A 140,195-nucleotide genomic window follows, 5' to 3' on the forward strand; every position below is an offset into this window, starting at 1 on the left:
CTGGGCTAACACCCGTACCTATCTTCCTCTAATTTATATGGGACGCCGCCACAGCATGGCTTGATGAGCGGTGCGTCGGTGCGCACCCGGGATGCGAACCAGCGAACCCTCGGGCCGCCGCAGCAGAGTGCGCACACTTAACCGCTGTGCCACCGGGCCGGCCCCAGTGCCCATCTTTGGTCCTCACCCTCTCCGCGCAAGGACATGGGTGTTCTTCTCGCCGAGCACGGGGGCGTCTGTGCCCGGCCCATCCTCAGCAGGTGTGCAGACCCAAGGGCCACCCCCAACCCCGCCCACTGCTCTGCCATCTCTCAGCCCTGCTGCCCTGGCTGCGGCCAAAGCCAGCCTGACCTCTGAGCGGCACAGGGTCCTCCTGCCAGGTAACGCCCTCCCCGGAGACGCCTGCGGCCTGGGGAGGAGACTGGTGCCAGCAACTGGGCCTGCTCCCTGGGAGACATGTCCGCAGCTGGGCCGGGCCCGGGGCCCTGGGGTGGGATGAGCCCGCCCTGAGCGCAGCGCAACTGGAGGGCCCCGCGGCCGGCACCTGTCGCTCCGCACGCTCGCTGACCCTGACTTAGCGGCCGCCCCCTCCTCGGCCCACTGGCTCCATTGGGGTTCCACGGGGGCTGCCCTGGAGGGCCCTGGCCCCGTGCCCTGGAGGGGGGTGAGGCTGCCCGTGCTGGGGGGCCCTGCGGGAACCCCAATGTTCTCCAACCAACGTTCCTTGTTGAAGTGCGGGGACTCCCTCACTGGCTGGTGGGTGGCAGCCCCACCCTGAGGGGTTCGGTGCTCCCCTTTCCTCACCTGGGTTCCCCCAGGAGGCGGGGGGGACAGGCATCAGGGAGGATCGGTTGTGGCCGGGGCAGGGGTGGAGGCTGGCTGTGGGGTGGGGGCGGTCAGCTCCGCCACTCCCTGCCCTGCCCTGCCCTGCCTGGACTCAGACCAGGCAGGACCTGCAGGAAGCAGGGCTGCTCCCAACTGGGGCGACCAGCCGTTCCCTCCCCAGACTTAGTAGGTGAGATGGGGCCAGCCCGGGGAAGGCGTGTGGCCGGGACCTCTCCTCTGTTCCTGGGCCCTGCTGGGGCCGGGCCACCACCCCTGCTGCCTCTGGGCGGGTGGCCAGGCCCCGACACTCGGTGCCGTGCGTGAGTCCAGCTGAGGGCCCAGGCCGTGCACCTCCCTGTCTGCTCCTAAGCAAATCCCCTCAGGGGATTTGCCACTGGACAAATCGGCCTGCCAGGCCGTTTGCCTCCAGCAGGATGGGGTCCCAGTGCAGTGCTCCTTTTCCTGGGGCCATCTGTCTGTCCTCCCCCGGAGCCCTGGCAGAGGCGGCGCCTGGGTCTCACTCCCTCCTGCTCCCTGCCTGGGCGGGCCTCAGGCTCAGGCCTGGTGTGACCCATAGCCTCTATCCAGGGCTGTCCCCAGGGGCCTGTCCCCCCCCCCCCCGCCCCCCCCGAGGTTGCCATCTTCCGCCCTGCTGCCCCACATGTGTCACGGCTGCCTGGGCGTGATGTGGCGTCTGGAGAGGGGACAGGATCTCCCGGTTAGGGTTAGCTCGGCTCAGCTCTGGTGCCCTTTTCCTGATGGGGCCCCAACAGGCGGGGGCTTGGAGAGGATGGGAGGCAGGACTCTCTCCTCTTGGCGGGATCGGCACAGGGAGGGGGCAGGAGGCTCTAGAGGGTGACTCAGGGGAGAGAGGGCCGCCCGGTGGGCGAGGGGAGAAGGGGGTGTCTCAGGGGGCCCTCTATCCCCCACCGGTGCTAGACCTCTCTGGGCCTGGCTCTGCCTCCTCCTGCCCCCTCTCCAGCTGGGCAGCTTCTAGAAGCTTCCAGAGTGCACCTGCCTCCCTCCCCTCCCAGCCAGCCAGCCAGCCAGCGCAGTGGGGGAAGAGGTGGGCCAGGGGGCGGGGCCTGACTTCTTGTAGCTGTGTCCCGCCTGCGCCTGCTTTCCGGGGGCAGAGTCTCCAGCGACTGGCCACCAGGAGCCTGGGGCAGCATCCCAGCCCCAGGTACAGTAACAGTGAGGATCCAGTGCCACTTTCCTGCAGTTTAGTTGTTGCCCTTGCTGTGCCTGTTCCCCTTCCCATGCTGAGGACGTGGTGTGGTTAGAGCTGTTGGTCTTGGCCTTAGGGAGTTGCCCACGTGCCACTACCTTGTCCCCTCTCTCTACCCCTCTGTGACTTCATGCGCTTTCTCACTAGGCCGTGGCCAAGATGCGATTGTGCCCTGGGCTCTGGGCTCATGCTGGTCCAAAAAGTGCTTCCAGAATGGGGCATGGCCAGCATGCCTGGAGCTGCCCAGTTGGGGAAGAAGACACAAGGCTGACGCTTCACTGGCTTTTGGGCCCTTCCCTGCATGTGGGGGTCAAGGTTGCCTGCTGCCCAAGGCAGGGAGAGGGGTGACTGTGCAGGCCACAGTGGGGACATCAGAGCTGTATGCAGAGGGCTGCAAAGCTGGGAGGACTTAGGTGGGGTGTTGGGCGATTTGTTTTGTTTTTTAGAGTAAGAGATGCTTGGGCAGGACATGAGAGGTAATGGACAGGATGTAGATGAGGGGATGGTTAAGAGAGAGTAGCCAGCCTGGTGGCGTAGCGGTTAAGTTTGCGAGTTCCACTTTTGCGGCCCGGGGTTCGCCAGTTTGGATCCTGGGGGGGACCTACTCACTGCGCATCAAGCCATGCTAAGGCGGTGTCCCACATAGAAGAGCTATAACTCTGCAAATATGATACACAACTATGTACTGGGGCTTTGGGGAGAAAAGGGAAAAAAGAGGAAGATTGGCAACCGATGTTACCACAGGGCCAATCTTCCTCGAAAAAAAAAAGGGGGCTGAGATCTCCCCAGTGCACTGATGGCAGTAGGGAACCATGGCAAGGCCAATTCAGGGAGGGAGGGCAGGATAGGCGAGGACACCTGAGGCCAGGGTGGGCATCAGGCAAAGTCTGTGGCCAGAAGGCAGTGCCTCGAATGTGTCCACCCACTGCCCCCTCCCACTGCCCCAGCACTTTGCCTCCTACAGACTGGCCATGGCCTGGCCTTCCCCTAGGATAGCATCTGCTCCTGGTACAGCCTGGGACAAGTGTACCAGCACCAGGCCCTGTTCTGGGGGCACTACACACCCCTTGCCCCACGTTGGTCTGAACCCAGGGAGGCATAGAGGAGGCGAGTGCCGATGGGGCCTCCTGGAGTCAAGGGGTGGGGCAAGGGTTGGGGGCAGCAGGAGCCCATGGATGCTTGGGCAGTGGAAGGGGCCGGGCCTGAAGGTCCTGCAGTCTGTGGCCTGGGCCAAGGCTTCGATCCACCCTGCAGGCACCCTTGCAAGAAAGGTAGAGCCACCCTCAGGAGAACGGAAGCAGAACTTTATTCCTCTTGGCTAGGGAAGAGAACTAGCGGGTGGGTGTGCACAGGACCCCCACCCCTCACCCCTCCCGGAACCAAAGAAGACAGGCAGAGCCACCAAACAGCTCCCTCTGCTCGCCTTTCTCCTTTGCCCAAGTGGAGGCAGGTGAGCGCAGGGCAGGGGAGGCTGCAGTGACAGGGTGGCCAGGGCTGGCCAGGGCTGGCCAGGGCTCCAGGGCTGAGGAGAGGAAGGGGGGCTGCTCGGGTGGTGGGGCAGGGGCAGGGGCACTTCTCGTCCTGGGAGTTGTCGGCCGGCATGGACACAGAGCTCAGGGCACGAGGACACGGTAGGGACTGCCTGGGATGTGCTCGTCGCCCCACTTGACCACCAGCGTGTACTCCCCCTTGTCCTTGAGCAGGTAGGAGACGCTGTAGAGCCGGCTGCCCACGTGCTTCACCAGGATCTCCTCGCAGGGTGTCCGGGGGCCGTGCACCCCCACCAGCAACATGTTGTTGCCTGGGGCAAGGGAAGGGGCCTCAGTCCCATGTCCCAAGTCCCCTCCCTTCAGTTGCCACTGCACTGAACTCCTTCTCCTGTCCTGTATCCTCTCCTTCCCCTGACCTATTCCAGGGTGACAGCCCTTCCTAAAGATCTGCCAGCACTGCCACCCCCCAGGCCAGGACAGAAAACTCCAGTACCTCTGAGGCACTTTCCTAAAGGGTAGAGGAGATGGCAGGGAGGCCCCAATAGGAAGTGGCTCTAGAAGTGACAGCCACACCCCAAAAAGCATTCCCAGCCCACCTCACACCCCCCCTTCCTGTGTTCCCAGGCACTGGCCATCCTGTCTTATTTCTGGCCTTCTCTTTCTGGAAGGGCTGGGCCTGGGGGCCGGGGCCTGGGAGCCCACCTGCTTTGCTGCAGTCCACTGTGAAGCTGCTCTTCTGGCCCACGTAGGCCTTGCTCAACCCCAGGCCCTTGGCCAGCACCTTGCTGGCATCAGTGGGACCTGGGAGCGGTGCCCCATGCTGAGGGGCACTGGCAGTCTTGGTCAGGGAGTCCACAAACACCGATGATGTCTCATGGAGGCTGTGGTTGCTGACGAGACGGGGACCTGTGAGGCAGAGAAGGTAGGGCTAAGAGGTGGCCTGAGTACCTGGCATTCGGTTGGGCACCAGCAGTCTAGTGCAGGGCTCACCTGTGACTTTGGCTTTGAAGGGGCTGCCCCCAATGTGGTAGGGACCGCCATACTTGATGGAGATGAGGTAGCTGCCAGGTGCCATGGGGGTGTAGGTAACGCGGTAGCCCTCAGGGCACTCCTGGCAATCCATCTTCACCTTGGAGGGCCCGTCGATGGTTACTGACAGGGCACCAGCTCCCGCGTTGCTTGTGTTCACGATAAACTCAGCTGGGCTCCCTGGGAGCACGGGAGGTCAGGCAGAGCTGGCCCGGCCCGTTTCCCCACCCCCATCCCCCTCCCTCCAGCATAGCCTTGTCACCTCTGTACACCTCCTGTCGTCACTGAGAGCTTAGAGGAGGGGCCCTAGAAGCCGTGTCCACATACCAGAAGCTGTACCCACTGACCTACCTGTGACGCCGCCTTCCAGGCCGGCACCATAGGCGGACACCAGGCCTGGGTCCCCTCCATGCCCAGGCTCCCCAACTCGGATCTTGAAGGGGCTTCCAGGGATGTGGGTGCCATTGAACTTGACATCAATCAGGTAGACACCATTCTCCCGTGGGATAAAGCGCACGGCGTACTTATCTGAGGAACAGAGCAGCCTGCTGTGGGCCTGGGGTCTCTCCCTCAAAACCGAACAAGTGGCATCTGTGAGGGGTGTCCCTTGCCCACCAGTGTGAGTCCAGCAGGTCCACACAGCCCACTCAGCTTCTTCTGGGGACTGTGCTGGGCACCCACACCCCGCAACACAGACCTCCTGAAGCCTGAGGGCTGAAGCTTTAGATGCCCGAGCAGCCCGCTATTGGGGCTCATTTGGACTGAAATCTTTTATAAGCAAAATACCCGCCTTACTGCCTCCTTAGAAAGGCAACTGTGAAATGCCATATGCCCTGTGTGTTGACCGGGACTCGAGGTCACGCAGCTGGGAAAGGGCAGGACTAGGCTGTGAGACTAGTGAAACTTGGCCAAGCAGCTCCTCCCACCACGGGCTGCCCCAGGCCTGCCTGTAAGTGCCATGCTCTGGCGAGAGGGCTGAGCAGCCCCATGAATAGACTTTGGGTCTCTCCCTCAAGAGACTGCATCATACTCCCTGCGGAAGGCTCTCTTTTTTCTAGCAGCCATGGCTGCTGAGGCAGATCCCCAAGGGCTTGGGTCACGAGTTGGGGAAGGGTTGCCTGGCTGAAGGAGCCCAGGCATTTGGGCCCTGTCTCCGCTGCTTTCAGAATCTGTACCTTCCTTTTGCACTCTCAGCCTGCTTCCAGCCAGGTGGGCAGGCCCAGAGGCGGCCCACTGCTCCCAGCAGGGCCAGGGCAGAAATGGCCGGGTGGCTGGGCAGGGACAAGGCCTCACCTTGGTCGATCTCTGTGACATAGCACTCCTCCAGGGCTCCTGAGGGGCTGTGCACCTTGGCATCGATCGCCCCCTTGGCCCCGTTCAGGCTGACTGCAAAAGAGGCTGGCTGGTTGACCTTTAGCCCTGACTCCTGGAAGCACAGCAGACGTGGTTAGACAGGGCCGCTGGTGCTGGGGTGAGGGAGGGCAGGGCCCCAGAAGCAGGAGGCCCACAAGGCCGCACTTACCCATCTGGCGTCCAACTTGGTTTAAAGAGGGAGAGCCATTGATTCTCGAGGGGCAGCAAGCTACAGGCACACGCCCCCACCCCCAGACCCATGCACTGCAATCACACACCTGGCAGGCTGTCCCTCTTTAAACCTCAGCCCTGGTGCTCAAGGGGCACAGGCTTCTGTTCAAAGCCTTTAGACCTGAGACACGAGAAAAACTCCACACGGTGGGCAGGGGTGCTTCCTGCCGACCCCAAGTGTGGGCTGCACCCGGCCAGAGCAGAGGCCCGGTGCCCTGAACTGGGCTGGACAGGTCGCTCAACACAGGGGCCGAGGCCTGCTCCATGTGGCGGCTCTGGTCTGGCCGGGCCCAGGAGCCCCAGGTGGGCGGTTTCTCTCGGTGCCTCACCTGAAGACTAGAAACAGTAAGGCGGCAGGCGTCGCCAGACGGAGAAGCCACGGGCACCACGAAGGGGCTGTCGGGGATGTGCTCCTCGTTGAACTTGACTGAGACCTCGTAGTCACCTGGGCAGGAAGAGAGCACAGAGGTCATGCTGGGAAGCCCCCACTTGTCAGCGTTCGAGCCTCCTGCCTCCCACAAAGAGCCTGGGTTGCCCTGGGACCTCAAGGTGGAGGGTGGGAGCCAGGCGGGGCTGTCTGCGTAGAATCAGACCAACACCCACCCCTGGGCGCCACCTCTCCTGACCCCAGCCAGGCCCTCAGTACCTGGCTCCTGGACCACATAGGCCACACCACAGGAGCCGTCCTTGCGGTCCTCGAAGGAGATCTCGGCCTTGCTAGGGCCCTCAACAGCAATGGCCAAGCCTCCGGCACCAGCTTCTCTGGTCCAAATGCTGAATTCAGCTGTGGGAAAGCAATGTGTCCTCATGGAGGGCTGCTCCCCTGGCCTCAGCACCTCCAAGCACAGCTGAGATCAGCGTGTCTTCTCACTATTTCCTCCACCCCCCAGCCCCCAGCCCCGCACGGGAGAGTAAGAGCCTGGCGGGAAGCAAGCCTACCTGGCACTCCCGCTTCAGCCCTCTCCAGGCCAGGGCCCCCGGCGCGGACCTTGTGAGCTCCCCCTTCCCCCAGGGGCCCCACGGTGAACTGGAAGGGGCTCCCAGGCACGTGCTGTCCCTTGTACTTGACGCTGACAGTGTGCATGCCCATCTCGGCGGGCACAAAGCGGATGCAGTAGGTATGGTTCTCCCCTTCCACGATCTCAGCCTCGTGGCTCTTCCCCGATGGGCTAGTCACCTGGGCTGTCATGTCCTGGATGCTAATTTCTGTAAGTGGGGGACGGCCTGGTGAGCAGGAGCCCTGGTCCCCAACCCCTCTGCTTGGGGCTGGCTAAGGCTGGCACCCAAGACTCCCCCAGACTCCTCCCTGGCTCCCTAGATTTCCTACCAGGGATCTTCAGACTGAGGTCACAATGACTGCCAACATTGGCCACCGAAGGGGCCCGTCGCCTGCGTGTGATGCTCTCTTTCACCCGGCCCTCACCTGTCACTTTCACGGAGAAGGGGCTGCCTGCAGGAGGAAGGCACAGCCCACGGCCCACACAAGTTACATTCTGCAGGTGGGCCCTGAGGTGCGGCAAGGAGGGTGGCCCAGCCAGGGGGAGGGGCATGGGTGCTGCACTCACCAGGCACATGCTGGTCAGCGAACTTGATGTTGATGATGTAGTTTCCAGGCTCCGTGGGGCAATAGGTGACCCTGCATGTGCCATCTTCCAGGTCTTCTGTATTGATGTCCACCTTGCTGGGGCCCTCGATGGACAGGCTGAGCCCACCGTAGCCTGCAGAAGGGACACCCCTGAGCTAGGGGACCAAGCACAGTGGTCTCACCCTGGCTGGCAGGCCACCACCGCCTACCTGCATCACGAGTGTCGATGATAAACTCCGCGGGCTCAAAGGTGTGGCCTTCGTGGAGGCCCTGGCCTGAGACCCGCACACGGCTGGCATCCCCAATCTCTGACTGGCTGATCACCACGGGGATGGGGCTGCTTGCCACGTGCTGGCCATTCTTCTTCACGTGTACCAGGTGCTCCCCTGTCTCCTTGGGCACAAATGAGATCCCTGGGCACAGGGTGGGGCTGTCAGCCAGGGAAAGGTGTGCAGCCCCTAGCCTCCCTCCTTTGCAGAAGGCCTCTTACCCACGTGGCCGTTGCGCAGCCGCTTCAGCAGACAGGGCTCCTCCCGGCCCGAGGGCGGCACCACAGTGGCCGTCAGTAGGCTGAGGTCCGTCTCCGAGATATTGATGGGGATGTCAGCGGCAGAGCCCACCTTCAGGTGGGACATGCGCATCGAGTCGTCACCTGGCAGGGGACATTCACTGCATGTCCAGGCATGGAGGGAGACTGCACCCACCCTGCTTTTGTCACTTCTCCAAGTGCCACCCACCTGTGACCCTGGCGGTGAAGGGGCTGCCCGGGATGTGCTGCTCGTTGTATTTGACCAGGATGCTGTAGTCGCCAGGCAGCACGGGCAGGTAGGAGACGCTACACGTCCCATCCTGGTTGTCGGTGCAGCTGATTTCTGCTTTGGATGGGCCCTCGATGGCCAGGGACAAGCCCCCTGGAGAAAGTCGTGGGTGAGGGTGGGAATTGCACCCAGGGACACTGAACCAATGAGGAGGAGCTCCACTAGGTAAACAGGGCCAGGATGGCGGGGCAGGGAGCCCCCTTCGGGGAGCATCTCCCACGTCCTGCAGCACACAGGCAGATCAGGACTAGAGCTGCTGCTCACCCTCTCCCGCGTCCTTGGTGTTGACAGTGAAGACGGCAGGCTTGTTCACCACTCCGTGAGTGAGGCCAGGCCCATAGGCGGTGACGTGGCCACAGTTGACGTAATCCACGTAGAACTGCAGGGGGCTTCCTGAGGCAGGCAGAGGGGCCCCATGGAATGGGAGCCTTCTGTTGCCCCCAGGTCCTCCCTTGAGCCCTGGGCCCCTGTGAGGTGGTGGCGGCATGATGTGGGGCGCACCTGGGATATGCATGTTGTCATAGCGGATGTCCATCTCATGCAGGCCTGCCTCGCTGGGTGCATAGCGCACAGTCACAGTGCCATCCTTGTTGTCAGTGATGGCCGGCTGCGCCACCTTGCCCGAGGGCATCCGCACCTCCCCTGCAGGGCAGCAGGGCCGGGATCAGGGCAGCCCACTGGCACACCCTGGCCTCTGAGGCTCCCGAGCTCCTTTCCACTCCCACTTACCAGTGATCTCACCCTTCTTGATGGTGAAGGGGATGACGAGGTCGAAGGGCCTCAGGCTGGTGACATCCAGCCCATTGACGCCAACCAGGGGTCTCTCTGGGGCCTGCAGTGGAAAAAGAGAGCCCAAGTAAGGGACTGCAGGAGGGGAGGGAGTCCCAGGCGGGAGGATCTGGGGTCCCTCCTCACAGGTGGCAGAATGGGGTCTCACGGAACATCCAGCTGGCCAGCCCCCAAGTGTCCCCTGGGAGGAAGCGGGCCAGGCCATACCCAGGTCTGCTGGCCACCCTGGGCGTAGGTGTACGGTGGGGCCAGTTGCTGAGGCCGCAGCGGGGGCTGTGCTGTGGGCTGGTCTCCAGCCAGAGCCTGCAGAGCAGTGCACAAGAGCTGGAGACTCTGTCATCACAGGGGACCCCGGGGGTGATAGGCCAGGCCCTGCCCAGTGCCCTCCCCCCAAGCCCCTCCTTACCGTCACTTGGAAGGGGCTGTTGGGCACGTGCTCACCACCAAAGCGCACGCAGATGACGTATTTGCCTGGCTGGGGGGCGGTGTAGAAGATGTCAAAGGTGCCATCCTCGTTCTCTACCACATCCACGTCCACCTCGGAGCCGTCGGGTGTGCACACGGTGCAGGTCACCTTGCCTTTGCCCGCTGCCTTGGTGTCCACGGTGATCACTGTTTCCTCCCCTATCTGGATGGTGGGGCCGATGCCAGCACCTGGTGGGGCAGGGTGGGTCCCCAAAGGGGGGCCAGCATGTGAGCTTGTTGCTCAGGCCACTCCGGTCCGCCTGCCGCCCACCCAGGCCTCTTACTGCCACCACCAAGCACAGCCAGGCCTCCCGCCCCCGCCCCCCAAGCTGGGATGGTGAGTGGTTTCTCAGAAGGCAGGAAAGGTTCCCCTGAGCCACCTCAAGCCAGGGAGTCCTGTCTTGGGGGTAGCCCCAACGTGGGAAAGGCCTGATAGGTGGCACCCAGGTGTCTGCGAGGAAGGAAGGGCCGGGAGGCCCATGAGGCCACTGCTGCCATCAGGGCACAAGCTTTTGCTGCCACCCCCCCCCCGGCCAACTCGGTCTCAGCCAGTGCCATGGATCACACTGACCAACACCAGCGCTCTGGCTGGGCCCCAGCTGCCTTTGCCCCCACAGCCTGGCCCTGGCCCCGGCCCCAGTGCTATGTGCAGACGCGGTGAGGCGGAGTCCTGCTGCAGCGTGGGGGGACGTGACACTTGCCTCCCACCCCCAGGCCTGAAGGTGAAACTGGAGTTTCCTGACAACTGAGAATGCTCGCTCAACCGGAGGGGAGGCTCGCAATGAGGGATGGCCGGGCATGGCCCGGTGCAGGCAGGGAGCTGGGAGCAGGGAAGCAGGGAGGCAGCGGGGTTAGCACCCGAGCAGCACAGCACAGCAGGCAGTGGCAGCACCCAGGGGGAACGGGGACAGGAGGCCCAAGCCACAGCCACCGCCACTAGGTTGCAAGGGCAGAGCAGCTGAGCAGCCTCCAGGGCCCCAGAGTGCCCGAGGAAAGGGGAGGGACAGTGACGTTATGATCTGGGCTCAGCCGTGGAGGCTTGGGGGCCTGTGGGTTGTGAGGCCTGGCAGCGAGAGTGCTTTCTGTAGCCCGGCCCTTGCCAGGGAAGCAGCCAGGAGCACCGAACCCACTCAAGGGCTAAGTTCAAGGCACGCCCCCGGCCAGCGTGCCACTGAGCTCCCCCATCAGCCGAGGGCTCCTGCTGTGCTACTAGGCTCCATGCTGGCCTCCCGCAGCTCCCATGAGCTCTAGACCTGGCTGCCTGCTGCCCACCATGCCCTGGGAGGCCTCACCCCACACCTGCCCACACCTGTTCTCCCCAGCTCAGAACCTGGACCCCACCATCTAGCTAGTGGCTCAGACCCCGGCTCCCCACATTCCCGACCCAGCACCCAGCCCATCAGCAGGTCTTGGCTGCTCCTCGCTCAAGCCCCAATGCCACCAGCCTGACCCAAGCCACTTCTCCAACTGGTCCAAAAGTGACTTTGGCTCCCCAACTGGGCTCTCTGCCTCCATTCTGCACACAGTGGCCAGATAAACTGAGACCACTCCCTTAGCCAAGTCTTGACCCTGTCCCTGGTCTCCAAGGCCCTGTCCCCCTGCCCTAGGCACATGTCTGTCACCTCAGATCCTGAGACCTGCTCCACAAAGCTGGTGAGTCCCTGCCACGAATCCCTAGCCACCCTCTCACTCTCTCCCAGGCCACCTCACCCAAGCTCCCAGCCTGCAGCTTTCAGAGGCTCCCAAGTAGTTGTCACCTTGTATCAGTGTCCCTAGTGTCCCTGGCTGGGGCTGGCTCTCCCCTCCCATGCCCAAGCAGGAGAACCTCCATGCCTGGTTGGGGCCACCTGAATAACGTCACTGCTGTGGGAATAGGGGGAGGGAAGGAGGCGGGGAGGGCGGGTGGGCCACCGAGTGCACTTTGGGGCTCTGAGGCTGGGCCACGCCCCGCCATGCTGGCCGCCCAAGCAGTCAACGCTGGTGCTACTGCACTACCAGCCAGCCCCACCCGCTCATGCAGCCTGCACCTCCCCCGGCTTGGGACGCAGAGGCCCCTGGGAGGTGGGGATGAGGGTCTGTGGATCTGGCCAGGGCTGGGGACTCCCACTGGTCGGAGGAGACCCCTTGTCCCCTTAGCCCATGGAGGAGCCCTTGACACGGAAGGAGGAAGCGAGAAGGAAGGGCCTGCTGCCCGCCCCTGGGGCTTCCCCGGGGTGCCAAGATCCCCAGACCCCAGAGCCCCAGTGGGGTGCCTCACAGGATGCACCTCACCCCAAAGCTCTCAGCTGCAACCCGACTTCTCAGATTGGGAAACAGTGGCCCAGAGAGGGGGAGGGCCAGAGCGCTCATGCTCAGCTCCGGAGGCCTCCCTGGGCCCTAACCCTTAAGTCCCCCCCTCTGTCCCTGCCAAGAGCTGCAGCTGGAACTGTCCTGGGAATCAGCACGGAAGAGGAAAGGAAGCTGCCCTCTGGGCAGGAGGGGCATTGGGAGCGGCCCCAGCAAGCAGCTTACCTAGCCCGTGACCTCCGATTGACACTGAGGTGAGAGGGCAGAGAGCAAGGAGAAAGGTCAGGTGAGTCACTCAAGGGGGCGGCCCCCACTCCCACACGCCGCCCCAAGCAGCGAGCCCTTGCACACAGGCACACCCAAGCCCCGTGCTGAGCGCCGCGGCCACTGGCGGGCTGGCTCACCTGTGACCGTGCACTTGCTGGCATCCCCAGTGGGCACGGCCCGGACGCGGTACGGGGAGAAGGGAATCTCATCGCCACCATACTTGATGAGGATGGTGTAGCGGCCCGTGACATCTGGTACATAGGCCACCGTGTACGTGCCATCGTGGTTGTCTTGGATGTGTGTCTTTTTGGGCTTGCCCTCAGGGTCCTGTGTGGCATAGCACAGGGAAGGTGGTTGGCCCAAGGCCAGCAGGCCCAGGACCCTCTCAGAAGAGTGAGCACCACAGCTCCGTGGCAGCAGGGACAACCCCTGAGCCGCTCAATAGCCACAGCCGCAAACAGCTGCCTGCATCTGCCACTGTCCTTTACTTCCCCATGGGCAAAGTCCAGAAGAGAAGCCCCAAAATGCCTAACACTCCCCCATGTGACAACAGGCAGGGCCAGGGAGCTTGGCGCCCATCCCGCTTTATCGCCATGAGCACCTCTCGGCTCCCACCCTCCGCCCCAGGGCCTGCCCCAGAACCGAGCTCCCCTGGAAGATGTCAGCATCCTAGTGTTATACCTGGCCCACGAGAATGTGACAGGTGGGCAAGTTGAGGCACTAAGGACTTTGGTAACGCCCTCAAAGTCAGCAGCGAGTGTGTGCGTGTGTGGGGAAGCCCAGGCCTGTCACCACCACCCTAGACGCGGGAGACCTGCCCTCACTGGCATGGCCCCCGAATGAGAGCAGAGAGCCGGACTGGCCCACCCGGGACTGGCCCACCTGCCTCAGCTAAATGTCACACGCTGCACACCGCTCCGATCTGGGCCCCTCCCTCCCTCACCTTCCCCATGCCCTGAGCTGCGCTCCAGCAGGGCCCGGGAGCCACCCAGGTGGCCAGCTCACCGTGATCTGGACAGCCAGCAGACCCTCTCCTGCGTCCTTCGCATCAATAGTGAACTCCACAGGCAGGCTGGCGGGCACGCCAGTGGTGTTGAGCCCGGGGCCACTGGCCTTCACCTTGCTGGCATCATGCGTAGGCAGCACCTTGACCTTGAAGGGGCTATTGGGCCAGGGTGTTGTGAGTGGTCAGGAAGGTTCTTGGCAACCAGCCCAGTCCCCTCCCCACAGGCAGTGAGCCCTGCCTCTTACCTGCGGGGCACCTCCTCTTCCCCATATAGCACTGAAATGCTGTAGGGCCCCTCTCGGCTGGGCACATAGTTGACAGTCTGGGTGCCATCGGCATTGTCCACCACATCCACCGGCTCTACCAGGCCTGGCCCCAGTCCCAGAGACAGAGACTCAGGCAGTCCCCTGGGCCCCCAGCCCCACCACACCAGAGGGCCAGGAAGAACTCAGCTGTGCCCCCAGCCCCCACCCCAGGCCTAGACCTCACTTTGCTTTCATCTGCCCATCCCCAGAAATGGCCCTGAGCCTCTGTGACTCCAAACACTAATCTGGGGGCAATCTTGGACCCTTGCCCTCCCTCCCACTACATCTGTTCAGTAGCCAGGTCCTGTCTGTTCTACCTCCTTCTGGGTCCCCTGCTCCTGGGCACTGGCTCCGCTGTCACCTGAGGCTCTTCCTTCAACTGCCTGCACACCTGTCCCAGCCTCCACGCACTGGGCCTCCGGTCTCCTCCCTTGGCCCCCCTCAAAGAGGACTCTGCCCTCCCGACCCCCTGCGCCCAGGCGTGGGAACACTCACCTTTGGGTCCCTGCACTTTCACCTGTAGTGGGGCCACACCGGCCTTACTCGTGTCCACTTGGAAGGACTGAGGCAGGTTGGCACGGACCATGCCTGGGCTCAGGCCAGGCCCAGAGCACTTGACCTTGGATGCGTCTGTCACATCATGCACAGGGACCTTGAAAGGACTGCCTGGTGGGAGAAGAGGGATGGCAGCTATATGAGAAAGAGCAAAGGGCGAGTGGGTGGTCCCAGCCTGGTATCGACCTACCTGCCTCCTTACCTGGCACTTGGTGGCCGCCGTAGGTGACATTAAGGCTGTAGGTGCCGGCCTCATAGGGGATGTACTCGACTGAGCAGCTGCCATCCTTGTTATCCATGCAAGACATTTTAGCCTCGGAGGGGCCCTCTACGGCCAGGCCCAGGCCCCCCGTGCCAGCTCCCCTGGTCCAAAGAGATAGCCCATTACTCCCTGGGGTTCTAAGACCCATCGTGGCTCCTGCCTCTCAGGTGCTTGCTCACCTCGTCTCCACAGTGAACTTGTTGGGCTTGTTGGTGGTGCCACTCTGGATGCCTGGCCCGTGGACATGCACTCGGGTGGGGTCACAGCCCTCAGTCACGGGCACCTGGAAGGGGCTGCTGGGCACAGGGCTGCCGTCATAGGTCACGTCCACAGAGTGGAGTCCTGGAGGAAAGCAGGCCAGATCAGGAAGAGCCCAGGCTGCCCTACCCCATCCCCTGTCCCTCGGGAGCCCCAGCACACACCCTCCTCATAAGGTGTGTATTCCACTTTATATGTGCCATCACCACAGTCCTGCACGTAGGTCTCGGTCAGGTTGCCTGAGGGGTTGGCTACACGAGCCTTAACGTGCGGCCCTCCAGTCTGCGTCAGAGCCCGGGCATCCACACTGAACTCAGTGGTGGCCTCTCGGAAGACACCTGCAGGGGGGGCATGGGGAGGAGGCATGGGGCTCCAGGAGCCCTGAGGGCCCTGGCTCCTCCCTGCTCCCATGGCCCACAGTGGGGCCTCTCACCTTGGCCCTCGATCCCAGGCCCATAGCACTGGATGCCCGAGGTGTCCACCGCAGGCTCCACCTGCAGCTTGCTGGGGAAGTTGGGCACAGGCTGGCCGCCGTACTTGATGGTGACAGTGTAGGCCCCAGGGCAAAGGGGGATGTAGGTGATGGTGTGCGTGCCATCACCGTGGTCCTGGATGTGTACCTCTGCTGGCAGCCCTGCCTCGGATCGGATCTCGATGGTCAGCTCTGCACTGCCAGCGCTCGAGCAGTCCACGTGGAACTGGCCTGCCTCACCGGCAGTGGCCCGCTCCAGCCCAGGGCCTGAGCACTTGACCTTGGATGCGTCAAAGCAGGGAACCACGTGGGCCTTGAATGGGGAGCCAGGGATGTGAGTGTCAGCAAAGAGAATGTTGATGTTGTAGTCCCCAGGCTCGGTGGGCACATAAGACACGGAGCATGTGCCGTCCCCATTGTCCAGGCACTCAAGCTGGGCCTCGCAGGGGCCCTCCACTGTCAGGCCCAGGCCGCCGGTGCCGGCACCCTTGGTATCGATGGTGAAGCGAGCAGGGGAGCCTGCACTGCCGCCCTGCAGCCCCGGCCCAAATGCCTTCACCTGAGGGAGGAGGGGCAGGTCAGGAGCCAAAGCCAAGCCACCTCCCTGACCCTTGACCCTAGAGCCCCAGCCTGACCTTCCATCTACCTTTTCTTGTTCTAGCTTCCTTCCCCCACTAGACAGGAGCACAAGCAGGCCTGGGTGGGGCCATCGGTCATAAGGACAAAAATGAGAAAGGGCGAGGGCGAGTCCGGAGAAGATGGGATGGCCCCGTACACCAATTACCCGTACACCAATTACCTTGCTAGGCTTGGTGGGGGGCACCGCTTCCAGAGGAAAGGGGCTGCCGGGCACAGGCATGCCATCGTAGGTCACCTCAACCTCGTAGGGCCCCTCCTCACGGGGCACAAAGCGCACCACACTGTTGTCAGCCCCCAGGCCTGGCTCCACCTTGCACGGCACTGGTGTGCCTGAGGGGCCCACAATCTTGGACGCCACTTTGCCTTGGCCACCGGCGCCCTTGGACTTGACAGTGAACTCCTGGTCTTTGCCAACGTCCACCTCTGTTGAGATGAAGAGAGGAGGGAGAGAACTGTGATGCCTGGCCCAGGCAGCCCCTGGGGCACCCTCAGTGACTGTGACAAGGGCCCCAATGACTTACTCTCTCCCAGGCCGGACACCTTGATCTTGCTGAGGTCCAGGCTTGGAGACACCCCCACTGAGAATGGGCTTTTGGGGATAGGATCTCCTCCGTAAGTGACATTGACGCCCACTGGGCCCTGGGAGGGGTGCAGAAGAGCAGAGTCATGGGTCATGACCCTGGTCACCCTGGTCACCCTGGCCTAAAGCTTCTCCATGGTGGGGGTGGGGAGTCAGAGAGCACTGGCTTTGCTCCCTGACCCCCAGCCTTCCAAGCCTGCTCTCTTCCAGGTGGGAAATGAGAGTGGGCAGGAAGCCCCTTGGATTAGTCCACCCAGCCCACCATGCAAGGAAGCCCATGAGCTCGGTGGGTATAGTGAAGGGGTGCAGCTGCAGTGGGTCAAAGTAGCTACCTGCTGCACAGGAGTGTACTTGACTGTGTAGGTGTTGTCATGGTGGTCAATGACGTCCACATCACGCACTGTGTCCCCCTTGGCCAACCCCGAGAACTGGACGTCCAGCTTGCCTTTGCCAGCAGCTTTGGCATTGACCGTGAAGTGGGTGGGTTTGCCAAGCTCGACACCTGAGGAGACACGGCAACCGTGTAGGGGCACCTAGTCTCAACCCCCTTGAGGCCCCTCAACCTCCCCACAGGGGACTTGTTCTCACCTGTGCGACTGAGGCCTGGGCCCTCGGCCTTCACCTTGCTGGCATCATGGGAGGGCTCCACTTTGACCCGGATGGGGCTGGTGGGTGTGGCCTGCAGCAGGCAGGAGGAGAAGGGCTGAGAGGAGAGCAGCACCCCAATACCCAGTGGTATTAGGGGCTGGGAGCAGCACCACCCACCTGGTCAGCAAAGAGGACCATGATGGTGTAGCTGCCAGCCCCACGGGGTGTGTACTTGACTGTGAAGGTGTCATTGTCATTGCGGATGATGTCAAAGTCGATGTCGGCCTCAGCGGGGCCGACCACACCAGGGGCACACTTGATGCCAATGCTGACGTCACCTGTGGCAGGGCAGGGAGCAGAGGCTGGGAACTCATGGAGACGCCTCACCCACTTACCCCCCCACCCACCCATGGCAGGGCCTCACCCTGGCCGGCCTCCGTGCAGTCCACAGTGAAGTAGGTGGGCTCATGAGCCTTGAGCCCCGTCTTGGCCACTCCTGGGCCATACACCTTGACCTTGTTTGGGTGGCTGCCGGCTCCCACGTTCACCTGCAGGGCACAGGAGCAAGTACAAAGGCATGAGCAGCCTGGAGGAGAGGCAGGGGCTTCTTTACTCATTGCCGGCAGGCATGCAAAATGGTGCAATCCCCTGCGGAAGTAGTCTGGTGATTCCTCAAACGATTAAACATCAAGTGGCCATATGTTGGTGCAGTTCCATTCTTAGGTATCTTATCTACCCAGAGAAATGAGATCACTCGTCCACCAAACACTTGTACCTGAATGTTCACAGTGACACTATTCACAATAGCCCAAAGGTAAAAAATCCCAAACGTCTATCAACTGATGGACGGATGGATACGCAATGTGTGGTCTCTCCAGACAATGGAATCTTATTCGGCCCGAAAAGGAATGAAGTGCTGATTCGTGCTGCCCCATGGATGACCCACAGTGAAAACATGACGCTAAGGGAAAGCAGCCAGACACCTCTTGATCATATGACTCCATCTGTAGGAAGTCTCCAGAATAGGCAAACCTCTATGGACAGGGAGCCCAGGAGTGGTTGCCTGGCTGCTGGGGCAGGGGGAAGTTGGGGGGTAGAGGAGTTTCTTTTGGGATGATGAGAACGTCCTCACCTTCGATTGTGGGGTGGCTGCACAACTCTGAATGTATTCAAAGCTACTGAGTTGTACACTTAAAATGGGTGAACTGTACGGTATTGCAGTTTTACCAAATAGAGCTGGACACAAAGCAAGCAGGTGGCCTAGGGAGATGGGTTAAAGGCCGGCTCACCCGGAAGGGGCTGTTGGGGATGCTGACGCCTCCCCAGGACACCATGGCCGTGTGCTTCACAGGCTTCCTGGGCACGTAGGAGCAGCTGTAAGTGCCATTGCCGTTGTCCTTGACTAACGCCTCCACAGGGCAGCCCTCATTGTCCTGGAAAGCAGGAAGGAGCAGGTGGGCCTGCTGGTCAGTGCCCCAGCCTCAGCACTTGCCCACCCCGCCCCCGCCATAGGTGGATACCTCACCTGGACTTGGACCCGGAGAGGGGCCTTCCCGCCGTGCTTGGCATCCACTGTGAACTCTGCCGGCTTGTTGACAGCCACACCAGTCTTCTCCAATCCAGGCCCACGTGCCTTTACCTGATGGGAGGCCACCCAGATCTCAGGGGACCAAGTGCAGGCCAAGTGCAGGACACAGAGTGGCAGGAGCACACTGCTGGGGATACCAGCCCAGGGCCTGGGCCCCTCCCCAGCCAAACCCCCAAGCAGAGGCAGAAGGGGGCTGAGACCCAGGCCAGCGGCATGTGCCCTTTACCCTGTCTGGGTGGAAGTCCTGGGGCGCCTCACGGATGTCAGCCATGAAGGGGCTGAGGCGGATGTCCTCGCTGTTGCACAGCACATGCACAGCATACTCGCCAGCCTCCTGGGGCCAGTAGCGCACATCACAGGAACCATCACCCTTGTCGTCACATTCGATCTTGGCCTGTGACGGGCCCTCCACCGAGAAACCTGACAACAGCCACCAACTCCATCAGCACCCTGGAGCCTCAGGGGTGTGGCCCTCACCACTCTCTGCCCCCAGGTGCCCACACCACAGCCTCCAACTTACCCAGGGTGCCCACATCGTCCCCAATGGCCTCCACCACGAAGTCTGCTGACTTGCCAACAACGCCGCCCTCCAGCCCAGGGCCCCAGGCCCGAACCTTCTGATTGCCACACTCGGTGCCCACCTTCACCTCAAAGGGACTGCGAAGAGACAGCCACATAGTAGAATGCTGAGGGGCACCTCCTTGGAGGGGGGCTGGCCTGAGACCAGCAGGGGGAGAAGTGCATTGGCTCTGAGCACTCTGCCTGGGGCCTCACCTACGCCCGATGTTCTGGCCGCCCCACGTGATGGTGACAGTGTATGTGCCAGGGACCATGGGATAATACTCGAAGCCATAGATGCCATCCCCCAGGTCCTTCTGCTTCACACGCTCCTCACCCTCTGCCAGAGACAAGGGAGGGCCTCAGGCCTGCCCAGCAGCAGCCCTAGGGCTGCCACCACCCACCCCAGCAGCAGCCCTAGGGCTGCCACCACCCACCCCAGCAGCAGGCCAACTTACTGGGACCCTTCACAGTGACCTTCAGCTCCCCGCTGCCTGCGCCCTTTGTGTACACCTTGAAGTCGGCAGTCTCCTTCACCCGTACACCCTTGGGCTGAAGGCCCCGGCCAACAGCACGGCAGGCACCTGGGTTACAGGCTGTGGGCAGAGGGCCGGCTGAGTCACTGGGAGCTGGTGCTGGGTGACCAGACAAGGGAGGGACTTGTCTCCCTTGTCTCCCACAGGGCTGGGCATCAGGATGGGGATCCCTCAGAACTTGGCCCCACAGGATGGCGAGGGACACCCAAGAAAGAACTGGAAGGGGCTGTGACTCCAGAACCTGTGGCCCAGGCCAGGACATGGCAGGCCTCCTCCTCCCTGCTCCACCCCAGCCCCCAGCTCCCCACCCAGCCCACCCCTTCCCTCCCAGAGGAAGACAGATCCAAATACCGTTGACCCTGTGGGCAGAGCAGAGAGCAGCAGGTTTCTAGATAGCTGGAGCGAGCTCTTCCAAAGGTGAAAGCGTGGAGAGAGAGAGAGAGAGACACGGAAAGGGGCAACAGGAGGAGGAAGGACCCCAGCAGGGAGGAAAGAGAGTGTGCCCAGACAGTGGAAGCACAGAGACCTAGGGCGCCAGGGTGGGGGGTGCTGGAGGGGGACCCGCCCCTGCTGCCCCCTCCCTTGGGAGGCCTAGGGCACAGCACTCCAGCAGGGGGCACCAGGACTGGCCTACCTTGGCCAACAGTGACAATATAGGGGCTGCGAGGGATGGGCACACCAGCAAACGTGACATGCACTGTGTGGACACCCTCCATGGTGGGCTGGTAGCTGCAGCGATACGTGCTGTCGCCTCGGGCCTCCAGCTGAGGCTCCACAGTGCCCTTCTGTCCTGCAGGGTCCTGGATCACGACCTCCACCTCACCTGTGCCAGCTCCTGCCACAAGGTACCGGCTCAGCTCCCAGAGCCTCCAGGCTGCTCCTGGGCCCCAGCAGCTCTCCTCCCAGACCTGCTGGCCTTGGCAACCTCCCCTCACCTGCTGTGAAGATTTCAAAGTAGGTGGTCTTATTGGCGATGTTGCCGCTGGGCTCCAGGCCAGGGCCCTGGGCAGTCACTTTGCTGGCGTCACCCTGGGACTTGTCCACATACACCTCGAAGGGGCTCTTGGCGATATGCTGGCCAGCAAAGAGCACAGTGACCTGTTCCCAGGAGGGGCAGGCCATGAGAGCTGGGCTGAGACTCTCCAGCCACTGCCCCCTCCACCAGCCTCCCCACGGGCTGAGGGCTCACCTTGTGAGTCCCCGTCACCTCGGGGACGTACCAGACAGAGAAGGTACGGTTCTTGTCATTATTGGCGGTAACCTTTGCCTGTGGTGGGAAGAAGCCCATGAGCCTTTGCTAAGAGTGGCCCCTCCATTTGGAGTGCCCTGCCGCCTGCCTGCGGCCCTACCTCCTCCTGGTGTCCGGCTGGGTCCTCCACGTACACCAGCACCTCCCCCTGGCCGGCACTCCTGGTCTCCACGGTGAACTCTGCCCGCTTCTTCACCATATTGCCCGTGGGCTCGATGCCTGCAGAGGAGGGTGAGGAAGCCATAGGCCGGCTGTTAGGGTTGCCACCTCAGCCCTCCATCCCCTCACCCTTCAGGAGCACCTCCCTCTGCAGGCTCGGTGCCCCTCCCTGCCGTACCCGTCAGGCACGTCCTGAACTGACTGAGTCAGCTCAGTGTAAACTGCGGCACATGGAGCCTGGCTTTGGGCCCCAGCTGCACTCTTGCTGTGGACAGGCCTGGGCCTGTTTTTTGGAACACTCACTCGGGTTTGTCTGGGCCCTTGCTCCTACGTGATACCCTGGCTGGGTTTCATCTCCATTTACAGTAAAGCAGCCGGGTCCTCCCTCCCTGAACACGCTCCACCTCAGGCTTATGTGATGTGGGGAACTTAGCAGCCCAGTGGCCAGTTGTGACCAGCCCTGACCCACTCCTATCTGACCATCAGGGGGCACCTGATAACCTCGCCACTATGCGACTGAAGACTCCCTGGGACCTCTAAGTGCAGAGAGGACACTGTCCTACAGAGAGGAGGTCAGCACACAGGAGAGCCCGGGCCCGGCTCCCTCACCTGGCCCATAGGCTCGGGCTTTCTTCGGGTTCAGTTTGGGCCGCAGGGGAGCCCCTGGCTTCAGCTTGGCCTTGGGGAACTGGGACAGGTAGGTCATGACAGAATGCTCATCCACATTGGGGTCCACAATCTCCTCGGGGGTGATCACCTGTCACAGGCAGAATACAGGAGCCATTTGGCCTCCAAGCCTCAAGTTCCTGGGATATGACACCTCTCCCCACTGGGACCACAGCCCCCAGGCAGCCAGGCAGGAGTGTACCTGAGGGATGCCCAGCCAGTCATCGGCCTGCTGCATGGCTTCCCGTGCATTGTTCACAGGCTTGCTGGCATCCCAGGAGTCCCAGTCAGGGCACAGGCCTGTGGTGCAAGGAAGGCTGTGAGTCTAGGGGGCTGCAGCACCCCCTTGCAGGCTGTCCCCTCCACTCCACCCACAGACGGCCCCAGCTCCAGCCCCCCGCCTTCCATTCCCACACCCCTCACCCGGGGCACAACTATCAACAAGGGCGCCCAGGGCCCTGCCGCTCTGCCAGTCCCGACTGAAGTTGGTGATGGGCAGCTGTGGCAGCTTGTTCTGGATCCAGCCCAGGAGCCTCTGCTTGGGTGTCTGCTTCTTGGCTTCCTCATCCTCCTCCTCATCCCACATGGGCATGGAGATGGAGTAGTGCAGGATCAGGGTCCAGATGAGGCCCAAGATCAGCTTCAGGTTCCCGTCCACAATGGCCTTGCTGTCTGTGAAGAAAAGGAGGGGCACCGCTGGGCAGGCGGGGGGCCACCCGTGTCCCCGCGCGCGCGCGCGCGCACACACACACACACACACACACACACACACACAGGCTTGGGGGGTACACACACAGGGCATCAGGCCACTCCCAGGCAGTGGAGAGTATGGCAGCATGGGGAGCCCCAGGGAGGAGAGAGAGGCCCCCTGTGGGGTATAGTAAGGGGTTCAGAGGTGAAGGAGACTTCTGGGGGAAGGGGAGATACCCACAGATGCAGGGTGACAATACAGCACAATGAGGGGGTGCTGCCAGAAGCCCTGGGGCCAGGTGGGCCCAGAGGACCCAGGATGCAGACAGGGCTGGGTAAGCCTCTGAAGGAGCCCTCTCCCCCAAAGATGGCTCTGGAGAGTGAACGGGATGAGGGTTTTGTAGCTGCCCAAGTAGGGGCTCACTGCTCATCTCTAGGGGTCTCCAGGGAATGGAGAGGAGGAACGGCCCAGTCCCTGCGGGCCTAGCTGCCAGGGCCTCTGACCTGGCCCTGGAAGGGGAGGAGGGCTGGGGCTTAGGCTGAGGAAGAGGAAGGCCGGCGGGTGGGGTGGTTGGGAAATACAACTGTTGCCCCAGGGTGGGCGGCATGAGGCAGCCATGAGGCAGAGGAAGCGGAGGCGTTGGGCAAGGACCCTTTGGGTGGAGGGTGTGAGCCCCACCCCCCACTTCCTTAGTGCTCTCCCACGCTCCGCAGAGCCAAGCTGGGAGTCCAGCAGCAGGCCTGGCACAATGGAGGGGCCGGGAGCCCAAAGGAACCAGTAGTTGAGCCGCATGGCCCTGACTCACTGGGGACCAGCAGGGATGGCCTGCCAGCCAGGATGACAGGCAGGACACATTTCAGGGGTCTCTCTCACCCAGCCTGAGGAAGAGGAGTGGAGAGCCAGTGAGCCTGGGTTGGATGCCCAGGTCCCAGCTTGGGAACTAGGGTGGCAGAGGCCATGGGTGGGGTCCCCGAGTCCTGCTGCCTCAGCAGAGCCTGCCCAGCCACTGCCCGCCCTCCTCACCACCTAACGGGCCACTGGGCCTCACTCAGGCAGGCAGCCACCAAGCTCACCACAGGGGAAGTGGTTAGGGCGGACACTCTGCACCCTGTTACCATGGCAACCCCTCCGGCTCTGGGCCCCGCCCAAGGCCCTTCTGGGTTTCAGCCTCCTCAAGCGATGGGGGGCTAGAGGTGAGGCTCTGAGAACGGGTGGGCTTGTCTTTGGAATCCCTGCTAGTGTCCGTGGCCCCCCCCGCCATAATCAAGAGAAAACACTTGTCTAGTGAGTCAACTTGGGGTTGAGAAGAGAATGGATGCCACCAAAAGAGCCATCAATGGCAGGCGGCCTCCGAATCTAACAGGCAGCATGTTGAGAACCAGCTGTGCCACTCAAAGCAGCGTGGCCTCCCTGTTCCCAGGCTGGGGTTGGTCCCAGTTCTGCATCTCTGCCTTGCAGAAGTCCCGATATGGCGGGCTGGAGGATAAAGATGCGGCTTCAGGGTAGGGGTGACTGGATGGTTCAGAGAAGACCAAGGGCACAGGACCATCCTCGGCTTCCCAACAGGCCCCCACCCCCAGAGTCCTGGGTCCAGCATAAGAGCCCTCAGGAGGCCTGAGGCCCGCCTGCTGCTGTGACCCCTGAGGGAACACACTAGATCAAGCTCATCAGCCCTGGTGGGTCTGTCTGGGCCCTCCCCCTGGTCCATAGGAGGCCAGCCTAGGCCCTCCCCATCCCCCTCACAAAAAAGGGAGGGAAGGACCAGGGCCCAGGGTTGGGAGACTGCCTAGTTGGATGGCCCCGCCCCATCCCACCCCCTTTCCCCAGCCCCTGGGCCAGCCTGCCCCCTCCCTCCCCTAATCACTGCTGCTTTCCAACATTTTTTTGCCTTATATGGCAAAGCTCTGGGAACTAGGCCTGCTCCAGCCAGCTCACAAGAGGAGGAGAAGAAGGGAGGAGGGAGGAGAAGACCCCCCCCCAGACAGCTGGGGTGTGGCCTGCCTCCCCACATCCGGTTGCCCCCCCACCCAAGGCTCAGAGATGACTCAGCTTGGCTAGACTGAAGCTGGAACTGGGGGGTGGGCCTCAGCCTCGAATGGCATTCCAAAGAAAGACGTGGGTCCCTTGAGACCTGCCCTCTGAGTGGTTGGGGGCACCTGATTTTTGGTCCCTCACTTTCTCAGGCTCAGCATGGACCGTGCCAGGGCCATATGGACAACTGGAAGGCCTCTTTCAATTTTGAAGAAAACTCATGCCCCTTTTTCTCTCCCTGTTGCACATTCCCCCCAAGTCACCAGTTCTGGTGCCTGTGCCTGAGTGGCCCTCATCTTGAGAAGAGCCTGGGATGCTACAGTAGGCCCGGCCAATGAAGCCTCAGCAACCCAGTGAGCCCAGCGCAGGCTGGAGTACCTCCCAACCAATTCCTGCATTCTAGATACAGAAAAGTGGGAGCAAGAGTCTGGTCTAAGATCAGCAGTAACTTGGTGTCTAAGCATGCTACAAGCTGACACCCAGACTCATCTCTGGTGCCGTTTTGCTAGCTATGGTCCCCTCCGGTCCCCTAAGCTCCCTGGGGAAAATCTAAACTGGGGGTTGGAGCCATCTCCAGTGGGGGGGCCCATCTTCCAGGGCCAGAAAAAGCCAAGAGTCCTAGACAATGGACCCACGATCTCCAACCGGTTTAGGAACCACAGGGGCGCCAGAAGGCCCTCTCCAAATTGCTGTAGGGGGTGGAGAGCCCAGGCTTCCCCCTCCTCAGGGATGGGGCTCTGGGCGCAGGGCCAGAGCCTGGCCAGAGCCCGTCCGTCCCCCACCACCGCCCCTCCCCCGTAACCCCCCACCCCAGGCCCTCTCCCACCGCAGGCTCAGCGGCGGGGGCGTGGTCTGCGGAGGATGTGAGCTCAGCCTGGGCGTGGGCCAGCCGCGGTGCGGTGGGTGGGGGCGCGTAGCGGTTCGCACGCCGGGCCGGCCTGCCTGAGCGCCTTTGTTCTCGAGGCTCGCGCGAAGCCAGGTGGCCCGCGGGCCCCTGGGACAGTGCTTTGGCTTAGGGGGGTGGCTGGGAGGGGTCGGCCAAGGGAAGATGGGAGGACACGCGGAGCCCCCACCCTCGCCCTCCCAGCGCCACAGGGCGGCCCGTGCCCTCACCGATGGACACAAGCTTGATGCTCTCACGATCCAGGAATTCGAGCGCCACCGACACGTTTTCGAGCTGCATCTGGCGGAAGGTGGGCCTCTGGTTGTGCTTGCGGTGCATCTTCTTCTGGCTGAGCACCTCGAGCAGCGCGATGAGCCGCAGCCCGTCGCTCAGGTCCGTCTGCAGGTTGGCGATGCGTTTGCTCACGCACTTGAGGTGCTCATTGCACCAGCGCGTGAACGTGTTCTGCTGGATCTTCTTCCAAGGCGCGTCCTCCGCCAGGTCCTTCTCTGTGGCCGGCATCTCGGCGTCTCGCGTGTCGGCGCCACTGCTCGGAGCCGCGCCTGCCGCGCTCTGGCCCGCCCGGGAGTGGGAGCTACTCATTTTGAGGCGCGAGGAGCCGAGGGGCGGTGCTGCAGCCTAGGCAAGGGGACGGCCCTTTAATTAAAGTCGCAGGCACTTCAGCGCGCACGGGGCGATGCAGACAGTGGAGGTTGCGCTGTGGAGAGAGTGAGCCCTTTAAATGCGGGCGTGGGGCGGAGCTAGGGGTGTGGCTGCAGTGAGGCGGGGCCGCAGGGTTGTGCTTCGGGGGCCGCACCCGCCCCACCCCGCCCGTTGGAATGCCCCTCTTAGCCCCCTGCGCCCCAGCTGTTTTGACCCGATCCCCACCCCCAGCTCTGGGGAGGGTCGTTTGGCCAGGAAGGGAGCAAGGACACACCCAAACCCCACCGTCTCACACTAGCACTGCAGGAAACACTGCAGCGAGGAAGGGCTGCCAGAGCGAGGCAAGGCTGAGCAATGTCTGGCGCTGGACCACTTGGCTTCCAGCGGGCACGCCATACAAGAGACTTTCCCTCCCCAAGGCCCCTGCAGGGGGTGGGGTGGCTCACCCTCCCTGAGTCACGTGGGGTTCGCCCCGTCCCAGCAGCCCCCGCCACTCCGCCCTCACCCCCGGCCCGTTCCCAGGCTCCAGCGCCTGGGGTTTCCCGGCCGCGCCCCGAGAGCAGCGGGAAAGGGCCAGATCCTAAGAGCGAGTCCTTGGACAGCGCGGTCCCGGGCCAGGCGCCCCTGCGAGTGCTTTGCGCGCGTGCGCCACGCCAGGGAGGCGGCTGCCGGCGGGGCCCGGACCCTAAGCCGCCCCCCAAACCTCCTGCCGTAGGCCGGCCGGTGGCTCTGCACGGCCCTGGCCTGCGCACCTGCGCCCGCGGGTCCCCACCCCCTCCCTCCGTCCCTCCACGCTCCACCGGGAGGAAATGGGGCAGTGAGCCAGGAGGCCGCCAAGCACTCCAGGAGCAAACAGCCTTGGAAGGGGCCGGACGTGCCAATAGGCACTGGCACGGGGCGCCGTGTGATGCGTGCAGAGACAGCGAGTGTCCGCCTGACCCACCATGACGTCCACCTGGGGCACTGAGGGTTTCCTCTCCTGTCAGAATGGCCCCTGAGCCCAGTGTGACCCAGGAGGCGGCCAGGCAGGGTCAGGAGGGCCCTTCCAGACCCACAGGGACCTGCTCGGGGGTTCCAACAAGCTTTCGCAGTCTCTCAGCACCTGGGTCTGGGTGGGCTTCAGGGTCGTGGTAGTGCACAGGGGACCCTGAGGACTGAGGGGGGGACCGTGGAAGGCTGCCAAGGCCTGCTGAGGAGCCTGGACTGTGTTCCTAGGGCAATGGGGAGCTATTTGCTCAAAATTAATTTTCTGGTAGATAACTCGGGAGACAGAGGCCAGCAAAAGCACAGGGGCACAAGGCCTATTGGGGACACTCACTGCCACCCTCTTCAGTCAAAAGAAGTCATCCTACCCATGGCTTCATCCCCAGAGTGGACTCACTCCTCCCAGTCCTGTATACCTCTCCTCTCCAGAATGTTCACTTCTTTACATTTTTTTTTCCAGAAAGGCATGTCTCTGTCCCTTCTGCTTGATTCTTAGATTGAGCTGCAGGCTAGTAGTCATTAAGTTATCTGCTAAAGACCAGTGGGAAAGGAGGCCCTGGGGCAGCAGTATGTCATGCCCAAATATGGCTGACTTGCCTAGCCCTGGGTGACTGCATGACCCGTGGTAGGGCTGTGGAGCCAGGCAGCATCTGCTCTGCCCTCCAGCATGCTCACTTCAGGGCTGCCTGTCACCCCACTGTTTTTTCCTTACCAATGGTGGTGGTAGGGTGTCCAAAAGTCATTTCCCAGTCTGAGGCCCACCTCCTGCACACTCTCCCCTCTCCTGACCCCTTTCAGACACACCTGTAGAAAACTCCACACCACAGGGGCTGGGAATTGGGGTGGAGGTAGGAGGGAGGGCTCCAGGCCCCATTCAAGATGGGCTGAGAGTTGTCCTTCTGGCCCCTGCCCCACTGGAAAGCAATTTCCAAGGACAGAATTACACCTAGAATTGATTTTCTCTCCACTAAGTGCCATCCAACTGGGTCATCTGTGTTCATTCCTTAATATCTTCAGAGAGCAGGGAAACTGAGTCAGAGTAACTGACCAGTAGTTAACTCTAGCAGACAGGAGGACAGAAGCTGGGTGTTCTGGCTTCCAGCCCTAGGCTTTCCCTATTTGGGGGATGACAAAGGCTGGGGGTGTAGAGGGTTCCTGTCCCTAGGGGATATAGTATCACCACCAGATGGCGCCCCATCCCAAAGCCCCCAGATCGGCAGTCCTTGGAAGCCAAAATCCAGCTCTTTCATATTTTCCCTTATTTGGAGTAGATTCTTGGATGTTAGACACACCCCGCCCCCACCCCCCACCCCCAGCCCTAAAACACCAGGCCAGGTCCTCCCACGGCGGGGGGTGGGGTGGGGGCTTCAGCTGGCGAGGAAATCTACAGAATGGCACAGTGAGAAGAGACCTGGACTGGCAAGGCAAGTCCAGGTACAGCAGGTGAGAGCACTCACTGCCTGAGCTCCCACCTTGACCGGGCAGCCTGGAGCACATGCAGGTGGGCCTGCCAGCGGACTTCACCTACTTTTCCTGGACCTGGGGGGCATGGGAATCTAGGGTGTTGCTGCTCACATCCTGGCTGGTGGGGAACATCCAGCTCAGCGCCAACCTGGTACAGGGCCCACGGCCCAGGGCCCAGCCCAGGAATCTGGCCTGTCCGAGGAGCCCCTGCTTCCTGTGCCTGGCTGCACCCTTACCCTGGTCCCCATGGAGCACAGCAGCCCCAGAACCAACTCCCCTGTGCCTAAGGCAGCTGGTGCCATGAGGACTGGTGCAAGTGAGGAACCCACTGTCACCCTCCCAGGGGGCACACTGGCTGCGAAGTGTTCTTCCATCCTCAGCCCACACAATGTCTTGCCCTCTGGGCCCTTCTTTCCCAGTCTTGCAGTGACCAGCTCCTGGGCACCCACGCGAGCCCATATCCTGCCAAACGCTCAGATATCCTCTCTCAGGAACCCCCATGGCCTTGGGCTCCCACACTCCTGGGCACAGACACAGATTCGCGGGTAAACTAGGAAAGGCAGCCCCTGGGCACTGCACTCCCAGGGGCCGCGGGCGCCTCCACTGCGCTTACCACCCCAGCTGCACCTGGCCTGGGCCTGGGTGCGCGCCGGCGCCTGCATTCTCGGGGCCTCTCCGCCCGCCTTCGCCACCCCCGTCCCCGGTCCCCGAGCAGCTCGGAGACAGTCCCGCTCGGAGCCCGGCCGCGGAGGCCTCACCTGCTGTCTCTGCGGGCGGCCGGCGACCGCGCGGTGGCGCCTGGCTTGCCTTTGCGCCCGCGCCCGGCGCCTCGGGGCTCCGCTGGCGTCCGCTGCGCGCCGCGCGCCTCCACGCGAATGGGCTGCCGCCGCCCGTCTTCTTGTTGGCCGCACCCCCGCCCCGCGCCCGCCCCGCGCCCGGCCCGGCCCGGCCCGGCCCGGCGAGAAAGCCTTAATTGGTAAAATCGCCCAGGGGGCGGGGGGGGGGGGGGGGGCGGGGGCGCGCCGTGAGCTCCAGCGCCCGGACCGCCTGGCGACGCCGCCCCCCCCCCCCGGATGAGCTCACCTCCCAGCGAGGGCCACGAGGGGTGGGGTGGGGTCGCCTCAAGAGCTCGCGGGGTCTGCAGGGCCCACGTCTCAGCCCAGCCAGAAAAGCCACCTCCTCCAGGGAGCCGCCCACAGTCACGGCCTTCTGACTTTGCCCCAAACCTGGGCTGGCCAGGCAAGTTGGATTCTGCCCTCTGGGGTTGGGGGACAACAGGCCATTGCAGGTGTTCACTGAGCGCCTACCACCCACAAGGCCACAGTGGGGCAGGGACCTGAACCCCGGGATGAGCAAGTATCCCCGCTGCTGCTGATTTGGTCCCTGCTGGGTGCCAGGCCTGGCCTGGGAGCCGGCAGCAGAGACGTACTGAACTCTCAGGAGCACAATTAGGTGCAGTCCCAAAGTCTGGGAGCGTGCAGTGGGTTGCAGCCAAAGAGCCAAGTGTTCGTGAACTGGGTGGGCACAGCCACGCCCTGGCACTGCCAGGCTCCCTCTTCCTCTTCTACGTGCCCATTTCCTGGTAGCTTCAGATGTAGCTCAAATGTCACTTCCTTGGGGAAGGCCACATAAAGCAGTGTCACTTTAACATTTTGCCCACAAGCCCGGATAAGAACTACATTTGACATCCTGAGCCCAGCTGTGCAAGCACACATACACAGATTGACAGAAATAACTGAGACAAACGATCCAGAAAAGGAGACTTTCTCTCACTACCCAAAAAGCACTTGGTATTTTCTATTCTACTCTACTTCATTAGAAGAGAGAAAGAAAAGAAGGGAGGGAGGCAGGAAGAAGTTTGGTTACACCTGCTAAATGCATTTGGCCATCTACAGTTGAACACTGACAGGAAGGCGCTGATTGCCCTCCAGGCCTCCCTGCAGCCACTGCTGCCTTTGTTAACTCTGCTTGCAATGACCTTTCCACCTTGACTCACAGTGGGATCTCCTAGCAGTGCCAGGGGCTCCATGTCCCTCCCTGCTCCCTCTGGTGGGAACCCCCCCCCACTGCTGGGGTGAGCAGTGGGTTATGGTCACTTGATAGGTGAGTGGCCTCAGTTCAGGTCCATGAGGTGGCTGTTCTTCGAGGAGGGAGACCCACCTACCACAGGCATTGCAGTCGGAGCCAGGGGTACAATAGGTGGGGGGCACAAACAAGGCGGTGGCCATGTGGCTGGATCTTGGGCCCCCACCTCCATTTAAATCCTCTCTTTACACTACTGCCTCCCTCCCACTGCACACACACTCCAAAACACACAAAACATGCGCAGCTCTTGGTTTCTACTTCTTCCAGGTTTAAGGGGAATGAAGGTTTGTATAGCACCAGCCGTTCCCTGGTGAAGATCCTAATCAATTAAAGACCTTTTCTCCTGTGTTGAAGGTTTTGGAAAACCGCTAGAATCAGCTACATTCCTGCTGCTAAGGCAGGCCGAATCCCCAACTGGTCGTGCCAGCAGTACCAAGATGAATTGCTGTGTTCTAGGGTGGGTCACAAGGCATTCTTGGAGACGCATTTGGTCCACTGACCACTCCCCATTTTATATTGATTGTGATTGTGACAATCTTCCACATATTAATTTTCACAATAAGCATCATCTTATTACTTTTGTTACTATCTGAGCAATGTTTCAAAGCATCCAAATACCAAGCGAAACTCAAAGGATCTTTAACATCCTTGAAGAGAAAAGTTAAGTTTTGTATTGTACTAAAGTATTAAGATTCTGACCTTAAAGAAAACATTAATAGCTCAGTGAACAACTGGCTCCTTGGACATGGATGCTGACAAATGTATTCATGTTGATATTATTTTCCCCTATAACTTTCAATCTTGCTGGGATTCCAAGTTATACAATGTACTGCTTAGGAGCCATTGCCCATCCTTGAAAGAGAAACTGTCTTCTTATTCTTGACTTGGAATCTGTGGCTTCCTAGCCCTTTTCACCCCAGCTGTGGTTCCAGAGAAATTCCTCTTCTTTTTTAACTCTGCCCACCCTTCCCAGGAAGACTCCCCTGGAGGCCACAGATTCCCCCAACAGGCCCTCTGATGACACGGTACCCGCGCTGGCCACACTGGCCAGGTCATTGCCCCGAGGACTAGGTACTCCCCCATGCCATCCATGGGAGAATCGGGCCCTTGGGCAAGCCTTCTCCTTCTCCTGATTCCCCCTCTGTGTGATGGAATGGTGCAGGCCTCTCAGCACTGATGGGCAAGGGCTCGCATGGTTTCTGGTGGTCTGGGACAGGTCTGCACTGCGATGGGGCTGGACCTGGGCTCCAGGTGCTAACCGGGTGGGCGCAGGGGACCATTGCAGTTCAGTCTCCTGGGGCCATCCATGGTGGGACCTCATAGCGGGGCAACGGGGGGGACATAAAAGGCAGAGTGCCGAGGCAGGTGCTGGGAGAGGGGGTGTTCCTTGGGGAGAAAGCAAACCTAGAATTCCTTGACCTCATAAGGAAACAACTTGGATCCACATGGGGAGGGGTGGCATGGGGGAGGACTGGGCCTCCGGGACAGGGGCCAGCACCGCAGAAGGCTTGGAGAGGTGCTGGGGAGTCTGATCTTGCCAAAACTCAAAATTCCAGGAGGCAGCTTCTGAGCAGCCCAGGGCCCAAACGCCATCTCCCTCCTTGCTCTGAAAGATAAGCAGCAAGCCCCTGCCGTGCCCAGGGTTCTCCCCCCTCTACTGCCATGCACGTGTCTGGGGACCCACACACCTCCTCCTCCTATTTCGGGAGACAGAGCAGGCCTCGCCTTTACTCTAAAACCTGGCCCACAGCAACTCTTCTGAGGGTCTTTGTGTGGGGTCAAACCAGGACCCCATCTCCTCACCACTCCCTGTGTGGCTACCTCTTCTCCACCCGCTGAGCAAACCTCCATGGAGAACTGCTCTGTGACCCTCACTAGCTAGGCAGCCAGCCTGGGTCTGAGCAGAGCCATCCTCTCTTCTTCTCCCCTTATCACCTGTTGTCATTTGAGACCAGGGACAGCTCCTCATCACCCTGTGCTCCCAGTTCTGGGCCTGCCTGGGGAGGGGCACCTCAGTTGGCCCCATACTCTATCAGTTGGCTTGGTTTAGAACATGGTTATCACCTCCTTTCCAATCTCCACGGGACAGTTCTTTACTGACCAAGGCCCTCACCAACTCCTAGTGATGGTCCAGCCTCCTTGGCGGGCCATGGCAGCCTTCCATGGTCCCCCCTCAGTCTTCTGGCCCCCCTGTCCTCAGGGCCCCCTCTGGACAACCACGACCCTGAAGCCTACCCAGACCCAGGTGCTGAGAGCCTGCGAAAGCTTGTTGGAACCCCCGAGCAGGTCCCTGTGGGTTTGGAAAGGCCCTCCTGACCCTGCCTGGCCGCCTCCTGGGTCACACTGGGCTCAGGGGCCATTCCGGCAGGAGAGGAAACCCTCAGTGCCCCAGGTGGACGTCATGGTGGGTCAGGCGGACACTCGCTGTCTCTGCACGCATCACACGGCGCCCCGTGCCAGTGCCTATTGGCACGTCCCGCCCCATCCACGGCTGTTTGCTCCTGGAGTGCTTGCCGGCCTCCTGGGCCACTGCCCCATTTCCTCCCGGTGGAGCGTGGAGGGACGGAGGGAGGGGCTGGGGACCCGCGGGTGCAGGTGCCCAGGCCAGGGCCGTGCAGAGCCACCGGCCGGCCTGCGGCAGGGGGTTTGGGGGGCGGCTTAGGGTCCGGGCCCCGCCGGCAGCCGCCTCCCTGGCGTGGCGCACGCGCGCAAAGCGCTCGCAGGGGCGCCTGGCCCGGGACCGCGCTGTCCAAGGACTCGCTCTTAGGATCTGGCCCTTTCCCGCTGCTCTCGGGGCGTGGCCGGGGAACCCCAGGCACTGGAGCCTGGGAACGGGCCGGGGGGGATGGCGGAGGGGCGGAGGCCGTAGGGACGGAGTGAAGCCCACGTGACTCAGGGAGAGCAAGCACCCCAAACGCGCCGGCCCTGCCCGGCTCCCACATCCTGGCTAGTTTCTGCCGGTTCGCCTCGCGCAGACCCCGCCCCTCCTCGCTTCTCGCCGGAACACGCCAGCGGGTGACATCTTGCCTCGCCAACCCCGCCCCGCTCTCAAGTCCCGGCAGGTCTACGCCCATTCCCCTTGCGCGCGGTCCCCGCCCCTCCTCACTTCTCGCCCAGAAGCACTAGCGAGTGATGTCTCCTGGTGCGCCGGCCCCACCCCTTCTCCCGGGCACACTTCCCCGCCCGCTCCCACGGCCGGACCGGTCCGAGCCGCTTGGGCTCCCGCGCACGCCCCGCCCCTCTTTCACCTTTAGCCAATCCTGCCCGTTTGTGACGTCTGGGCTCGCCAGCCCCGCCCCTCCCGCTCCCACGATCGGACCGGTCTGTTCCGGCTGCTCCCCGCGGCCTGGCTCCGCCCCACGCAGCGCGCGCAGCTCGCAGAGCCAGCGTCCAGGGCGCGAATGTGACGCAGGCGTGACGCGGACGCAGGCGTGACGCGGGCGCAGCCGCTCCCGAGGCAGCCGTAGCTTGGTCTGTGTCTCCAGGCCCGAGTCGCCCCCAGGCTTCAGCCGCGCACCATGGACGATTACGCGGTCTTGTCGGACGCCGAGCTGGCTGCCGTGCTGCGCCAGTACAACATTCCACACGGGCCTGTCGTGGGTACGCGGTGGCAGGCCCCCTCCCCGCGCTCCGCCCTCGCGTCCCCTTCCGGGGCCCCCTCCCCGCGCTGCCCCCGGGCTCCCAGCCCGCCCCCCTCACCGCCCCGCACCCCGTGTTTGGCCAGGTTCCACGCGCAAGCTCTACGAAAAGAAAATCTTCGAGTACGAGACCCAAAGGCGGAGGCTGTCGCCTCCAAACTCTTCCACATCGTCTTTCTCCTACCGGTTCTCGGGTGAGGCCCCCGACCCAGAGCCCCATCTGGCGGCCCGTGGGGACAGGGTTTGGGCGACGGGGAGAACAGAGTCGCGAGGGTGTGGCAGGAACGCTGGCCGGGAGGGACACGGGAAAAAGGGAGGGGAGCCTTGAGGGCAAATGGTCGTGGCCCCCTCATTCAGACTTAGATTCAGCCTCCGTGGACTCAGACATGTACGATCTGCCCAAGAAGGAGGACGCCTTACTTTACCAGAGCAAGGGTAAGGCAGGCGTGGGGTGGGCACCCTGACACCTTCATTCCACTCCCTCAGGGACCCCAGTATCAGGGAGAACCTGAGACCTCAACCCCCGCCGTCCCTCAGCAGCCCTGGAGGGGAGAAACCATATCACAGGCCCCAAAGTGGGATTCAGATTAGGGCCATCGGGCCAGGCGGGGATACCGCTGCCCGCTCTGCTACTGCTGCCCCCTTCCTAAGGCTATAATGATGACTACTATGAGGAGAGTTACTTGAGCACCAGGACTTACGGGGAGCCTGAGTCTGTGGGCACGTCCAAGGGCTTCCGCCAGCCCTCGGCTTCACTCTCAGACGCTGACACCTTTCACCACCAGGTGAGCCGGCTGTCGGGTTGTCTGTACTTGTGTACAACCTGAGGGGGTCAGAGCTGGGTTTGGCTAAGTCAAGGGGGCAAATGGTGTCTCCCAAGCCTCCAGGGAGAGGTGGGGTCAGCAGACACCTGCCTGGTCAGGGCCCTCGGCGGGCTGTCAGAACTGTTTGACTGGAGCATACGGGACATGCCCTGCACCCTGGTCTGGGATCTAGCTTTGAGCTTATTTTGAGAATCCTGGGGCAGAAAGTAGGGTGCAGGCAGCCAGGACAGTCACTGAGCAAGTGGCCAGGGCCCAGGGAATGAAGGCCAGGAACTCAGAAGGGTTCTGGAGTGTGGCAGGGCCTGGGCCTCTAAGCAATGGGTGGGATAGGCCAGCAGGGGAAGTTTGGACTGAGGGATGTGACAGGGCCACACTGACCCTGCCAGCCTTTCTCCTCATCCTGATTCTCTTCTATAGGTGCGTGATGACAGTCTTTTCTCTTCTGAAGAGGAGAGTAAAGATAGGTGAGTGGTAGGGAGGGCCAGGGGCTGGGCTGATTCTGGGCCCAGGCCCTCCTGGCCCATCTGCTCCCTCTTTGCCTCAGGGAACGCCCCATGTATGGCCGGGACAGTGCCTACCAGAGCATCGCGCACTACCGCCCCGTTTCCAGCATCTCCAGAAGCTCCCTGGGCCTGTCCTATTACCCCACATCCTCCTCCACCTCTCCTGTGTCCTCATCCTCAGCTCCCCACCCTTCATGGCTCACCCGCCGTGCCATCCGGCCAGAAAAGCAGGCCCCTGGGGCTCTGGGCCAGGATCGCCAGGTCCCGCTCTGGGGCCAGATGCTCCTGTTCCTGGTCTTTGCAGCCTTCCTGCTCTTTGTTTACTACTCCATGCAGGCTGACGATGGCAACCCCTTCTGAATGGAGCCCTGAGGGTCTGGCTTCGGGGCCAGCTGCTCTCGGGAGGGAGTCCTGGCTGACTGCGTTAGCAGTGTTTGCTGGGGGGCTGTGGGGGGGTGCTTCTCTGTGTGTTCTAGCTTGGGGGTGCTGGGCCTGGCCCGGGGCAGTGCTTGCTCCCCCTGCCTTGTCCTGCCTTGTTTTGAGAGGGAGGCAGCCCGCCCAGGCCCTCTATGGCATAGTGGGCCTGGGCAGGCCTTCCTCCGGAGCCTCCTGGCCCCGCTTGCCTCTGATCCTTAGGGCCCGGGAGGGTAAGACCCTTCTCCTGGAGAGGAGAATGTGGTTGTTGTTGTCATTGCATGCCTCCTTGTCACCTCTTTGGGGGGATTAACCAAAGGCCACCCTGACTTTGTTTTCGTGGACACACAATAAAAAGACCATTTATTTTTAAAAGTGTGGGCTCTTTCTGCTGGGAGAGGGTTGGGCTCCCCTGGCTCGGGGCCTCTGAGCTTTGGTCTCCAGAATCACCATCTGGCTTCGTGGGTTCCCCCTTTTGGCCTTGGCCTAGGAATCACATCCTACCCGTGAGTCAAAGCACATTGGTGCTTTGCTTGATGGGGTCTGTTCCCTGACTCATTACTCAAAGCTCTGGTAATCATGAGAATAACTATGGCACCATGGAGCGTGGAGAGCCCACCTGAATTGCAGGCAAGGCTGCCTGTGCAGAGCCTGCTGTGGATGTTTTACCCGGGACAAGCGGATGCCAACCCCAGTGTCCAAGGGTGGGAGATGGTTAGGAAGCAAAGCATGTGCTTGGCTGCCGCCGTTTCTTCCAGGAAGCTGCTTGTTTTATTTATTTTTTGTGTGTGTGAGGAAGATCAGCCCTGAGTTAACATCCATGCCAATCCTTCTCTTTTTGCTGAGGAAGACTGGCCCTGGGCTAACATCTGTGCCCACCTTCCTCCACTTTATGTGGAACGCAGCCACAACATGGCCTGACAAGCGGTGCGTCGGTGCACACCCAGGATCCAAACCTGGGCCGCCAGCAGCGGAGTGCGAGCACTTAACCACTACGCCACGGGGCCTGCCCCAAAAGCTGCTTGTTTTAATGACACGGGGGAAGGCACACCACACTCTGAAATGCCCCATCACCTGGGGGTAATCCGAGTCCTCACCTGACTATATTCGCACTCATTTCCAGGTGTTTTGCTGTGGGTCTTTTGTAATCATCAAAGTTTACATATGTTTTAAAGCAGGTGCTGAGGCAACCCAGGGTAGAATGCCACGTGAGGCTGTGCATCCTGGCCCTACGCTGCCAGCAGAGGGCAGGAAAGCACCGAGGGGCAGGCAGCTGCTCCACACAGGCAGGTGGGAAGCAGAGGCATGGCCAGGGCTTCTCTGATGGGTGGGACCCTGGCATCGGGCCCTGGTATCAGACCCTCACCTCTGGCCGGTTCCTTGCCACAGGACTTGGTGGGCCTGGCCTCTTGCCTGGCAGCGCAACCATGGGCTCCTGAGCCTTTAGGGGCGCTCAGCTGTCTCTGGCCACAGGGTGAGCTCGGGTCAGGGCTGGGACTGGGACGCTCCTACCTCTGGCTCCTCGCGGTTTCTTTTTGCTGCGTCCGAGTCTCTCCCCACGTTCCTTTGGTCTGTTTTCCTAAAAGTAACACATGCTTTTTCTGCATTTAAAATATACAGAAATGAATGAAAAAAATGAATTGCTTCTAATTTTCTCACCACTCCCACAGTCTCAGCTTTACTTGTTTGCCACAAGCTCCCACCTGGCTCGTCCCTCAGTGCCCAACCACCTGTGGTGTGGATTCCCCAGGCCCCCAGCCTCTGCCCCTGGCTATCCCAGTTCAAGGGCTGAGGCCTGGATGCTCCCTGGTGGGTGGTGGGCCTGGGCAGGGGGTGCTGCCTCTTCATGGGTGATCTGATGGTCAGATCAATGAGCCGGGGGGAGGGGTGGCAGAACCCCAGAGGGACAAGTGACGGAGCTCGTTTTAGCAACTGATTCCAAATCAAATACGTTGACAGAAGGGACTGACCATGCTTGCGAGTATAGCTCCCCCACAAGCAGTCACTATCTGGAACTGCTGTTGGGCTGGAGCCCCACGGGGTCTGGGTAGAGAGGCAAGTAGAGCCTGGTGAACCCCACATGGGGCCTGGGGAAGTGGCAAGGTTGACATGCCAACGGTCTGGAGTAGCTGGGGTGGAGAGAAGGGACAGCACAAGAGGAAAGGTAGCTGGGGCATCCCAAGGAAGGGGAGAAAGATGGCATGGCTTCTGGATGGAATGGCCCTCCCTAGGCCTCAGGTCCTCCAACTATTGCAGAAAAAAGGGGGAGGCTAGGTATGCTGGGCAACCACTGTGGTGTCTGGCAGGAGAGAAGAGAAGACAGGGAGGAAACAGTTGCCACCCGTGTGACAGTCTCCCCCTTTTCATTCATTTATTCCCCAAGGTTAAGTCGGTCCATTCATCACCTTGCTAGATGGAGGATTGCTGAGGGCTCCCTTCTTGAGCCTCCTGTCCCAGGGCTCTGAGACACTCCCCTCCCAAGGAGTCCTGATAGCTCCCAAGGGCTCAGGGCCTTCTCAAGACTCTCTTTCAGGATTGGTCCCAATCCCCAGGGCTCCTGCACCTTTCTGGTGCTCTTGAGGGCTCTCTGCCACCCCGCTACTCCCATGCTCCGGCCAAACCCCAGGGCTCTGGAAACCCATAAGGGCACCTGAATGTTCCCTAGTACTCTGGGTGCCCCAACCCAAAGGCTTTCGAGGGCTCCGTGGGCTCCCCACAGAACCCCAGGCTTCCAAGTCTCCACCTAGTGCTTTCCAGGGCTCTGGTAGTACCTCCCTCGAGATCTCCGAGGGAGCCCCACCTCCTGAAAGACCCCAAGGACTCTGGGGTCCCCGCGCAGGGCAACTGAGGGCTCCAGGGTTCTCCCAGAGCTCCAGACTATCTTCCCCTCCCCTTCTTCCCCCAACGGCTCCTGGTGCTGCAGGACACCGCAGGGGGCAGCAGCTGCATGGTCCAGGGGACTTCTGCTACACTGCCTCAGGGGTGCCACCGTATCCAGGCCCTGCCAACGTGAAGAGGAGCTTGAGGGGCCCAGGACCAGGCGTTGGAGCGGGTTGAGTGGGCTGCTGCCAGCAGAGCTGAGCTGCATCCTAGGGTGGGGGAACCGGGTGGAGCCCTGAAGCCATCCTCCTGACACGCCCTTTGACATCGTCCCAGCCCCGCCCCCATCAGGTCCAGGGGAAACAGTGACAGCACTGGGCAGGCCCAGGGATGCCCCTACCTTGACCCTCACTCTGCGCCAGAGCCAGATGCTCAAACTAGAGAGGGCGCCTCCTGGGCTGAGTGGGTCCCAGTGCCAAGCAGTCACCCTTCCAAGAAAACAGTCCAAGGGGTGCACAGCCTGTGGCTCCATAAGAATGAACCACCTTGGGCTCCAAGGGCAAAAAGGACATGAAAGTGGCACTGGATCCTCACTGTTACTGTACCTGGGGCTGGGATGCTGCCCCAGGCTCCTGGTGGCCAGTCGCTGGAGACTCTGCCCCCGGAAAGCAGGCGCAGGCGGGACACAGCTACAAGAAGTCAGGCCCCGCCCCCTGGCCCACCTCTTCCCCCACTGCGCTGGCTGGCTGGTAGGGGAGGGAGGCAGGTGCACTCTGGAAGCTTCTAGAAGCTGCCCAGCTGGAGAGGGGGCAGGAGGAGGCAGAGCCAGGCCCAGAGAGGTCTAGCACCGGTGGGGGATAGAGGGCCCCCTGAGACACCCCCTTCTCCCCTCGCCCACCGGGCGGCCCTCTCTCCCCTGAGTCACCCTCTAGAACCTCCTGCCCCCTCCCTGTACCGATCCCGCCAAGAGGAGAGAGTCCTGCCTCCCATCTTCTCCAAGCCCCCGCCTGTTGGGGCCCCATCAGGAAAAGGGCACCAGAGCTGAGCCGAGCTAACCCTAACCGGGAGATCCTGTCCCCTCTCCAGACGCCACATCACGCCCAGGCAGCCGTGACACATGTGGGGCAGCAGGGCGGAAGATGGCAACCTCGGGGGGGCGGGGGGGGGGGGACAGGCCCCTGGGGACAGCCCTGGATAGAGGCTATGGGTCACACCAGGCCTGAGCCTGAGGCCCGCCCAGGCAGGGAGCAGGAGGGAGTGAGACCCAGGCGCCGCCTCTGCCAGGGCTCCGGGGGAGGACAGACAGATGGCCCCAGGAAAAGGAGCACTGCACTGGGACCCCATCCTGCTGGAGGCAAACGGCCTGGCACCCGACCCCACTGGACAAATCCCCTGAGGACACCCCGGCTGCTTAGGAGCAGACAGGGAGGTGCACGGCCTGGGCCCTCAGCTGGGCTCACGCACGGCACCGAGTGTCGGGGCCTGGCCACCCGCCCAGAGGCAGCAGGGGTGGTGGCCCGGCCCCAGCAGGGCCCAGGAACAGAGGAGAGGTCCCGGCCACACGCCTTCCCCGGGCTGGCCCCATCTCACCTACTAAGTCTGGGGAGGGAACGGCTGGTCGCCCCAGTTGGGAGCAGCCCTGCTTCCTGCAGGTCCTGCCTGGTCTGAGTCCAGGCAGGGCAGGGCAGGGCAGGGAGTGGCGGAGCTGACCGCCCCCACCCCACAGCCAGCCTCCACCCCTGCCCCGGCCACAACCGATCCTCCCTGATGCCTGTCCCCCCAGCCTCCTGGGGGAACCCAGGTGAGGAAAGGGGAGCACCGAACCCCTCAGGGTGGGGCTGCCACCCACCAGCCAGTGAGGGGGTCCCCGCACTTCAACAAGGGGAACGTTAGTTGGAGAACATTGGGGTTCCCGCAGGGCCCCCCAGCACGGGCAGCCTCACCCCCCTCCAGGGCACGGGGCCAGGGCCCTCCAGGGCAGCCCCCGTGGAACCCCAATGGAGCCAGTGGGCCGAGGAGGGGGCGGCCGCTAAGTCAGGGTCAGCGAGCGTGCGGAGCGACAGGTGCCGGCCGCGGGGCCCTCCAGTTGCGCTGCGCTCAGGGCGGGCTCATCCCACCCCAGGGCCCCGGGCCCGGCCCAGCTGCGGACATGTCTCCCAGGGAGCAGGCCCAGTTGCTGGCACCAGTCTCCTCCCCAGGCCGCAGGCGTCTCCGGGGAGGGCGTTACCTGGCAGGAGGACCCTGTGCCGCTCAGAGGTCAGGCTGGCTTTGGCCGCAGCCAGGGCAGCAGGGCTGAGAGATGGCAGAGCAGTGGGCGGGGTTGGGGGTGGCCCTTGGGTCTGCACACCTGCTGAGGATGGGCCGGGCACAGACGCCCCCGTGCTCGGCGAGAAGAACACCCATGTCCTTGCGCGGAGAGGGTGAGGACCAAAGATGGGCACTGGGGCCGGCCCGGTGGCACAGCGGTTAAGTGTGCGCACTCTGCTGCGGCGGCCCGAGGGTTCGCTGGTTCGCATCCCGGGTGCGCACCGACGCACCGCTCATCAAGCCATGCTGTGGCGGCGTCCCATATAAATTAGAGGAAGATAGGTACGGGTGTTAGCCCAGGACTGATCTTCCTCGGCAAAAAGAGGAGGATTGGCATCAGATGTTAGCTCAGGGCTGATCTTCCTCACAAAAAAAAAAAAAAAAAAAGATGGGCACTGAAGGTGGGCTGGCGGGTGGGTGGGGACAGGGTCTGGCTGCTGCCATGACTATGCCCATCCCCAGAGCGGGCCACTCGCAGGAGCTCCCCCGGGCAAGGGCACTGGGGAGCAGGGTCCAGGGGGACCCAGTGCCCATCCGGCCCCCCAGGCCTCCGTGGGCAGGCTGCTTCAGAGGGAAGACTGCAGGGAAGCTGAGCCCCCCTTGGTGTGCCTCCTGCCCAGGGCCGAGGGACTGGAAGGCGGCTCCACTCGGTCACAGGCCAGGGGGACAGTGAGGACAGTGGTCAGGTGGCCCAGGAGTGTGGGGCTGCGTCTCACCGGGCCTGAGCGTCTCCAGGGGAGCCCCAGGGCCATGTGGCCCGACACTCTGGCTGAGGGGTGTCCCCACGAGCCATGGCCACGAGCCCTGAGGTAAGGCCCAGCAAGCACTGCCTCAGTCTTCTGCTTCTGCTCCCAGGAGACCGAGAGCCCGGTTCCCCCAAAACCCCCCTGTCCTCGGGTTCAAGAGGTGCACGGTGGCCTCAGACAGTGCCAGGAGCTGTCGCCAATGGCCCCAGTGTTGCCCAGCAGCGAGAGCCAACAGGAAAAGCACTCACCGCCCACAGAACCTGTGTGACAAATTCAGAGCCACCAAGCACGTCACTGGGAAGTCATTTCTCTCTCTTTTTTTTTAACTGAGGTCACATTGCTTTATAACATTATATAGATTTCAGGTGTACGTCATTAGATTTCGACTTCTGTATACACACATCGCATTCACCACCAAAAGTCTAGTTTCCATCCGTCACCGTAGAAAGGTCCCTCTTTACCCCTTTCGTCCCACCCCCCACCACCTGGTAACCACCAATCTGTTCTCCATGTCTATGTGTGCATTTGTTTGTCTATCTTCCACATGAGTGCAGTCATAACAGTGTTTCTCTTTCTCCCTCTGACTTACTCTGCTTAGCACAATACCCTCAAGGTCCATCTGTATTGTCACAAATGGCACAATTTCGTCTTTTTTTATGGCTGAGTAGTAGTCCATGTGTATACATACCACATCTTCTTTATCAACTCATCCGTTGATGGGCACTTTGGTTGTTTCCGTGTCTTGGCCATTGTGAATGATGCTGTGATGAATGTAGGGGTGCATATATCTTTTCAAATTAGCGTTCTTTGGAAGTATTTATCCAAAAGAGGAATTTACCCAGAAGTGGAATTGCTGGATCATATGGTAGTTTTAGTTTTAATTTTTTGAGGAGCCTCCATACTGTTTCCCATAGTGGCTGCACCAGTTTGCATTCCCACCAACAGTGCACAAGGTTCCCTTTTCTCCATACCCTCGCCAACACTTGTTATTTCTTGTCTTGTTAGCAATAGCCATTCTGAGGGGCACTGAGGTGATTGATAGCTCATTGTGGTTTTGATTTGCATTTCCCTGAGGATTAGTGATGTTGAGCACCTTTTCATGTGCCTGTGGCCATCTGTATATCTTCTTTGGAAAAATGTCTGTTCAGATCCTTGGCCCATGTTTTGATTGGGTTGTTTGCCTTTTTGTTGTTGTTGAGATGCATGAGTTCTTCATATATTTTGAAGATTAACCCCTTATCGGATATATGATTTGCAAAGATCTTCTCCCAGTCGGTAGGTCATCTTTTCCTCTGCCGTGCAGAAGCTTTTTAGTTTGATGCAGTACCATCTGTTTATTTTTTCCTTTGTTTCCCCTGCCTGAGGAGACAGATCCAAAAAGATACTGCTGAGGCCGATGTCAAAGAGTGTACTGCCTGTGTTCTCTTCTAGGAGTTTGATGGTTTCAGGTCTTACAGTCAAGTCTTTAATCCATTTTGAGTTCATTTTGGTGTATGGTGTGAGATAGTGGTCTGGTCTCATTCTTTGCATGTGGCTGTCCAGTTTTCCCAACGCCACATACTGAAGAGACTTTCCTTTCTCCATTGTATGTTCTTGGCTCCTTTGTCGAAGATGAGCTGTCCATACGGGAGGTCATCTCCGAGGCCCAGCCAGGCAGGCTGGGGCGGGCGTATCCAGGGAAACAAGACACAAAGGGCCTCCTTTGGCCTCAGCGGGAGCTCCTTCCCGGGACCAACTGGACACTCGGCTGCCCCATCCCGGCCGGCGACTGCCACCACCTGAGCCACCAGTGCCCAGCACCGGGCTACCTGACACCGTCACTGAGGAAAAGGGGCTTGTCGGCCTGCACGTCCACAATGTGGCCCACACCACTCCACTCCCTGCCCCCACCCATTTTGCTGGCAGCATGGTGGAAGACGGGAAGGGAGGGGAGGGGAGGGGGGGAGCGGAGGGACCGTGCCTGGGTGCAGAGAGAGGTCACCCCCGCCTCAGGCAGGGCAGCTGCCGCCGCTCCAGCCCCTGGGGAGGAGAGGGAGTGGGGACTTTGGAGGTCGGGGAACATCCTGGGGCCAGGGCCTGGGTGGGGACTCACGCGACACTAGCGCTGAACAGGCTGGCTGCGGGCTGGCTGCCGCGATGAGAAAGAGCTTCCTGCCCTTGTGCCGGAGCTGCACAACTCGCTGGGACCGCCACCAGGGCTGCAAACCCCTCTGCAAGGGGCAGAGAGCACACACCGTGGGCTTTTCGGGCCACACAGGGGCTCTGTCGCGTATTCTTCTTCCTGTCTGTGTGTTCTGTTTGCAACCCTTTAAAGACGGAAAGAGCCACTCTCTGCCCTTACAAACACAGGCTTAGGCAAAGGACGCGTTCCTGAGGGGTCGGTGCCGGACCAGGAGTCCCACACCCAGGTTCAGGAGCAAGGACACTCCTCAGAGCCTTCTCATTCGCCGTGAACGTGAACCACCTACGCCCTAGTGGGTGTCGTTCCCTCCCGCACCATTCCAGGGCTGACCTCTGTGACCCATAAAAGTACAGCAGAGGTGAGGGGGTGTCACTTAGAGACGAAGTTATAAAACGACTGCGGCTCCGACCTTGGGGCCACCCTCTCCTGCTCGGTCTCTGTTGGGTCACTGGCTCTGGGGGAGCCCTGCCCTGAGCAGCTCTAGGGAGAGGCCCCGTGGGGAGGCATGAGGCCCCTGCCACAGCCAGGTGAGTGTTCTTGGAAGCAGAGCCCAGGCCCCACCGCCACCCCCGGGGGACCAGATGGCTGCATCCCCAGCTGATGTCTTGACTGTAGCCTGTGAGAGACCCTGAGCCAGAACCTCCCAGCCAAGCCCTCTAGGATCCTGTCCTTCAGACACTTGGGGGATTGCAAGTGGTAGTCGTGCTAAGGCACTATGTTTGGGGTAATGTGTTCTGCAGCAACGGGTAACTAATGCACGACTTTAACTGGAGAAGGCCACTCTAAGTAAGTCTGAAGCAAACAAGCTGTCGATAAACCCCAGAAGCCGTAAGGAAAAGCCTGGAAAGTCTGATGACATGAACACTAAAATCGTCTGCCTGACCAAACACAAACCTCAAACCACAAAGTCAAGTGACAAGTGACAAAGTGGGGAAAAAAACAGCAGCAAGATGTGACTCAGGGCTCCTATCACTAACGCAGAGAGAGCTTGAACCAGACGACAAGGAAAAGCCCGGTGACCCATGAGGAAAAGGAAAGCCAAAGGCTACTCCGCCATCTGACCCCACAGCCAGAACAGGCTCCGGCGCTGGGGCCCCACAACCGCTCGCTCTGGGGACAAATGGCGGCTGGTGACTGGCACTGCATTTCACCTGCTGCTCCAACTAGATGACAGGCACCGTGGAACCGAACAAAGACCAACCACCGCAAAGACTGGCCAAAGCGAGGGGTGTGTGTGTCGGGTCAGGGGCTTGGGGGTGCAGCCGGGCAGCCTCACCCAGGAGCTGCGAGACCCTCTTGGTGAGGAACGTTTGGCAGGAAAGGTGGTGGCGGCGGCAGCTTCCCACCAGCTCGAGGGCCAGCCACATCCACAGACCAGACAACTATTGGGGCAGTTCCCCGGCAGACAACGCTCCTTCTCGTCTCCATGCTCCCCCAAATCCACGCTCTCGGTCTCGGGCCCATGTTCCTTTGCCACTCGAGAGCTCCGCTGCTCGGGTCTTTCCTGTGCCTCATCAGCGAGTTCTTTCCGTCCCCACTCCCAGGCACTACTCTGATCTCCTGATCTCCGCCCCTCCCTCCTACATGTCCCGATGTTGTCTGTACAAACCCTACACCTTTTCCCCTGGGCTGTGGGCTGCGGCGCCCTCCAGCGCACCCAGGCAGGGAAGGGTGAGTGCTGCTTAATGGGAAGCCCCAGCTCTCTCGAGGGCCGGCAGTCTGCTGGCGTTTCCCAGACCTGCCGGGACCCCGCAAGAAGCCAGCCCCAGGTAGGGCAGGGGGCACACACCCACGAATCTCAGGCCTGCAGAGCAGCACTTCTCACAGCGTGGTTGGTTCCCGGACCAGCAGCACAGCACCACCCGGGAGCTTGTGCGAGTCGCAAATTCTCAGGCCCCACCTCAGATCTGCCCCACCTCAAGATCAGAGGCTCTGGGGTGGGGCCCCGCGACCCAGGTTTCAACAAGCCCACCAGGTGTTCCCACACACCCTCCGGCGTGAGAACCACCGGGATGCAGGGTTCCTGGTCGCACCCACTTCCAGAGAAGCTAGGCGCTTTCTCTGCGGGGCTCACTTTGACCTCCCCAGGCGAGAGGCAGGCGGGCACAGCTGATGGCCACAACCACAGGTCGCCCTGGGAACCGGGTGCTTGGGCAGGAGTCCGTCCCAGCGGGCCACACCTGTCCCATGGCACAGGGAAGACTCTTTTACCTTCCCACCGTCCCCACCTCTAGAAGCGCGGACAGACGCTTCTGGCAGGCACCACGTCCCCGGGCACTGGTCCCAGCTCTGCCCCCCTCTCCCTGCACCGACACTACGCTTGTGTGTACGGGGTGAGGGGGGAGCCACAGTTTACAGAGAACCGTCCCGGACACACTCAGGAGGCGCTGAAACACAGTGGGCCGCGCAAGGAGTGAGCGTGTGCGTGTGTGGAGGCAGGGCACATTCTGGGCCCTGGGAGGGTGGAAGCTCCCAGGAGCGGGGAGCAAGGCAGCTCTCAGAGGCCAGGACTGGGCGGAGCTGGAGAGGGAGTGACCGTGCCCTTTGCCATCCCGGTGGGGTCGCCGCCCTCCTTCCCCCCTCACCAGGCCCCTGGCGACCCCCATACACTGTCTCTGGCCGTCTAGAGGGCCGGACACCCTCAGGATGGTGGGGGAGAGTCCTGCCGGGAGCGGCGCCCGACGGAGCCCCCACGGTCTCTCGGGGCCTGGACTCAGGCGAGGCTTCTCCTCGGCCTCCCGCGGGGAGAGGGCGTGGGCCCCGGGGTCTCGGGGAACGGGGACTCTGGCCGCAGGGGCGGAGGGCGGAGCCCAGGGGCGGAGGGCGGAGCCCAGAGGCGGAGGGCGGTGACAAGCGGGCCGGATCCTCGTCCGGGCGTGTCGGGCCCAGCCCTGGCCGCCCGCGCATCCGCCCCCTCACGCCCGCTCAGAGCACCTACCGGAAGCCCCGCCCCGCCTTCCTGCCCACCCTTTCCGGCTAGCTCCGCCAATGACCCGGCTCGGCTCGGCTCGTGACGAGACACGCGCACAAGGCCGCCGAGGAAGCCCAGCCCCTCTGGTCTGACGGACACTCCTTGTGCCCAATCAAAACAAGCCGTCCGCGTGCGCGCCCCTCTCGGGTCCGCCCCCGCGCGCTCCTTTCTGCGCCGTCGGGCCGGGCCGGCTGCGGGAGTCCTAGACATGCCCGCGGGTAGAGCGGGGGCTCTCCCTGAAGAGTCGCGCCAGTCGTCCTGTCTGTACAGCCTAAGCCCTGCTTGTGTGCTTTTGGTGTGAGCTTGTAGTTTGAAGCGATTACATTCACCGGAACTTACATAAAAACACGTCCGAGAGGCCGGGCCCCCTCCCGCGGTTCCCCCAGGGTCAGCATCTTGCGCATCTAGGGCGATCGCACAGCAGGAAACGGCATTGGTGCCATCCGAGAGCTGCTCCGGGTTTCATCCGTGTCTGGGTGTGGGTGTGGGCGTGTGCGCGCACACTCTGTGCAGTTTCACCACGCGTGTAGATTCAAGTGATCCCCACTGCCATCAATGTCCGGCTTGTTCCCTCACAAGGATGCCTCCTGTTGACCTTTCATAGCCACAGCCTCCCCTCTCCTCCTCCCAACCCATGGCACCAGTATCGTATTCTCATCTCTAGAATTTTGTCATTCGGAGACTGTTACATCAATGGAACCATGCAGTACGTAACCTGAGGTGGGCTTTTTTTCCCACTCATAATGCCCTTGAGATCCATCCAAAGTGTTGCATGTATTAATAGTGACTTCTTCCTGTGTGTTGCTGGCTATAGACCTTGGTGCGGATCTACCACAGTGTGTTCAACAGTCCCCCACTGAAGGACATGTTGCTTGCTCCCAGTTTTAGGCTTCGACAAATAAACCTGCTATGAACGTTCGCGTACAGGTCTTCCTGTGATCATAAGTTTCCATTTCTCTGGCATAAATGTCCAGGAGTGCAATCGTTGAGTCCTGTGGAGGGGGATGCCTAGCTTGAAAAGAAACTGCCAGATTGCCTTTCACAGGCGCTGTACCATTTTACATTACCACCCTGCATATTTTTAAAGCACATAATTGAACATTTATACAAAACAACATTATTTTAAGCAAGACCGTTAACAATTTTGTTTCTCTCTTCTAACTATATTCTTCTACACAATCCCCAACATGGTTATTCACACAATTTTAAAACCCATAACCCTATATACATTTAATTGGGATTTTCTTTTTACTAAGCAATATGTGTTCGAAAGCCTTCCACGTCCGTCCACGTTTTAAACGTCTAGCTCATTTCTTCTCTGGCAGCATGGTATTTGATAAAATACGTGTACTACCATCTACATAATGAATCCCCAACTGATGTGCTTTTACCCTTTCTCTTCTTCCTTTTTTTTTTGCTATTCATATTAATGCTGCAACTACCAGTTTTGAACATGTGTCAATCTCCCTGTAGGATAATTACCTCTAAGTGGAATTTCCAGGTCAAAACCTGCGGACATTTAAAATGTTAACAGACACTACGTAATTGCCTCCCCCAAAGACCCTACTTGTCATACACCAGGGCTGTTGGTCCTTTGTTACGCATGTTACAAATATTTTCCCTCAGTCTGTCTCTTGTCTTGAAAGACTAGGCTTGCTGGTTTGGGCAGTCAAGAAGTTATACATTTTGGGCCGGCCCTGTGGCTTGGTGGTTAAGTGCGCGCACTGCAATGCTGGTGGCCCGGGTTCGGATCCCGGGTGCGCATAGAGGCACCACTTCTCCGTCCATCCTGAGGCCGAGTCCCACATACAGCAACTAGAAGGATGTGCAGCTATGACATACAACTATCTACTGGGGCTTTGGGGGGAAAAAATTAAATAAATAAAATCTTTAAAAAAAAAAAAGAAGTTATACATTTTGATATGACCAAATTGATTAAACTCTCAATGGATGATTTCTGGGTTGTGTGTCTTGGGCACAAAGGCCTCCTTCCATGTGTGACCAGAGTGAGGGGAGACTCGGGGTGGAATTTCCGACTCTCCGTTGCCAATTCCCGTTGACTCAGGCTGGCAAGCTGGCCTGCTGGCCCAGTCACTGTGGCCTGGGAGGGGTGTGTTGGTCACATGACTCTGTGCTGCCTAGGCCAGGACTCAGACACCCAGTCCCTGCTCTTCAGGGATGCCAGTCCAGTTTGGGAGAAAGACAAGGAAAGATGTAATGAGAAGAGTTTAGTTACATTATTTAAATGCATAGGTGTCCCACAGGTAACTGAGGGAAATCCCCGGGGAAACAGAGCAAATGAAAACAGAGGGGTGAGCGGGGGGCTGTGGCTGGGGCCCCTCGAGGAGCTGCCAGGCTGGGTTTCCAAGGCGCTCGGGGACAACGGGCTTCAGAAGGTGAGGGAGCAGAACTGAGATCCCACCTAAAACCAGTGCTCTTGAAGGGTCACTTCCACGGCGAAAAGGAAGGACAGAGATATAAAAAGAAGTGGGCCCATCCGAGTGTGGGTCTGAGTGAGCAGGCAAAGAACTCCCCCACACCCCGCCGCCAGCATCCATGAGCAGGGGCTGCCTTCCCCCTACACCGCACCAGCCAGAGGGGCTTCAGCGAACCCCTGGGTGAGAGAGGAACCGCCTCATCGTGGGTTGTACTGCTGAGCTCCTGGCAGAACAACCCCACCCACCCTGGACGGGCACACCTCACCGTAGGATTCCCCTCACCCAGGACTCCCAGAGGCCTTGCTGAAGATGGGTCAGCAGTCTCAAATTGAAGACACCTCCCACCTTCATGGAGAATCAGCAGGTCCGTCAAAGAGAGGACTGGCCCTGTCGACGCTCCCAGGGTGTAACCGCCAGAGGCCAGATAACACAATTTTTGGTAATGGCCATGAGTGTCTGCTACGTGCCTGGACTCACCCATCCCGCCCTCATGGCAGACCTCGGAGGTTGGTAGCACTGTTATCCCCATTCTCCAGATGAGGAAATGAGGAAAACACAACACAGGGGCGGTTGAGTAGCTAGCTTGTTCTGAATCACTAGCTGGCAAGTGGCCGAGGCAGGGCGAGATTAAGGACGCGGCTCCAAGCCTGATCCCTTTGTGGGCTCTGCTCTACAGAGGTGAGCCCAGGTGAATATCCCCCAGGCCTTGGGCCAGCACATCATAAAGGCAAGAGGTGAGAAAAAGAACCACCTTCCTTGGGCCGGCCCCGTGGCTTAGCAGTTAAGTGCACGCGCACCACTGCTGGCAGCCCGGTTTGGATCCCGGCGATACCGACAAGACCGCTTCTCCGCCATGCTGAGGCCGAGTCCCACGTACAGCAACTAGAAGGATGTGCAACTGTGACATACAACTATCTACTGGGGCTTTGGGGGGAAAAATAAATAAATAAATAAAGTTTAAAAAAAAAAAAAAGAACCACCTTCCACTCTTGTGCTTAATCAGGGGGGACTCTGAAACACAGAGTGACAATACCTTTGAATTCTTACGAGATCAGAGAGCAGTTCTCTTGGATCATTACAAATTGTTTGCACTATTGTGATATAAAGCTACTCCAACTCCTCAACTCTTCAATAGCCTCTAAGACACAACACAATAAAGATACAAAAGAAGGAATCGAAAAGATAAGAATAACTTTAGGGGCCTGCCCGGTGGTGTAGTGGTTGGGTTTGCATGCTCTGCTTTGGCGGCCCAGGGTTCGCAGGTTCAGATCCCGAGCACGGACCTACGCACCGCTCATCAAGCCATGCTGTGGCAGGTGTCCCACATATAGAGTAGAGGAAGATGGGCACAGATGTTAGCCCAGGGCCAATCTTCCTCAGCAAAAAGAGGAGGATTAGCATCAGATGTTAGCTCAGGGCTAGTCTTCCTCACCAAAAAAATAATAAAAAAAAAGGAATAAGTTTAAAAGCCCAGGCAGATTTGAAAAAGAACAAGAACTTTAGAAGTAAAGGGGAAAAAACAGTCATTGAAATAAAAATCTCAACAGATGGATTAAACCACAAATAGATGCCACTGAAGAAAGAATCAGTGACCTGGAAGATGGTGCCTTGGAAATTACCTCCTGCCCTGTTCCACCTCTCAGCTGATGATGTTGCGTCCTCCTTCCCTGATAAATTGCAGCAGCCCTCGCTCAGAGATCTGGACTCTGGCTCTTCAACGCCCCTCCAGCCTGGCTTCTAGGCCTCCAATGATGCAAACCTCTTCCCTTCTTCCCCTTGCTCTAGGGGCGGCAGCTTCTTCCTGTATTATCTCTGTCACTTCAGCCCTCCAATCCCTGGGTAACCAACCGCTCATATTCAATTCCTCTGTTGAGAAACTTTGTATATTTTTGTACCCTGACTCACACCGACTGATACAGAATTGGTACTGGAAGTGGTCCCAGAAGATGGACCCACAAAGATGGAATTTTGGGATTGGTATAGTCATGCCGCCCTTGGGCTGGAGTGCAGGGCCGAGCTCCTCACCAGCGGGAAGTGGGGTGTGAGGCACCCTGTGGCCTGCAGGGGCCTCACGATTCATCAGGCTCTCACCTGTGGTTGACTGGGGTGAAGGGCCAACTGCAGCAAGTGCCTGGGGAGCTGGAGCGGCTGCTGCCCTGGACTGTCGTGGCGGTAACGGTGGCTATAAAGACCGCGGCGTGGGATGATTCCCGAGTGCACCTGAGAGTACACAGAGAAAAAATGACAGGCTCAGGTTCCTTACCTCTCAGCTCAAGTCACAGTATGACAACCAGAGAACTTCCACGACAGACAGCCCTAAAAATTCTCTGACTTCCTGTACCTGCAGGGCTGACGGTGCTGAAAATCAAATGCATCGTTTAATTGTGAGGGTTACAGAATCCCAATGTCAGTTGAACTCCTAGCCTCCCCACGTTCCTCATGTGAAAGGCAGGGCAGCGGTTGGAGGAGTGGGACCCTGAAACCTGGAATTGGGACATCTGGTTGGCCTCAGTTGAAGCTGACAATCAAGAAGCCCCCAGTCCCTTTGCGACTCCCTCTGGTGTCTGGGGGACTGGTGTTCTCTCCCTTGCAGACTGTGTCATTACCTGGCCTGGGGCAGGTGCTTGGCAAGGGAACATCTATTGTCCTCCATACCCTCTGCAACCACCCCCTGTTGCCATTAGAACCATAAGTAGTGTCAAATCTCTACATACTCCATGGGACCAGACATACATAAAGGGTGGGGGCATCTTTCATCTCTGCCCTACAGCCCGCAGTGTACTTTTCGGTTACTGCTCTCAGTGTTCTGTAATCTGCTGTTTGTCCTCCTCATCAAATAGGGAATCCCATGTGGGATCATTTCAGGATTTCTGAATTCCAAGCTACTGTTTTTTGATCCCAAGCATGGCCTGGCAGGGCATGATACTACAGTGGTGAGGTAGAAGGTACTCGGCTTACTTTCTCCTGGCAAGTGAGGCCAAACCTTGGCGAGTGTGTCTGTGGGCGGGCGTGCAGTGGGTGGAGAACTCAGCTCTCAGACTCCTCTTGCTCCAGAGGTCTGAGTCTGAAGAGGAACTCTGTTCTGCATCACTTTCCTTTCTTTTAGGAGTCCAGGAGGGCCTGGGCTGCACACCTCCAACCACCTCCACACTCACCTTCCCTGCACCCTACATCTCCACCACCATCACAATCCCCACCCCACCCCACCCCAGCATCCCCTTCTCTCTGGCCATACCTCTAATCTCTACCGCCAGTTAGCCTGCAGTTATGAGCAGTGCCCCTGTCCGACTCATTCCTGGGGGCCAGGGCCACAGCCCGCCTTTGTCCACATGTGGGCCGAAGCCCTCGGAGCCAGCTCGGCTCCAGCCTCGCGCCCGCAGGTGCTCGATCTTCGAGGCGTTGTACCCCACGCTTGGCGTGGTGCAAGCAACGCTGATTGGCTGGGGCCCAATGAGTGACGGGACAAAACCCAATGACGTGGCCCAGGCCTCCGCCCGCGCGTGGACTCGGCGGGTCCTGCGCGGGCAGGGTGCGGGCCGGCGCGAGGCTGTGAAATGGTGGGTAGAGGGTGTCCCATGAGGGCACAGGCAGTTCTGAGCGGGGTGCGAGCAGCCAGGGCTGCAGAGGAGGGGAGGGCTGGCCAGGGAGGGGAAAAGCGGGGCCCATTCGTCTCGGAGGCCCGCACAATACAGCAAGGCCGGGAAGAGGCTGGGGCGTGCGGAGGGCCAAGATCACGGCTAGGGAATAGGAACCCTCCACGAAGGCTGAGCAGCCCTGAATCGGGACATTTCCAAGGTACTTCTAAGATCCTGGCCACAGCCGTATGAGATAGATACTATCACCATCATCAGCACCATCATCCCCTTTTACAGATGAAACAAACTGAGGCAAAAACGGTTACCCTGCCGCCACCGCCCCCTCAGCCCCTAGTAGCCCACCTGGGGATTAAAGGCAGGCAGCGGGGGCACCCGAGTCTGTGAGTGCCGCTTCTCCACGGGAGGGAATCAGAGCAGCAAGGACACATTCAGCAGACTCAGAGGTGAGGGCATCAGAGTCCATGGCTCCAGAACAATTAGGAACATTCGGATGTAGATCAGCGTCTACCCCAGTTAGAAGTGTGCCTGCCCCCATCACCTTGGCTACTCTGCACTCAGGAGCTATAGCTGGGCCAAGCTGGCCACAGGGCCACTCCCTTCTCAGTGTGATCATGGCTCCTCTCAGCCCCTATTACTAAATCGGTCCTACTGTTCTTGCCCAGCACCTGTGGGCATTTGAATCAGGGATATTTGTTGCTCCATTTAGGCTGCCACAGTGTGCTCAAGTGCACTGCTCTGTTGTAGGTATCAACAGACAGGGCATTTTACACAGGTGTGTAAGCTAGTGTGTTGCTAGTACATGGTCACACACACTGGCTTGTCTGTGTTCATAATGGCTTACCTTACAGTTTACAGTGCTTTACAGCTGTCACAGCACCTATTCTCTCATTCACTCCTCACAAAATTGTGTTTAAACATAGTCAGTCACAACTGTAAACAGGATTACAAGACCCAGCAATTCCACCCCTAGGTGTATATAACCCAAGAGAAGTGGAAATATACATCCACTTGAATAGGAATGTTTATAGCATTATTCACAAGAGACAAAAAGTGAAAACAACCAAAATGTCCATCAACTAATGAATGGATAAAACGTGGTCTCTACATAGGATGAACTATTATGTGGCCATAAAAAGGAATGAAGTTCTGACACATGCTACAATGTGGGTGAGCCTCAAACACATTATTATCCTCAGTGAAAGCAGCCAGACACAAAGAGGCCACATATTATATGACTTGATTCATCTGAAACGTCCAGGATAGGCGAATTCAAAGACAGAAAATACATGAGTGGCTGCCAGGGACTGGGAAGGGGTGCAGGGTTTCTTTCTGGGGTGATGCAAATGTCCTAAAATTGACCATGGTGAAGGCTGCACAACTGAGTATACTAAAAACCAGTGAACTGTACACTTTAAATGGGTGAACTGTATGGAGTGTGAGATACTTGAGGTAAAAAATTTTTTTGCTTATTTGCATTTTCTCAAGTTCCTATTATCAACTTTTTACAAAAACATCAACTGAGATTTTTAATATTTTTGTATTTTGATATATTTTTGTATCAATTATGTCAACTATTTGTTTTTAAAAATATATAACTTTGGGGCCGGCTCCGTGGCTTAGCGGTTAAGTGCGCGCGCTCTGATGCTGGCGGCCCGGGTTCGGATCCCGGGCGCGCCCCGAGGCACCACTTCTCCATCCAACGCGAGACCGAGTCCCACGTACAGCAACTAGAAGGATGTGAACCTATGACATACAACTATCTACTGGGGCTTTGGGGGGAAAAAATGAATAAATAAAATCTTTAAAAATATATAACTTTGTGAAATCTTATGAAACAAACACAGCAATTATCATACTCATTTTACAGGCCAGGACACCAGCTCGGTGATTTAGAAGGGCAGGAGCAGAATGAGAAGGCCTTGAGAAGGACTCTGAGTTCCAGGCCAGTTCTTCAGTCTCTACCACACATTCTAGAACAAAGACCCCTGATGACTAGTTAATGAGGGCAATAAAAATAAGGACCATGACATACCAGACACATCCAGTCAATTTTAAATTTAGTTTTGAAGCTCGGACCCATCTTCATCTGGCTGGTACTTTCTTGTATTCCAGCCACACGATTTATGTGCTCACAGCTGAAAGGAGGAGTCGGCTCGAGGATGGCTTGTCAGGCCATACACTGTCCTCTAGCGGTGCATCTCCCGGCCAGTACCCTTCCCCAGGTTTGCTGTTGGGGGACATGCCTCTCTCTCCTGGTTTAGATAGAAGTTCCTTATTTAGGATTTTATCAAGGAGAAACCAAATCACACACGCAAGGCACAAATAGAATAAAACAGCTGCTTTTTAAATGCTTTATTAACATTAACTGGTATCCTTAGTAGATGAATATAATCAAGCTAACAGTTTGGTTTGGTCACTGGGCAAATCAGATATTTCTGAGACCTCATAAGAGTGTGCAGTGTGGAGACTAGTTGTGTCCTCTCTTCACAGAACAGTCACTGCAAGCGGCACAGGACATCCTAAGAGCTTCTGCTGCCGTTCCACAGCCTCTGCACTGTAGAGGGGAGATGAAGGCAGACAGCGGAGGAAACTGCAGGGCAAGTGCAGTCCCACAGTACCAGGAAAGCTGCAGGTAGGAGGGCAGCACGGGGACTCTTGGACTGGGACACAGTGGGCAGCACGGCACTCTAGTGCCACACAACCCGACTGCAGTCTACAATTAGATTCACATCGTCTTTACTCATGAGGTAAACACACCCAGTTAAGAAATGGTTACCCTATGTTGTTCCTCAGTTACTTGTAGTCTCATCAGAAAACTTGATATTAGGTGGTTGTTTTGTTAGCTATTCTGTCACTTAAAACCTTATAACCCACTTTAATGACTCAAAGATGAGAGTTACACTAGTACATGTAGTTACAGCTTAACAGGGAGGTAATTATCTTGCTTGCTTTTAAGAACAAAGCACAACAGTATAGATTTAAATGATGATTTGGCAACAAACATAAATGTAAGGCAAAGAGGCCAGTCTTTTAAGACCAAAGCCAACAGCTATTCTAGTTCATTAAAATAGATTTCACAGCCACTATGATATGTCTGGCACTGACTCCAAACATATCCAGCAGCTCACTTGGCTTCCCACTCCGAGGCACTCCTGGTGCTGCCAGCTGATGGACCAGGATGTCAGGCTCCATGGAGACAGCAGCACACACAGCCTCCCCGATGCCACCTGGGGAAGCAAGGGACATTAGACTCTGTTCTGGAAGCGGTTAGTCAGCCTTAAGGCCCCATGACATAGAGGCCTTTGAATTTGTTGGTTCCCAGGGTCCAATATTTTTCACTAGCCATTGATTCATGTAAATAGTCATTCCCTGACTAGCCGGAAGAGTTCTCATTCACAACTGCAGGGCTCCAGATTGCTCCCAGCCCTTGGGAGTGGGTGGCGCCTGGAGAGTGGACTGGTCCAAGTCCCCTACGCCACCATGACGCTTTCCTTACTGCTAAGGGCGGTCCCTGCCCCTGGACTTTTGCAGAACAGGATGGTTTATGGGCAGCACCTGCTTTCCTCGGGTAGTTGGGAAGTGTGGTGCGTGCCTGGCAGAGGGGGCCCTGCGTGACCAGCTCCCAATCAAACATGGGGCGCTGAGTCTTGAGTAGGTTCCCTGGGTCTCCAGTGATTCACATGTCGCTGCTAGAGAAGGGAGAGCACTCGGTGGGCCCCTCCTGGGAGGGGCCTAAGGCCTGGGGTTCTCCCCCACCAACCTGTGTCTTCTGTCCTCATAGTTCCCAGTGTGTGCCCTTCCCCTGTAATAAACCTCAGCTGTAAGGGCACTGGGAGTGCTTCCAGAGATCACCGGGGATCACGGGTGTGCTCGTGGGGCCCCTGACATGTCACCATCTGAAGCTCCCCATCCCCTCATCTGCCCCACCTAACCTTCCCAGGCCAAACACTGCCCAGCCCCCACTCTCCCTGGCACACACACACTTTTCTGCATTTGCTGTATTCTCTGCTTATAAGGCACTATTCCCATTTTTTTGGGGGGAGGGGCAAACAATCATTCAAAATGCCAGAGCAACTATGAAATTGTCACAACCCTGCCCTGCCCACAATGCCAAGTTAGACTCTCCTTTGTGCTGCAACTGGGCCACCCAGGGACCAGGCACTGTGCTGGGGACACACGACTGAGTATGTGCATGGCCCCATCCTTAGGGGGCCAGCATAGGTGGGTGAGAGACCCCTAAACCGACACACTTGCTAAGGTCAGTCATAAAGGTCGTTGGGTGAGTGGCTGGCTGGAGATGACACCCAGGAGCATGGCATGCCTCCAATCAAGGAAAACAAAAACAAGTCCCACCAAAGCAAGGCTCCCACACACCTTCTGGGTAGTGATCCTCTACTGTGATAATCCGGCCCCCTGTAGCTTTTGCACTGGAGATGATGGTGGCAACATCCAGGGGTTTAACAGTAAACAGGTCGATGACGCGGACAGAAATATCTGGAGAGCAGTAATAACCAGCTTGGTATATGAAGCAGACTTAGAATAAAAAGAACAATTGGGGCACAGAAAGCAGCCCAAGTCCTACCTCTCTCCAGCTAGGACTGTAACAGCCAGCAACAACCAACTGACCTTGCTTGCAAAGATCGTCAGCAGCTGCTAAGGCTTCATGCAGAGTAACTCCAGCTCCAATAACGGTGACCTTGTCGCTGTCACTATGGCGGACGACCTGGTATTGTGCCCGCAAAACAAAAATGCTGTGGTTACTATCCACAGAGCGCATCTCAAAGTGGAGGACATTCTGCTACATGCTCTTCCCCGATCCTACTAATTTAATAAGTCACTATAAAAAAGGCTGAATCAGTGTACTGACAAAGACACATTCTTTCTGATAAACCTCACTTCATGTTTGGCTTACAAACTCATCTACCTTTCCTCATGACTGACAGTGCCAAATTACTGTTTTTATACAATACATATACAAAATGACCCAATTTATCAAAGAAGGTGGATTTCAAACTGGGATCTGAAAGGCAGAGGGCCAGAAGCAAGTTGTACAGCCAACGTGCTCCAGAGCAGGGACTCAGCCACTGAGGGCTCTGGAAAGGCACCACCTCTGGACCGCTTGGACACCTTGCTGGGGTAGGTATAGAGTGGACTCTGATGATGAACATGTTAATAGGGACTGTTTTGGGCATTTGTGACATTCTGTGCTAAGCACCTTGCATGCCTGAGTGCCCTGTCAGGCCCAAGTGTTACTGGCCCATTCTGCAGCTGAGGAAAGCAAATCTCAGAGCAGGAGGGACTTGTCCAGGGAAGGGCTGAGACCAGCAGCCAGGCCTGTCTGACATCAAAGTCCATGCTCTCAACCACTTTCTATTCTGCAAGCAAGACAGGGGTCCCTGGCCTTTTTTCATAGAGGTTTGTTTCCTCCAAAGCCACCGAACCAAAGGCATCTGGAATTATTCATCTCATCACTCTGTATAGCTTCCCTGAAGCTTAAGAAGCATAATCTGCTGACAGTGCAGATTATTCAGGGCTTCTAAGCCACTCCATTTTTTGAGAATGTCCTAGCCTTTTCATATGTGTGTACACACACACACACGTGTCCCCTTTGCAAAACCCAGCCCTCGAATGATCCATGCCATGCATATTACCATACACATTTTAACTCACATCCTTTATCATCAGGAAATTTACTTCATTTTCTCAGGACAAGGAAAATATTAGGGGAAAAAAAGGAAAGAAGAGATATGAGAAAGCTCCACGAACCACATGACTGTCATTGAGATCCCCAGCCCCCACCCCCGAGGCAAACATACAGCCTTGAGTTTAAAGATTTTTATTTATTTATTTTTTTCCCCAAAGCCCCAGTAGATAGTTGTATGTCATAGCTGCACATGCTTCTAGTTGCTGTATGTGGGACGCGGCCTCAGCATGGCCGGAGAAGCGGTGCGTTGGTGCGCGCCCAGGATCCGAACCCGGGCCGCTAGCAGCGGAGCGCGCGCACTTAACCGCTAAGCCACGGGGCCGGCCCCAGCCTTGAGTTTAAATGTGCGAGTACAGGGAACAACAGAACCTGTAGTTAACACTGAAGGTGAACACTGCAGCTTTTCCATTCAGTGTTGGCCAGCTACCCAGTGGCAGGCCGTGGACTGTTCTGGATATACCTACTTTACTGCAGCACTAAAGCCATTCAAGGCTCAGACACAGTCATTCTGAACACTAGCAACTATGAATCCTAGAGCAGCCTAGCCCTTGGCAATCAAGTCAGATGTCACCTGTTGCTCCTTCAAGAGTGGCTATGGGGTGCCGGCCCGTGGCATAGCGGTTAAGTGGGTGTGCTCTGCTGCGGCGGCCTGGGGTTCGGATCCCAGGCGTGCACTGACGCACCACCTGTCAAGCCATGCTGTGGTGGCGCCCCCTATAAAGTGGAGGAAGATGGGCACGGATGTCAGCCCAGGGCCAGTCTCCCTTAGCAAAAAGAGGAGGATTGGCAGATGTTAGCTCAGGGCTACTCTTCCTCACCAAAAAAAAAGAGTTCAACAAAGAGAGACTCCATTGGGAAAGGAGGAAAGTTGAGTTTTGGCTGATTTTGGTAGAATGGTCCTTCCTGAGGAAAAGCAGGCAAAGATCACGATTGTGTTTTTTAAAATGAGAGCAAAGAAAGGATGAAGCCACGACCTTGGGGACCCTGAGTGCTTGAGCACAGTTCTCTCCACGCAAAATGGTACCAGAAGCCACTGGAGAGCTTCTGGCCTTACCTTGGCCTGTCCAATCTCAAAGCTTTCTTGCGGGCTGTAAATGACTGCGGTCTCCGGTCGGCTGGTCCGAATGTAGCACATCCCCTAGGGCATAAACGAAAACAAGAGCCACAGTTTAGAAAATCAAACTAAATTTCCAACTAATAAACCTTAAAAACAAAAGAGGAGGGGGGAGGAGGACTGAACAGTTCTTTTTACTAAAAATGAAGCGTATGGGGCCGGCCCTGTGGCTTGGCGGTTAAGTGCGTGCACTCCGCTACTGGCGGCCCGGGTTCTCATCCTGGGCGTGCACCAACATGCCGATTCTCCGGCCATGCTGAGGCCGCGTCCCACATACAGCAACTAGAAGGATGTGCAACTATGACATACAACTGTCTCCTGGGGCTTGGGGGGAGAAAAAAAAAAGGAGGAGGATTGGCAATAGATGTTAGCTCAGGGCTGACCTTCCTCACAAAAAAAAAAAATGAAGCGTACATTTTGGAATAAAGGATCAATATCTATAACCCCTGGCAAACAGGTCAGGTCTCACCCTATCAGTTACTACTGAGCCAGGCAAAAGCCGATGCAGGACCCTGGCAGATGCTCTCAGTGACAAGCTTTCTATGCTGTCACATTCACTACTTTAGGAAAGCTTTCTCAAATACACCTATTCTGTCTCCAGAAAACAAACTCATGGCAGGAGCACTGACTCATATTGACTAGAAAGCCCAGAACACAATGATAAACAATTGATTTTTGCCATAATAGCTTGTAATGCTTCATCCTTAGAAATACCTTAAGCACCAGAACATAAAATGACTATTTTCCCAATGAGAAGATGTAAATACTTTTTTTATGAACTTGAACACGTAAACAGGAGTATAAATGAATACTCAAATGTCTAAAGTACGTTTATTTACATACCTATTTAAATCAGACATTATAAACTAATACATTAATTTAGAAACATTGCTTTTGTTCATCCATTCACACATTATAAACCATTTATATAAGCTGGGCGCTCCATAAGTTCTGACAGAAATATATATCATGTAACCATCACTTGAATCTGGACAGCATTTGCACCTGCCCAGAAAGTTCTCTCGTGCCTCTATCCAGCCACTCTCCCACCCGAGAAGCAATCTCTATTCTGATTTCTATCACCACAGCTTTGTTTTGCCTCTTCTGAACTTTCTATAAATGGAATCCTCCAGCACATATGAGATCGCTCTGTATATGCACAGGCATAAAACAATTTCCAGAATATAGTAAGTAAAAAAGCAAGTACATAGTAATTTGTACAGCATGAGCCCACTTAGGTAAAAAAAAGTCAAAGAAATGTACGTCTCTAATGTGTTAGAAATGCTTAGAATGGAACTCGCATGACCCACCCCAACCGTGCCCAGGGTTGCCTGTGCAGGGGCACAGGTAGGTGCAGGGCTGGGTGGTGAGGGAGTTTGGTGACTGTTAGTTGGAGCGGTTAGAAAGGTAAAGATCCAATCCCCAGCTTCCCCTGCAGCTGGGTTCTGGTCAGGAATTAGGTTGTCTCCATCTGATGCCCCTGCATAGAGACTTCAGGAGGGGCAAGCAGGGCAGAAGCCATACTCGTGCCTTTCTAAGCTGTTTCTGAGGGCTGGCTGGGGACCCTAGGGTCTGTCTGCAGTGGAGAACAACTGGCCACTCTCCAGCTTTCTGGATGTCATGAGGCAGTGGTGGCGGCACAGGGTGTGTCTAAGGCCAGCACCTGACAGTTCACTGCTGGAGGCCACTCCCTCAGCTCTGCCAGCGGCTCCCTGTCCCCACAGTGCTTCCTCTTCTTGCACTGAGCCTTGCCCGATATGAGCCATCAGGTGTTGTTCAGGGTCTTTCTGCACTGTTTGTTGAATGATTTCATGTTCTATGTGCTTAATCACCTTTTTTTTTTGATAAGGGTTCTATTTTTAAAAGGAATCCTACAACCAAATTCTCTATAATGAATATCTATTACCCTTATGCTGAGAAAAAATGGGGAAAATCCAACCATCAGTACCAACTAACAGCAGAGCCCAGAAGCATTTTCTGTCAGAACCAGTGTCCCCTTAAAAATACCTTGGTATTGGCCGCCAGGAAAATAGCATGCTCCGTCGAGACAGCGTCACTTGGATAGAAAACAGTGCAGTTGGGAACAGCTCGGAACATGGCCAGATCCTCCAGGGCCATCTGGGAGGGGCCATCTTCACCTGAGAAAGCAAAGCCACGGCCCAACAAGAACATGAGCAAGACCCAACTAGGAACCTGCCCTCTGCTGGATAAGCAACAGCACTTACTGCCACAGGGGGCCTACAACTGTAGCAGAGCCCTACAAAACCATCCAGTTCTTCTGTCACTATATTGCCTTATAATTATAACAAGCTGTCACACATATATCTCCCTGGAGACATCACTGTGACACTCTGGGTTAGACTCCTAATTGACCTTCCAGATCAACATACCAGTGGTCTCTTCTTGGCCCTGACCCTTGCCAACCTTTGGTACTCCGTCACTGGGCACCGCTGTCTGAGGTGACTCGATGCTCTTCTCCCAGAGCACCGGCGGCTGAGTCAGCCCCACCAAGTCTCTGGCCCTGTCCTCTTCTCCTTAGGAGGGTCCCCTCAGGCTCTGTCCTTCCTTTTCTGCTGTTCTATCTTCTCCATCAAGAGACTGGGGTTTTCAGATTGAAGTGGTCTTATTCATTTCTCAATGTCTTCAAAGTAGCTGAGCATAACATACCTCTGGGGCACACCTGGGGTGCTGTTGTAACTAAGGGGGCCTTAGGGTGTGTTTGGGAACAGAGTTTCCAGCCAGAAATACTGTGGAAAGAGAAAGCCCAATGTACACCAGGGTGGCCTAGTTCTTCCAGTTAGGAAGGGGACTGTCATGGTGCACAATGCCCCTTGCCTGGGACAACTGTCTAACCTCAGAAGCCTGGCTCCTCTGGGTTGGACCTAGAGCCACTTCATCACTTAGCTGACTGATTTCTTTTTAAATACATTTATTTATTTATTTGTTTGTTTATCTATTTATTGTGTGTGTGTGTGTGTGTGTGTGTGTGTGTGTGTGTGAGTGAGTGAGGAAGATCAGCCCTGAGCTAACATCCATGCCAATCCTCCTCTTTTTTCTGAGGAAGACCGGCCCTGAGCCAACATCCATGCCCATCTTCCTCCATTCCCGCCGCCACAGCATGGCCTGACAAGCAGTGTGTCGGGGCACGCCTGGGATCCGAACCCTGGCCGCCAGCAGTGGAGTGCGCGCACCTAACCGCCTACGCCACAGGGCCGGCCCCTAGCTGATTGATTTAAAACTTACACTGCACCCAGCCCCAGGCAAAGACCCCGGACCCCTGCCTAGGCCCTTTGCCTGGCCCAGCCCTGAAATGCTGCTGGCCCTCTTTTCCCTTCACTCCACTCTCTCCCCCTGCATCTGGCCCATCTGGAGACTTCTTAGCCAGTCTAGTTCTCCCAGGAAGTCCCAAAGATAACTCCCAAATGTGCCCTTCCAGCCCTCCCCTCCCCTCTTACCCAGCATTCTAGCAGCAAACGTAAGCTGTCACATCTACCTAGATGGCCTGCCCTACCACAGGCACATCAGGCACCTCATCTTTCCCAAGTCCTCATTTCTATCATTCATGAACTCAATGACCTGACACTTCCCAGGCAAGAAACTAGAGACAGGTTTTGCTCTTCATGCAATTTCGGACTCCTCCATCTGTCAGCAACGTTTACTTCCTTCTTCAGACTCTCTCAGATTCACTCTTATTTTCTATCCACTGCTAATGCACATCGTATTTCAACCTCTTTCTGGCTTCTCTACTTCCTGTTGTCTCCATCTAGCCCATCCTGCCAGGGTAATGCCCCAAGAGCAGCATTTTCCTCAGCCTCACTCCTCTGCATCAGGCTCCTCAAGGCTTCCCATTCTACCTGCCCAGGGTGCTCAGCCCAGGCAGAGCCCTGGCAGGCTGCACTCCTCACTTTCCTGTGCCCGTGCTGCTTGTCCCCACTTAGACTAAGGCGACCACGAGAGCAGAAAGGATTTCTGTGACACTGGGGTGGCCCAATTTGTACCCAGTGTGCAGCTCAACATGTAAGAGGCACTCAGGACAGATCATTATTTCTCAATGACTGAGAGTGAGCACTTCACAGTAATGTCGAGATCACTCAAAAGTTACCCAGGATGTCTGGAACTTTTAAAACACAACATGTCTTTTGTTAAAAGAGATTACGATATAGAATCCGTAATTGGCGGTTCAACCGCTTACATGCTGATCTTTCTCTGTAAAGGAAGAAGGCTATCAAGATGATGGCATTGAGAACTCATACCTACGGATACCCCGCAGTGGGACCCAATAAGGTTGATGTTGCTTTGAGAGATAGCTCCCATCCGGATCTGATCAAATGCTCGGGTCAAAAAGGCAGCGAAGGTGCTAGCAAAAGCAATGGTCCGACCACGGGTGGCACATCCCAGTGCCACGCTCACCTGCAACACAAAGGTCAATCTGAACATCCCTGGACCCCGTGCCCATCACTCCTCCCCGACCCCCCTTCCCTCACCCAGTGTATAGTGTGTGGTTCCCAGGATAATCCCTACTCCCCACACCCCTCTGCTTTGCCACCCTCCCAGGCATGTACCTGGGTAAACCCCAAACCTGGCAAACCCACAGCGTCCCCTGAACATAGAGGAATCACAATGCTGACTCGGCTCCTTCAAACCTAAGACGAGGAAGCTCAGGACACTCAAGGCTGCCCTGCAGTCCTCGTGAGTCTCCTTCCCATTCTCCTCTTCCCAAACCTTCTGCACCCCTTTCTCCCTGCCCCCTCACACGGTGCCCTCGCCTCACACATCTGAACGATGGAGGCTCTCCCATCTGCCCAACTGCCCCCCTACCCTGTGCTGCTAGGAGACACAGTGGCCCTGCACTGACTTAAGGCCCACTTGCCATGCTCAATCTTGTCCTTCTCTTGCTTTCTCAAGGGCATCTCCGCCTGTGCAATTATCCCTTCCCTCCTGTATTCAATTTGTCTCTCCCTTTCTCTTGGGTCATTCTCTCACCATTGGAACATGTGCTAGTATCTTCCATCTTCACCCTCCTAACTCCACTTCGTCCTTCCTCTGCAGAGATTGCCCTTCATCTATGTTCTCCCTCACAAAAGACTTCTCCCACCATCCTTACTTTCTCATTTCCCACTCTCTGCCCAGCCTCCCTCATCTAGGCTGCCAGTCCCATGAGGGACCTGGAAGCTGCCAAATGCCAAGAGGTCGTCTGACCTCCGTTTGCATCATATTTGACCTCTCAGTAGCATTCTGCAGAACAGATCTGCCTCACTGGACATTGCTGCTCCTGCCCCTGCTGCATCTGCTGGAAGGCACGCCTCTTCCGCCTGCCGCCTCCTGCTGGACTGAGTCCTGGGACACCGGGTCACACCCTTCCTCATTTGCCCTTCTGCTGGGAACTCACATGCAGTTCAACTGCCCTGACTCAGAGCCGCATTATGCTAATAACCCACGCTTTAAGTCACTATTCCTCACCTCCCCAGGAACACCAGGCTTCCAAAGGGCACATGGCCATGGCTGGTTTCAATGTCAAGATCCTTGACTCCACATTGGTCTGCAGGGGAAAGGGCCTGTGGCTTCCTTTCCCACTGTGTCCCTAACAATCACCTTCCAGCAACCTAACCACAAAAAGGCACTCTCTCACCACTCCTACAGTGGGGCAACATCCTTGGAGCGTAAAATCTCCAGATCAAAACAAAATGGACAATTTGAAATAACCACAGCAGCACTGAGAAAGTGAAGGACTCAAATGATTGGATAAATTCTTTTGTAAGCCAGGTGTTTTCCAATTCTTTTCTTTCAACAAAATTGAAAGAGAACCTAATGGAAACGTCAACTCCTTACAAATAATTTTTCACAAACAACTTTAAATAAAAGACTACTGTGTGGTTTTTGGCTTGTAACTGGGAAGGAGTTCAAAGAATTGAATGACAGACATTCCTACACAAATCCTTCCATTCCCATCAACTTCAATTTACGTGAATAAGGTTTCTTAGCACTTACGTCATGAAAATACGAATAGATTTTGTTCTGAATCTTGTCCTAGTCAAGCTATAAATATACTTATCTATCGATAAACAAGCTAATAATTATAACCCTAGCTCAATCCAGAAGAAAAAAGTTATAATTCTCCAAGGCCTATGGACATAGGAAAATCTTAAAAAACTATCAATATATATGCATATTTTTGTTGCAGAGAAGAATAGAACTATCAATAAAAGGCTTTCATGCATAAAAACGTTGGGGAAATAGAATAAAAATAAGAATTCAAGTACAAAAGGGGATTTAATTTCTGACAAAGACAGTCTTCATGTAATATTTAATTGGATGATTTGAATATTATAAGTGTCACAGGGCCAGCCCCGTGGCTTAGTGGTTAAGTGCGTGCACTCTGCTACTGGCGGCCTGGGTTCGGATCCTGGGCGCGCACCGACACACTGGTTCTCCGGCCATGCGTCCCACATACAGCAACTAGAAGGATGTGCAACTATGGCATACAACTATCTACTGGGGCTTTGGGGAAAAAGAGGAGGACTGGCAATAGATGTTAGCTCAGAGCCAGTCTTCCTCAGCAAAAAGAGGAGGATTAGCATGGATGTTAGCTCAGGGCTGATATTCCTCACCAAAAAAAAAAAGTGTCACAGATTTCAATATATGGGAAATTATATCCTTTGTTTGCAACTACTTAAATTTGTCACAAAAAATTTAGATGTTAACTTAAAACTAGGCAGAAGGATACATAGTTTAGAAAAACACATTCAGCAGTTTGAAGAGCAAACCCATTTGAAGACAACTGAGCTACCTATTCGCCTACCTGACCCCCTGCCCCACCATGTCTAACAGGTACCCTGACCCCCAGGGCCCAAACTGAGCTCCGGAAGCGACACCACTCTGCACCCAGGTGCTCTGGCCCACGTCCTAGTGCCAGCCTTGGTTCCTGCCCTGACCCTCTACACTGTGGCCTCCTGCTGGCTCTCCTGCCAAGGCAGATTCTCCATGAGTCTCCTTCTCTCCAACCCCACAGCTACTGTCCTGGTCCAAGTCACCATCTCCTGTCACCACCTCCTCACATCCCTCAACAAGCTATTCTCCACACTGCAGGGTTCCGTAAAACGCATCATGTTGCTTTGCCGCTTAAAGCTCTCCAGTGGTTTCCCAGCAAACTGCAAGAGAACCTGAGATGCTGAAAGTGGCCCTTAAAAGCCCCATATGATTTGGCCCCTGGCGACCTTTCTGAGCCAATTTCCTTCTGTACTCACAATGCTTCTGCCACTCTGCCCTTTCTTCTGCTCCCTAAACATCTCAAATCCTGTGCCCTATGCTGGGAATGCCATCCCCCAGATCTGTGCATGACTGATTCCTTGTCACTTAATTCTCAGCTTAAATGTCACCTCTTCCAAGAGGCTGTCCCTGTTAGCCCTAGTCATGCTCTTACTGTAGCCACTAGTTTCACCACGGCAGTGGATACTACCTGCTGGCCACTTCTTTACAAGTTTTCTTCCAACTGTGAGAACACATCAGTAGGGACAGAGTATATGGTTGCTGACTGCAAGAATCAATGGGTTGGGGAGCAAGCTTTTTGAGATAAGGCTCAATTGAGAAAATTATGGATTGTGTTTTTCTCCATCCAAAATGGAAATAGCTTAGTTAAGACCCACAGAAAAATGTACATATTCTTAAAATTGCAATGAGCTACTTCACTGAACAGGAGGGCTTAAATTCACCAATGACAGGCCAGAGAAGCACCATGAGTGAACAAGGGGGCCAACTGTGGACGCCCATCTAAATAGGGCCCTGCTTGGCTCCAGCCAACTGGTGCCAGGAGGGAATGCTGTCCCAGTGTTGCCAGATCTTCCCATTCTTCAAGAGAATCCCGAAATTTGGATTCTATATAAAATCTGATTTTTAAAAGCTGGCAACTAACCTAAAAAATCTGTCAATACTACTTGTTCCAAATAAAATCTGTCTGGTGGTCACGTGAGACCTGCTGGCCCATAGTTTTCTGGCCGGTGCTGTTTCTGGCCTCTATGATGTGAAGATAGATGTGTATTGTCATCTGCACTGGCACAGAGCTTTAGAAGTTAAGGCATTTACTCATATTAACTCCTTTCTCTCTTGAGAGGGAGGTGTGTGGGGTTATGTGCGTGCATAAGAGACTCCCTACATTAATGTCACTCCAGGGAGAGACTGAAACATAGATAAGCAGAACAGTTTTACCCAAGGCCACAGCTCTATTGGCATTCTTGAGGCTGCAATTAGTGCAACATTTGAAAATCTAGGATATATTAGGCCCCATGCTACAGTGGAGAGGTCCCTTGTAGCTCTCTCAACCTACTGACCTCTGGGTGGCTGCAGGATTGCCTGGTTGTGGGCTGGGCTGGGCAGAAAGTCCAGGGCCACCTAGAGCTACTAGGGAGCTCAGATGCTTTGGGCCTGGAGGCCCAGGGTCAGATGGCTGTGGCCCTCGGCCTGCTGCCCTCAGCCTGCCTGGAGAGAGTGCCAGGCAGTCCAACATGCCCCTCCCAGCAGTCCCAGAAACCACCCCTCAGACTCCGCCCAGCTACTCTCTACCTGTTTCCCCAGAGACGTTTTTTTCTCCAGTTTCTTTGCCTTTATAAATGGAAAGAAACTGTAATGCAGGCTGGGCCTCCTGTCTCCAGTGGGCCACCGTTAGTCAATGAGAAGACCCAAGGGGGACACCCACAGCACACACACCATATTTTGCTCAGCAATAAAACACTCAATGAACCGCTCAGGGTGCTCCTTCTTGAATATATCGGAGAAGGTAGAGTTCTTGGTGTCACCATCCAGCACAACGACTCTATCGTTTGCATGGCCCAGCTTAGCCAGAGCCAAACCACATGCTTTCCGAGTAGCTATCTGGAAGAGTCAAACAGTAGAGTTTCTTAGAATGGATTTAGAAGGAAGGTGGAATTTTATAGAATTACCAATTGCCATCTATCTTAACGAAGAAAGCAAATTAGTGATTCATCAATAATCTCCTTTAGGGTCATAAACATGGACTGCTAGCCAATCTTAAATCCATACATGGCTCATTGGGTATCAATTTCTCAAAAATGAATTTATTTTTCTGTCCCATTTGTATAGTTGATTAAAAAATTTAAATTTCCCAAAACACAAATGCCTCTGTGACTTTTTAACTATAAAACTGATAATACTCACTACAAAAATTAAAATATAGACCCTTAGAATCATAATATTAGTAACAAAGAATTCCATTAGGATATTGTTTGAGATTGGACTGAATTTATAGATTAATTCAGGGGAGAACTGACATCTTTATAATATTGAGCTTTACTATTAAAAAACAAGGTTTAGTATTTCCTCAAAATGTTAAACATAGAATCACCATACAGCCCAGTAATTCTACTCCTAGTATAGACCCAAGAGAAAAATACACCTATACAAAAACTTGTACACATATGTTCAAAGCAGCATTATTCACAATAGCCAAAAGGTAGAAACAAACGAAATGTCTGTCCATCAACAGATGAATGGATAAACAAAATGTATGGTATATCCATAAAATGGAGTACTGTACATGCCACAACACAGATGAACCTTGAGAACATTGTGCGAAGTGAAATAAGTCAGACATGAAAGTTGACACATTATATGATTCCATTTATATGAAATGTCTGGAATAGGAAAATCCACAGAGACAGAAAGTAGATTAGTGGTTACTAGGGTCTGGGGGAGGGGAAATGAAGAGTGACTGCTAACGGGTATGAGATTTCTCTCTGGGGTGATGGAAATGTTATACGATTGAGTGTGGTGATGGTTGCACAATTCTGTCAATATGCTAAAAACCATTGAACTGTACACTTCAAATGGGTGGATTATACAGGGAGTTATATCTTAATAAAGCTGTTATAAAAACAAAGTTTGCCTCATTTATTTGTCTTTGTTCATTCATCCAAACGCTTAATATTTTTAAAAATAGGCAATTCATGTAGACAGTACAAAATACAAGTTATGAAAGGATACCCAGTGAAGATGCCATCTTCCTCCCACTCTCCTGTCCCCCAACCACCCAGTTCCCCTCCCCAGAGGTAAGTGCAAATGACAGGTTTGTGCAGCATCCTTTCAGGAACGGTCTATGCACAGACAGTTGGTGAGCATCTCATACACACAAGGCATGCAGGCTTCTTTTAGGGCTTTCATTTTAGAAGAATCTCTATATAGATCTTGGATATTTAAGTTTATCTTTAGTTAATTTAGTTTTTATTGCCACTATAAAAGGGATCAGCTCTCCATCTTGTTAACATAAGAAAGGAATTAGCCCTTGTATATTAGTTTTGCTACAAGCTCTCTTACTGGACTCTCATTTCTAACCATTTCCACTTGACTCTCTTGGGTTTTCCAGGCATACAACCCTATCACCTGCAGACGATGCTTGGCTTGCCTTCGCCTTGTCAGGACTGAGTCTTTTATTCTGTTATTTAACCACATTGGCTAGCACTTCCAGAGTGGGGCTGACTCTCTGACAGATGAATGTTAAGGTACAAAGAGAGCTCCAGGTTTAAGATATCTAGATCAAGAATCGAAGTGAAGTACCTTACCAGTCCTATTCTGTTTCACTACAAGGTTTAAAAAAAAAAAAAAGAAACAAGAACGAATGAATTTTATGAACTGCTTTTGTTTTCCAGGAATAGAAATGATCATAATTTCCCCCCGCCTAATACTGATGAATCATTTGCATTACTAATTTGAACTTCACTGATTCATATACTCCTTTTAATGTATTAATGGAGTTGAGATTGGCAAATGTTTTATTTAGAATTTTTACATTAACGTTCGTTAAGTGAGATTGGACTGTAGCTTTTTCCTTTGGGCCAGCTTTGTCATGTTTTGGCTTTATAAATGAATTGGAGTGATGCTTTTGTCTTTCTCCACATTCAGGGGGGTCTGAAATAGCCTAGGAATCACCCATTCCTTCAAGGTTAAAAATAAGTGCCTCTTGTAATTTGGTGAGCCTGGCACTTTATTTTTTTTTATTTTTATTTTTTTGTGAGGAAGATCAGCCCTGAGCTAACATCCATGCTAATCCTCTTTTTGCTGAGGAAGACTGGCTCTGAGCTAACATCTACTGCCAATCCTCCTCCTTTGTTTTTTTTTTTTCCCAAAGCCCCAGTAGATAGTTGTATGTCATAGTTGCACATCCTTCTAGTTGCTGCATGTGGGACGTGGCCTCAGCATGGCCGGAGAAGCGGTGCGTCGGTGCGCGCCCGGGATCCGAACCCAGGCTGCCAGTAGCAGAGTGCGCACACTTAACCGCTAAGCCACGGGGCCGGCCCAGCCTGGCACTTTAGAGGTATAACTTTTGGACAGTTTTCTCAATTTTTTCTATGGCTGTTGATTTACTTAAGTCTTTTGTAACTTTTTTAGTCAATTTTGATATTTTCTGTATTCCAAAAAAATGGCCCATCGTTTTTTACAGGTTTTCATACCAATTAGCATAGAGTTGTATAATTTTCTCATAATTCTCTGAACGTTTTCCCAATCTGTGGTTATCTCCTCTAATGACTAACTTTATACATTTATGGATTTTATCTCTTTAAGTAGGGTAGCTAATGGCTTGTCTACTGTATTAGTAATTCAGAGAGCCAACTCTTAGATTTGTGTATTAATGTGACTTATTTTTTAATTCATTGATTTTTTTATGAACTAACCTGCTTCCTTAATTTTTCCTATTCGTAAAATATATACACTTCTTTTAAAAAAATGAAAAGTTCCTGTAATCCCACCTTCCAGAGATAAATACTTCAATTTGTGTCATTTCTCCAAATATACTTTTCAATGCCTTTCAATAATATCTGATGTCCCCTTTTAAGATTTTCTACACAAAAACAGAATTTAAAGTTGCTTTGCAACTTTAAAAAATTTTAATAATAATTTAGGCGAGCTCTTAGCCTCTTGCTGTGTTGTTTCCAATTTTGTCATGATAATCAATGCTGCAATCAACAATCATTCTGACAGACATATCTGCACACTTGCACAGGTATTTCTGTAGGATAAATTCCTATGAATTGCACTGCTAATTTGAAGGGTGTGAACAGCTGAAGTGTTAACACATATTGCCAAAGTACCCTTTCTTTGTTAATATGTGCTTTTCCTTATTAACACCTTTCTTTTCCTTTCTGTTTTTTAATTTCTCGAGTAGTCAATTCATTTATTTTTAACCCATATTACCAGGCTAAGAAAACATAAGCAACACTCAAAATGTCCCCAAATAAATAAGGAAACTAAAAAAGGGTCAGAGGGGCCGGCTCGGTGGCGTAGCGGTAAAGTGCACGTGGTCCGCTGCAGTGGCCTGAGGGTTCGCAGGTTCGGATCCCAAGCACACACCGACACACCGCTTGGCAAGCCATGCAGTGGCAGCATCCCATATAAAGTAGAGGAAGACTGGCATGGATGTTAGCGCAGGGCTAACCTTCCTCAAGCAAAAAAAGAAAAAGAGGAAGATTGGCATCAGATCTTAGCTCAGGGCTGATCTTCCTCACACACACAAAAAATAAATAAAAAATTAAAAAATTAAAAAGGGTCAGAAAATATTTTATTCCTCCCAGGTTTGCCACCTTGTTTCCTTAGGTCCTGAAGACCCTGCCTATCTTGGGTCTGCTGTAATATAGCAGAAGGTAGGATATAAAAATGATAACAAAAAGGCTTTATGTTCAGGGTTTCAAGCCTAATTTGTTTTCTCGTTGAAGAATTGGTCTTTGATGAATTGGCCTGCTTCCTTGTGTAATCCAGGGAGTACGTTCAAAAGATCAGCCCAGCCAGGGCCCCATCCTTAGCATAGTCACAGAATTGTGGCCGCTTCATGCATGGTTGACTGCCAGACCACAAACTAAATTTAGGAAGCAAGGAAGAGCTGCACAGCACTGCGTGCTAGTAAGTAGGGATTGACTGATAAGAAAATTCAGACCTAAGTTAAATTTTAAATCAAAGAATAAACAGAAATAGTAAAAGAGAACTCCATCTTTATTGCTTATAACTTTAAAGGTCACACCATCTAATAATTGGTTCATCCGTGGAGATCAGAGTAAACGAAGAGTTGTGTGTATTTAGGAAAAGCACAGAACAAAGCAGTTTGCCTACCTTGTCACCACCTTCGTAAGCAGGTGGAGAGGTCATTTCTATATCTGTGATGGTGATTTGAGGCGAGTCTTCTATAGGTGGTTTTGGTTCGAGATTCCTGTTGGTCTCTATCTGGCTCTCAATTAGTTTGATAATTGCATCTGCTCTTTCTTTTGGCATTGGCTTTCCATGCCAATTTTCTGCATCCTCAACACCTGCAACCAAATGAATAAAAGACATTCATTACGTAAGTACAGGCATACCCCATTTTATGGTGTCTTGCTTTATTGCGCTTTGCAGATACTGCGTTTTTTTCCAAGACCCTCCACCAGCAAAAAGATTACGACTTTCTGAAGGCTCAGATGATGGTTAGCATTTTTTAGCAATAAGGTATTTTTAATTAAGGTATGTATACTGTGTTTTTAGACAATGGTATTGCACACTTAATGGACTACAGTATGGTGTAAATGTAACTTTTATATGTACCGGGAAACCAAAAAATGTGTGAGACTCGCTTTATTGCAGTGGTCTGGTAACGAACCCACAATATCTCCATGGTAGGCCTGTATTTAATGAGCACCTATTAAGTCATCTGAAAGACATCCTGATGGAAAAGATGTCAGCCAAGGACTCACAGGAGTAAAAACCTGGCACAGGGAGCCTGAGATGGTATTGCAGTCCCAGAGGACAGCCTGAACAAAGGCCCAGGGGCACTTGAGGGGGCCACTGGCCCTTGTACTGGTGAATGGAGAGGAGAGTGAGGGAAATGAGGCTGGAGAGACAGGCAGGGTCCCTGGACCATGGAGGATCCTGTGGGTATAAGGAGTTTGAGTTTTGTCCAAAGCAAGATGGGAAACCACTGAAGGATTTGGAGTTGAGGAGGTGACTGATCAGACCCGCGTTGTAGAAAGATCACCATGTCAGCTGCGTGGAAACTGCCTTGGGGAGACTGCAGTTAGGGAGAGATGAGGGGGACTGGAGCGGGAAAGATGGAGAGGAGTGAACAGATCTGAGATATACTTTAGGGGTGGAATCAATTAGAGTTGATGACACACCAGGTGTGTGTGTAGGGGCATATAAGGGAGAGGGGGAGGTAAGGACGATACCCAGGTTTCTGCCAGGAGCAAATTGGTCAGATTGTCATTTACTGAACTTGGGGTACCAGAGAGTAAGAACATATTTTGAGAAGGAATCAAAGAACAGTTTTATTCTAAAACATTGTCACTGAAACACACCAGGAGTCAAACCCTTTGCAACTATTTATACTTGAGATGAACGACTTCAGGTGTCAGCTTAGAAATCTGCAAGGAGTTAAGACTTTCAAAGCCCCTCCTTCCCTGACCCTCAGTCCCACAGCTCCCTTCCCAGATGTGCCACTTTGCTTTATCAGTTGACTGTGTTCTCTCAGGTGGTGCATGGGCACAGGGAAGGTGTGTACACCCTTATGTACATCTATTCACACACGGAACAACACCCCTTCTCACTCTGCACTCCCGTGGAGATCGCTCCCTGCCAGTCCTCAAACTGATGGACTATCCTCCTAGCCACTCCCCTCATGCAGGCAGAAAATCACTGCTTGCTTACTGCGGGCCTGGGCTTCCCCTCCCACCCTAACCAGACCTACTATCTATAAGGGCTAAGGAGAGCAAGAGCCTCCAGCACATATTACAGACGTGACCACTGTGCACTAACCCAGTTGTCTGCCCGGCCAGCCTGAGCCTCCTTCTGCCTCATCTGCTGTGCAGACAGATGTTTTTAACATAACCCCAAGCAGAAAAGAAAGGCTTGCTTACTTGGAATACCCCGGCCCTTGAAGGTCTTGGCAATTACAGCAGTGGGCTTGTTTTTCACTTGAGCTGCCTGCCAGAACACTTCGCAGAGTGCTTCCACGTCACGGCCATCCACAACATAGGTATTCCACCTGTCAACCGAGGAGGAGGCCAGGTTACAAGGCAAAGGGGGAGTGGGGCAGAAAGAAGGAGATGTGAAACAGGACACACTTACCCAAAGGCTTCGCAGCGCTTCTGATAGACTTCTATGCAGTGCTCGAGGGGCAAGGCGCCACCGTAGCCCAGGCGGTTCACGTCAAAGATGGCCACGAGATTGTCCAGACTGTAGTAGGAAGCAAAGGCCAACGCCTCCCAGACGGAGCCTTCTGAGGACTCTCCATCTCCCATAAGGCAGAACACCCGGTAGCTGGGGCAAGCCAAGAGAGGTTAGGACCCTGCTTGGGGCTCTTCTGGGCCGCTCGAACAAATATATTTCACAGAGAGAAACAAAAGAACAGACTGAAGCAGTTGCTTCTGATCAGTAGGTTCCTAAGACCATTTTCCTCCTTGATGCTGTCCTAACTCGACAGCTGAGGAAATGCAACTTTAAAAGCTTGGGCCTCACGAGATGGGCTTCAGCTCTGGCTAGTTTTCTCATTTAGCTGTAAAGGCTATTTCTAGGTTCTGCCACTTCTCTGGGCTCAACAAACAAGAGGGGATGGGGAGAAAGCAGCTCCCTTAAACAACCAAACAATATTTACATACACGGTTTCTTAGCAAGCTCCATTTTAAGCACTGCCACCTTCTATTCCTGATTTTACAAATTTAGTTACAACAATCATAACAATCAAAACATTCCACGTCAGGAGCAAATGTTCTGTTGTAAACAGTAAACTCCTCTGCAGCAGAAACATGAAGTACTATCTATACCAATAAAACACAACCTAAACCCCACAAAAGTGCTCTAAGTGAAGTTTACAAACGTGATTAACTGCAGGACAGGGACTAATAGAGGCAATCACGAGAGGAAAAATGCCAACAGACTCATGGGAACTGGAGCAGGGCAGCTGCCCAAGCAGTGGAGGAAGCACAACAAAGTGTCTCCAGAAGGGCCACTGGCCTGGAACCAGGGACTGAGGGGCTCCAGATTCAGCATGCCGGGGGATCATGGGAGTAGCACGTGCGTGCCACCATGGCCAACCCCAGGCCCCGCCCTGCCCCGCCCTGCTCCCACATCAGCAGCAGCTGGGCACACGCCCCTGTAAGAAAAGCACTGATCTGCCTGTCCTCAGAAAAGTGAAACCACTCTAGAAAAAAACACCTTTGATTATTAATATTTAGGGATCTCCAATGCAAAGGCAAATGCGCCATCTGTTCACTTGACAGTGAAGCTCACTGAGAGACGGAAAACAGGAAGATGTCTTAGACAAGACTGGAGTCCTAATAAGCGGATTTCTATGCTGCAGGTAGCACTTAGCACCCAACCGGAGGTGCTAGACCAGTTTCCAGAAACACGATTTCTTTACTCCTTGAATACTTGGTAACCTGAATTTTCAAAACAATCACTGCCTTCCCAAACTAATAAGCCATAAATAAAGCCGAAATGCCTGGGGGGGGGTGGGGACAGTTACATGGTTTCTGGGTAAGCGCCTTACCTGGCCTTGTCGAAGTACTTGCCAGTATACGCCATCCCACACGCAGCCCCGAGTCCTTGCCCAAGCCATCCAGTTGCCACATCAACAAATGACAGTCTCTGTAAGAGAAGAGACCAAATGAACCTAGGAGCACCTGCAGGACACGAGTTATTAGGCTGACTTCTGGCACCAAGCGCAGGCTGCTGCTCGGAATGGCACTTCCCACCCTGCGGAGTGAATTCCTCTTCACCGCACCCACATGCACCCCAAGTCTCAGATCAACATCACAAACATAGGAGAGCCATAGCCAACCCACACAGCGTGGCAAGGGCGACTGGAGCTTTGGGAGCACAAAGGAAGGAGGCTTCTCCTCCACACGGCAGCCTCAACAAAGCCAAACACCAAAGCAGAAAACGTAAGCATGAGCCTTGCCACTTTCACAAGGCCTTTTATCCAGCCGTGCACAAAACCAGAAACACTGAAGAAGGTTGTGATTTCCCTGGTCTGTAAAACTCAGGTAATATGAGATGCTAGAAACGAATCACTTTCCACCACCGCTCCACCTCTCCCCGCATCCTGTTTTCACACGAAGGCTATCATTGTTCCATGGAGAGAATGTGGCCCTCTGACGGCCATAGGGTGGTGCAAAAGGGCTGCCGCACTGAGGCCCCACTCTCAAGCTTCCAAAGACATGCTGAACGTATTCAACGCCTCCACTGCTGCCACCGTGGCCTGGCCACAAACATCTCTTGCCTCCATCACTGCAGTGGCCTCCCTGCTTCCCCCATAGCCATTTTCAACACAGCTGCCAGGGGAAGCCTGTTAAAACCTAAGCTGGGTCATCAGTCCATACCGAGAACTGTCTAAGGTCTTGCCATCTCATGCCACGTAGAGCCCAAGGTCTTGCACCAGCCTATCCACTCTGGCCCCCATCACCTACTACTTTCCCTCCCATCACTCTGGGTGCCCTTGCCTCCTTGCTGCCCCTTGGACGTGCTGGGCACCCGCATGCCTCAGGGCCTTAGCATGTGCAGCTCCCTCTCCCCTGAGTGTTCAGCGCTCGTGCCTAAACAGGTGCAGAGCTCATTCCCTCACCCCTTCCAAATCTCTGCTCAAACGTCAGCTTGATCAAGGCCTTCCTGGACCATCTCTTTCAACTAGTACCCCCTACTCCTCCACTTCCCTTGGATTCAGGAGGCTCAGCCCATTCTGGTATACTATCTATTTACGGGTTTGTTTCCTGTCTCCTCCCTCCTCCATTCAAATGTCAGCTCCATTCAGCAAAGACTGGTGTGTGCTTTCACTACCATGGATGGGCAACTGTATTTGTTAGTCTCAGATCCCTCTCCCGTCCTGCTCCACACTAGTCCTCCACTCTTCCGGGGACTCTTGACCTTCCCTAGCTTTCTCCATGTGCTTTGTGCCCTTTGTGCTTTGTGTGGAGAGGGAGAGACTCCCTCTCCATTTTGCATCTCTAACCTCACAGAACTGTCCCACTGAATTCTCTCCTGATGACGTCTCTAGCTCTGTCTTCCTTCCCATGACTCCTACCTTACTCCTGTAACAAGCTCCGGCTCCCAGTTGCCCTGCCATGTCCTTGTACTGAGCCTGGCCTCTGCACTCAGACCAACTGCACTTCTCCCGGCTTTAATGCGTAGGGCAAGTGAACCCACCTATTAAAGGCTTAATTTTATGAGTACGATGGAGGTGAGAGCACCCTCAGGCAGCAGGAGGCTGTAGACTCGCTTGAGAAAATTGGCAGGGAGCCAGCACACTGCCTGGCACGGGGACATGGGTTCCCTTCCCTTCCCCAAGAACTCTTATTCTGTGGGGAGAGACAAAGTTGAGAGGGGCCAAAGGCTACAATAAAAATGCATACAAGGTGCTACAGGTACCCAAAAAATAAAGACTTCTTTTCCAGGTGGTACTTCTCATCTTTGTTCTGGCACAAGTGCAATCCAAGAACAAGTTTACAAAAAGGCCTTCTGGGGGCTGGCCCCGTGTCGTAGCAGTTAAGTGCGGGTGCTCTGCTGCTGGCGGCCCAGGTTCCCGTGCTGTGGCGGTGTCCGACATAAAGTGGAGGAAGATTGGCAAGGATGTTAGCTCAGGGCCAGTCTTCCTCAGCAAAAAGAGGAGATTAGCATGGATGTTAGCTCAGGGCTGATCTTCCTCACAAACAAAAACAAAAAACAAAAAAGGTCTTACTTCCCAGGACTTCTTGGCTGGAGAAAACAAAAGGGCTCATAAAATAAAAACAAATACCTGGGTGAGGGGATAGGGGATCACAAGGTCCCTCCCCAACAAGCCCTTAGTACAATGAGGGCTCTAAGGGAATCCAAACACCTCACAGTCAGTAACACCACCAGGCTTTAGCAGTCAGCCCCCTAATGTAGTTGTCTGCGTTAGACACTCATGTCCCAGGAGCACCTATCATGAAGACCCTGGCTCCTCTGCCTGTAGTGAGTCCATTTACTCCATTCCCAACCAAAGCCATGATGGATTATGCTCCTCTGTGTGTTCTCTTTTCTTTCAATCCTGTCTTCTGCTTAAATCTGATAAACACACAAATTCTGGCAGCTGAACAGTGCCTAGTCTGCTACTGCACGCCAGAAAGCCTCTTTATCCCTCTACGGCCGAAGACTGCTATTATATGATAGCAACGGTTATGGGATAGTCTAGGCATCTTTCCTTTTCTTAAACCAGACATCTAAACACTCACACTGTGTTTGTACACCTATATTTATTCAATTTTTATTGTGAAGAAGTTCAAGCTTATAAGTTGTAAGAACAGTAAAACGAAGTCTCATACTCTTCACCTACATTCATCAACTACTGCTAACAGACCACTTTTGCTTCATCTCTTTCTATACGCACACTCACACATTTGATTTATATTGTGCCAAACCTCATTTGAGATTACATTTCAGACACCAAGACAAGAGTCATAACTACAACCCCAGCTACTTCAGCCATACCTATATCCTGACTCTGTCTTTAAACTACTTCCCACTGCCCAGATCTGGGGCTTCTGTTTGTACATGGGTCTCTGGCAGGTGAATTTTAAGTGATTTACTCAGGACCCAGCAAACTCTCCAACAGCATCAAAAGAGCTGCATACTCTTCTAGATCAACCTTGCTTTTACACTCCTTTTCTCTCCTATCCCCCAGTGTTATGAGATACCTGGTACTATATCTAGTCTAATGAGAAACTCTCCCTTTGGCGGCAGATCAGATCTGCAGAGAGACAAAAGATAAAGATGACTGACAGGGGTGGGATGCCCCTCCAAATCAAACTCAATTTTCCTCGACCTCAGCAAGTCAGATCTGCTAATGTTGCCCGCCTCTACTGAGGCAGCAGAGGATGCGAGCAACAGGACCTTGCCAAGGGGAGCTTTAGTGCTTGGTGGGGTAAGGCAGGGCACCACCAAAGGAAACGAAGGGCGACCAGTTGCCACAAGTCATCCTTCCAACCATGCAGTTCTCACTAGAACATCTTGTAGATCTCTATGAGGTGCTGAATGTTTGTGTCCCCCCAAAATCCGTATGTTGAAAACCTAATGCCCAAGGCGATGGTATTAGGAGGTGGGGGTCTTTGGGTGGTGATTAGGTCATGAGGGCAGAACCCTCAAGAAGGGGACTAGTGCCCTTATAAAAGAGACCTCAGAGAGATCACTTCTCCTTCTGCCATGTGAGGGTACAATGAGAAGTCTGTGACCAGGAAGAGGGCCCTCATCAGAATGCAACAATGCTGGTGCCTTTATCTTGGACTTCCAGCCTCCAGAACTGTGAAAAATAAATTTACATTGTTTATGAGCCACTCAGTCTGTGGTATTTTGTTATAGCAGCCTGAACACATTAAGACACGAGGCAAAGAAAGAAGAACCAAAAAGATAAGCGGAACCCATTTCAGGCTTTGTTGCTACATGGTGGCTTTTAAAATGAGTTTAAGAAGTGAGCATCTGAGCAGGCCCTGGGATCCCATGCCACCTTACCTTGGAGAGGACGAATCGGTCATTGTCCGGGTTCTCCGGGTCCGCCTCCTTATACCTCATGGTGTGGAAGAACAGCACCGCCATGATCTCAGCAGCACTGCTGCACGATGTGGGGTGACTGAAAGACAGACATAGCACAGATCATTTCTCACGGGTAAGTGACTCACCAGGGACAGGGTGCACGAAGAGCCCTTTTAGCATATCGTCTCCTCAGACCGGAAGCAGCAGTCATTTCTCCCAGGCCTGGAAGAATCCAGCCAAGGGAAAAGGATGCAGGGCCACTGTCTCTACTGTCTCCAGGCTCACAGCTTATAAGGATGCTTTACAGCCCAGTAACCTCACAACCTCTTTCCCTGTAAAGAGCAAGACCTCCAAGACCAGCCCCCTTCTATCAATGGAGCACCTATGACCTTGGGGCAAGTTCACCTAATCACTCCATAAGCACCTGAATGTTCTTTCACTTTTTTGAATTCATCTGTGATATCATTAATCAGAAATGTCACGAAGCAGAAATAAACCCGTGCATATATGATCAACTAATATTTGACAAGGGAGCCAAGAATACTCAACAAAAGAAAGGATAGTCTCTCCAATAAATGGTGCTGGGAAAATTGGATATTCACACATAAGAAAAAGAAACTAGACTCTTATCTTACACCGCTCACAAAAATTCACTTGAAACGGATTAAGACTTAAATGTAAGACCTGAAACCATAAAACTCCTAAAAGAAAACATAGGAAAAAGGCTCCTTGACATAGGTCTTGGTAATGACTTTTTGGATATGACATCTAAAGCACTAATAACAAAATAAAAAATAAACACGTGGGACCACATCAAGCTAAAACACTTCTGCACAGCAAAGGAAACCATCAACAAAATGAAAAGACAACCTACAGAACAGGAAAAGTATTTGCAAACCACGTATCTGATAAAAGGTTAATATCCAAAATATATAAAGAACTCATACAACTCAATAGCAAAAAAAACCAAATAATCCAATTAAAAAATGAGCAAAAGACCTGAACAAACATTTTCCCAAAGAAGATATATGAATGGCCAACAGGTACATGAAAAGATGCTCAACATCACTAATCATCAGGGAAATGCAAATAAAAACCACAATGACACACCACCTCACACCTGTTAGAATGGCTATTATCAAAAACATAAGAGACAAAAAATGTTGGCAAGGATGAAAAGGAAACCCTTGTGCACTGCTGGTGGGTACAGCAACCACGGAAAATGGCATGGAGGATCCTCAAAAAAAGAAAAACGGAACTACTACAGGATCCAGTACTTCCACTTCTGGGAATATATCTGAAGGAAATTAAATCAGGATCGCAAAGAGTTACCTGCACCCCCATGTTCATAGCAGCATTATTTATAATAGCCAAGATATGGAAACAACCTAAGTGTCCATCAACGGATGAATGGATAAAGAAGCTGTGGTACATACATACAGTAAAGTATTATGCAGCTATAAAATGAAAGGAAATCCTGCCATTTGTGACAACATGAATGAACCTTGAGAGCATTATGCTAAGTGAAATAACCCAGAAAGACAAATACTGTATGATCTTACTTATATGTGGAATCAAAAAACAAAAAACCAAACTCATAGAAAAAGAGATTAGAATTGTGGTTACCAGAGACAGGGAGGTGGGGGAATTGGAGGAAGGTGGTCAAAAGTTACAAATTTCCAGTTGTAAGATATCTAAGTACTAGGGTTGTAATGTATAACAAGATGACTATAGCCGACACTGCTGTATGCTACACTGCTGTATGCTACGTAGGAAAGTTGTTAAAAGAGTAGATCCCAAGAGTTCTCACAAGGAAAAAAACATTTTTTTGCTTTTCTTTTTTTTGTATCTATATGAGACAACGGATGTTAACAAAATTTACTGTGGTAATCCTTTCACAATGTAAGCAAGTCAAATTATGCGGCACACCTTAAACTTATAGTGCTGTATGTCAGATGTATTTTGGTAAAACTGGAGAAAAAAGTCAAAAAATGAAACACCACGAAGAAGACCCCATTCTACTACCTCAAGTGAATTTCTTCTAGGAGTGAATGGTGAGCCTGAGAAGCTTCTCAAGGTGAACTTCGAGGCAGTTACCAAATGCTAAAATAAGCACTGGTCTTAGAAAGCAGCCTGCATGTTAAGTGCAGCCAGTTCCTCATTAAGAAGCAGGGAGGGGGCAGGGGACAAAACCAACTCACTAGAGCCCCACCCCCACCATCAGAAGAGTAAGATTTTAGGTCCAATTCATGTGTATTAATAATGTCTCTTTGCAAGTTTCACAATATAGAAAACTGAGACAAAACTCTTGCCTTACAAGTATCCCCTAAGTGCACGATTTGGATTTAAAAGCTGTTAGACATCCCTTGAGAAAATGCAAACCATTATTAAATTTGAAGATGAAGTGAGCAAAATGAAAGTGTAAAAAAAAATACCAAAATATGCAAGTCTTAAACTCATCTACACCATCCTTTTAATGTCATAGCCCAGGCTGGAAGACAAGCTTTAAGACAGATATCATGCAAAATATGTTATCTGACCATAACAGGATGAAGATAGAAATAAATAACAGAAGCAAATCAGAAAATTCACACATTTATGGAAATTAAACACACTCAAACAACCAACAGATCAAAGAAAGCATCACAAGAGAAATTAGAAAATACTTAGAGACCAATGAAAGCAAAAACACAACATACCAAAATTTGTGGCATGCAGCAAAAGCAGTATTAAAAGGGAAATTTATAGCTGTAAATCCTTACATTAAAAAAGAAAGATCCTGGGTCCAGCACCAGTGGCCTAGATTAAGATCACCATGCTCTGCTTTGGCAGCCCACGTTCAGTTCCCAGGCATGGACCTACACCCCTTGTCTCTCAGTGGCCATACTGTGGTGGCAGCTCACATACAAAAAAAAAAAAAAAAACAAGAAGGTTGGCAGCCCATATTAGCTTAGGGTGAATCTTCCCCAGCAATAAAAAAAAAAAAGAGAAAGACCCAAAATCAAAAACCTAACTTTACAAATTCTGGACTAAAAAAAAGAGCTAAACCCCAAGCTATCTGAAAGAAAAAAATATTACAGCAGAAATAAGTAAAAGAGAGACTAGGAAAACAATACAGAAAAATCAACAAAACCAAAAATTGGTTCTTTGAAAAGATGAACAAAATTGACAAATCTTTATCTAGATTGACTAAGTAAAAAAGAGAAAAGAGGGGCCCGCCAGGTGGCATAGTGGTTAAGTTCATGCGCTGCACTGCGGCTTCACGGGTTCGGATCCCCCGCGTTGACCTACACCACTCCACTAGTCAGCCATGTTGTGGCGGTGACCCACACACAAAATGGAGGAAGATTGGCACAGATGTTAGGTCAGGCAGAATCTTCCTCACAAAAAAAAAGGCAGATTGGCAAGGAATGTCAGCTCAGGGACAATCCTCAGCAACACAAAAAAAAAAAAAAAAAAGAAAGAGAAAAGAAATTACTAAATTTACTAAGGCAGATTTAAAATTACTAATTTCATTTCAGAAATGAAAATAAAGACATTACTATTGATTATATAGAAATGAAAAGGACTATAAAGTCTGTGAACAACTGTACGCCAATAAATTGGTTAACCTAGAAGAAATTTCTGGAAACAGAAAACCCAAGAAGACTGAATCACACAGAAATAGAAAATCTGAATAAACCCATAACTAATCAGGAGACTGAATTAATTCGCAGTCAAAAACCTCGCTGACAGAGTCTGGACCTGATGGCTTCACTGCTTAACCCTATCGAATATTCACAGAATTAACATCAATCCTTTTCAACCTCTTCCAAAAAACTGAAGGGAACACTTCAAAACTCATTCTGCGGCCAGCATTGCCCCTATACTAAAGCCAGACAAATACCGTACAAGAAAACTACTAACATCTCTTACGAATATCGACACAAAAATCCTCACCCAAGTACTAGCAGACCCAACAGCTCCCTTCTGTTCCAATTCTTACTCGCCGATTGCTTTCTCTTAGGCTTTGTTTCTTTAAACTCCACGTCCTGGGTTTCGGGACCCTGGCATCACCGGCAACCGCTTACACAGAAAGCCGGCTGGTACCCCGCTCCTGGGCCCCACTCCCCCGCCTGCCCGGTCTGACCCCCGGGGCTCTTCCTGCCCGCACGCGACGGTTCTGGCTCCCTCTGCTAACAAGGGACACCCTGAGGGCCGGGGCCACCAGCTTGGGCCAGCTACGCAGCAGCGAGGGCGGGCGCCCAAGCACGTGGCCAGTCGGCTGGCGTCTGGGGGCAGCAGCCGAGCCCCGACGCTGGAAACAGGGCCCTACCACCGAGTCCGCTCAGCCCTCAACAGTTCCCTTCACCTCACGCCCCCGTCACCGCTGGGCCCGTCGCTCGGCGCCACGTGGGCTTCGAGGAGGACGCCTTACCCGGAGCTCGAAGCACACGTGACCCTGATGAAGTGGATGCGAAGGCGATTAGCCATGTCCCGAAGCACCTGCAAAGTCCTCGCGTCAGGCTTGGTTTCATCGGCCGTCGCAGCGCTCGACTTGCAGTCAGCCATAGCTGCAAACCCGTCGGCGCCTGAGGACCAAATGCCGCGTACTGTGCTCTGAGGCGCTCCCACGTGACCCCCGCGCGCCGCTCCCTCCGCGCGCCGCTCCCTCCGCGCGCCGCTCCCTCCGCGCGCCGCTCCCTCCGCGCGCCCAATTCAATGAATTTTGAATTTATCACTGGCACGTTAGACATTATTCAAAACAGTTTAATTTCTTTATACCTTCTTTTCATGCTATCAATTCAAAGACGGTACCTCTGCGCGTGGATCCAGGGTCTACTTTTGGGGTGATAAAAAAGTTCTGAAACTAAATGGTGTGGCGTTTGCACAACGAGGAGAATGTAGTAATGGTGTTCGAATCACGCACTTTAAAGTAGTTACGATGGTAATGTTTGTTTTGCACGTTTTATCACGCTATAACAAAAGGCACGCTGGAATTTTATAGTTTGCTGGTGCCCTCGCCTGCCCCCATGGCAGCCCAGCCCCCAGGTGGCCTTCTCAGCAGATGAGGCGGGCTGAGGGTCCTGAGATGCAAGGCGTCTCAGCGCTGACCCCTTTTTTCTTTCTAGAACCTTCTGTATGGCAAGACCCGCGCGACTGTTGAGGTGGCAGTCGCCCAACGCTACCCTGCAGCTTTCCCAGGGAGCCTGAGTTGAGGGAGCTCGAATTGACTTTGCGTCTGAAAGTCACCATCTCCAAGGCCACAGTGTAGTCACAGAGAGCTCGTCCCTCTGACTTGGAGATGGTCTTCCAGGAACCAGCATGGCTGCCAGTGGCACCATCTCCACAACGCTATACCCTTAGTTCAACCACTGGGGAGCATCTTAGCTCAAAACTGCCGAGCTCCTGAGAGCCCCCAGGTGTCCCCGAATATGGCCAGGCTCCCACGTTCTTGCTCAGTTAAAAGAGTACGTGCGCTAAAAATGGTCACTGATACTGCGGAGTATTCCTCAGCAAACCCGGAGCCTCTGTGTCCTACTTGTAAAATGTGTGAGCACTCCTTGCCCCACAGCCTCAGCCACCTGGGTAGTGTTAGTCTTTTTCCTGTGCTGCATTCTCATTGATGGGTGAGAAAACCGTTTTTCATCATTGCTTGGATATATGTTTGCCTGATTTCCCTGCAGTTGCACAGTTTCTGTATGTTTATTGCCATCCGGATGGAGATCTTCCTTTCTGAATCTCTATTACTATCCTTTACTGTTTTTATATTGGATTATTTGGTTTTAGCTTCCTGATTTGTAGGACTTCTTCATATGTTATGTTGATTAGCTTTTTATCTAGGAGAGATATTACAAATCTTCTCAATCTGTTGCTTTTTAAAAATGGTAACAGAGATACTTTATTGTTTTATTGATGTCTTAATAGTTTATAACATTGTCAAATTTTAGTCATACATTATTGTTTGTCGGTCACCATATAAATGCATCCCTTCACCCCTGGAGCCCACCCCTGCAACCCCCTTGCCCCTGGTAACCACCAAACAGTTCTCTCTGTCCGTGTGTTAGTTTATCTTCCACATATGAGTGAAATCATGCGGTGTTTGTCTTTCTCTCTCTGGCTTATTACACTTAACATAATACCCTCTAGGTCCATCCATGTTGTTGCTAATAGGACAATTTTGTCTTTTTTATGGCCGAGTAGTATTCCATTGTATATATATACCGTTATCTTCTTCATTCATTCATCAGTGGAGGGACACTTGGGTTGCTTCCACTTCTTGGCTATAGTGAATAATGCTGCAATGAACGTAGGGGTGCATAAGCCTCTTTGGATTGTTGATTTCAGGTTCGTTGGATAGATACCCAGAAGTGGGATAGCTGGATCATAAGGTATTTCTATTTTTAATTTTTTGAGGAATCTCCATACTATTTTCCATAGAGGCTGCACCAGTTTGCATACCCACCAGCAGTGAATTAGACTTCCCGTTTCTCCACAACCTCGCTAACATTTGTTTTTTGTCTTGGTGATTGTAGCCATTCTAACAGGTATAAGGTGATATCTTAGCGTTGTTTTGATTTGCATTTCCCTGATGATTAGTGACATTGAATGTCTTTTCCTGTGCCTATTGGCCATCTATATATCTTCCTTGGAAAATTGTTCAGGTCTTCTGCCCGGTTTTTGAACAGGTTGTTTGTTTTTTCATTGTTCAGTTGTGTGAGGTCTTTACATATGATGGAGATTAACCCCTTGTCAGATATATGATTTGTAAATATTTTCTCCCAGCTGGTGGGTTCCCTATTCATTTTGATCCTGGTTTCATTTGCCTTGTAGAAGTTCTTTAACCTGATTAAAGTCCCACTTGTTTATTTTTTCTTTTGTTTCCCTTATCTGAGTAGACATGAAATTTGAAAAGATCCCTTTATGACCAATGTCAAATAGTGTACTGCCTATATTTTCTTCCAGGAGTTTTATAGTTTCAGGTCTTTGATCCATTTTGAGTTGATTTTTGTGTATGGCAAAAGAAGATGGTCTCCTTTTGCCATCTTCTTTGGCAAAAGTGGCTGTCCAGTTTTCCCAGCATCATTTATTGAAGAGACTTTCCTTTCGCCATTGTATGTTCTTAGCTCCTTTGTCGAAGATTAGCTGTCCATAGATGTCTGGTTTTATTTCTGGGCTTTCAGTTCTGTTCCATTGATCTGTGTTTCTGTTTTTGTATCAGTACCATGCTGTCTTAATTATTATAGCTTTGTAGTATATTTTGAAGTCAGGGATTGTGATGCCTCCAGCTTTGTTCTTTTTTCTCAGGATTGCTTTAGCTATTCGGGGTCTTTTGTTGCCCCATATGAATTTTAGTATTTTTTGTTCTATTTCCATGAAGAATTTCATTGAGATTCTGATTGGTATTGCGTTGAATCTGTAGATTGCTTTAGGTAATATGGATATTTTAACTGTGTTTATTCTTCTAATCCATGTGCATGGGATATTTTTCCATTTCTTTATGTCATCATCCATTTCTTTCAATAATGTCTATCCTTGAGAATGTTCCATGCACACTTGAGACGAATGTGTAGTCTGCTTATTTTGGATGGAGTGCTCTGTATATATCTATTATGTCCATCTTGTCTAGTTTTTCGTTTAAGTTGACTATTTCCTCATTGACTTTTTGTCTGGATGATCTATCCCTTGATGTAAGTGGGGTGTTAAGATCCTCTAGTATTATTGTGTTGTTGTTAATATCTTCTTTTAGGTCTGTTAATAGTTGCTTTATGTACTTTGGTGCTCGTATGTTGGGTGCATATATATTTATAATTGATATGTCTTCTCGGTGGACTGTCCCTTTTATCATTATATATTGCTCCTCTTTGTTTCTCATTACCTGTTTTATCTGGAAGTCTATTTTGTCTGATATAAGTATGGCAACACATGCTTTCTTTTGTTTGCCATTTTCTTGGAGTATTGTCTTCCATCCTTTCATGCTGAGCCTGTGTTTCTCTTTAGAGCTGAGATGTGTTTCCTGGAGGCAGCATATTGATGGGTCTTGTTTTTTAACCCATCCAGCCACTCTGTGTCTTTTGATTGGAGAATTCAATCCATTTACATTTAGAGTGATTATTTATACATGAGGACTTAATGTTGCTATTTTTTCGCTCATTTTCTGGTTCTTTTGCATTTCCTTTGTTTCTCGTCCCGTGTGTTTTGGACCACCAATTCAGTTTGGTATTTGTGTAAGTTGATTTTTTTAGTTTGGTATTTGTGTAAGTTGATTTTTTTAGTTTTCTCTTTATTTATCATTTGTGACTGTGTTCTGATTATTTGTTTAGTGGTTACCGTGAGGTTTGTATAAAAAATCTTGTAGATGAGATAGTCCATTATCTGATAACCTCTTATTTCCTTAAACTTAAGTCAGTTAGATCGCTTTCCTCTTCCCCTTCTAGGTTATTGTTGTCACAATTTATTCCATCTTGTGTTGTGAGTGTGTGTTTAAAGTGATGAAGTTATATTTATTGATACTTGATTTTTAAGAAGCAGCAAGTGTTTGAACCAAAACCTAAATATTGCTTCTTTTTAACTTTATGCTTTTGTTCTCCATAAGAAAGTTTAAAAATATGTTTTTAAGTAGTTAAATATGTAAATCTTTTCCTTTATGGCATTTTGGTTTGAGTCTTGTTTAGAAAAGTCCTCTCCACACAAGGATTATAAAAAGGTCTCCAATTATGTCCTTGTAATACTTTTAGAGTTTCACTTTTATGTTTACTTCTTTATTCTGCCTTAACTTTCTTATTGTATATGATGTAAGGTGGCACTCTAAATTTTTTTCAAATAGCCAATTGTCCCAAGACCATATTTATTATTCTTCAAAAATTTCTTAGCTATTCTTTTGCATTTTCTCTTCCAAATAAATTTTGGAATCCGCTAATTTAAGATTCATAAGACATTCCCATTGGGTTTTTATTGGGATTTCATTGAATTGATATGTTAATATGTAGAGGGCTGACATATTTACAGTATTTCTCTTCAAGAACATGGTATATAGCTGTTGATAATCACATTTTGTTGGCATCCTATTTTATATTTTCTATTTACCCTGATATCTTGTTTCTTTTTCTTCTTCCTTTCCTTCCTTTTTTTGGATTAATTGACTTCCATTTTTTTTTCTCCTCTTGGTTATTTGGATGTTATGTACCTGGCTTTTTTCTAGTGGCTACCTTTTAATTTTTTTCACCAACATATTTTTTCAATTTTGAGTTTTATATGATATCTGTAAAATTCCGCAATAGAACAAGTCATTAGCAAATTTTAATCTTTCCTATTTCCTACTTCCTTTTAAAACAATTATTTAGTTCTTTCATTTATCAATGGTATATATGAACATAGTTTAAAGCAGGGGTCAGCAAACTTTTTATGTAAAGGGCCAGACAGTAAATATTTGAGGCCATGTGGTCTCTGTTGCAGCTACTCAGCTCTGCTGTTGCTGTGGCACAAACTTGGCCATAAACAATATGTAAATGAACGAGTGTGGCTGTGTGCCAATCACACTTTGTTTATAGACATGGAAATTTGAATCTCATATAATTTTCACGTGTCACAAAATATTCTTCTTTTAATTTTTTTTGAACCATTTAAAAATGTAAGACCCATTCTTAGCTTACACCTGTACAAAACTGGGCCATAGTTTGCCAACCCCTGGTCCAAAGAGTTAAATAGTTCTACAGGGTTTATTACAAAAAAAGCAATCCTTGGCTTCCACCCACCAAATCGTCCACTCCCCAGAATCAACCATTTCTAACCCTTTTAGCTGTTTCTTTTGGCATTTAGCTCTAATTCTCTAAATAAATTTATAGTGCTATTTCTTTATTTTTTAGAAATTATCTATTGACTTCTTATTATAAAAGATGATGATGTAGCTCTTTCACCGCCCCCCTTCCTTCCAGTATGGTATACAGTGATTTGGGTTAGAACATTCCTTGGAGTTCACATTATCGAGTCCATGGAAACCCTAGTTACCACTGAGTCATCATCCTGATGACTTTTCCTTTCTCTCCTGACATTTTGTTTTCCATAGAGTTAGCACTTGTCTCCCCCTTGCCCCTGTGCTACTTTTCCTCTACTACTTGTCATGGGTCAGCACTTCCCCCAACTATCTACATCTCCTCTCCAGCTGGTCAAAGGTGTCTGGCATTCCATTCATTTCGTTCCATTGGCGTACTCCCTCCTGGAGTCTTTTGCCTTGCCCTCTAGGACCACTGCCCAGCCACCAGCCTGGGATCCCCTTCCATCATCCTGGAGATTGCATTCTCCAAACCTCTCTTTTGGTTTGGGGCCCCTGTTTCATAGATCCCATCTCTACCTCTTTCTTAGGTTCCTCTCTGGTTTTGGTGGTGCACCTTCTCTAGTAGTTTCCAGAGAAAGAATGCAGAGGAGGTAAACTATTTGAGTATTTTCATGTTGGAAAATGTCTTTAACCTCACAGTTGACAGTTTGGTTTAGAATTCTAGATTGGAAAATCATTTTTCCCCCAAATTTGGAAGGCATTACTTCATTGTTTTCTAGTTCCCAGTGCTTTGCTGAAAAGTCTGAAGACATTCATATTTCTGATTCTTTGAATGTGACCTATTTTTTTTCTCTCTGACAGTTATTTTCTCAGCGTATTGAAGATAGTATTCAAGTGTCTTCTGGATTTCACTGATGCCATTGAGAAGTCAGCTTTCAGTCTAAAAGTCATGGTTTTAAAGGTAATCAGCTTTTTTAATCTGGCTGCTTTTAAGATCTTGTGTCTAGCTGTGAATCTATTTCTGTTTTTCCTGTTTGGGATTTATTGGGCTTCTTGAATTTGTGGATTTGTGTCTTTCATAGTTTCTGGAAAGTTCTTAGTGACTATCTCTTAAAATCTTGCTGCTGCTTCATTCTGTGTTCTCCCTGGGGCATGGCAATTAGATTCCTTTTAGACTTTCTCACTCTATCTTCCATATTTTCTATTTTTCAGTTTTTTCAAATTTTCTCTTTCTTTTTGCCTCTGTGTTACGTTCTGGATGCTTTCTTTAGCTCTGTTTTACAATTTACTAATTCTCTCTCCAGTGTTTTCTAATCTGCTATTAAATCCATCTATTGAACATTTTAAAGTTTTTAAAAATTGTGAAATCTGGCATATGTACAGAAAAGTGCAAAAAACATCAACATACAGTTTAGGAAATAATGATAAGGTGAACTCACATTGAACTACTACTCAGCTCAAGCACCCTGGCCTCCATGTCTCTCTCCCAATCACAATCCCCTTCTCCCACCCTAGTGGGAACCACTATCCTGATATTTATGCTTTTCTTTAAGCTTTACTGGCTGTGTATGCATCCCTAAACACCATTTCATTTTGCCTGCTTTTGAACTCTCTATGAATGGAACCATATATAGTATGGATTCATTTGTGTTTGTCTTCTTTTGTTAAACATTATGCTTGTTCATTCATATTTTCAAGGCTGTAGTTCATTTTCATTGCTGTATAGTAGTATAGTGTCGAATATGTTACAGTTCATTTATACATTCTACTATCAATGGGAAAGTTCTAGCAGTTGGCTATTGGAAACATGAGTGTACCTGTCTGCCAAGGATATACCTAAGAATGCAATTGCTGGGCCATTCGGTATGCATGTCTTTAACTTTATGGTATTACCAAATGCTTTTCCAAAGTGCTTGTATCAATTACTCTCCCACGAGGAGTGATTAAGAGTTCCTGTTGCTCCATATCCTCGCTGACATTTATTATTGTTAGTCTAAGTTTTGCCAATCTGTGAGGTGCATAGTGGTATCACATTGTGTTTTTTTAAGTTGAGGTATAATTTGCGTACAATAAAATACACAGAACCAAGCTATCTGTTACAATATCATCACTGCTGACTTGCCACTGGGAAAGCATTTCAGATCAAAAACAGTCCTGAAGGCTCTTAGAGGTAAAAAATAGAAACAGAACAGAGGCTCTTCCTTCTCTGACCCCACCTACTTCTCCTAGTTCATCACCGTCCACTTTGCCCTGGTCTACTGTGTCCCAGCTATGCTGCTATGGCCATCTTTATTGTATTTACTTATTTATTTATTTTTGGTGAGGAAGATTGGCCCTGAGCTAACATCTGTTGCCAGTCTTCCTCTTTTTGCTTGAGGAAGATTGTCCCTGAGCTAACATCTGTCCCAGTCTTCCTCCATTTTATATGTGGGACACCGCCACAGCATGGCATGATGTGTGGTGTGTATGTCCATGCCCGGGATCTGAACCTGCGAACCCTGGGCCACTGAAGCGGAATGCACGAACTTAGCCACTACACCACCGGGCTGGCCCCAGCCATCTTTATATTAGAGATGAGAATACTGACCCTCCAAGCGGTTTATTAACTTGTCCAAGATCCCAGAGTGGTAGAGTCAGGATTTGAACTGGGCTCTGTCTTGAAAGCGGTGCTCTATTATCCTTCACCGTGTGAGAGACTCATTCGTTTGTGTTACAATAGAATTTTCCACTCTGGACTGTTAGCTCTATGAGATCAAGGAATGTATCTGACTTCTGTACCGCATGGTAGGTGCTCAGGAAATATGTATTGAATGAATGATTGGATGAAGGAATGAGCCTGTTAGGATGCAAATCTCCCTGCCTACCTCTTCTATCTGCCTGGCAGCAGCAATACAGCAAGCCATATGGGTTAATGGGAATTTTATTCCATAGTTTACGAAAATAGTTCTTTATAAAAAGAGACCCACAGTTGGTAATTCTTGGAAGAGAAGTCCGAGAACAGACAGGGAAGGTGTAGAAGGGGGATTCTAGCCATCTGGGGGTTGTAGTGAGGTACACATGTAGAGCAAGGAGTTGGGTGCTGAAAAGGAGGAAGAGGGACCCAGAAGATGAACTCGCCTTCTCCAGTTTGCGTTGGGCCCATCTCGAATGCACAAATCTTGCATATGTAAATATCTGTGCATACGCAGGTATTCTTTTTTTTATTCATAATTTGTTGTTCTTTTTCTTTTTTTTTTTCTTTTTGTATTGTGAAATTTTTGTTGTACATTATTGTTTATCAGTCACCATATAAGTGCATCCCTTCACCCCTTGTGCCCACCTCCCACCCCCCTAGCCCCTAGTAACCACCAAACAGTTCTATCTGTGTGTGTGTTGGTTTATCTTCCACATATGAGTGAAATCATGCCCTGTTTGTCTTTCTCTTTCTGGCTTATTTCACTTAACATAATATCCTCCAGGTCCATGCATGTTGTTGCAAATGGGACGATTTTGTCTTTCTTTATGGCTGAGTAGTATTCCATAGTATATATATACCACATCTTCTTTATCCATTCATCAGTCAAGGAACACTTGGGTTGCTTCCATGTCTTAGCTATAGTGAATAATGCTGCGATGAGCATAGGGGTGCATAAGCCTCTTTGGATTGTTGATTTCAGGTTCATTGGGTAGATACCCAGTAGTGGGATAGCTGGATCATAAGGTATTTCTATTTTTAATTTTTTGAGGAATCTCCATACTGTTTTACATAGAGGCTGCACCAGTTTGCATTCCCACCAGCAGTGGATTAGGGTTCCCATTTCTCCACAGCCTCTCCAGCATTTGTTGCTTTTTGTCTTGGTGATTATAGCCATTCTAATGGGTGTAAGGTGATATCTTAGTGTGGTGTTGATTTGCATTTCCCTGATGACTAGTGATGTTGAGCATCTTTTCATGTGCCTATTGGCCATCTGTATATCTTCTTTGGAGAAGTGTCTGTTCATTTCCTCTGCCCATTTTTTGACTGGGTTGTTTGTTTTTTTGTTATTCAGTTGTGTGAGTTCTTTATACATTATGGAGATTAATCCCTTGTCAGATATACGGTTTGCAAATGTTTTTTCCCAGCTGGTGGGTTCCCCATTCATTTTGATCCTGGTTTCATTTGCCTTGCAGAAGCTCTTTAATCGGATGAAGTCCCACTTGTTTATTTTTTCTTTTGTTTCCCTTGTCTGAGTAGACACGGAATTCAAAAAGATCCCTTTATGGCTGATGACAAGTAGTGTACTACCTATATTTTCCTCCAACAGTTTTATAGTTTCAGGTTTCACTTTCAGGTCTTTGATCCATTTTGAGTTAATTTTTGTGAATGGCGATAGCAGATGGTCTGCTTTCATTCTTTTGCATGTGGCTGTCCAGTTTTCCCAGCACCATTTATTGAAGAGACTTTCCTTTCTCCACTGTATGTCCTTAGCTCCTTTGTCAAAGGTTAGCTGCCCATAGATATGAGGTTTTATTTCTGGACTGACAGTTCTGTTCCATTGATCTGTGTGTCTGTTTTTGTACCAGTACCATGCTGTTTTAATTCCTATCACTTTGTAGTATGTTTTGAAGTAAGGGATTGTGATCCCTCCAGCCTTGTTCTTCTTCTTTTTCAAGATTGCTTTAGCTATACGGGGTCTTTTGTTGCCCCATATAATGTTAGTATCCTTTGTTCTATTTCTGTGAAGAATGTCCTTGGGATTCTGGTTGGGATTGCATTGAATCTGTAGATTGCTTTAGGTAGTATGGACATTTTAACTATGTTTATTCTTCCAATCCAAGTGCATGGAATATTTTTCCATTTCTTTATGTCATCATTGATTTCGCTCAATAATGTCTTATAGTTTTCATTGTATAGGTCTTTCACTTCCTTGGTTAAATTTACTCCTAGATATTTTATTCTTTTTGTTGCAATTGTAAATGGGATTGTCTTCTTGAGTTCTCTTTCTGTTAGTTCGTTGTTGGTATATAGAAATGCAACTGATTTCTGTAAGTTGATTTTGTACCCTGCCACTTGGCTATAGTTGTTGTTTATTTCTAATAGTTTTCCGATGGATTCTTTAGGGTTTTCTATATATAAGATCTTGTCATCTGCAAACAGCAAGAGTTTCACTTCTTCATTGCCTATTTGGATTCCTTTTATTCCTTTTACTTGCCTAATTGCTCTGGCCAGAACCTCCAGTACTGTGTTGAATAAGAGTGGCGAGAGTGGGCACCCTTGTCTTGTCCCTGTTTTCAGAGGGGTGGCTTTCAGTTTTTCCCCATTGAGTATGATGTTGGCTGTGGGTTTGTCATATATGGCCTTTATTGTGTTAAGGTACTTTCCTTCTATACCCATTTTGTTGAGAGTTTTTGTCATAAATGGATGTTGGATCTTGTCAAAAACCTTCTCTGCATATATTGAGATGATCATATGGTTTTTATTCCTCGTTTTGTTAATGTGGTGTATCACATTGATTGATTTGTGGATATTGAACCATCCCTGTGTCCCTGGTATAAATCCCACTTGATCATGGTGTATGATCTTTTTACTGTATTGCTGTATTCGGTTTGCCAATATTTTGTTGAGGATTTTTGCATCTATGTTCAGCAGGGATGTTGGTCTGTAGTTTTCCTTCTTAGTATTATCTTTGCCTGGCTTTGGTATCAGGGTGATGTTGGCCTCATAGAATGTGTTGGAAAGTGTTCCATCTTCCTCTATTTTTTGGAATAGTTTGAGAAGGATAGATATTAAGTCTTCTTTGAATGTTTCAGTTTTGGGAGGTTGTATGAGTCTAGGAATTTATCCATTTCTTGTAGATTGTCCAATTTGTTGGAATATAGTTTTTCATAGTATTCTCTTATCTTTTGTATTTCTGTGGTATATGTTGTAATTTCTCCTTTTTCATTTCTAATTTTATTTATTTGAGCCTTCTCTCTCTTTTTCTTGGTGAGTCTGGCTAAGGGTTTGTCAATTTTGTTTATCTTCCCAAAGAACCAGCTCTTTGTTTCATTGATCCTTTCTACTGTTTTTTTAATTTCAATTTCTTTTATTTCTGCTCTGATTTTTATTATTTCCCTCCTTCTGCTGACTTTAGGCTTTGTTTGTTCCTCTTTTTCTAATTCTGTTAGGCGCAGTTTGAGGTTGCTTACCTGGGCTTTTTCTTGTTTGTTAAGGTGCGCCTGTAGTGCTATGAGTTTCCGTCTCAGGACCGCTTTTGCTGCATCCCATATGAGTTGGTATGGTGTATTTTCATTTTCATTTGTCTCCAGATATGCTTTGATTTCTCATACGTAGGTATTCTTATAGAGCAAAGCAATAATGTGTCCAATTCTCCTACAGTTTGCAGCTCACAGAAGTACCTGTTTTGTAATTTCTTGTTTCCCAACCCAGGCGGAATACACCAAGAGCCCAAGTGCAACCCTCCCCTCCAACGTGCCCTCATGCAAGTCCCTGTCATCCAGCGAGGATGGCCCCAGTGGCCACTCCAGCCTCTCAGATGGGGAGCTGGCCCAGAACTTACAGGAGAGCATCAAGCACCGCATCCTCTACCTCTCAGAGCAGCTGAGAGTGGAGAAGGCCAGTCGGGACGAGAACACTATGGGCTACCTCAAGCTGGTGTCCAATGCCGACCGGCACCAGGCCCCCCACATCCGGCAGGCCTTTGAGAAGGTGAACCAGCGCGCCTCTGCCACCATTGCCCAGATCGAGCGAAGGCTCCGACAGTGTCACCAGCAGCTACAGAAGCTGGAGGGGGGCTGCAGGCCCAAGGGCTTAGTGCTGAAGGCAGAAAGCAGCCTGGACAACTGTGAGCAGCCCAGCGAGGAGGCCCCGTCTTTGGAGCCCCCCAAGCCAGGTGGGGAAGACTGCCTGTTTACCAGTCTGCCTGACGTTGTCAGACACTTTCCTCTGGAGAGTCGCTTCCTGGGCTTGCAGCAGGGGAAGTCCTCAGAGACAACGCATGTGGCTCAGCAGCAGAACCTGCTGTTGAAGAAGATGGAGGAAGAGCTGAAAGAAGTCAAGAAGTTCCATCTCAGCCTCCAGGTGTCCTTTCGGAGCCTGAAAGAGAGGTATATGATGGACCTGCAGGTGTCGCTGGAGTCCCTTCAGGAGGAGAGATGCAGGTGAGGCGGAGCCCCTTCTGCCACCTTGTCTCTGGGGACAGCCCCCAGGACTGTCTGTGGGAGGGTGAAAGGGAGCCAGGACATGGGCTTGGAGGGTCAGGGGGAGGTGAAGGTAGGGAGGAGCAGGTCAGTGTTCCTCTTGGTGACTGGGCCCCACAGTGGAGAGGGCTCATCTGCTGCTGCACACCTGCCTGGCCTTCTGCTGGAGAACAAGGCTCCAGCTCAGGGTCCTGCCAGACACTCCCTGCATCTGCCATTCTGACTGGGGCGGCAAGAGACAGCTGTGGTGGTAGTGAGCCCAGCAGGCACCCATCGTCAGTCAGGGAGGTGGCCTCCCAGTCCCTGTCTGCTGGAATGACATGTCAGGCAGGACTGGAGTCCCCTTACCAGCCCTGATCCCTTCACCTGTGCTCGTGGCTGAGCTGGGGCACAAGGTCCCGTAGGGGATGTTTGTTCTGAAAATGACTGCCTTCTAGAGAATGCTTTCTCTCTACTGTGCAGAGGGTCGATTTTATTTTCGTCTAAGACAAGACTCAGACCCACCAATAGAAAAAAAAGGCAAAAGGCAAACTCGGTCTCTCCAAGGACCCCCTCCATTCCTATTTGGACCATTCTTGGGGTCTCATTGGCCCTGAGGGTGCCACACTCCCTCCCGACCCCCACATGCTGATGCATTGGGTACTTGCATTAACTGTAATCCTTCCAACAGCCTGGCCGGGAGGGAGGGATTCGCTTAGAAGAGCCAAGATTCTCAGCATTTTCATGAAAGTAAGAACTGTGGGGGAAGAGGCACGTGGGAATCAACCCTCTTCTGTTTCCACAGGGAAATCTTACCCGCATTTACACTGTTTGACAAATCCATAAAGGGCAGGAAAAGAGTATTACAGGTCAACCCACTGTCAAGTAAGATAACCAGTCAGAACTACAAGTCTCTTTTGGAGGTGATTTTCATAGGACACGACAACCAAATCTAAAATCTTGAGACTCTTAAAAACCCCTTTGCTGAAATAACGTTTCCAAGGTCGGATTTATGTAAAGCAAGACAAGGGCTTGGTGGCAGTTATGTATATCTCATGTTTCCATGCTGCACAGGCCAGCAGCACTGTTGTGCTCCAGTAAGCCCATAACCCCTCAGCAAATCAGAATCTGCCAACTGTGCAGGGGAGCAGGGCGACCTCCCTCCCCCACAGACTCTGGGTAAATTCTACAAGCTTGCCCTTCTGAGCCAGCCCCCACTCCCATTGGACTGTGACAGGAGTGTGAACTAAACTCTTTATTCAGCCACTGACATTTTCTGGTTGTTGGCGACAGCAGTTAGCCTATCCTGATTAATATACATTAGAAGCGAAAACCAGGTCTGTAGGACTCAGATTACCAGGAGAAATGGAGAATGGGCTGAAGATGACTTTATGTAATAGCGGTGACCACAGGGAGCTTGTAGCATTGTTCACCTGTAGCATTCAGACACCCACTTTACGGATGGGGCAGTGCAGTCTCAGAGAGGCACAAGCCGGCCACATGACTGGGAAGTGAAGACCTGAGAGCATGTCAACACGTCCTGGCCTCACCGTGTGGCTTCCTAAGCTAGGTGAAGGGGACATAGGAATTTGTTGCATGTTCAAAAACATGTTATCTCCTTCAAATCTTTTAAAAAACCTTTATGTGAGCTAGATGCAGACATAGAAAAGGGCACACGACATAATGTGTTCAACTCAATGAAGTGTCACCAGTGTTCACACCTGTGTAGTCACCACCCAGGCCCCTGTGATTGTCATGTCTCCTCTGGGGCGCCACTAATTGAGATTTCAAACTGAAAAGTCCTGTGACACTTCTCACAGGTAAGCCCATTTGGTTTCAAGAGGGCTTTCTTTTTTATTTTTTATTTTTGTGTGAGGAAGATCAGCCCTGAGCTAACATCCAATGCCAGTCCTCCTCTTTTTGCTGAGGAAGATTGGCTCTGGGCTAACATCCGTGCCCATCTTCCTCTACTTTACATGGGATGCTGCAACAGCATGGCTTGACAAGCGGTGCGTCGGTCTGTGCCTGGGATCCAAACCTGCGAACTCTGGGCCACCGGCGTGGAGCGCGCACACTTAACCACTGTGCCACCGGGCCGGCCCCTCTTTTTTATTTTTTAATTGAGATGAAATTCAAAAAACATAAAATTATCCACCTTAAAGTATACAATTCAGTGGTATTGGGTGCATTCACAATGTTGTGCAACCATCACCTCTGTCTAGTTCCAGAACATGTTCATCACTCCAGAAGGAGACCCCATCACTCCCCATTTGCCCTTCCCAGTCCCAGGTAACCACCAGTCTGCTTTCTGTCTCTCTCAGGATTTATGTGTTCTGGACATTTCATGTAAATGAAATCATACAGTATGTAGTCCTTTGTGTCTGGCGGCTTCTTTTACCCAGTGTAATTATTTTGAGATTCATCCAAATTGTGTGTAGGAGCAGTTCCCTCCTTCTTGCTCAGCGGTGTTCCATTGTGTGGATGCACCACAGTTTGTTTACCCATTCATCTGCTGCCAGTTGAGGCTGTTATGAATAAAGCTGCTATGAACATTCTTGTACAAGTCGTTTTGTGAACATATGCTTTCATGTGTGGAATTGCTGGATAATAGGGTAGATTTATGTAGAACTTTGAAACTGCCAAACTGTTTTCCAACATGGTTGTACCATTTTACATTCCCACCAGGAGTGTATGACCGTTCTAGTTGCTCCACACTCTTGCCAACACTTGGTATGGTCAGTCTTTGAAATTTCAGCCTCTTAAATTCAGCTACAACGTGGTGGGCCCTAAACTCTGAATTGTGTCACCCTAGCCCAGGTTTTCTCAACCTCAACACTATTGACATTTTGGGACAGATGATTCTCTGTTGTGGGAGGCCATCCTTTGCATTGTAGGATGTTTAGCAGCATCCCTGGTCTTTACCCACAAGATGCCAGTAGTACCATGGAGGAGTTTCCTATGGCTGCCATAATAGATTACCCCAAACTTGGTGGCTTCAAACGATAGAAATTTATTCTCTTGCAGTTCTGGAGGTCAGAAGTCTGAAACCGGTTTTACTTGGCCAAAGTCAGGGTGTCAGCAGGGCCCTGCTCCCTCTGAGGCTCTGGGGGAGAATCCATTCCTGGCCTCTTCCAGTTTCTGGTGGCTTCCGGGATCCTTAGCTTGTGGCTGCATCACTCCAATCTTCAAGGCCAGCATCTTCACATCTCTGCTCTGTCTTCTCCCCTGTGTGTAAAAGCTCCCTCTGCTTCCCTCTCATAGGGATGTGTGCGATTGCAATTAGGGCCCGCACATTTGCTCAGGAGGTGCTCCTCTGTCCCTGCCACATTACCCTGCCCTATCCACACTGCCTGATCCCCCTACATCTATTTCTCCATCTCGGACTTGTCTTCCAAGTTGCAGGCCATTGGGTTCTAGCTCACTTTGCCAAAAGCCAATCCTCAGATATGATCCAGAATATACTCTTTTGCAGGAACAATAAAGTTTAGGACAATTTGTATTGGAGAGGGCAGCCTTAACAACGTTGGAAGATTTGGGGGGCATTTTGGTTGACTGATCATCATTTTGTCTTTGTAAGAGTATTTTCCAGGGTGGTCCCTTTGCCTCTGTGACTGTAGGAGCTGGACAGAGAGGAGTCCTTGACCAATGGAGGGTCAGGGAAGAGAGTCAGCCATGTTGCAGCCAGGACGCTGCTGCCAGAGGGCGAGGAGGCTGGGGTCCAGAGAGAAGGGGAGAGTGAGAGAATATCCTTAGGAATTAACCTTTTCTTATTCAATAATATATTCGAGAATACATTTAAGAATGTATTCATAAATTCTTATAAATATATTAATGAAGAATCTATTTGTTGACTTCATATTCATGAAGAATATATCATGAATATATACTTGAACATAGTTAATATATTGAATGTTCTTGTGGCTAGATCTTTTGTGTAAATGGAAAGACAGTCATGAGGAATCTACTTTCGGGGTGTACACCCTGCCATCTCCCCCTCTCTGTGGGCGGTAACCATGGCCACTTTGTCAGCCCACTCTCTTCTCAATAGGGAGCAGGGCAGAGACTAATGGCATATTCCTTGAAACTAATGGAATATTCAAATGCTGTTATGAACTGGCTCTTGATGAATTAGCTTTCAACAAATGAGTGTTCAGCTTATTAGCTGCCTGGGGGACATCTCCAAGTGGGTGTCCCTGAAGCAAGACCAAACTGACCTCCTCGCTTCACATTCCCTGTCTGTGCCGTAGCACCATTGGTTATACTCTCGTGCACACCAGAGCCACAGTGATGGTAGGATCTGGGCCCCCCTGGCCATTCTGTGTCTCCAGTGCGCTCCAGTACCTTTCCTCTTCAGCGTTACCACTGCCCTGGCTTGGGTCAAACCTCTCTTGCTCTTCCCTAAATGACGGTGCTAGAAGCCACCTGGCCTCTGACCTTCTGGCCCATCCTTGTGCCAAAATGAGGAACCTCAGAGTTTTTTAAAATTACGAAATATTCCAAACCCAGGGAAAATGTGGAGAATAACATGATCAACGCTGTATACCCACCCCCAGCTTTCTCAAATCTTAACATTTACCGTATTTGCTTCCAATCTTATTTTTTTTTTGAGAAATAAAACTTTAAAAGATTCACTTGAAGATCTCTCATTACCCCCAGTCCCACCCCCTCTCACCCACCTCGCTCTTCTCCCTGAGCACTTAGCTTTCCCACACATGATTTTACACTTTTACTACTTATATACATAGCCATAAACAACAGGGTGTGATTTTTTTGTGTGTTTTTTAACAGCTCTACTGAGATATAACTTACGTGCCATCAAATGCACCATTTTAACTGTACGTTTCCATGATCTTTAATAAATTTACTGAGTTGTGCAACCATTACCACAATCCAATTTTTTGTTTTTGTTTTAATAATAGCTTTATTGAGATATAATTCACATCCCATAAAATTCACCCATTTAAAGTGTACAATTCAGTGGTTTTTAGTATATTCTCAGAGCTGTGCAACCATCACCTCTATCTCATTCCAGAACATTGTCATCACTCCTAAAAGAAACCCAACGCCCATTAGCAGTCACTCTCCACCTCCCCCGTCCCCGAGCCCCCAGCACCCACTCGTCTCCTTTCTGTCTCTCTGGATTTGCCTCTTCTGACCTTTCATATAAATGGAATCATACGCTATGTGGTCTTTTGTGACTGTTCCATCCCTGTAATCAACAGATCTTTATGGAGTAACTACTGCATGCCACACACTGGTGCTTGGGGTATATGTGGAGTTTAATAGCATACACGGGTAGTTTAGATTTTGATTTCTACAACTTCTAATCTATCACTATGTTTGTAAAGCTGTTACAAAAGAGTCACTATATATAAAAGATATGTGAATATCAGAGTGTGGGGGCTGATGTGCATTTGGGGTGCTCTGAGGCAGACGTGGAGGAGCCAGGGTTTGACTGGAGCTTGGGGAGAGAGGTGGAAGGCGGAATCTGAACTCAAGTCTAGTCTGGATGTAGGACCGCTCACTGCCAGCATGAGCTCTGGGCAGGCTACTCAGGGAGTATAACTTTCTCTTTTGCTCCAAGACAAGTGTCGATGGAAGAACAGGTGAATGACCACCTGCAGGGACACCTGGATGAGATTTACCACCTCAAACAGAACCTGGCCTGCACCGAAGAGAGAATGGCCTACCTGTCCTACAAGAGAGCCAAGGAGATATGGGTGAGAACCTCCTGGGGAGCTTGCTGAGAAATGGCCAATGAGAAGGATAGAGGGATGAGAGAAGCAAAGGATGAGCGAGTCCTTTCTGAGACCCTCCCAAGCCAAGGAAGGAGACAGAGCCGCACACGTTTGTGTCAGAGCCAGCAGGGTCCAGTCTTGATGTTCATGCCGCACTTCCCCTGACGCAGCTTGGCTACTCTGGGAACTTGGGCACTGTGGTTCCCATACTCGAGGGTGTGTCAGAACCACCTGGAGTGGGAGGGGGTGCTGATGAGTCCCCAGGAGCTGCTACTGGTATGGGGAGCACCCTCTGGGAACCTTTGCCTTTGACCCTGTGTTAGCAAGTGCAGGTAAAGGGTTTCCCTCCCCTGTGACAGTTAGCCTCCCCCTCTTCCACACCCTCAGCCTCTACTCCTCTCCTCTGTCAGCTCTGCCACGGCCAGGTTCTCAGTCTCCGACCACACTGGATGAGGAAGTGTGGCCGAGTCAAATCAGACCTTCGCTGTGGCTGGACACACGGCCCCTCCCAGGACATGTGCTCTAGGTTCTCGATTTCCTCCTAAATCTCCAGCTCACCCGCATTTGCTGCACACTCCTTAGGAATGCAAGTAAATGACCACACTTCCCTTCTGACTTCTGGTGAGGGTGTGTGCTCTTGTCACCTGCAGGAGGTCATGGAGACCTTCAAGAGCCGTATATCCAAGCTCGAAACTCTACAGCAAGTGACCCAACTGGAAATGATGGAGAGCCTCAGGAGCCGTCCCCAGGAATTCATGTTACGATTTGTGAGCCTGCTGCTCACACTGGCCACTATCCTCTTGGTCTTCGTCTCCACCGTGTGTGCCTGCCCCTTGCCGCTGGTGAATTCGCGCCTGCGCACGTGCACCACACTCCTGCTGATCGGGCTGGGGGCCCTGGCCTGGCAGAAGCGGCACACTGTCCCCGCCATGGACTGGCAAGCCTGGGTCCCCTCCAGATGGAGACTGTATTCCAAGGACTCCAAGCCTCTATCAGATGGGCCTTGAAGGGCCTGGGATTGCTAGCTCCTCCCACCTTCCGGGCTTGGAGGGTGTCCAGTCAGCCCTGCCCAGACAGCCACTTCTCAGCTCTCCCTTTCTTTTTCCATCCCCACCAGCCTGGTGAGAGGTAGGGGACACCCACCGCCTTGCACTTCCCTTCCTCACGACCCTTCCACACCATCTTCCAGACACAAGGCTTGGAAGAGATGAAAGCCTCAGGCACGCAGGGGTGCTCTTCTCTCTGTGCCCCTCACCTTCTTGCGACCCAGTCACCGAACACTTGGAGGCGCAGGTGCCCCCAAACTGCAGTGGCAGCCTCTGTGACTTTGTTGTTTTTGGCAAAGAGAAACTATGTTTATTTCACAGGGATGAAGAGGCAGGGGCAGGAGGTGGGGGTGGTAGCCAAAGCCCTGATGAGTCGGGCAGGGGTTACATTTTCTGGTGGGAGGCAGACCTTTTTGTTGTCGGGGCTGGGAGAGAATCATGCAGGTGACACAGACGAGACAGATGAGGCCTCCGTTTTGGAGACGCTGGAGAGTTCAGAACTATCATCCACCTTCTTCCCAAAAAGCTGCAAAATGCAGTTTCGAAACTGGCAGGAGAGAAAGTGTTATTCAGCAGAGCAGGAAGGGCCAATGTGCTATGCTAAAAGTGACGTTGGGGCATTCTGAGGAAGGTGTTCATTAAGTGATGACTTAACACCTTCTCTTCTACTATTCAGAATCCTACAAGGAGAATGGAGAAACGCTCCGGTTATTCCTTGCTTAAGGGGATGCTCTATTCCTGACTAGTTGGTCATATAAGTCATCTAATTTAGCAGCTGATGGTGATTATTGTGGGTCAAGTTGTGTCCCCCAAACAGATATGTTCAAGTCCTAACCGCTGGAGCCTGTGAATGTGACCTTACTTGGAAATAGAGTCTTGGTAGATGTGATTAATATGTACATTACCATGACGTCATGTTGCAGTAGGCTGGGCCCTAATCCAATGACTAGTGTCCCTATAAGAAGGGAATTTGGACACAGACACACAGACACAGAGGAAAGAAGTCCACGTGAAGGTGAAGGCAGAGATCAGGGTGATTCATCTACAAGCCAAGGAACGCCAAGGATTGCTGGCATCCACCGGAAGCTGGGAGAGAGGCCTAGAACAGATTCTTTCTCAGAGCCCTCAGAGGGAACTAACCCTGCCCACACCTTGATCTCAGACTTCTGGCCTCCAGAACTGGGAGCGAATAGATTTCTGTTGTGTTAAGCTGCCCAGGATGTGGTAGTTTGTTACGGCAGCCCCAGGAAACTCATACAGTGACCAAAGATGATGCCAGCTAAGGGGCCCATGCATAGAATGACCTGTATCCAGCATGTCTGGGAAGAGACTCAGAAGCATTTTAGTAAAAAGGAACATGATTTTCATCTTGTTTCTATTCCATCAGTTTGGGGGCCAGATGAGGACTAGGTAGACACCAGTCTAGCCACCACCTTATCTCTTCAGCCAAGAGAGTCTTCTGGCATCAGGAAGACCCTGCTCTTTGCTGCTTGGCCACTAAAGAGATCTGGGCTGTGTTCATTTCTCAAATTATACCTCATATCATCAGTGAGCTAATGACAATGCTTTGAGAATACAGACCAGAAGTGTTTCCTATATATTCCAGGCCTATTCTTGACTTCCTCCAGCTTCCTCCAGCATCAAAAATCTCAAAAATAAAAAACGTAATTGCTGAAATCAATAACAGAAGAAATGGGCTGAATGGCCATCGGAACGGAACTGACACAGTCTTAGGGGGATCAGGAGTGAACAAAAGGAGCAAAATTCCCTGTCCTTATGGAGCTCCATTCCAGAAAATTCTCAGAATGCAACAGGAAAGGATAACAATGTAGAAAGGGTGAAAGCACAGTTTGAACACCTGGAGAGGTCCAGAAGTGCAGACATCTGTCTAGGAGGGGGAGTTCCAGAAAGGGAGAATGGAAAGACTCAAGTAAAGACAGTACTTGGCAAGGTAGCCTAGGATTCCACAAACAAAAGCCAGGCCTAAAAAGAGACAGGAAACAGAGGTCAGGGATAAAACTACACTCTGAATATTGAGGTGCCAACAGTGGAGTCCTGGGGAATCGATTGTGGTACTAGTCCTACTTAATGCTTAAACATCACCCAAAAAATGCGCACTTAATGAACACGACAGAGAGTCAGGGCCAGGTGGGGGGGAAGCGTTGGGGCGACTGTAAATGGGGGAGCAGAGAAGGGCTGGTTGGAAGGAGTGCACTGGGTCTGGTGAAATGTGAGGCCCCTGCAGAGGCAATGTTTCTGACTCATGGACCTTTCTGGTCACCATCAAGTCACATCACAGCTGCCCCTTATTGAAGTGGATGTGATGGGGTCCAGGAAGAATAGGGCACATTGCACTTGGAAGGTGATGGGCCTCGATGGTCATGTGTAACCAACCAAGAGGCCTGGGAGTTGTGGGCAGTTTGCTGCTGAGGCCCAATATTCCAGCCCATGATGGCTGCCACCTGGCCAGACCTTGGGCAGGACCACAGTCTGTCCCTCCTGAACTCACTCATAAAGTCATGAAAGCCTCAGGTCAGTGTGTCCCTGTCGGAGTTAGGGTTGGAAGATGGAAAGATCAAGGTTGAGAGAAGAGTTGTGCCTATAAAAGCAAGAAGGGCACCCCTAGGGTCACTGTGCAAGTATTCAGGCAGTCTTCGGGTTTGAGCTCCAGGACAGCCCTGAGGCCAACAGAAGGGAAGAGCCCATAGCACACAGCACACTGCAGGAAACGCCCATGCCCAGGCCAAGACCATAACAGACTCTAGAGGGAGGGCTGGCTGGGGCTGGGTCATGTGCTGATCCTTCTCTGGTCATTGTCTGGGAGGTCATTATGAGGCTCCCCTCAAACACGATTCCAGGTGGGAGCCATCACTGGGCTCTTCCGCGGGTAGGGGGCGGTCTATTGCTAGTTTGCTCTGCCAAGGGAGTGACTTACCTGCCGGTTCATAAAGACATAAATAATGGGGTTGTAGATAGTGGCACTTTTGGCGAAGTAGGCTGGTAGGGCGGCCACCAGAGGGTGGAAGGCGTAGCCAGGGTGGGCAGCAGCGAAGCATGCGAAGAAGGTGTAGGGCCCCCAGCAGAGGCAGTACGCAAAGACCATCACCACCACCATGCGTGTCACCTCCTTCTCCGCCTTCTGGGTGGACTCGGATTCTTTCTGCTGCTTTGCCACCTGGGGGAGACAGAGAGTTGTGCCCAAGGACAGTGAGTGGGAGAGTCCCTTAGGGCTCTGTATCCAAGGGGACTCTGTGTTGCTATTGCTTGGGCAGTGAGTTGGGGAGGCAGCGAGATGCGGTTGGCCCAGGGATGAGGAATTGTGGGGAGAAGGACATGGGCCCACCCACTGCAGCACTCCAGCCAGCCAGCAGCCAGCTCCCACTTGAGTGAGTGCACGGCCTGGCCTGGCCTTGCAGGAGGAGCTCATGCAGGCTTAAAGGTATCATGCAGCTGGGCCTGGCTAAGATGGCCCTGAGCCAGGGCCTTCCAAGCTCTCAGCTTAGCTTGGCTCCCATGAGGAGTTTGGGAAGGAGCTAAGGAGGCTGTTCTTAGGTTGACTTGGTCCTTTATCAGAGTGTCCCCTCCCATGCTCAGGTCTGAGGGGCTGGGTGGGAGAAGACACAGAGGCTGGCCACCACCTGTTGTGGGCAGGGACTGACAGCAGGCAACTGAGTGGGGATGAGGAGTAACTGTGAGGGCTGGGAGCACTTTTTGGAGCCTGGGCTCCACAGCCCAGAGCTCCCACCGCCAAAGCTGTGGTTGGATACCTGCGGGAGTCAGCTAAGTTGCTTCTGATCCCCGACCACCAATGAGTTGGGGGGAGGAAGAAGGGTGGCAAATTACAGGCTGAAGGCAGTGAGGTGAGGGGAGATTATCTCAAGCCCCATGGCCTCCACTCTAGAAAGAGCTTACAAACACATGCTGATCCGATTGTGGGCACAAGCAGCTTCATATAGGGAAGGTGCCATCCCGAAGGGCCTTCTACTGCCTATGCCAAACGGGATCCCAACAGAAACAGATGGTACAGCCAGATCAAATTGATTGTAGGTGAGTTGATTGACAAAGGGACAACTTACATATGATGTTTGGGGGACCACAAGAGGAGCACAGAGCTCTCAGCACCTCAGGACCCAATCTCGCTCTCCTGCCTTGCTCTGATTTCCTGCGGGGGCTCCCCAGTGGTAGCCCAGCCTGCATGGGTTTCGGGGCTGGGGGTTGCCCATGGGGGGATGGGGCGTGGCTGTGGACCAGATCAGCTGTCCAGGGAGGAGAGTGGAGAGTGGGTCTGGGAGCAGATGGCACATGTGAATCCACTCCTTGACCCACCCCAACAGCCCCATGAAGGGAACAAAGGCACTCCAGTGGCTGCCTTTTCAAAACATCCCTTCCTTTGCAGGTTTCACTTGCAGATCTGGCTGGCTGCACTCCATTGGTGGGAGAGGCAGGCTTTCCACCCTGGGGACACCTGTCCAGGCTCAGGAGGAAATGCAGCTCTGCTGCCTTATTGAGCCCCTCCACGAAGCGGGGGGCAGTCCCTTCCCATCTGGCAGTGGTGAGGACAAGGGAGCCAGGGCTGCAACTGCAGCCCCAAAGGAATTGCCGGATTCACATCTGGTTTGGGGGCAGGAGAGTGGACTGGGTGATCCTCTGTCCCAGCCTAGACATCCTACCAGCCTGGGGTGAAGCCAGGAGGGTGCGGGGCTTACCGCTCGGATGGCCAGCCACACTTGGAGGTAGCAGAGCACAATGACGCTGAGGGGGATGATGCAGCACGTGATCATGAGGACAATCATGTAAGACTGCACCCCGGGGTATGAGCTGCCACTGAACACATCCGGGCCACATGAAGTCTTCAGGCCATGGGGCCAATACCTGGAGAGAAGGGCAGGCAGCCCATCCTGATGTGGACAAGGCAACCTGCCCCCAGCCCCAGCCCAGGCACCCCACTGACTTGGGTAGGGTTGTTGGTTTTTTTTATTGAGGTGAAATTCACATTCCATGAATTAACCGTTTTTGAAGTGAACAATTCAGGGGTATTTAGTACATTCACAATGTTGTGCATCCACCGCCTCTATCTAGTTCCAAAACATTTTCATCACCCCAAGAGGAAACACTTGGTTAGGATTTTGGTAAATCCTTGTCAGTTTTTAGGTCTCATGTCCCCCTCTTTTTTTTTTTTACTGCGGTAAAATACAGATAACATAATTATGTGGTTTGGTGCACTCACAGTGTTGTGCAACCATCACCACTATCTGGTTCCAGAACATTTTCATCACCCCATTCACATCCCCTTTTTACAAAGGGAGGGTGAGGTGCCCTCTTGCCTTCTAAGAACACCTGTGAATACCTGAATCATCTTGCTGGGATCTACTAGGCAGCCACTGTAATAAAGGGATTTGCTTCCAGGGTAGCTATGAGAAGGAAAGAGCATTCCCTCTCCAAACACCACGAGGACTTATTCCCGAGCTTGCAGCGGAAGACAGGGAACTGCAGCGTCCTTGTCCCATCCCTCCCGCTCAAACGGCTGAGCTACTTATGCGGAAATGTGAGTCTTCCTCCAAAGAAGCAGCCTGGCTAGGACACAGATGACCTATAGGCCTAGATGTACCTACAACCCAAGTAGCCTCTGAAAGGGGGGCCCCTCAGAATGTGCAAGAAAGTGGCCTGGGGCAGAGTGGGCAAGAGAGGCCTGGAATCCAAATGTGCCCTGCTTTTGCTTACAGCCATGCCCATGGCCTGAGCTCATCGGCGTTTCTCCGTGTGCTCCCGTGAACTGCTCATGCTTGGGAGAAACAGACCCTTCTAGAGGCTAAGAGACCATGGGGCCCATTTCCATGTTGCAGCCAGGCAGATTCATAGACACCGCACGCTCAAACAGGTCCATCATCGCTTTACTCATGGGGCCACAGAGGTCCAGACACAGGAAGAAATTTGCCCTGAGGTCATAGAAGGAATCAAGAGTCTGACCCTCCCCACTCTGGCCTAAAGGAGCCACCTTTCTGGCACCCTGGCCTCCTTACCTGCTCCAACCAAAGATGGGCGGGGCTGTCCACACAGCAGCCCAGACCCAGGAGAAGGTGATGCCCGCGATGGCCAGCTTGGCATCAAATCTCACATTGCCAAAGGGCTTGCAGACCACCAGCCACCTCTCCCAGGAAATGATGGCTAGGGACCAGAGCCCCGTGATCCCTGCAGGGGAGATCAGACAGACGAGGGCTTTGAGCCTCAAATGTCACTTCCATCCAGAGCAGCCAACAGTTTTCAGGATGGAGAGGCATCCCCCCGCCTACCTGCAAAACCTCATGCTCCAAAAAGTGTTTTCAGGTCCACAGGATGGTGGGTCTCTTGGTCAATTTCTTTCTCTAACACCTGCTTTCCCCATTCCTTCCCCATTGGATCCATATCCCGTTTCTCCTTGCCCTCTCTAATTCAGCCTTTTCGCCTGATTTGGGTGGGAGTTCTGTCTGGGGCGTGCAGAGTCCTCCCCTCCCACATTGTTCTGGGATTATCTGGCTCTACATCTGTCTCCTCCCATGCCAGCTGCACAGCCCCAGACTGGCTGTCCTCAGGCAGAGCCTAACTCAGAGTAGGCACTCAGGGTGTGTTGGACTTAAGCAAGCCAAATTTAAGTGGGTGCTCAGATAGAAGCCTCCAGAACCCTGCAAGCCCTCCCACCTCCATGATGACCCCAGCCCAGCTTCCCGTGCAGGTCTGTCTCTCTTCAAACATGTACCTTGCACATGCACCAGGGGCACATCTGGAGGTTTTCCGTGTGTTTCCTTTACTCACAGCAGGCTGGGTCACCCTCGAGCCTGGGCCCCCAGCTGACTTACCACACAGGGAGACGGTGTAGCCCTCCACGACACACATAGGGTGGCCCAGCACAAAATAGCCATAGATCTGGTTCACAACGCTGATGGTGCTGGCGATGATGGTCTCTGCCAGGTCGGCAACTGCCAAGTTCACCAAGATCCAGTTCAGAGGGTGGCGCAGCTTCTTGAACTTCATGGTGGCTGCCAGCACAAGCCCATTGGTGAAGACCGACGCAATGACCACAAAGACCATCCAGGTGCTGGTGACGTGGTACACCCATCTGGGAGCGATGTGGTAATTGGGGCCTTCAAAGGGGTCTGGAGGCAGGAGGTACAGAGTGGGGAGAGGAGCTGGGCAGCAGCATCACCCACCCATACTGCTACTCCATCCCACTCCTCCCTGCCCCGTCAGAACCTCCCCCTCAACCTTCCTGCCCTCTTGCCCACTGCCCTCGCCTGCAATGGGCTCTTTCCCTCTAGCTTTGCCCATCTGCAAACAACCTTCCCTCCATCCTGTCTCAGGCCAGAGGCTATGGCCTGCTGGACACCCTCACGGGCATCCTTGAACTTAACAGGGCAGAACTCCTCATCATCTCTGTTGGGTATCGCTCCCTGGGCTGACTCACCAGGCCAGTCCTCTGGAGTGCCTAACCCCCAGTGCCTCAGAATGTGACCTTATTTGGAGACAGGGTCTGTACAGAGGTGATCAAGTTATAATGAGGTCATTAGGGTGAGCTCTAATCCAATATGACTGGAGTCCTTATAAAAAGGAGAATTGTGGACACAGACACAAACACATATAGGGAGAAGTCCACGTGAAGATGAAAAGCAGAGATCAGGGTGATGCTTCCACAAGCCAAGGAACACCAAAGATTGCCAGCAACCACCAGAAACTGGGGGAGAGGCCCGGAATGGAGTCTCCCTCAGAGCCACCAGGAGCCAACCCTGCGGATCCCTTGATCTCGGACTGCTGGCTTCCAAAACTGGGAGAGGATACCTTTCTGTTGTTTAAGCTGCCAAATTTGTGGTGAATGTCATGGAAGTCCTAGGAAACGCACACAGGATGAAAAGGGGGGGATGACTCCCCTTTACTGTCACACAGTGGCCCTCCACCTCTCTGCGTTGAAAGAACCTTTTTCGTCATCATTACTTTTCGCAGAATACCTGTAGGGGATATGAGTCACAGTGCCTGCTGCCGTATCACAGCAAAGAGTCTCTGGATTCACCAGGACCTTTTAGTTGTGTGTTACAAAAACTCAACTCAAACCAGCTTAGGAAAAATGGAGATTTCTTGGGTCCCATGGCTAGGAGGGGCGGGGTAAATCTCACCCTCAGCACAATTGGACCCTACAGCAGCCATGACACCCCAGCACTCTGTCTCCCTCGCTCAGCTCTGCTCCCCTCTGTGCACGGGCCTCATTTGCCCTTACCACAGGGAGCTCCTGGAAACCCATCAACATCTGCGACCATGCCAGATGGCACAGGATCCCCAGGGACAGACCTCTGACTACTCTGCTTAGAAGGGAGCAGAGCGAAGCAAAGGGGCTGCCAATAGACCCAAGATCAGAGAACCCCAAAGTGCCAACAGATCTTCTCCAGAAAGTACAGTGGGTTAGTTTGAGAACAGTGGCTGGAACCAGGAGGTCTTTGGAACACTCCAGCTTGCAGGCAAGTGCAAGGAGCTGGAACAGTTTCAAAATGAGTCAGCTGGAGCATCTTTCCCAGACAACCCATGGAGTCCCAATTGGGCAGGGCAGGGACAAGAGGGACGGGGCAGGGACAAGGGCTGTGCATGGTAGGGGAGGGGACAGGAGTGCTCCGAATGTGGGAGGCCACAGCGGAGGGGCCTCTGGCAGTGCAACCAGAGAAGGTGTCCCAGCTTGCCCCTCCCTCCTGAAAGTTCCAGGACTCATTTCAGGAAGAAATGAGCACAAGAAGGGTATCACAGTCAACACCCAGGCAAAGGGACTCTAAGGAATACAGGGACGGGGGAGATTAAGGGTGGGTGCGGGCAGGGAAGCAGGATTTCTTTGAATATACCTTGTTTTCTAGATTTGAATTTGCAATCTTATAAATATTTTATTACATAAGTGTAAAACAAGATTAAAATTTAAAAAGCAATTCCTGAAAATCAAAAATAAAACAAATGGACTTAAATGCATATCCATTGGGTGGCATAATCACAAAGTCAGGGACTATTCTAAGGGGCTTGACTCCTTGAGCTTAGTGGCGTATACCCGATGGATAAAAAGACCTGTCCAGTGTTACGTTTTTGGTAATCATGTTGTTGGTGGCAGTGTTGGTGTCATTATTCTGAGACTATCGTGAATGTGTGTGAGATAAAGGAAATGCATAATTAAATGAGATTCTAATTCTATCCAAAGCCCTTGAGAACAGGATTCTTAGTGGGAGAGAAAGGGGACACAGAGGTCAAACCCAACTGGCTCCACTGGGGAAACAAGTCATTCTTTTGAAATGGGAGAAATAAAAGGAAAGAATCAAGCATTCCCCTGCCTTTTCCATACACACTGTACCCCTGGGGAACCTAAAAGTAGTTGAGGGCGTGTATCTCTTTATCGAAGTAGTCTAGCTAATAGATGAAGGCAGGGTAAGAGAGTCAGAATGTCACCATTTTGCAATCCCCAGTGGTTTAATGGGTCCGGGCATGGAGCTTCAGCAGCTGCCAACACCCTGGAAAAAGGGATGCCTTCCTAATGGAGCAGTCTTGCCAAAACACCCCACAAATCCAACCAGCCTCCCAGCAGATCTGCAGATCAGCTGCCAGGCTACAGAAACGGAATGATGAACAAACACGGTGAGAGCAACATGGGAAGCCGCACGTGGGAAGCTATCAGCAAAGTCTCAAGTGGATGAGTTCAGGGACAAACAACTCATTTTCCTCAACAAATAAATTGCAAGGAGGTCGAGGGGGAAACCTCTAAATTCAAAGAGGACGAAGAGATGTACCAATCAATCCGAACTTGCGGTCCTTACGTGAGCCCTGATTCAGGCAAAGTGAAAACATGTGTGACCTGTTTGTAAACACTGACTAGGAGATGCGATGACATCTAGGCGATGTCACCTTTTAGGTGTGATGGCATTGTTGTTATGGTTTTTAAAGAGTCGTTTCCTCTTAGAGGTACAACTGAGGATTTATGGAGGAAATGTGATGTCTTGGATCTGCTTCCAGAAATCAGATGAGTGAGGGATCCCCAGGAGTTCATTATACTCTCCCCTCTACCTTGGTAGATATTGAATTTTTGGAAAAAAAAACCTTACAAAAAGGAATCTTGGGCATCGACGAAGCCCCGGGGCCTCCAGGGAGAGCGTTGTTGCGTCCCTGTCAAGGACATTCTGGGGAGCCAACAATCAGGCCGAGGCCAACTTCAGGGTTCTCAACCAGTTTGGCCCGGGAATCCTGTTGCTGATCACTGCCCTGGCCGTCAAGGACCTGTTGTAGCTTCTGGAAACCATGGTGCATGAGACGTTCTTGAAGGAACCAACGGTCTTTGGTTTGGAGGAGGGCCCCGGGTAAGGGAGCCGGGGGCTGGGGGTCACTAGGGTCCTCAGCTGTTTGTAGGGCTCACATGCAAAGCATTTTGACTGGGCCACTCCCAGGGCAGAGCTCAGGCTGCCTCAACAGAGTTTTCAGCTTTCTATTGGGCCTAACCTCTCTCTCCCAGGACAGCTCGCAGCGGAAAGGCTGCCCTGGGAGTCAAGCGAGCCTCTTCTGCCGGAGCGTGCAGCCAAAGGCTACGGGCCAGACTGGAGGAGAACAAGATGACTGCTACAGTCTCTTCCTACCCTAAGGTTCTAAAAGCCACTCACCCTCCTCCGGGCCAGCCTTCTCCAGCCTCCTGCCTCCTTTTGGCTTCGGGAGAAGCAAAGGTGAGTCAGACCCGGCTCCTGCCCCAGGAAGCTCAGGGCAGTGCAGCAGATAGACACCTCAGAATTGAAAGTAATGAGTGCTCGCCAGCAGTATGGGGGCACAAGGAGAGAGTCAATGAACTTTCCTGGGACAGGGATTCTCAAGGCATCTGGGAAACCTTTGTGGTTTGAAAATATACATCAATATTATGGTGTCTTTTTATATTCAGAAAGGACCCCCCCCATTCACATCATCATAAGAGCTAAGGGAGAAGACCATCTCACAATGTGCAGAAGAGAGACTCTCTTGGGTGGGGTGGGTGGCCGATGGCCCCCCGTGTGGCCACTTGGGCCTAGTGTCCCAGGAGGGCCACTCCAGCCAGTGTGATCCAGCCTCCACGGCACCTGCTAGCTCACCTCTGGTGGCGTTGCTGTTGGTGTAGGTGAAGACGCTCGCCTGAGTGCTGTCCTCAAAGCTGGCCTGCGGCTGCCCACCTGCAAGCCTTTGGGGGCGCCACTGCTGGGCCATGGCTCTGGAAAGCCCTGTCCCCGATGCCTGCCAGCCCTGGCGCTGCCCAGGGGTCACGGCGCTTTATACCAGCCTGCGGGATCAGCGCAGGCCTTCTCACCTTAAAAGCCCCCAAACCCTTCCCCATCTGTTCTCTTAATTGGGCCCGAGACTTAGACCTCCTCCTCCCTCACCACTCGCCTCTTGGCTCCTAAGGCGAGCCCACGAGGGCGGCTCAGAGGGATTTGCTGGGAACCGAACTTGGAGCCCTGGCTTTTGGAGGTGGCTGTGGGAGCTGCCGTGGGTCCTCGCTCCCGTTTACATGTCCCCTGTTCCCTTCTACCGCGTGGCACCGGCTCTTAGGTCAGGCGGGTGCAAGGGCCAGAATTTTCAGGTTGAAGTGTGGGTAGGGAAGCAGCCCAAAGTCCAAATCCGCCTTTCCCATCTGGTTCTGCCCAGAGCCCTGGGAAGTAGGGGGCCAAGAGAGTTCCCAGAGCTGACGCCTAGAACCTCAGATCGGGCCGTCTCGGTGGGCCCAAATGGATGCACGCTGCGCTGGGGTGGGAGCCTCCACCATGCATTTTGCTTTCCACTCCTTTGGTTACCAGCTTGCTCATCCAGGCACTCCCAGCAGCCCTCCCATGGGCACTGAGATCCCATCTGCTCAAGTCTTCCTCCCCTGAGTTCACGACCTTTCCTTGGACTGCCCTTGACTACAGCCTCCCTCTCGACTTGCCTTCAAAAGCAAACCTCGCAACAGAGTGTTGCAGGTGGGCTGCCTCCGCTGTCCCTCTTTGCCTACTGCAGTCTGGCTAATTGCCCAATTCCTCAGCCCCGCCTGTTTCCAACTGAGGACCTCTGTCCTCCTCCATAGGCCCCCCCTTAGGGAGCACATCCTCTCTTGTGGCTTCTGCAGCTCCTCTCTACTCAGTCCCGAAATCTAGCTGCCATCGGGCACCTCCTTTGAGTTGGCCTTAAGCTCAGTAAAACCAAGACACAGGCTCATGGCCTCACTTCCCCGGTCTCAGTGCCGTGACTCTTCAGCACTCCACACTAAGGTTCCTGGTGACGTGGCCGCTCCTGCAGGTGGAGGGGAAGCTGCTGAGCTGAGGGCCTGAGCTGCATGGAGCCCCAGCTCTGCCACCCACAGCAAGAATGGTGCCTAGCATCAGTCTGTGCCTGCCATGTGCCAGGTGCCAGGCTAGGGGCTCTGAGTGGAATCGAAGGAAAGCCTCCTGGCCACAAGCTTGGGAGGGCCCATTGGCAGCCTGGAAAGCTGGGTTTTTCCTAACCGCAGGAGAGAGTGCACCTAGCACTTCCACTCCTAGATATCTACCCAGAAGAGATGAAAACATATGTCCACACAAAAACTTGAACAGGACTGCTCGTGGCAGCACCATTCACAAGAGGTCAAAAGGTAGAAACAGTCCAAAGGTTAATCAACAGATGGCTAAATAAACAACATGTGGTCCAGCCATGCAGTGGAGTATGAGTCAGCCATGAGAAGGGATGAAGCACTGACACATGCCACCACGTGGATGAACCTCGAAAACATGACGCTAAGTGAAAGAAGCCAGACACAAAAGGCCACCTACCGTATGATTCCATTTTTATGAGATGTCCAGAAGATGGAAATCCATAGAGACAGAGCAGATTAGTGGGTGCCAGGGGCTGGGGCATGGGGCAATGGGGAGTGACTGTTAATGGGGACAGGGATTCCTTTGGGAGGTGATGAAAATATTCTAAAATTAGATTGTGGTGGTGCAGCCACTGTGGAAAACAGTATGGTGGTTCCTCAAAAAAATGAAAAATAGAACTACCATAGGATTCAGTAATGCCACGTCTGGGTATATACCCAAGAGAATTGAAAGCAGGGGCTCATAGTGCGAACATAGCATGTTCAGGTGGCACTGTGATGCACAGGTCGATGTGACGAGGCACAGGCCGATGTGACAAGGCCAGACCGCTAGAACTCAACTCCAGATGGTGTGACTTCCAAGTCCATGCTTTTCCCTCCCCCTGGGTCCCAGGGAGCTTTATCTACCTCTTCCCACCAGGGTCAAAGGATCAGAGCATCTGAGAACATGAGAGCTGGATGTGGGCCTCCTCTGAGATCGCCTGCCCAACAGGCGATCCCTTCTGAGCATAGAACACAGGAGCACCTAGCCCCAGCACCTTCACGGATGGCCTGGGTGGCGTTGGATGGGGCGACCCCTCCCTTTCAGGCCAGGTTCTCTTTCTGTCTAAAGGGAGATGACCAATCCTGCCTGTCCCCTCACCCACAGAGCTGCTACGGGCATCCAAGGCTGCATGTTGTTTGGAAGTTCTTTGCAAAGGTGAAGTGCCATCTCAGTGGGGGTCAGGCAGGGGAGGAGCAGGACATCTGGGCGAAGCCTCCAGCTTGAGCCCAGGAGCTGGCCCACCCTTGGCCAGCATTACACTAATGACTGAGCTCACTTGTGGGTCTGCCCCAAGACCCTGGGGAAGGGGAGGGGAGGAGGCGAGATGGCAGTGAGTCCTGGACCTCCCCCGTCTCTGCAGAGTGGGGAGCTAATTGATGATTAGGGCTAACAGAAGATCAGGTCCCATTTTAGCTGAAAGCAGATTACCGCCCTGGAAAGTCACTGAGCACCTGGGCACACACGTGTGCTCCCCAAGGGCAAGTGAAAGCTCACTCGGGGTCCTGCACTCTGGCAAAGGGTGGATGAAAGGGGAGGGGCACTCAAGAGGGAGATGAAGAACAAGGAGTGGGGCAAAAATGTGGGTGAAGAGCAGCAGGAGAAACAGGAGGGGGAGGAGAAAGGGCCAAGCCAGGAGACCGGAGAAAGCTGAGGGGCGTTGCCAGGCCCTCCACTCTGCCCTGGCTCTCCTGCCCTAGCCGCCAGCTGGAGCTGCCTGGCCAGGCTGGAAGATGAGAAGCCGGACTTGTCTCTAATCCGACTACTCCTAAATGACTTGGCTGGGGGCTGCTGATTAGGAGCCCTGGGGGCTGACTGTCACCTTGATTCAGCTCTTGGCTCCGGCTAGCAGGCCAGGGGCTTTGTCATTAACAGGTGGTGGCTGCTAGAGCTACAGGGCAAGGAACCACTTGGCGATTTGCCTTTGACTTTTTTGTTATTGTGATAAAATATACAGAACATGAAATTGACCATCTTAGCCATTTTAAGTGTGCAGTCAGTGGCATTAGTACGTTCACACTGTTGTGCAGCCATCCCCACCATCCATCCCCAGAACTTTTCATCTTCCCAAACGGAAACTCTGTCCCCATGAAACACTAACCCCTTCTCCCTCTCCCCCAGCCCCTGGCACCCACCATCCTACTTTCTGTCTCCGTGATTCTGACTCCTTTAGGGACCTCATACTGGTGGAATCATAGAGCATCTGTCCTTTTGTGTCTGGCTTAGCTCACTTACCATAATGCTTTCAAGGAGTATCCATTGCCTTTGACTTTGTATTTGGAACAGATTTATATATATCAAATTTTAATTTTTATGTGGTCAAATCTGACTTCCACCCTGATTTCCTCAGAGAGCTGTAAACATGCACCATGTATATAAAGTCCAAAGACAGGAGTCGGACCGTTTCCCCATTTCTGTGACTGTCCCACCGCGTCCTGAATCCCTCACCTCAGAACCTGACAACAATCAGATTCACTACTCACCCCGCCCTCCAGCTGACCAGTTCCCCAAACCTGCCGATGTTCCCTCCTCTGAATAGTCTCCAGAGTCTCAGCTCGCTCCCGTAATCTCACTCCGCCTGCTGCAGGTCTCCTGAAGTGCCATGTCCACACTCTGGGGCCTTCAGCAAGTCGGTCACCATCTCCAGAAGACGCGTCCTCATCAGGAAGGTGGGGATAACATTCACTTGATGTAAGACTTGAATGAGATCATCCTTTTGAAAAGTTCTAGCACAATATTTGGTACAGAAAATTCAGTCAAAGATTCATTCCACAGATACTCCTCAAGTACCGATTGTGGGCTAGGCACTGTTCTAGGTCCCTGGGGAACAAACTGACGGAGGTCCCTGCCCTCTTGCAGCTGCCATTCTAGTGGGAAGAGACACCGTGAACACCAGACATAATAAATAAGCTGTGATAAGTAGGATGGAGGACAGGAAGAGGAAAACAGGATGTGGAGGTTGGGGGCACCAGGGTAGGGAGGGAATGGATACCTGTTTTTCTAGGGCATCAGCGTGGTCCTCTCGAGGAATAGCAAGGAGACCAGGGTGGCTGGAGCAGAGTGAGCGAGTGGAAACTAGGAAGAGGGAAGGTCAGAGGGGGGTGGGGGCCAGAGCTTGTGTGTCCTGGAGGCCATTTTCAGCATGTTAGCTTTTGCTGTGAATGAAATGGGGAGCATCGTATGATTCTGAGTGAAAAGTGACACGATCTGACTTAGATGCTAACAAACTCTCCCTGGTGGCTGTTCTGAGAGTAGCAGGGCCAGGGCAGAAGCAGGGGGACCAGGTGAGAGATGGTGAAGGTTCCTCCCAGGGAGGGCCCAGCAGGCTGCTGAGGTGTGTCAGATTCTGGATATCTTTTGTAGGTATAGCCAACAGGATTTCCTGTTGGCTTATGTGGAAGCAGTTGGACAAAGGGAGGAGTCAAGACCAACCCCAAGGTTAGGCGCCTGAGCAACTAGAAGGATGCAGTTGTCCTCAGCTGAAAAGTCAGGGCCACAGGCAGTGGGGGTCTGCCTGGTGGAGGGAGGGTGTGAGCATCAGGAATCCAGGCATAAATGGCCAATTTGAGGGTTGGAAAGAAGCCACCACCTCGACCTACAGACAGTATTCAAAGAGAATATGCTGAACTACTTTATCCCAATCAGTGTGAAAATCTGGATGAAATGGACAAACTCCTAGAAAAACACAATTTAACAAAATGGTCTGGAGAAGAAATAGAAAATCTGAAGAGTTCTGTATCTATTAAGACATCGATGCCCTAATTTCGAACCCAGCCACAGGGAATGTCTCTGCTGCAGTGCTGACCCACACAGGCCTAAGCGGATTTTTAGCCTGGATATGCCTCTCCTGTATCATCTTCACCAGTAATTCTCAGACATTTGCGGCTCATCCCCAGAGGTTTTTATTCTCACACAAACAAACAAAATCAACAAAAGATAGCTAGAAAGTTTTGGTGCGAATATCTGAAATCTGAATGGACTAAAACTTGTCATGCCTCCACCCCGTCATCCTGTTTGCTGTGCTAGCCACACAACCACAACAGAGAAGAAACACACAGTTTTGTTCATTCACAATATTATGGAATTTTACTCCAGAAAAACCTGTTGGACTTTTGTTGCTTCATTTTCTTTCTTTGTTTCGTTTTCCTTGTATTTTTAAATCTATTTTTCTTCTTTTTACTTGAAAAAAAAAAGGGTTTTATTTCCAATCTGATCCATGGTTACAATCTAGTTCAGAGCCAAGCCTCAAACGCTACAGAATTTCCACTGTAATTGAATTGTTTAGTGTTTGGGTATAAAGAGCTTTCAAAAAGGTATATTCTCCGAAGCCAGTCACAAAAGGACAGATGCTGTATGATTCCACCTGTATGAGGTCCTAGAGTAATCAGATTCAAAGAGACAGAAAGTAGGATGGTGGGTGCCTGGGGCTGGGGGGGGTTAGTGTTTCATGGGGTCAGAGTTTCAGTTTTTCAGGATGAAAAAGTTCTGGAGCTTGGGTGCAGAAAATTTACTACTACTGAACTGTACACTTAGAAATGATTAAGATGGTAAAGTTTATGCTGTGTGTATTTTACCACAATTACAATAAAAAATATTCTCCATTACACTGTCACTTACAGCACAGCCAAAGTAAACTGGATAAATCGAATTTGTGCAAGATAAAAACAGTTTCCGCACAGCAAGATAAAAGCGGTAAAAGCCATTAAGGCAAAAGTGCTCTGTAATCCCCATGTCTCAGAGAAATCCAGAGGAACAAAAAGAAGTTGTTAAACAGTTGGCACCGAGGTCTCTGATAGGGGAACGTGTGGGTCTATGACAGAGGCACTGCCCTTTCCCAAGTATTGGTGTCTGCATTGTCACTACTTGATGAACACAAAGTCAAAGACTGTGGGCTATGTTTCTGCCAAACTCCAAATGGGCCAACCACGCGTTTGGCTTTGAGCTTGAAGCTGGGTTAGGCAAGGACCAGTCACTTCTTAACTCCTTGGGGTGTGTCCCAGGCAGCCCCTGCCTGCTCAAGCCTCACGTGGGAGGAGAACTCCCACTGCCAGGGGGCTCAGAGGCTGCCACCTCCGTCTGTGTGTCCCCCCGCCCCCTCCCACACATCAGGCTTCTCTTTTCCCGTTACTATTGTTATGTCCAAACTGGCTTCTTTATATCCTAGGACAAAGAAAATAAGAAATTTGCTTCACAAATCTTGAAGAGATAGGAGATGTAATGTTGCATGTTAATCGGAAATTTCGATCTGAACTCATTGTTTTAAATACATGCGTATAGATTTGTACATTTTACGCGTATTTCCCAGTACTGTCTATCAAAAGAAGTACAAGGTGAGCCTGGAGCATCTCTGTTGCGTCAGAAACTGTGGGGAACGGCAAAAGGACATGGGAGCTCCCACTGGCCAAACATGGCAAAGTGAGAATCAAAAAGAATTTCTGACACGAAGGGAATCTGTGCAAGCCCCTCTCCATACTGGGGCGCAAAATGTTTCATTGCTTGTGTTTGAGCGACTTCGTTTTCCCAGCTGCCAGCTGTTAGCGCAGGGACGCTTTGTGGGCGGGAAGGGACCACCGCTTGCCTGCGCTCTAGCTCTCGAGCGCCCTCTTCTGGCGACGCCGTGCCGCTCGCCCAGCTAGATTGCGCTGCGCGGCCACCCAGGGCTGCTTCCGCTTTCTTCGCCTCTTCCCTCCGTCCACCAGCACCGGCCTCTGTCCCGATCCTTTTCAGATCTGCCCCCAGCTGTCCCCACGTAGGATCCGGCCGTGTCCTGCGAGGATGGATCCTGGTCGGTGTGTCCTGGGACCGCTGGGACCCTTTGTTCCGCCCCGCTGCCCTGCCACACCCTAGTGTCTTCTGGTCCTGCAGATGCTTCTGGTTGCTAGTTGTCTGTGTTTCCTGGTTTCCCGAGAAACATGTAGTTGGGGGGGGGGTTTCATTCGTTCTTCTCGTGTTTTTGTGCTTTTAGAAGTGAAGGAATTTGGGGGTTTTGCTGCCTTCCTACTCCACCTGAACCCAGAAATCTCTTCATTATCTTTTTTTCTTTTCAAAAAATTGGTTTTTAAATTGTGCTAAAATACACATAACATAAAATTTACCGTCGTAACCATTTTTAGGTGTGCAGTTCAGTGGCATTAATACAGTCGCATTGTCTTCATTGTCGTTTTTGTATTATCATTAATTCAATTTGTGGTCGAGTTAATTGTTTTTTTATGTTCACTCTCACAGACAGTGGGAATCAGACAAAAGCTTACACAATATTTATGCAATTAAATTTATCAACAAGATGTGCACATGCAACATGCTTCCCTTTAATTGTCTGCCACTGTTAGGGAAACAATTCCAAATAGAAGCCCAGGGCGAGTCTGATTTTAACAGTTATATTTCCTGTAGCTCAGGGCCCCATGTGTTTTTTTTTTGTGAGGAAGATCAGCCCTGAGCTAACATCCATGCCAATCCTCCTCTTTTTGCTGAGGAAGACTGGCCCTGGGCTAACATCCGTGCCCATCTTCATCTACTCTATATGGGATGCCGCCACAGCATGGCCTGACAAGTGGTGTGTTTGTGCGCGCCAGGGATCTGAAGCCACGAAACCCAGGCCGCCAAAGCGGAACGCGAGCACTTACCTGCTTGCGCCATCAGGGCCCGGCGTTTTTGTTGTGTGTATTCCCTTTATCTATTACTGTGTGTGTTCCTTTTATCTGTCCCGCCTTTTTTACACAGTACAACAAGAGATATGCTTTGTTTCCATTGTTCTGGAAATGTTTTTACTGTCTTTGATTCAGGTAGCTGAGGACAGAAAGCTTGTTCCCACTGGATCTGGTAGCAGGTCGCCCTTCCTTCTTTGGGGGAGTGGCTTGCCTCTCTGTAAGGCTGTGACCCTCCTGGTGGCCTTAGGGGAGGCTCCAGGTCACCTCCTGCGAGGTCCACCCCCCCTTGCTCTGAGTCTGATTAGTTGAGCTTTGCCTTGACAAGTGACATTTCTGGTGAGGTTGTGATTACAAATTGGATTTATCCAGTTATAGTCTGGGAGGAAGGAGGACCAGCTCTGCAGCTCAGCGGCCCCTGGGAAGAGGCCCAGCACACCACCAGCACCACCATGCTTAGAGATGAGCTAACTGCCTTTGGTCAGGTTCTCCGCTGACTTGTGATAAACTGCACCTGAGGTTAGTTATAAACGTATTATAATTTTGCTATCGTCTGAATGTTTGTGTCCCCCCCAAATTCGTATGTTGAAATCCTAATGCCCAAAGTGCTGGTATTGGGAGGTGGGGCCTTTGGGGTTGATTAAATCATAAGGGCAAGCCCTCGTGAATGAGATTATACCCTTAAAAAAGAGGCCTTATAGAGCCCCTCCCATTCTTCCATGTGAGGAGACAACGAGAAGTCTGCGACCCAGAAAAGGGCCCTCATCCGACCATGCTGGCACCCTCATCTCTGACTTCCAGCTTCTAGCATTGTGAAAAATAAATATCTGTAGTGTATTAGCCACCCCACTCTATGGTATGCTGTTATAGCAGCCTGAATGGATGAAGACAGGAAATTGGTACTGAATAGTGGGGTGCTGCTGTAACAGATACCTAAAAATATGGAAGCAGTTCTGGAACTGGGTAATGGGTAGAGGCTGGAAGAGTTTGGAGGCCCGTGCTAGAAAAAGCCTGCACTGCCATGAACGGACCTTTAAAGGCAGTTCTGGTGAGGACCCAGAGGTTAAAGAGGAGAGCTGTAGAGAGAGCCTCAGTCTTCTTAGAGAATACCTAATGGGCTGTGAACAGAATGTTTGTAAAAATATGGATGCTAAAGGCCATTCTGATGAGGTCTCAGATGCCAATGGGGAACATTCTATTGGAAATTGGAGGAAAGGCCATCCTTGTTATAAAATGGCAATGAACTTTGCTGGATTGTGTTTGTGTCCTAGTGTTTTATGGAAGATCGAATTTGTGAGTGATGAAATTGGGTGTTTGGTTGAGGAACTATCTAAGTCAAGTGGTGAAAGTGTGGCTTGGCTTCTCTTGAATGCTTTCGGTATGATGCGAGAAGAGAGAAATGACTTGAAGATGGAATGGCTAATCAAAAGGGAAGCAGAACTTAAAAATATGGAAAATTCTCAGCCTATCCATATTGCAAACAATGAGAAGGCATATTTGGAAGAGAACACTAAGGGTGTGGCCGTGCCACCCTTTGATAAGGAGACGGGTGTGGGGGTGAACCATGGACTTCATCAGCCCCCCAGCAGGAAAACTGCCAATTTGAACTGAAGGGAAGGAAACAGGAAGGAAGGAAGGAAGGAAAGCTGTGGAACTTCTTAGAGTTCACAGGACAGGACCATAGAGCTATTCTTCAAGACAAGGGAAGGACCCCAGAGGCTATTCAGAGATCATCAGTGCTGCCTCCTCGGTTTGAGGAGGGGCATTTGCCTGGGTTTCATCAGGCCAGATGACCCCTGCCCAAAACTGTGGGGACAGTGCCTCCCAAAGACCCCTTGGTGGTGCTGCCCAGAGCACGGGGGCAACCCCTGCCAGCAGAGCTCGGGGAGTGTGGCTCCTTCCACCTGGTTTTCAAAGGATGGAGCCACTTGGAGCTGCAGGCATGCAACCCAGGCAGAGGGCCATGGCTAGGACAATGCCCAGCAGAGCCCTGGGGTCAGGGCTGCCCCTGGGGCCCCAGACTGGTAGAGCCACTGGTGTGTGGTTCCAGCCTGGGAGAGCCGCAGGCACGTAACTCCAATCCCTGAGAGCTGCTGTGTGGGCTGTGCCCCACAAAGCCTTGGGGACAGGGATGCCCTGGTATGTCCAGAAGGCAGGACCCCTGCCCCAGTGTGCCTGGTGGGCAGATCACTGAGTTCAAGAAGACGATTCTCAAGCCTTCGGATTTGATGTTGTTTGCTCTGTTGGGTTTCACACTTGCTTGGGACCTGTAAGCTCTTTCTTTCCAATTTCTCACTTTTGGAATGGGTGTGTTTGCCCTGTGCCTGTCTCACCATTGTATTTTGGAAGCACAGAATTTGTTTGATTTACAGGTTCACAGCTGGAGAAGAATGTGCCTCCGGATAAATCGGACCTCGAGTCTCACCCACATTGGATTTAGATGAGATTTAGGTGAGACTTTAGACTTGTGAGTCAATGCTGTAACTGGTTAAGACTTTTGGGGCTGTTGGGATGGAATGAATGTATTTTGCTTGTGAGAAGGACGTGAAGGGGATCCAGGGGCAGAATGCTAAGACAAATTTGGATGAATAAAAGTCAAGGTTAATATGCTCTCAACCCAAATTCCTCTAACAAAAGACAGTTGTGGGTTTTCGAATCCATTCGTTATACAAGTGTCTGAATCTCCATCTGTGGTCATTGTCTCCAAGTTTGCTTGAGTATTTTCTACATTGCAAGTCTTCTCTTTCCCATGGTGGCATCAAGGAGATCTACTGTGGTTCTGATGTCAGGGCCTGTGCAGTCCAGTCTGCACAGGCATAACCTGTTAAATGGAGAAACAGAGAAAGAACAAGAAGAAAAGATTTCATTGTGTGACTGTTAGAAAATGCCACACTAAGGACAATGCCAAAAACATTCAAGGACAGATAATGACAGCTGGCTCTCCATCATCAATTTCCCTTGTTCCCTGAAAGTCCTTTGTAATTATGTCTTGTTCCACTGGTCTTGGGCCAGCTGCCTACCCCAGGAAGTCACCTGCTTCCGGTAAGGGTTTGTCCTCAGACTCCTGAGCTTCAATCCTCTCTAGGTTAAGCCGGGTTCTTCAGGTTGTTTCAGGCTCTTCTCAGGATCTGGCGTGGATCTCCAATGTATCTGCTCTCTAGTGCTGCGTAACAAGCCACCCCAAAACGTCATGGCCTAAAACAAGGATTTGTTATTTTTTATGAGTTTATGTGTTGATTGAGCTCAAGGGGGTGGTTCTTTGCTCCACATGGTGTTGGTCGGGGTCCCCCATGTGACTTCATTCAGCTGGGAGCATAGCTGAGGAGGCTGGAACGTCCAAGATGGCCTCAGTCCCGTGGCTGGCAGTCGCTGCTGGCTGTTAGCTGGGTTGTATTATTGTCTTCCGAGTGGCATCTCATCCTCCAGGGCCTCTCTCCCTATATTGTCTCTCGAGCAGGACAGCCCAAACTTCTTTCCATGGCACTGGCTTCCAAGAGGGCAAATACGGAAACTGCAAAGCCTCTTCTGGCTCAGGCCTGGAAGTCACCCAGTGTCGCTTCTACCACATTCTATTAATCGAAGCAAGTCACAGGGCCAGCACTGGTCAAGAGAAGGGGAAATAGACTCTATCCGTTGTTGGGAGGAGTGGCCCAGTCATATTGCAAAAGGACGTGCAGGATGGGAGCAATTGCAGTGGCCATCTTTGGAAAGAGTCCTCCCATCCAGTGAGAAGTGCTCTGTCAGTCCCCACATCTAAGAGAAAAGCCAAGGGACAGGAAGAAGTTGTTAAACAGTTGGCACCGAGGTCTCTGATAGAGGAAGGTGTGGGTCTATGACCGCGACACTACCCCTTCCCAAGTATTGCTGTCTCTGTTGTCACCACTTGATAAGCCTTCGTGTGGCTACAGTTGCCAGGCTGTACACCTCGACACTATCCTGCTGGGCCATTTGTTTCCAGCCACCTTGGGCCTGACAGTCTGTCCATTTTGTGTGTCACTAATGCTATCAATAAGCAAGGGAGTTTTAACCCTTGGAATATGATCTTTCAGATGGTATAAAAGTCACTGTGCTGAGAGTTCTTGTGTTAGCCCTTGTGTAAAAATAGGAGCATTTTTAAAATTCATTCTAAGAAGTTATACAGTTACTAAAACATACTTCAAGTGTTTTGTTATTGAAGTGAAATTCATATAACATAAAACTAACCATCTTAAAGTATAAAATTCAGTGGCATTTAGTGCATTCACAATGTTATACAACCACCACCTCTATCTAGTTCCAGAACATCTCCATCACCCCAAACAGAAACCCTGGAGCGATTAGCAGTCATTCACCATTCCCTGCTCCCCTCAGCCTCTGGCAACCCCTAATCTGCTTTCTGTCTCTATGGATTTGCCTATCCTGGACACTTCATATATGTAGAATCATGCAATACATGACCCTTTTGCGTCTGGCTCCTTTCACTGAGCATGGTGCATTTGAGATTCATCTACATTATAGCAGGTGCCAGAACTTCATTCCTCTTTACCAAATCATATTTAAATTAATGACATTTTAATAAATTTACAGGGTAGCTTTTATAATCCCATTGAGCTGGTTTTAATAACTATGGCGCATTCTGATCATGCGTCATTATTCCTGACACCTCCACTTTATTCATGTACACCATACATGGTCACCCAAGCCAGGTGAACGGGCAAACCTTGGTGCTACCAAGCAGCCATCTACCAAAGACAGTGGCATGGAGAAGACTCTCGTCAGCATCGTTATTAATCTGAGGACTGGTCTTAGAGAAGGCCAGTATCAAAGAGAGTTGTGTGAGGAGACTGGTCAGTTGCTTCATAAGAGCACAGGTACTCTAGAACCAGAAATGCCCATGGCCTTGACAGTGCGACCAGAGTCACAATATTTGATAACAACTCACAGGAGAAAGTAAGATGATAACCAGTAGGAATTTTAGCTCCTCCACTAAGGAAGAGCCTTTGCTACTTGTTTGGTTTGCTTATTTTCTTATAATTGGCCTAAGTTGTGAAACGAGCCTGCCCAGGGGCAGCAGAAAGACACCTCTGGTGACAATTTTGAACTGTCAGTTCCTACTAGGTTGAGAAAACACCTCTGCCTTCTGGGTAGACTACCCGTGCTGAGAAGATATTGATTACTTAAAGACCCTCTTTTTTCTGAGCAGGCCTCTTTTCTCTACTATACATAAGCTTTTAAAGCATTTATTGACTTAATACACCATTATAGGGCCGGCCCAGTGGCTTAGCGGTTAAGTGCGTGTGCTCCGCTGTTGGCGGCCCGGGTTCGGATCCTGGGCGCGCACTGACACACCGCTTCTCCGGCCCATGCTGAGGCCGAGTCCCACATACAGCAACTAGAAGGATGTGCAGCTATGACATACAACTATCTACTGGGGCTTTGGGGGGAAAAATAAATAAATAAAATCTTTAAAAAAAAATACACCATTATAAGTATTATACAAATTTAAACTTATATACAGTCACAGCAAAAGGTGTTCAGATGGCAATATTATTTAGAGCTTTAAGGCTTAGGTTTTAAAATATAATTAAAACAACCAGGCAGAGCACAAAACAACATTTATACTACAGTGATTTTCTGAATTTAATTTGAGTGTTATGAGGGGCAATTGTGTTTACACACAGACAAGAATGTATAAGTAAAAAGTAACTATGTACTTCTGCATTCTCTGCCTCTGTGAATTTTAATTCCTTTGGAGATTGTCCAGGTAGAGATTACTCGCTAATTACCTCAATTCATTATTCACCTAAGGTCTCAAAGTCAATGGATTACAGAATCTTAGAAATTATAGTAGGTTGACATTGAAGAACAATACGGTCACAGTTGATGAATGAAAATTACTCACTTTACAAAGTGGACTAGCTTTGTAGGGCTACATAATTACTGCTATTGTTGCAAATTTAAAAAGATCAATTTAAAAAATAAAGACATTAATTATTTTAACTCAATTTAGTTCAACTCAGTGTGTTTACATTTACATAACCATAGATATCTAGTGTAAGAAATGATAATGTATCTGATCAGTAGGATAAGTATCATGAGTTTAGGAAGTTTCACTTAATAAAGTTTCTTGTAAGAAATTATTAATAAATACATCTCAAATCTTGCAAAAACCCAAATGTAGTGTTTGCATATTTTATACTGTGATAAAATTGGGGAGAAGACAGCTATCTTCTAAATGAAAATTAACAAAACAATTTAATTTATTCAAGGGTTTACCTTGCATAGAAGTATTGAAGGAACTCAGAGTTTTAGATCATTTTCTTGGCTTTATTTTATCAAAGGGGGTACAAGCAGGACCACAACTTGATAATCACAAGAAACTAGGGAGATGAGTACAATGACCAGGGCCTTTGCAACGCAAGGCCACCCAGCTCCCAGCTTCAATGGCCCTAGAATCCCATGACTGGTGAGGGCTTGAGGTGTCTCCCAACTGTTGGCGTCCTGTCCATGGGCCCACGGAGGCGTCTGGGGAAGGACGAACCTCAATGGGCGAGGACTTCCTCTCTGCTCTCCCGTCCCCATCAGGCCCACAGGCCACTTCCCCAGTTGTCTATCTTACATTGTTAAGGCCCTTGAAATAATGGTAAGAGTGTTTAATACAGAAGGGGTTCCTGGAGCTTCTTCCTGAGGGTTAGTGTTTGGCCTGATAGTCACGTGCGTTTCCTCGTTCCTTGTCCTGTAAGTTAGCAACCAGGACATCGTGGCAATTAAAGAAAAAAAAATCAAGTTTTCTATTTCTCTCATCCGAAAACTTTTGTAGAGAGAGAAAGAATGTATTGATGAAACAGGACTACCGTTTAGGCTTTTATTAATAGTCTAGTTGGTTTTATATGATTATTTACACATATTTTATTTTTACTTGTTAGAGTATAATAACCAAAAATTCTATGATTTTATTGATTAATTTTTCTTTTCCTTTTTGAGCATTTAGAAATTATCTTTGTGCACAGAAAAAAACATGATATGATATTGTCCCCGCAAGATCAATTTCTCTAATTTATTTAAATATATGGACTGGGATACCAGAGGGCAGATTCACACTGTATGGGGACTGAAGTTGATAGAATTTGGGTCCTTCTTTAAGAAAAAGAATACAAAGCTAATTCCAAAAGTGTATATTTATTTAGAAAAAAGAAAAGAAATCACAACAATTTACAAATTTTAAAAAGCTGACAAATACCACAAAAATAACAAAAGCCAGCAAAATACTACTGTTGTTGTTATATTTTCTACTTGACCAACCTGCGTTCTCTTTTTCTCCCTACATTTTGGCTGCACACTCTTTGATAACATCTCCATATGACAATAATTTTGAAACATAATTTGCTACAGAGGGAATAGAACAATAAAGCAGTCTTCCTTCTGGCATGCTTGATGGAAATGTCTTATAGTTGATGGTTTAGAACAGTCTCGTTCCGTTTCACAAGTCTTTATCAGGAAAGCCACCTCAGGAACTTCCTCTGCGGTTTCTTGCTCAGACCCAGCTCCCTGCTGTGTGACCAGCCCTTCTAGTGTGGCCTGGGGTGTGGGCTTGGAGGGCCCAGCTCCCTCCTTGTGGCCTCTGGGTCGCAGTTACTGCAGCAGTGGGCCCAGCCTGGCCAGCCCCTCATTGTCCCGACTTCCTCCACCCCAGGACCCTCCTGATGACCTGGAAGCCTGGTTGCAGCCTCCCCTACTCACCTGCCCTCGACCCAGCAGCTCTCCTGTGGCTCCCTCTCCTCGAGGTCAAAGAGAAGTCAGGCTACTTGATGAGGTCCTCCACCCCCCGCCAGGGTGTAAGGGTGGCCCGGGTCTCTGGTGCCTGCTCCCCAATCCTGGGGCGAGCCCCCTGAGCAGGGAGGGGACTGGGGGTTAGGGTTTCATTGAGGAAACCTGCCTGGGCTCCGACCCAACCTGTAGTTTCTTCTGTTTCCTACCCTTGAGGGGCCAGTACTTTTACAGCATCAGAGGTGTGGGCTTAAATTTTAAAACATTTTCCTCCTGAGAGTCTTCAAAACCAATTGAAATAGGAGTTCCATTGGCTCTGAGAGCCTCGGTGTCCTCATTTGTTCATTTCCTGAGGAAGTGGGCAAAGGTATCTTTCAAAGAAAACTCCACCCACTGATATGCATACAGAGAAAAAAGCCTCGCCCTCACCCAACAGAAGAACCTTCTTGAGCTCTCTGGCATGCGGGAGACTGTGAGCATAGAAGCTCTCCCACTGGGACTGTGCCCAAACTGGGGGTCTTGGTTGAGCACAAAGTCTCAGAGTCTCCCTGGAGCATGGAGTTAATAAGTTCAGGAACTGCTGTGTGCACATTGACCTGGGGAGAGGGCTGCCCTCATTTCGTGAGGCACTACAGAAAGTTGGTACTTTGTGGAGTGCACTGAGGGCAAGCTAGGACTCAGTGTGAAGCTTCCAACCTCATTCTGGCATGCACAGCTTCTCCTGCCATCCTGCCTTAGCCCACTTGTGTGTTTTCCTGGAATTCCTCTGGTTCTTCAGAGGGGAAGAAAGAAAGGGAAAGCATTCAGAAGCAGCCTTGGGGAGCTCGGATAGAGGTCGGGCTAATGAGCTGGCTTGGACTCCACTTGCTTCCCTTCCAGTACAAGATTCAGACTCCCACAGCCATGCTTCCAATGTCACAGGTGCCCTGGATTCCCCCAGGAACCAAACTCCTTCCCAGAATGCCATTCTCATGGCGGTGGCTCTCTTGCGAACCTGTCCCATTTCTGCAGCTACTGGTATGTATCTTTCCTTAGAGGACACAGACATGCAATATGCCCTGGTCTCCTTAGGCGGTGACTCCAGGCAGCAGAGCAAAGACCACATGGGCAGGACCAGTTCTGCAGCTAGAGCTAGAAGCTAAGTGTAAACAGACCCCCAGGTCCACAGGGAGGGCTACTGGGCTGGGGCTGGCCCAGGCAGAAAGCACTGGTCCTTGGGCACAGTTACTCTGGCCGCAGACCAGAAGCACAGAGAGGACAACCGGTGGCGTCACTTCAATCTGGGAGACAGGACAATTCATCTAGGCTTCTGGTTTCTAAACTGGAAGAAAAATGTGTTAAAAGGTGGCTGGTCAGGGCCGGCCCCGTGGCTTAGTGGTTAAGTACGTGCTCTCTGCTACTGGCGGCCCGGGTTCGGATCCCGGGCGCGCACCGAAGCACCCCTTCTCCGTCCATGCTGAGGCTGCGTCCCACATACAGCAACTAGAAGGATGTGCAACTATGACATACAACTATCTACTGGGGCTTTGGGGAAAAAAAGGAGGAGGATTGGCAATAGATGTTAGCTCAGAGCCGGTCTTCCTCAGCAAAAAGAGGAGGATTAGCATGGATGTTAGCTCAGGGCTGATCTTCCTCACACACACAAAAAAAGGTGTCTGGTCAGTTTTGTTTCCTGGGACACAGTCATGATTCACAGAAACAGGACTTTCAATCTCTCACTGTAAAAGATGAGAGGAGCTAACCAAGAAGGACCAGGGGACCAGAAACCTCAAGTGGCCACCAGACTTTGACAGACGAGAACCCAGAAACCAGCTCAATCACTGCAACCAAGGTTCAGCTCCCCAGTCAGTGGCAGCCCTTCTGGGAAGGAGGGCCAGAGACTCAAGGGCCCTCACAGCACACTGCTGGGACTTCCTGAGGGCCAAGGCTCTGCTCCGATGGCAGCTATCCTGAGGCAAGTGACAACGGGCGAAACCTCCAAACTGTGAAAGCAGTACTCTCAGCCAGAGAGATGATGAGCAGGCATCAAAGGGCAATAGGGCAGCTAGCTAGAGAAGGCTGGCTTACGGTGCAGATCTCGGGAACAGGCTGCCAAGAAACAGGAGTGTTTATAGGAGTTTCTTCAATAGGTGTGAAGCAGGTTAGTTTCTCAAGGGCTAAAAATCTGCCATGTCTTTATGAGTTGCATGGGTTAAACCTGGGTCACGTTGACCTAGATACATCTCCAAGAAATGCCAGACATGAGAATCCTTATTAGAAATTACGAGCAATATAGTTGTAAGCTTCAATCAGAAATATAATGCAAGAAAGTCCAGTTTTTTCTCATGACAAAGTCCTGCTTAAGTTGGGAGAAAATCCACTTTTTCTTAAGTTTGGAATAAAGTTAATCCACTTGTGGATGTGGTCTTTGTGTCATTCCCGCTTTGAACAGCAATCTAGACTGTTGTCACAAGGATGGTGACACGATGGATAGAGCAGGGGGTAAAGCAGAGTTGCCCGGCCAAGGCAGAAGCTTCCCTGGAAGGACCAGAACATTTACCAACCTCTTCAAGACAAATGAGAGAAAAGGCACCGATGAAGCATCTTCTGAATGGAAAATGGCACATAACCACCAATGAAGGAAGACTTTAAACTAACAGATATTGTGAATAACTTCATGCCGATACATTTGAAAATGCAGTTAAAATGAACAAATTCCTAGAAAAAGAAATGACCAGTATTGACTCAAGGAAAGGCAGAAACCTTAAATAGTCATATAATAATAAAATATTTTCTACAAGTAATCAAATATCTTTCTCCCATAGCAAACTGCAGGCCCAGATGACCTCATCAGCAAGATCTACTAAATATTCAAGAATAAATAATTCTAATTGTATGCACATTCTTCCAGAGAATAAAAGAAGAGGATACACTCTTGTTAGAAGGCAAACATAGGTGCAACTATGACATACAACTATCTACTGGGGCTTTGGGGTAAAAACAAAGGAGGAGGATTGGCAATAGATGTTAGCTCAGAACCGGTCTTCCTCAGCAAAAAGAGGAGGATTAGCGTGGATGTTAGCTCAGGGCTGATCTTCCTCACAAAAAAAAAAAAAAAAGGCAAACATGAACTTGACACCAAAACCTGTCAAGGGCATTATGAGAAAGAAAATTATGGGCCAAGCTCACTCACAAGCATAGATTAAAAATCCCAGAGAAGGGGCCGGCTCAGTGACGTAGTGGTTAAGTGTGTGTGCTCTGCTTCAGCGGACCAGGGTTTGCCGGTTCGGATCCCGGGTGTGCACTGACACACAGCTTGGCAAGCCATGCTGTGGCGGCATCCCATATAAAGTAGAGGAAGATGGGCACGAATGTTAGCCCAGGGCCAATCTTCCTCAGCAAAAAAAGAGGAGGATTGGCAGATGTTAGCTCAGGGTTGATCTCCTCACAAAAAAAAAAAAAAAAGGAAGACCTAAATAAATGAGATATACACAAGTCCAATTGAAGACTCAATATTGTAAAGGTATCAATTTTCCCCAAATTAACTTACAGATTCAATGCAATGCCTATCAAAATTATAACACAACAAGTTGATTCTAAAATTTATATGGAACTGCATAGGCCCAGGAATAGAACAGGCACACCTGAAGATGAAGGGCAAGGGACAAGACTTGCTGTCCCAGACATGGAACATATTCTAGAGCTATGGCAGTTAATACAGTGGAGTTTGGGAGCAGATTAGACAAACTGACCAGTGGGTCTGAATAGAGGGCCTCGAAATAGCCCCCTTGCTTATGTGGACTCTTGCTGCATGACACAAGTGGCAATTAGGGCAGTGGGGAAAGGATGAACCTTTTAATAAACTGTGCCAGGACAACTGTACCTCTACCTCACACCATATATAAAAATCAATTTCACATAGATTAGAAATCTAAATGGGAAGGGCAAAACTATAACTCTTTTAGAAGAAAATATATGAGAATATCTACATTACTAGGGGTAAGCAAGGATTTTTATACAAGATGCAAGAAGCACTAACCACAACGGAAAAGACTGAGAACTGGTATACACTAAAATCAAGTACTTGGGGGCCAGCCCGGTGGCTCAGCAGTTAAGTGTGCACGCTCCGCTGTGGTGGCCCAGGGTTCACGGGTTCGGATCCCGGGTGCGCACCGAAGCACCACTTGTCAAGCCATGCTGTGGCGGCGTCCCATATAAAGTGGAGGAAGATGGGCACGGATGTTAGCTCAAGGCCAATCTTCCTCAGCAAGAAAAAAAAAAGGAGGATTGGCATTGGATGTTAGCTCAGGGCTGATCTTCTTCACACACACACACACACAATCAAGTACTTGGATTCATCAAAAACGTCATAGAGTGAATGAAAAGACAAGCTACACAGTGACATGGTTGTCACTCCCAACGCGGGACTCATATACAGAATAGAGAAAGACTTGCCATTCAATCAGAAAAAGACCAACAACTCCATAGAAAAATGGGCAAGAACCTTGAACAGGCACCTTACAAAAGCAGGTACTCGACCGCAATAGTAATCAGGGAAGTGGGAAATTAGCCCACAATCGGGGACCACTACACACCTACCAGGCTGGCAAGGATGACAGATCCCAGCTCTGACATCACCAAGTGTTGGCAAGGATGGGAAGCCACAGGCGTGCTGCTGACACTGTCCCTTGGTGCAACCACTTTGAGAAACTGTTTGGCATTATCTGCTCAAGTTGACTATGCACATACCCTCAGCCCTGGCACTTCCCTCCTGGGTGTATGCACATGCCCAACAGAAAGGCATGCACACAGACTCTGAGAGGAATGTTCACAGCAGAGTGTTTGGCTCTTTGTAGTGAAACCACCCAAATGCCCATCCATAGTACAATGGATAACTAAACTGTGGCATAGTCACACGTTGAAATATCATCCAGGAACGAAAATGAATGAACTCTAGCTACATTTAATAATATAGGTAAATCTCATGATCATAATGGTGAGTGAGAGAAGAGAGACACAAACCAATATATACTGGATTATTCCATTCCTATCAAGTTCACAAAGACGCCAAACTAAACTCTTGTTTGGGGAAGCTTCCTTAGGTGGTAAAACTCTAAAGAAAAACAAGGATATGATTATCAGAAAAATGAAGACAGGAGTGACAGCTGGTTGTGGGGGGCCTGGCAATGTGGATCTATTGAGCTGCAGAGTGTTCACTTCAGAATTGTTCTTTAAACTGTACGATGTATTTGACGTGCTTTATTTCAAACAGCTTTATCAAGGTATAACTTACATACAACAAAGTGTATTGTTTAAAGTATACAATTGGGCACATTTTGACACATGTACACACCCGTAAAACCACCATAATCAAGATAGTGAACGGAGCCATCACCCCCAAAATGTTCCTCATGCCCCTCTGTAAATTCTCCCTTCCACCACTCTCTGTAGCCCAATTCCGGGGCAACCCCTGATCTGCTTTCTGTCACTATCTGTTAGTTTGCATTTTCTAGAGTTTTCTATAAATAGAATCATGCAGTATATCTTTTCTTTCTGTCTGGCTTCTTTCACTCAGCTTGGTTACCCTGAGGTTCATCCTGGTTGTCACATGTTCGGCTTTGTCCTTCCTTTCTGTCACTGAGTAGTGTTCCCTTGTGCAGACGGACCACAGTGCGTTTCTCATTCATCCTCTGAAGGACATTTGAGGTGTTTTCAGTTGCAACTATTACAAATAAAGCTTCTGTGAACATAAAAATGCTCAGAGAGGTTCATTTCAGATTGAGATAGCAGATTGAACATCTGTAGCTAATTCTGAGCCACAGTAAACTGACTTTTGGGAGAAAAATAAAGTAAATCTACAAGAAAGGGGAGGGCAGAGGATGAGGACATTTTGGGAGCTGGGGAAACAGGTGGGTGAGTGGGAACTGACTTAGCCTACCAGAAAGTCAGATCACAAACTGGCAGAGAGGGAGCTGAGGGCACAGGGACAGGACCTGGTGGAAGTTGGGAGCTTTATTCTCTGGAGAGGGCAAAACAAGAGGTCAGTGGACTGTGGGACACCAGGTGTAATTGGGGGGAGTGAAATTCTACCTGGAACAGGGCGATCCAGTGAATGTCTGCAGCCTGTGTGCTCAGAGTGGAGAGCCTTTCCTCTGTGTGCAGATCCAGGCCTTCAGCACATGGGTGAAAACAGACCCTCTCCAAGGTACCTCCTCCTGATGCTTTAGAGCACTGAGAACAGAGGGAAAATTCAACCAGCTTCCAGGGAGAGAGGCCCCAAGTTCAGTGTAAAGAGGCAGGAATCCGAATGGCAACCCCTGGAGCAAAGAGCTAATGCAGTAATTCCTTCTAGGTGCTGGAGGGAAAGCATTTCCAACCTAGGATTCTATAAGTAGCCAAATTATCACTCATATCTAAAGGCAGAATAGAGATGTTGTCAGACATGCAAGTTCTCAAAAATTTCTCTCCTGCACACTCTTGCTCAGGGAACTGCTGGAGAATATGCTTCCTCTCCCCCCAAATGTGGGGTAAACATGACAGAGAAAGACGGGGGCCCCAGGGACACAAGCTCTAACAGAAGAGAGAGGGGAAGGAGCCCCAGGACGAGGGTCCCGCCTGACTCCAGGTCCCAGGCTCGAGGGCAGCCAGTCTGGATGGGAAAATTGTGATGCAAAAGACAGACATATGTGGTCCCTGGGCCCATCCCAGCCCTGCCAGATGCCCAACTGGGAAGATGAGACCAGACCACGACCCAGAAACTCTCTGCAGTTTCTATTCTCCGGGGAGCCTGGACTCTTCGTCATCTGTCATCCTAGAGTGACCAGGTAGCCCTCTCCTTACCCCCCACTCAGATTTTATACTCATTACCTTCCTCGTGCATTTCTACAAAGTGAGCCTTCCCTGTCACCCTATCTAAACTTGTAACCCTCCCATTGCCCATCATTCTAGACTACAGCTCCAATGGTGAAGAAAGCTAACAAAGATATCACTTCCTCTGGACACTGATAACAAGGTGATAAAGGTGCAAGTGTGTTTGGGGAATTTATCCGTTTCATCAACTGACATTTGAGTGCCAACAACGGGCCAGGCACTTTTCAGGCACTGGATAGAGCAGAGAACAAGGTGCAGCCCTGCCCTCAGGCGCCCACCTTTCAGTGGAGGAGACAAAGGTTAACATGCCTCTAGATCCTCTATCATTGGGGAGAGCTAGATGCCAGGAAGGCAGGCAGAGCCAGGCGTGGAGCAGGACAGAGCAGAAGTGGCAGCTGCTATTTTACGTGTGGTAGGTGGGGAGGGCTTCTCTGAGCCGGGGACACTTGAGCGATTGATTCTGATTTCCTTTGCAGCATAATCTAGTACGATTTTTTGTAAATTTCTCATTGGAACTAGAAAACATGTATTCTCTCTAGTGTATACAGTTTGATACGTAGTTAGAAGACCAATGTGGCGGATTACAGTTTTAGCCAACTGTACGGTAAGTATTTTAAATTTTCTGTATGTTATGATGTTTTCACATCCTAAAAAAACTTTTCTGGATGGGGAAAGACTTCCCTTCCTAGGGCTAACCAATTCTTAGAGATAGCAAAGGGCCCTGCCGGGAGCATGTCTTTGATATGCAAAATAACCAACTCAGTGCCTCCTCTAGCTGGCTCCTACAGCCCTGGAGGCAATATTCCTCTGCCTTCATCATCCCAGGGCCAGGTGCCAGGCAACTAGAGACACCCCCATAGCCCAAAGCTCGCAGAGCATATTCAAACTAGCCAGTCCTAAACTGTTCACCCTTCCCTGCCTCGCCTTTCCTGCAGAAACTCCAATAAAGGCTCTAGCCTAAACCTTCCCCTTGCTCCTGTCGTCTCCTTTCTGACCACTCTGGGGCTTCCCCATGTGGCCCTGCGTGGTGTGCCTCCTGTCTCTAGGACCGGTGAGTGTAATAAATGTTGTTTTCCGGAGCCTCTCCTCTGTCTCCTCTTGTGGCCACATCTGACTGATCCTCCCATAAAAGAATACAAAACACCAGCTTGTACCCTTCTCTTTGTTTTGCCCCAAGAATAAGACTGTTATATTTCTGCCTATTTCTTCTTCACATGCATCTAGCAAATTGTGCTTTCTCTGCTTCAATGAAATACTACTCGGTTCATAAAGATTCATTATGGTGATTTCTTTATGATAAAGTGTCTCCTCATTGACATAAAATGATACTTTTTGGGTACCATTTAATATTCTTTGAATTCCCCTTTGTCAGACACACATATTACTTTTTCCGTTAATTTACAAAGGAGGCTGTTGAGAGCAGACGCATCTCTGAAGAGTTCAGCCAGTGCACAGGCTGTTCAAATTAACTGGCACATCTAAGGGACAAGCCAGTGAGCCTTGGCTTGGAGTGGCGGGCCACAGTGTATAGGTAGGCCAAGGGGTGTCTGCTTCATGTGGAATCATCCCATTTTAGAAATTAGTGATTATCTGAAAAGAAACATTCTGAAACTTATGCCAAAATGCTTGATGACAAAGTCTAGCAAACCCAGACGCACGGAGCAATGCGTTCTGAAGAGTGATGGTGAGCACTAATCCACGAAGACTGAGAGCCGTGAGAAAGCCGGGCATCTGTGGAGCTGCTATTCCAAACTGGAACGTAAATGTCTGGACCTGTGAGGATACAGAAATCATAATTCAGAGACTGAAATCAGAGATGGAGGGAGAAGAGGTGAGAGAGTTCAAGTGGGCTGGTTCCTTTATCTTTCAATAAAAATTGCTCTTATCAATAGATAATGTCTGATGTTGATCAATCAAGTAGTAAAGGTTTGAATATATTATTTAAAGGTATAAATAAAACCACTAGAAGATCTAAAAGTAATAATATAAACACAAAGTTTGGAGGAGCAGAGGGCAGGGAAGGAGGGGAGGTGGCAAGGAGGGTGAGTGTGCTAATTTGCTGCTCTTTTCAAACCTACCCGGGCCTGTTTGTCCTCAGATCCATTCTTCACTCTTCCCTCAGCCTTTCCCAGGCTCCAGGCCCAGCTGGTTTCTGGCTGGGATTGACTGTGCGAGGCATGAGCAAGAGACTGGAGGGCCGGGGGAAGGGGAGCCGTCAGGGCATTGCCTCTCTGCCTTAGGAGCAGCAGTTGCAGCTTCCACGGAGAGGCTGCCATGATTCCACGTCTTCTCCCTGTGTCCCTCCAGCCTAGAGGCAGCAGCAACTTCATGCCTATGCTGATCCCCAAGCTGCCTCACTGCCTCCTGTCAACCTCCCAGTAGTCCTAAGGTGCCCCTTTCCTGGCATTCAATGCCCTCAGTTGAAGTGGTTTCTGTTTTCCTGGGACGACCCTAATGGATAAAATAGCCATTTTGCGATCACAATAAGGAACAGCCCATGCTGGGCATCATGGCAGAGGAAAGTGACAGACGAACCACTGACCAAACAGTAAGCTGGAAAGGGTCCCCA

General features: G+C 51.8%; 5 protein-coding genes across 9 annotated transcripts; 2 read left to right on the top strand and 3 right to left on the bottom strand.

Moving 5' to 3' along the window:
• Positions 1–3,336: 3,336 nt before the first annotated feature.
• On the bottom strand, positions 3,337–26,083 carry FLNA (filamin A). 5 transcript variants are annotated; one of them, XM_014797497.2, is made up of 47 exons: positions 25,623–26,083; positions 22,211–22,459; positions 21,990–22,087; positions 21,731–21,878; positions 21,063–21,181; positions 20,903–20,980; positions 20,649–20,811; positions 20,348–20,548; positions 19,636–19,773; positions 19,394–19,517; positions 19,140–19,276; positions 18,846–19,039; positions 18,557–18,670; positions 18,321–18,464; positions 17,456–17,579; positions 17,209–17,369; positions 17,032–17,122; positions 16,776–16,945; positions 16,385–16,502; positions 16,024–16,286; positions 15,186–15,783; positions 14,917–15,090; positions 14,674–14,836; positions 14,435–14,595; positions 14,173–14,343; positions 13,618–13,741; positions 13,372–13,528; positions 12,504–12,693; positions 12,325–12,348; positions 9,755–10,002; positions 9,556–9,651; positions 9,289–9,391; positions 9,061–9,201; positions 8,824–8,952; positions 8,479–8,652; positions 8,232–8,393; positions 7,951–8,154; positions 7,722–7,874; positions 7,484–7,606; positions 7,096–7,362; positions 6,803–6,940; positions 6,486–6,601; positions 5,866–5,998; positions 4,924–5,100; positions 4,534–4,752; positions 4,246–4,449; positions 3,337–3,854 (listed from the first exon to the last, which is right to left on the bottom strand). In XM_014797497.2, exons 1-47 carry the CDS (start codon positions 25,993–25,995, stop codon positions 3,667–3,669), a joined length of 7,944 nt encoding a protein of 2,647 aa, XP_014652983.1. In that variant the 5' UTR covers positions 25,996–26,083; the 3' UTR covers positions 3,337–3,666. The 5 variants fall into 5 exon arrangements, with proteins under 5 accessions (XP_014652983.1, XP_087283552.1, XP_087283549.1 ...); XM_087427426.1 differs by having other exon boundaries at positions 15,186–15,537; positions 19,636–19,812; XM_087427423.1 differs by having other exon boundaries at positions 19,636–19,812.
• A 7,854-nt stretch (positions 26,084–33,937) lies between these two features.
• On the top strand, positions 33,938–36,342 carry EMD (emerin). Its single transcript, XM_014797552.2, has 6 exons — positions 33,938–34,188; positions 34,313–34,420; positions 34,584–34,661; positions 34,878–35,011; positions 35,468–35,514; positions 35,595–36,342. The coding sequence occupies exons 1-6, from the start codon at positions 34,107–34,109 to the stop codon at positions 35,911–35,913; spliced, it is 768 nt and encodes a 255-aa protein (XP_014653038.1). The 5' UTR covers positions 33,938–34,106; the 3' UTR covers positions 35,914–36,342.
• A 19,025-nt stretch (positions 36,343–55,367) lies between these two features.
• TKTL1 (transketolase like 1) lies at positions 55,368–84,915 on the bottom strand. The gene is made up of 13 exons (XM_004443327.3): positions 84,765–84,915; positions 80,327–80,444; positions 76,356–76,453; positions 74,936–75,127; positions 74,725–74,852; positions 72,953–73,146; positions 68,546–68,710; positions 64,099–64,255; positions 61,853–61,983; positions 59,786–59,869; positions 57,654–57,750; positions 57,402–57,521; positions 55,368–56,254 (listed from the first exon to the last, which is right to left on the bottom strand). Exons 1-13 carry the CDS (start codon positions 84,896–84,898, stop codon positions 56,082–56,084), a joined length of 1,791 nt encoding a protein of 596 aa, XP_004443384.1. The 5' UTR covers positions 84,899–84,915; the 3' UTR covers positions 55,368–56,081.
• A 6,054-nt stretch (positions 84,916–90,969) lies between these two features.
• TEX28 (testis expressed 28) lies at positions 90,970–103,983 on the top strand. The gene is made up of 4 exons (XM_004443326.2): positions 90,970–91,062; positions 96,490–97,220; positions 102,823–102,958; positions 103,627–103,983. Exons 1-4 carry the CDS (start codon positions 91,051–91,053, stop codon positions 103,981–103,983), a joined length of 1,236 nt encoding a protein of 411 aa, XP_004443383.1. The 5' UTR covers positions 90,970–91,050.
• Positions 103,984–104,458: 475 nt separating this feature from the next.
• On the bottom strand, positions 104,459–115,230 carry LOC101391553 (long-wave-sensitive opsin 1). Its single transcript, XM_004443325.2, has 6 exons — positions 115,119–115,230; positions 110,856–111,152; positions 110,043–110,211; positions 108,729–108,894; positions 106,958–107,197; positions 104,459–104,569 (listed from the first exon to the last, which is right to left on the bottom strand). Exons 1-6 carry the CDS (start codon positions 115,228–115,230, stop codon positions 104,459–104,461), a joined length of 1,095 nt encoding a protein of 364 aa, XP_004443382.1.
• Between the last annotated feature and the right edge of the window lie 24,965 nt (positions 115,231–140,195).

This window comes from Ceratotherium simum, chromosome X (assembly GCF_057802395.1).
Source record: "Ceratotherium simum simum isolate JZ-2026a chromosome X, ASM5780239v1, whole genome shotgun sequence".
Classification (NCBI taxonomy): Eukaryota; Metazoa; Chordata; class Mammalia; order Perissodactyla; family Rhinocerotidae; genus Ceratotherium; species Ceratotherium simum.

Coding starts and splice junctions, on each gene's coding strand:
- TKTL1 (XM_004443327.3), bottom strand. CDS start 84,898: ATGGCTGACTGCAAGTCGAGCGCTGCGACGGCCGATGAAACCAAGCCT. Junction 57,751..59,785: donor TTGAGATTGGACAGGCCAAG/GTAAGGCCAGAA, acceptor GCACAATACCAG/GTCGTCCGCCATAGTGACAG. Junction 57,522..57,653: donor TGACGATCTTTGCAAGCAAG/GTCAGTTGGTTG, acceptor ACTGCTCTCCAG/ATATTTCTGTCCGCGTCATC.
- LOC101391553 (XM_004443325.2), bottom strand. CDS start 115,230: ATGGCCCAGCAGTGGCGCCCCCAAAGGCTTGCAGGTGGGCAGCCGCAG. Junction 111,153..115,118: donor CAACAGCAACGCCACCAGAG/GTGAGCTAGCAG, acceptor TCCTGCCTCCAG/ACCCCTTTGAAGGCCCCAAT. Junction 107,198..108,728: donor TGTGGCTGGCCATCCGAGCG/GTAAGCCCCGCA, acceptor TGTCTCCCCCAG/GTGGCAAAGCAGCAGAAAGA.
- FLNA (XM_087427423.1), bottom strand. CDS start 25,995: ATGAGTAGCTCCCACTCCCGGGCGGGCCAGAGCGCGGCAGGCGCGGCT. Junction 17,123..17,208: donor TGGTCCTCTTTGCTGACCAG/GTGGGTGGTGCT, acceptor TGCCTGCTGCAG/GCCACACCCACCAGCCCCAT. Junction 12,694..13,371: donor TGCTGGCTGTCCAGATCACG/GTGAGCTGGCCA, acceptor TATGCCACACAG/GACCCTGAGGGCAAGCCCAA.
- EMD (XM_014797552.2), top strand. CDS start 34,107: ATGGACGATTACGCGGTCTTGTCGGACGCCGAGCTGGCTGCCGTGCTG. Junction 34,189..34,312: donor TCCACACGGGCCTGTCGTGG/GTACGCGGTGGC, acceptor GTGTTTGGCCAG/GTTCCACGCGCAAGCTCTAC. Junction 34,421..34,583: donor TTTCTCCTACCGGTTCTCGG/GTGAGGCCCCCG, acceptor CCCCTCATTCAG/ACTTAGATTCAGCCTCCGTG.
- TEX28 (XM_004443326.2), top strand. Junction 97,221..102,822: donor CTTCAGGAGGAGAGATGCAG/GTGAGGCGGAGC, acceptor TTTTGCTCCAAG/ACAAGTGTCGATGGAAGAAC. Junction 102,959..103,626: donor AGAGAGCCAAGGAGATATGG/GTGAGAACCTCC, acceptor TGTCACCTGCAG/GAGGTCATGGAGACCTTCAA.